This window comes from Brassica napus, chromosome A1 (assembly GCF_020379485.1).
Source record: "Brassica napus cultivar Da-Ae chromosome A1, Da-Ae, whole genome shotgun sequence".
NCBI lineage: Eukaryota > Viridiplantae > Streptophyta > Magnoliopsida > Brassicales > Brassicaceae > Brassica > Brassica napus.
In genome coordinates, this window is record NC_063434.1 from 22,082,109 (window position 1) to 22,224,337 (window position 142,229).

Below are 142,229 nucleotides of genomic sequence, written 5' to 3' on the forward strand. Positions count from 1 at the left end.
ATTTTGTCTCATGTCTTTGTTACTAATCTATTTTTTTTTTGCAGGTTTTTAATTAGATGGTACTCATCTTCCACTAATTTAAAGGTAGATCTTTTATTTTTAGATATGTATTTTTGTGTGTTCTGTAAAGGTAGATTTATCTAATATTCCATTCATTTTTTCTGTTTTTAAGCCATTTGAACGTTTTTGAATATGCAGGTTTTCCAGATCTGGATTTAATATGCAGGTTTTTCAGATCTGGAAGACTTCTGGGACGACTTACTTGTTAGTCGTCTGGAAGTCGTCTGGAAGTCGTCTGGAAGTCGTCTGGAAGTCGTCTGGACTTCCTAAAAGTCGTCTGGACTTCCTGTAAAGTCGTCTGGAAGTCGTCTGAACTTCCTAAAAGTCTTCTGGCAAAGTCGTCTGAACTTCCTGGAAGTCGTCTGGACTTCTTAGAAGTCGTCTGGACTTCTTAAAAGTTGTCTGGTCTTGTCTACTCAAGTGGAATCCAAGCTTGTCTTTGTAGATGAATGATCTATAATAGTTTTGTTTGTGGTCTGTTTTGTGAATTGCATGTATACTCTTTTAGTTGTGAATTTTTTGTAAAATCAGTAATAATGTTTTCCAAGATGTATTAAATGTGCTAACAATGTGTTTACACATTTACAAATCAATGAAATAATAGACTTCGGTAGCCTTTTTCTTATCTTTGGATCTCTCATATGCAATAATAAACTCCAATGGCCTTTTTCTCATCTTAATAAAAAAGAATGTTGGTAAGAGATGAAAACAAATAATAGTAACTAGTCAAAGCATATCATATTTATTATAAGTTTGCATTGAAAAACTTAGTCAAATTTAGTAAAACTAAGGGAGAGAACATATTTTGTAAATATGAGTTTTACATATCTTGAAGTTACTTATCACTCTTAAAAATACAAGTTATTCAAAAACTAACGTTGAAGACTTAAAAACTAGTGGAGAAGACGCGGACGACTTCAATCTAAGTTGTCTAGACGACTAAACTATATGTCGTCTGGTCAACGCAGAGGTTATTTTTGCAATTGACTTTGAAATCTGTTATTTCGGACGACTGAAAGTTAAGTCGTCTACTATTGTTTGGTTAAAAAAAAAATCCAAAAAAGCTAGACGACTTACATTTCAGTCGTCAGAGGTTAGTTTTGCATTTGACTGGATTATTTCAGAAGTTTGACTTTTTGGACGACTTACATTTCAGTCGTCTAGTGAAAATTAAAATAATAATATTTTTTTAAAAGTAGACGACTTACAGTTAAGTCGTCATAGGTTAGTTTTGCAATTGAAAAAAAAAACTTCAAGATTTAATTATATACAGACGACTTATAATTCAGTCGTCCACGAGACGACTGAAATGTAAGTCGTCCAGGATTTACGAGGTTTGACCAGAATCTCGGAAAAAAGTCCTGGACGACTTACAATTAAGTCGTCTGGTGGACGACTGAATTATAAGTCGTCTGTGTATAATTAAATCTTGAAGTTTTTTTTTTCAATTGCAAAACTAACCTATGACTACTTAATTGTAAGTCGTTTACTTTAAAAAAATATTATTATTTTAATTTTCGCCAGACGACTGAAATGTAAGTCGTCTGGGAAAGTCAAACTTCTGAAATTATCCAGTCAAATGCAAAACTAACCTATGACGACTGAAATGTAAGTCGTCTAGGTTCTTTGGAATTTTTTTTGAAACCAAACAATAGTAGACGACTTAACTTTCAGTCGTCTCAGGTTACAGATTTCAAAGTCAATTGCAAAAATAACCTCTGCGTTGACCAGACGACTTCCAGGTAAGTCGTCTACAGCCAGATGACTGAAAGGTAAGTCGTCTACAGCGAGACGACTTCCCAAGTAAGTCGTCTGACGAACAGATCTGGAAAAAAACTCGATGTCATACCTTAAATTGGTGAGATAAGTTCCTTAGCATACATAAGGCTTCTCCAAGCACACAAAATCACAAACGAAAGTCACCCACCCATAATCGTTAGCTTCTATGACTTTATGAACCATAAAAATTTTAGAATCAAAATCTTGGGTATTTTTAGCTTATTGTGGAGAGAAAGTGAGAGATATGTTGTGTTTAGTTCACAAGAATGGAAAAAGAAGAAGGGTAAATCGATTTTGGGAGCATTAAGAGCTTCAAATTGGTTGTTCATGGTGGTTGTGGTATTGATGACAATGGCAATCTTGTAATTACTTGAAGATGATGAGGGTGAGAGAGTAAAAATGTCATTTTCGAAAAAAAAAAGAAAAAAAAAATTGATTCCAGAATTATAAGAAAACTCAAAAAAGAATTATAAGAAAACTCAAAAGAAAACTCCCTATGAGATATTGATTCCAGAATTCCCTATTTAAAAGTTTGAATGCTATATGATAAGAAAACTCAAAAAGAGTTGAAATCTTCGCCTAATCCTGTTCAATTCTTCTCATCTTCTCGCATCCCTCTCCAGCTGATAAACCAACCTGAGTTATAAAATTCCAAAGCAAGATTCATATATCAATTGGTTAGAAAGGAAATAATGTATATATATATTTAGACAAAAACTAGAGAGAGAGAGAGAGATGCAAACCTGTAAATGATCAATGATGCTAGAACAAAACCTGCTCTATTCAAACACATCTGTAGATTCAGTATCAACAGCTCGTACCTACGATCTTGAAGCCGCACAGTCTTTACGAGTGACTCCACCACAGGCACCACTGTCACTAAAATTGATTTGCTTCCGTAACAAGGCTCTTCTACAGAATCATCAGCTGTTTGAACAACAGTGAAACCCACTGCTTCACAGAAGGCTGTGCCATTAGTCTCCAACATAGAAGCTTTCTGGCAGATGGTATCTTCGCTTGCTACACACGGTACTATAACCTAACACACAAACAAGAACCAAAGCACACTCTCAAACTTGTGAACTCTCAATGAGTCTTAGACCTCTCAAAACACAACCGTTCTTTTACCTGATTACTAGCATCACTAGTATTAAAGTAAGCATCAGAGCAAGCTTCAAAGACAGTATCACAGAAGGAGGCACAAATGCGAAGAGGACGTGGCTGAACTCCAACATCAGGGTGACATATTGAACATTCCAAAAGCTCAAACAAGTACAAGCAATCTTTAGAAGCTTCTCCGTGAGTAGCTAGGTTTTGGAGAGCTGATGAAGCAGAGAACATCTGAGAAGCAGAGCAACAAGTCTTCTCGTGGAACATACTACACATGTTTAGATCCTTAAACTCAAGATCAGCAGACTCAGGAAGCTTTCCTTCTAACTCGTAAGGCTGATGAGATCGTCCACCTTTGGAAACACACACTCCAACGTTCTCACTCGAGTTAACTGAATAACAACAACACGCATGAAACAGAGAGAACAGAGCATCTTACTTTATGAAACAGGACGAATCAAGATGATCTAAAAGAAACTAAAAGATCGTAACTATGGTAGACTCAAGGTGATCTCTGCATTAATAACGAATCAAGATGAACTAAAAAGATCAAAACTTCCTATTGAATATGATACAAAAAACATGTGAAAGAGACTCAGAGATTTTGATATGCACCAGAGGAAGACGAGATCAAGAGAGGGAGCAACAGAATCGGAGTAAGAAGCTGCAGAAACATCATCCTCTTCGTTACGTATCCTCCAACCATCTTTCTCTTCTATGAACGGTGATTTATCTCGAAGCGTAAAGATACTAACAGATTCTCCCTCTCTCTATCTTCACTTTATATAGTAGCCAACACTTTCGGTTTAGCGTTCAATTCCGGTTCGTTTTTTAATGTTTTATATTGTTCGGTTTATAGAAAACCACTCCGGTTCATAAACGAATTCAGTTGAGAACTCTTTATAGAGAGGTCGAGATTAAAAGAAAGAAACTAATAATTATAGAATTCAAGTATGAGATTTATAAAGAACGCTCTTTATTAATGTCTTAGAAAAATCACTCAAAAACTAAGACTCTCAATCACACAACTCGTGACTAATGCCATTACTCGACTTAGTCTTTATATAGAGACTTTATATTTCCTATTCCTAATAGTATCACACAATCTAATATGATCCTTATCTCTTAAGATCATAAACCAAATAGGAATAGGTAGCTTGACTCTCAAGCTTTCTCCAAGCTTATCTCAACATTCTCTCCCTTAAGCTTGAACTCATCTTCACTCACATCTCTAACACCAATAAGACTTCTTAATTCCTTGAACTTGATCCTACCAAACGATTTTGTTAGCAGGTCAGCTCTTTGCTCACTCCCGGGTACATGCTCCACTTCAACTTGTTCGTTTTCAACACATTCACGGATGAAATGGAATCTTCTATGAATGTGTTTACTTCTTCCATGGAATACAGGATTCTTTGTAAGAGCTATCGCAGATTTGTTATCCACACGTATTGTTACCTTCACGCAACCTGTTCCCATGATTTCACTAAGTAGCTCTTGCAACCATATCGCTTGTTTAGCTGCCTCCGTTGCTGCCATAAACTCTGCCTCGCAAGAAGATAAGGCCACAATTTCTTGTTTTTGTGAACACCATGTTATTGGACTTTCATCCAGGTAGAAGACATGGCCGGTTGTGCTTCGACCATCATCATCATCCACATTATGAGAGCTGTCGCTGTAGCCTACTACCTTGAGCTGCGTTGATCGAGAAAACACGAGACCAAGTGAACATGATCCTCGTAAGTATCTTAGTACCATCTTGAGAGCCGCTCCATGTGATTCCTTTGGTTCTTGCATGTATCTACTGAGAACCCCAACACTAAATGAAAGATCAGGGCGTGTATGCAATAGATATCGAAGGCATCCGATACTTCTACGATACTCTCTTTCATTGATGCTAGCTTCTTGCGGAGCTTTCGATAATCTGATGTTTATCTCCATTGGCACTTGAGCAAGGTTACACGCATGCATACTAGCTTCTTCAAGTACCTTCCGTGCGTACCTATCTTGGGTTAGAACAATGCCGTGTGCAAATTGGTGCACTTCAATCCCTAGATAGTATGTTAACATCCCTAGATCGCTCATCTCGAACTTGGTAGCCATCTCTCTTTTGAACTCGATAGTGCACTGAAGTGAAGCACCGGTCACCAACAGATCGTCTACATAGACGCATACTAACAACAAGCCTCGTGCATCTTCCTTCCGGTAAAGAGAGGCCTCCTTTGCGCACCGTGTGAAACCAAGATCTTTGAGAATCCTATTGAGCTTTACGTTCCATGCTCGTGGAGCCTGTCTCAATCCATATAAAGCCTTTTGTAGCTTATATACTTTATGTTCTTCTCCCTTTACTTCGAATCCTTCAGGTTGACCAACATAAACTTCTTCTTTTAATTCTCCATGTAAGAAGGCTGTTTTTACATCTAAGTGATGTATTTCCCAACCTTTAGATGCAGCAATAGCTATTACCAATCGGATGGTTTCAATGCGAGCCACCGGTGCAAAGACTTCCTCATAGTCAACTCCATGTCTTTGAACATAGCCTTTTGCTACCAAGCGTGCTTTGTATTTACTGATACTCCCATCGGCGTTTCTCTTGATCTTGAACACCCATTTTAAACCTATAGGTTTAAATCCTTTAGGTAACTCGACGAGTGTCCAAGTATTGTTTCTCTCTATCGATCGTATCTCTTCCTTACAAGCATCAACCCACACCTTTATCTCTCTCGCCTCGTTGAAATCCCATGGTTCATTGTTGATTACCATCAACAATTTTTCGCTTTCTAACTCGGCCAGAAGAATGTAATCATCTAAGTATGATGGCTTCGTGCTCACTCTAGTTGATCTCCTTAGTGGTTCGACATCATGTTGTATATCCTCTCCTTCTTCATGTTCACTCTCTTCCTCTTCATCATCACTTATCGTTTGGACCAAAGGTTCAGGCACCGAAGGTGTATCCTCGACGCTTCTTATATCAATATTGAATGAACCACTGCTGCTATCCTCTGTTTCTCCCATCGCATTCCAGTTCCACTCCTTCTCTTCATCAAATATAACATCCCGACTCACGACTATTCTTTTACTTGTAGGATCCAGCAGCTGATAGGCTTTAGACCCCGGCTCTGTTCCTAAGTGCACCAAGGTCCTGGAGCGGTCATCGAGCTTCTTTCTCCCAGCTGCTTCCGTTCTTGCGTAACATACACAACCAAAGATCCTAATATGACCAATGTTTGGCTTCCGACCTCTCAAGGCTTCATACGGCGTCTTGTCAACCAGAGATCGTGTTACGATCCTATTGATCAAGTAAGTAGCATGTCTCACTGCCTCTCCCCACATTGAATTTGGTAAACTCATATGTTTCAACATGCTTCTCGTCATCTCCATTAGTGTACGGTTGCGTCTTTCAACGACCCCGTTCTGCTGCGGTGAATATGGGGCCGTTAAGTGTTTATTGATTCCATGCTTGTCACAGAACGCCTCGAACTCGTGAGAATGAAACTCCCCACCTCTATCTGTTCTTAATGTTTTCAAGTTTGTTTTTGTTTCTTGTTCTGCAAGGTTTTTGAAGTTTTTGAATTTCTCAAGTGCTTCGCTCTTTTCTTTGAGCAGAACAGTCCACATATACCGAGTGTAGTCGTCTATCAAGACGAAGACATACCGTTTCTGGCCTGGTGTAGCAGGCGTAATGGGGCCGCAGAGATCTCCATGGACTAGCTCGAGAGGGTGTTTGGCTCTGTACGAGGTCGATTGTGGGAAGGATCGTCTTGTTTGCTTGCCCAGCAAGCATGAAACACAGGTTCCTTTCTCGACTGTGATTTTAGGTATGCCGTCAACTAACTCTTTATTGATCATGAGCTTCATCGTCTCTGTATTGACATGGCCCAAGCGAGCATGCCACTTTGTTGATTCTGATGAAGCTGTTAACTGCAAGTACTGAATGGTGGCGGCCTGTAGAACAACCTTATAGAGTCTATTTCTAGATCTCGTGCTCTCGATCATTAGTTGTCCTGAGCGGTCGAATAGCTTCAGCGTTTCATCCTTCATATTGACCTCACAGCCTGCTTCAGTGGCTTGCCCTAAGCTCACGATATTACTTCTCAAACCAGGGATATAGTACACATTATTTAAAAATTTCTTCTCTCCTCCCTTTAATCTGAAAAGAATAGATCCTCTTCCCTTAATGTCAATTCGTGAGTCGTCTCCGAACCGAACCTTCCCTGTAACTCCTTCATCAAGATCTTTGAAGAAGGATCGATTTCCACTCATATGATTGCTCGTCCCATTATCTAGATACCATAAGTTGATCATATCTTGTTCTGTTTCGAACAAACTCGGTTTGACCTTCTGTTCGTTAAGGTAAACCACTTCATGTACCATCAGGTTATCAGCTTCTTCTGTATCTTCGTCCTTTTTTTCAATAGTTTCCTGAAGCTTTAATAACCGGTCGGGACAATCGACCGCAAAGTGTCCAAGTTTTCCGCATCTAAAACACGTGATGTGAGCTGTTCCTCTCTCTTGTCCTTGTTTGTATGTATCTCTTTGTTGATAAAACCCACCAAATATTCCTCTACCGCGTCCTCTCCAGCCTGATCGGCCTCTTCCTCCTCGACCTCTTCCTCCGCCGTGCGAGTAATCTTGTTGAGAGTCGGAGTTTGCATACATCAGTTTTGCGGGATCTTCAGAATGTTCTTCTTCATCTTCACAGATCCTTTCTTCGTAAGCTTTTAGCCTACCAACAATGTCTTCGAAGCTTGTTGCATTCAGATCCAACACCTGTTCGAGGGATGCGACGATATGAATGTACTTTCTTCTTGGTAAACTCTTCAAAAATTTCTTGACAAGTTTGGGTTCTTCTATAATTTCTCCAAGAGAAGCAGATTTAGATGAAATCTCGGATAACTTGCCGACGAAGGTATCAATTGTATCTGCCTCCTTCATCTTAAGTCTATCGAATTCAGCCATCAACGTCTGTAATCGTGCTTCCCTAACTCTCTCAGCTCCAACGTGCCGTGCCTTGATTGCTTCCCAAACTGCTTTAGCCGTATCAAGATCTCCTACCTGAAGTGTTAACGCCTCGGGTATGGACTGGAATAGCAAAGCAACAGCCATATTGTTCTTCTCCTCGTGTTTGCTTCCGGGGTCTATGGTTTCCCATACCTTGTTGACCTTGAGGGCTATCTTCATACGCATTGCCCACACAGTGTAATTTGAAGAGCTTAACATGGGGAATTTGATCGAGGACGGACCTACTCCCTTCACGGGAATTTCTGTTTCGTCTTTAACATCAACCATCGTTCTCTGTCGTTAACTTTCAATTTGTTTGGCTCTGATACCAAATATAGAATTCAAGTATGAGATTTATAAAGAACGCTCTTTATTAATGTCTTAGAAAAATCACTCAAAAACTAAGACTCTCAATCACACAACTCGTGACTAATGCCATTACTCGACTTAGTCTTTATATAGAGACTTTATATTTCCTATTCCTAATAGTATCACACAATCTAATATGATCCTTATCTCTTAAGATCATAAACCAAATAGGAATAGGTAGCTTGACTCTCAAGCTTTCTCCAAGCTTATCTCAACAATAATAAACTGGAGGATACTGCATTATGGAATAGTAATAACATGATGCTAATGAAAACTGTTTGGTTTACAATTTGTTATGTCCCCAAAACTCCCTAATGAGTTCTTTTACCCAAAATATAGCAGTGAAATATCTATTTCATATGATTATAGGCTTATTTAGAAGTTTGAATGCTATTCTATTAAAAAATTTGAATTACAAATCCTCCCATTCATGTATCTTATCAATCTTCTCGCATCCCTCTGGATCATAGCTCGCATCTGCTGCTGATAACGCCACCTGTGGATATCAAAGCAAGATTCAAACATCAAACTGGTTTGAACAGAAACGTACTAGACTATGCGAGAGATAGAGAGAGTGATGCAAAACCTGTTAAAGAGCATTTTTCCTAGTACAATAAGTGTTACAACCCAAGAGAACTGTTGGACCAGTGTCATCTCTCTAACTAGCTTCTTGAGATCTTGAAACCAACCAACATTCTCAGTCTTTATGAGTGACTTCACCGCTGGTCCAAAACTTGATATGCTGCTTCCGTAACAAGCGGAAACATCAGCTGTTTGATCAACAGTGAAACCCACTGCTTCACAAAAGGATGTGCCATTAGTCCCCCACTTGAAAACTTTCACGCAGATGATACCATTGCTTGCTCCACACGGTACTATAACCTAACACATAAACAAGAACCAAATCACTCTCTCAAACTTTTGAGATTCTCAAAACACAACCGTTGTTTTACCTGATTACTAGCATCACTAGTACTAAAGTAGGCATCTGAGCAAGCCTCGAAGACTCTGTCACAGAAGGAGGCACAAATGCGGAGACGTTCTGATTGAACTCCAACATCTGGATGACAGATTGAACATTCCAAAAGATCATAGAAGTAGAAGCAATCTTTAGAAGCTTCTCCATGCGTAGCTAGGTTTTGGAGAGCTAATGAAGCAGACCAGCAAGTCTTGTCATGGGAGGCATTACACAGGTTTAGATCACCAGGCTTGGGAAGCTTTCCTTCTAACTCGTATGGTCGTCCCCTTTTAGAAATACATACTCCGTTCTCACTTGAGTTAACTAGTGCACCTGAATAACAACAACAACAACGCTCGAAGATTCAACAACACTTTTTGTATAAGATTTTCTTGCAATGTTTTGATTCTATATGAAATAGAGAGAACAAGTCTTGCCATTGCAACGAGATGTCCATCTTTTTTACTATGAAGATCTTTTAGTATGACATCGCAATTTCAAAAGAGGTTTCTTTGCAACATAACGAATCAAGATCGTAACTTTAATGAACAAACAAAGATGGTTTTGAACAGCATTAGTATTCGATACTCACCAGAAGAAGACGAGATCAAGAGATGAAGCAACAGGACTGAAGTAAGAAGCTGCTGAAACATCATCTTCTTCGTAGAGAATCCTCCCATCTTTCTCGACTGATCTCTACGCAGGGATATACAGTATTATCTCGAAGCGAAAGAGGAAGACGAGAGAGTGCAAGAATTACTCAATCTGGTTTCTTTTTTTTTTACAAATAGATTTACCCCTCTCTTCTCAGCTATATGTGTGTAGTAGGTAACACTTTCTCTTTTAGGAAATAAATAGAGCGCGCTACTTGAAACGATATTATGAACCAACGTGGGAATAGTACATTGACCGTTAAATCTCGTGGTTCACAATCTCGAGTTCTATATTGTTCGGTTTACTGAAAACCAATCCGGTTCATAACTAATACAATTGAGATGAACGAAAAAGAAACTCCTTAGAAGACACTGCAATATGAATGGTAATAACATGATGTTACTGATTGAATGAACAACTGAATTAACTAACTATATATATATATTTTTTTTTTATTGATCAAACTACATATATATATATAAAGTTTTTAGTCAATTTAATTATTTATCACAACTGGGTTTAAATTAGAAACTAATAAAAAACGTGAATTTAACACAAAACCCACACACATCTATAATATTTTAAATCTTAAAATAAAAAAGAAATCCTTGGAATCAATGGTCAACGCCTAATCATACGAAAGTGGAGCCTTGACGCATAAGTATTCCAAAAGAGTCCAATTAAATCGCCAGCTTCGAGGTTTCTTCTTATAACAAATTGCTCATTCAATTGCTAATGAACACATAGCTTCCACTTGAATGCCACTTTTTCAAAGTCAGCTGATGCAAAGACTCAGTATCGCTGTCGTACACTCTGATCCTCAACCCTCGATTATTTGCATCTTCGATCATTAGGCGCTCTTCATCCGTTAGGTAGTCCAGAATATGCGCAACCACATCATCCTTAGGTAGCATAAGGCGTGTTTGGTTGTTTCTCATGTCGCTCACTGTGAGATGTTTCTTGATTTCCCATATATCAGGGTTTATGGAGAGGGTTAACTCGGTACCTGGAGCCTTTTTGTCCCTTAAGTGCGCGAGACTAATTACTCCTTCGTTTCTTGTAGCAGAAGAAACCGAGTGCTGTTCGTTTCAAGAACGCGCTGCGTCAACCACGAACGATCAAAAATGTAAAGAAATTTTAATGACAGCTCAGCAACCAATTAAATTAGAGAGTTAGAAAAGGCAATCATTGGAAGCTGCGCACTTCTCGTATGAGGTGGGAGATGCTGTTATTTGCAGCGGCAATAGAATTACAGAAAAGAGGAGCAATGGAAGTCGCCGGCGGCAACTATACAACAACACACTGTTAAAATTTCTCTAACCTGTTTGTTAATTATTGGTTGCCGCCGCGATGCTGCGTTAGAGAAACGGACAGGCCTCATGCTTGCTCCCCCAACTTGTGTGTTCACCATCTTACTTTTGATACTCAGCGAGAATTAAACTAATGATAAAAATTGTATTTTATGTTCAGGTTTATATACACAAATCTCCAATCTCCTAATCTGTCAAGAGAGAGAGCAAAAATTTTAGGAAAATGATTTTTTTAATATAAAAATATAATTCAAATTCTTATTTTAAGCAGGAAAAGGATTTTATGGCCCTATTCTTTTCCTGATGGAAACAGAAATTGATACTCGCAATAAATATCTTAACGAATAAGCCGATTCCCTGTTATGAGTGTTGGGCTAATGGGCCGGTACGTTATGGGCCTCTAAGCCATAAATTAAGAAAATAACGTAACTCTAATTTTGGGATTGTAACATTAAAACATTGCTCGAAAACGTTTAATAAACCACTATCCAGTTAATCAATCTGAATAATTATTTAATCCCTATTAAAAGATTCAGGAATCATACGATATTTTTTCTCAAATAATTGTCTGAAAACAAGAGTTTAACTTCAACCAAAACTAGATAAGATCTGTGAAAAAAGAAATAATTGCCAAAAGAGAACAAAAAAATCAGGTTGTTGTCCCTTTAGTATAAAACCAATTTTGTCTAGTTTTTCTTCTTTTTACCCTTTGTATTTCTGAAAACTAATGAAATAAATAATTTTATGAATCAAAAAAATTATTAAAAATATAAACAATTAATAAAACATCCATATACACAAGCTGGTAATTTTCTTTTGTTCAAAAACTTGGTAAATAAGATTTTTAAAATACGTTCTACTAAAAGTAGAATGCGTCTTCTATGAAAAATGGTATAGTAGAAAACGATTTCTAAAATAAACACGTTCATCTACTTCTTTTAGAACGCTCATTTTACTATTTACTAAATTTCTAAAAAAGAGGAATGCACATTCTACTAATCGTAAAGGTATCCACTTTCCTTCCGAATGCATCTTCTACTTTTATAAAGTATTCTAAATTTCGGGGAATGTGTTTTCTACAATGTAATCTTACGTCTACTCAAAGTAGAAAGTGTATTCAGAATTTTTATCATTCTTCTAAACTTTTAGAAGTCGCCTTCTACGGATAAGAATACTTGATTTTTTGCGAAAATTAATGAAATTTCAGTTAAGAAAATATTCTAAAAATCTCTTAGAAATATTTTAACTTTCTAAAACGTGTTATGGTCGATTTTACTTAAAAAAATTTAAAAAAAAGATTATTCCTTCTCTTCCTCATCAATCTATGGTTTTTCCATAGTTTTTCTTTTTGATTCTTCTCACAAATTCTTGTTCTCTATGATGCATTTCTATACCTCTTTTTTTTTTCGATTGCCTTTCAACTGTTTTTTACCTTTTTTCCATTAACTTTTTTTTAAAATTCAAATTAACTTTTAAATTATGTTTAATTAGATTAAATATAGGGTTAGTTTTGAGATTATGAGAAAAATTATACTATTGAGACAACTTTATGTTGGTTTTATACTAAGGGGACAACAATCTTGTTTTTTTGTTCTCTTTTAGCAATTTTCCCTAAATTGTATTGAGCAACAACAACGAGCAAGAAGAAATCAATACAAGAGTGTATAGATCTTCTAGTCTTCTTCCTCACCCTCGTATAAAAGAATAAGGAAGATATATTAACTGAATCAAGTTGTTAGATGTTTTTTTTGCTTGCGAGAAACGCTAGGCTAGATTTGATCAAATATATTACTAACGTTGTTAGAATATTCTGCCAAATGATTATATAAAGAAAAATGGGAAAACTGTTTTTTTAGAGCAAAAAAATAGTAACTATGTCCCTTTAGACTAATCTATATTTTGTGTCATATTTTCCTATAATACCCTTTAATATTTATGAAAATAATTTTAATAAATAGTTTTACAAACAAAAAAAATTTGGAAAAATAGTAACATTTGTTAAAATACCTATATGAACTTAATGGTATATTTTCCAGTTATAAAAAAGTTAAAATTATAAATTTCAGATTATGTTCTAAAAAAAGTAGAAATGACATTCTACGAAGTAGAAAACGAAATCTACTTTTTTCATTGAATCTACAATGTTTAGAATACGTGATCTACGTAAATAGGAGTATTCTACAAAGATGTAGAATACACATTCCGCGCTTAACCTACCATTCTAAAATTCTTAGAAATCAAAATCTACACATTAATCTAATTCTAAAACATGTAGAAACCGACTTCTACAGATTTACTATAAATCTAAAACATGTAGAAATCAAATTCTAAACATTACTATAATTCTAAAAAACTGTAGAAATTGATTTCTACATATTAGTTGTATTCTACGGATAAGAAATCAGTTCCTAAAAATATGGAAACAAAATATTTGAGAATATTCACTTTTATATTTTTTTTAAAAATCGATTTTTAAAAAAAAAAAAAACGAAAAAGAACAAAAAAAAGCGACAAAAAAAACCTTGGCAACCTTCTTCGCCGTCTTCTATATTCCATTGATTGTTCACAAAATTTTCACAAAATTTTCACATTATTTCTACCATGATTCATGTCTATGCTTCATGTGGTGTTTGGGAATTGGTTGTATCTTCAGGTTGGAGTTTTAATGTTGATAAAAAGAAAGGGGGAAGGTTACTTGCTTTGGAATTGAAGTCTTCTCTGGAAGAGTTACAGAAAAACGTTATAGAGGATTTTGGTTTTGAAGAAACGTTATTAATCTTCTTAACCTGAGGTTCCAATCCCTCACCGTATAAACGATTAGGCAACTCCAACTCCATACCTGAAAATTGAAAACAATACAACATATTTCTATTAATAACAAAAACCTAAAATTCCTAAATCTATCCCAAAAATATGATTTAAGCCATGATTGTGTACAAAATTTTCTCTAATCATCACCTTAACACATGATTGAAGCCTAAATATCTTAACTAACTAAAAAAATGTACCTTTTACCTTTCTATTTTCAAACTCTAAAAAGAAGTGGAGATAGAGTTTCATACCTTTGCAGAACGAACTAAAGAGTGATAGATTCGTAAAAAGCTCATGAAATCGTATGAGTTAGGTCAAATAATCGTCCAAATCAGAGAATTGAGTGAGTTAGGGTTAATGAACTTTGGGTGAGAATTTGATTTTCTCCCCCTTTGTTCGTGAATGGGAAATTATGGGTTTCGTCCCAGAGAAATCGAGCTTAAAGAGTTGAAATCATGCTTGGTCGGTTCAAATCAAGTGGGAATCAACCCGGATATAATCATACAAAACCAAAAAAATCGATTTGGGATTCTTTCCTGGGCACGGGATCGATCGATCTATCTTTACAGATCGGTCGATCTGTAAGGAATCGATCTTCGCCGATCGAGTGAAATGGACCAGGTCAATCAGTATATATTTCGCGTTTTTTTGTTCTGAATAATGATCGGGATCGATCGATCCACTGTAACTTGTAAAGCGAGATCGATCGATCCCGCTTGTCGAACTCATTATTTATCTTTTTAAAAAAAATTACAATTTTAAGGGCATTACTGCCATTTTCGAAAAAATTAGTCTAATCTCTACTAATAAAAGGGAGCTTTTGAGGCTCCATAGGGCGTCCACATCAGCGGAAAAAAATTATCCCGAAAGATGACACGTGGCATAAAATATAGTTTTACATTTTAATATTAATTATTTTCGAAAATTGTAAAAAATATGTAAACATACAGCATTAAAAAATGGAAGCGTCCACATCAGCGGAAAAAATTTATCCCGAAAGATGACACATGGCATAAAATATAGTTTTACATTTTAATATTAATTATTTTCTACTAATAAAAGGGAGCTTTTGAGGCTCCATAGGGCGTCCACATCAGCGGAAAAAAATTATCCCGAAAGATGACACGTGGCATAAAATATAGTTTTACATTTTAATATTAATTATTTTCGAAAATTGTAAAAAATATGTAAACATACAGCATTAAAAAATGGAAGCGTCCACATCAGCGGAAAAAATTTATCCCGAAAGATGACACATGGCATAAAATATAGTTTTACATTTTAATATTAATTATTTTCGAAAATTGTAAAAAATATGTAAACATACAGCATTAAAAAATGGAAAAACTACATTAAACATATGTAAGATTACTATTTTTCACTTAAAAAAAAGACGGCTTATTTCCATAATGCAACATTACCGTTTTATAAAAAAAAACAAAAAACATTATATATAATTTCGAAAATAATAAATATAAGTAAAACATACAACATAAAAATGGAAATACTACATTAAACATAAATATGTTTGACTTCTCTACTAATAAAAGAGAGCTTTTGAGGCTCCATAGGGCGTCCACATCAGCGGAAAAAATTTATCCCGAAAGATGACACGTGGTATAAAATATAATTTTACATTTTAATATTAATTATTTTAGAAAATTGTAAAAAATATGTAAACATACAGCATTAAAAAATGGAAAAACTACATTAAACATATGTAAGATTACTATTTTTCACTTAAAAAAAAAGACGGCTTATCTCCATAATGTAACATTACCGTTTTATAAAAAAAAAACAAAAAACATTATATATAATTTCGAAAATAATAAATATAAGTAAAACATACAACATAAAAATGGAAATACTACATTAAACATAAATATGTTTGACTATTTGTCCAAGTTCTTCTATTAAACACTGCCGTTTTACATTAAAAATAGAAAAATACGTAAAGATTTAAACATCTATCTTAAAATATAAAATATAGACATTAACTAAATATAAAGTATAAAAAAGAGAAATACTCAATATATAAAAAATAAATAATAAGTAAATATTATAAATATATAAATATATGAATTATATATACAATACTAAGTAAATGCACAATTTTTTAAAAATGGAAAGAGTATATTAAATATTAAACATATATCTTAAAATGTAAAATATAGATATTAAGTAAATAGAAAATATAAGAAAAAGAAATACACAACTTAAAAACAATGGAAAAAGTATATTAAGATTTAAACATCTATCTTAAAATGTAAAATATAGATATTACGCAAATAGAAAGTATAAGAAAAGGAAATACACAATTTAAGAAAATAGAAAAAGTACATTAGTATTTAAACATCTATCTTAAAATGTAAATCAATCTTAAAATATAAAATTATTAGTAAATAGAAAGTATAAGAAATAAAAATACACAATATAAAGAAAAATAAATAATAAGTAAATATATAATATAATCTCGAAAGATGACACATGGCATTAAAATATAGTTTTACATTTTAATATTACTTATTTTCGAAAATTATAAAAAATATGTAAACATACAGCATAAAAAAAATGTAAAAACTACATTAAACATATGTAAAATTACTATTTTTCACTTAAAAAAAGACGGCTTATCTCCATAATGTAACATTACCGTTTTATAAAAAAACAAAAAACATTATATATAATTTTGAAAATAATAAATATATGTAAAACATACAACATAAAAATGGAAATACTACATTAAACATATGTAAGATTACCATTTTACATTTTTATTTTTAGAAAATAATATGTAAACATACAACATAAAAAATGAAAAAACTACATTAAACATATGTAAGATTACTATTTTTCACTAAAAAAAGACGGCTTATCTCCATAATGTAACATTACTATTTTGTAAAAAAAAAATTATATATAATTTCGAAAATAATAAATAATATGTAAACATACAACATAAAAAATGGAAATACTACATTAAACATATGTAAAATTACCATTTTACATTTAAAAATAACAATAATATGTAAACATACAACATAAAAAAATGGAAAAACTACATTAAACATGTGTAAGATTACCATTGTTCATTAAGAAAACAGGTTATCTTCATAATGTAACATTAGAATTTTATTAAAAAAAGAAAAAAAAACATAAATATAACTATTTGACTATTTGTCCAAGTTCTTCTATTAAAAATTGCCGTTTTACATTAAAAATAGAAAAATACGTAAAGATTTAAACATCTATCTTAAAATATAAAATATATACATTAACTAAATATAAAGTATAAGAAAGAGAAATACTCAATATATAGAAAAATAAATAATAAGTAAATATTATAAATATATAAATATACGAATTATATATACAATAATAAGTAAATGCACAATTATTAAAAAATGAAAAGAGTATATTAAATATTAAACATCTATCTTAAAATGTAAAATATAGATATTAATTAAATAGAAAGTATTAGAAAAGGAAATACACAATTTAAAAAAATGGAAAAAATACATTAGTATTTAAACATCTATCTTAAAATGTAAATCAATCTTAAAATATAAAATTATTAGTAAATAGAAAGTATAAGAAATAGAAATACACAATATAAAGAAAAATAAATAATAAGTAAATATATAATACAAGTGAATACCAAATTTAAAAAATGGGAAATTACATTAAGATTTAAAAATATATATTAAAATTTAAAATATAGATATTACGTAAATAGAAAGTATAACAAATGGAAATATACAATTTAAAAAATGGAAAACATACATTAAGATTTAAACATCTATCTAAAAATGTAAAATATAGATATTAAGTAAATTAAAAGTACAAGAAATGGAAATACGTATACATGAAAATAAATAATAAGTAAATAATGTAAATGTATAATATATGAATTATATATGTAATAATAAGTAAATACACTATTTTTTTAAAAATGGAAAAAGTTCATCAAGCATTAAACATCTATCTTAAAATGTAAAATATATAATATAAGTAAATACACAATTTAAAAAATGGAAAAAGTGCATTAATATTTAAATATCTATTTAAAAATATAAAATTTAGATATTACGTAAATAAAAATATAAGAAATGTAAATAAACATTTTAAAAAATGGAAAAAGTACATTAAGATTTAAGCATCTATCTTAAAATGTACTTTTATCTTTAAATGGTAGTAAATTATATAAAAATGGAAATACCACATTAAACAAAAAAAAAATGTATAATTTTACTTCAAAAAAGTCCCTATAAAACTCATTATTCCATCCACATCAACCTCACACTATTAAGCAAAATTTCAAAGCACTTGAGCAAAAAAATGGTTTCACTATCAACTCTTGCCGTCCCAGAAACCTTTAATGACATTGAATGAGATTTTTTTATAACAACAAACTTTTTGTTAGGTGGATTCATTGTTGGGAAACCCGCAACTTCCAAAAGCCAAACTTATTCATGGGAATTGAATTGCTTTTCATAGACTCAAAGGTATTCTTACAAATTTAAATTAATCTAATCTATAATTTTATTGTTAATATTCATACTAACTCTTTCATGATCAAACCATTTCAGTTGATAACCATTCAAGCGTTTATCCTGAAACACTTCCTTCCTCGCCGAATCAGGTATTGGTTCATATTGGTTTAGTATTGTTTTTGGTTTACTAACCGGTTTAAGATGGTCTTATTGTAAATATAATTTAAGTTGGTTTAGCATATATTATGTTTAAAATAACTTAAATTAAATAATAATAATATTATGCTTAAAATATAATTTTAGAGAGTTTTCAAATATAGTTTACAGAACATTATAGGTGATGAATTTAATTTATTAAATTCGTTTATTACTTAAAACTAAGTTTTTTAAAAAACATACTGAGTTATAAATATCAATGATGGATTGGTGAGTATAACATGAAGACAAAAATATAAATATCTGATTTTCAAGATAAGAAATTCAGCTTTTATTCAGATACTCAATATATAATATCTTAAATTATGTTTTAAAAAATATACATAATTTATATATATAGATTAATCTTCCAAACTGAAACTATTATATTATATATGAATAATGTTTTTAAATAAAAATAATTTCTGATTTAAAATAAAAATAAAAACAACAAATGTTTATTTACAAATAATGGATGTAATTTACATTATACTATCATTTAACAAGTATTAGATACGTTTTGATATATCATTATTTTCTATTCCCAGAAAACAATAAATTGTTAAACATCAATATCATCTAGGTTAAGTATACGAACAACAAAAATTCAAACATCACAAAAAATATTTACATAACCATTATAATACAATAATTTAATCAAAAATACAATTAAAAAAATATTAAAAAGAATAGTTATATACTTAATATTTGAAAATAAAAGATATTTTTGCTAAAATTGTACTTACCTGGCCAAGGAGATCGACCATCTTTTTACGGATCGATCGAATGTTGAGCATGTGGTCGATCCAAAAATACTCTGCAGTTTAATAAAATCTCTAAAACATTTATTCCAACACTCAAAAGATAGTTTTGCTAAATATGATAACTAAATAGCCAATAAAATTACAAAAAAATATTTAAATAGTAAAAAAGATGTTAATTTAACGTGTTAAAATTTAAAAATAAATTTTAATTATGACATGCATTTTAACATTTATATAAATATATAAATCATAGCCTAAATATAAATAATTTAACAACTTAAATTAGAAAAAAATAAAAATCCCGGGCGTAGCCCGGGTTAATCCCTAGTAGGACATAAAGTAGTATAGATTAGTATAAAGGGACATAGTTACCTTTTTTTTGCTCTAAAAAAACAGATTTATTAGTTTGCAAGCCACGTTCTTCTAAATTTGATGATATATATTCTTCGAATATTCTCCATAATTATTATAAATATAAAATAATTAGAAATACATATGTAATCTATTAAATTTAAAATCTCATATATACGTACGAACATATTAATATCTCCAAATATACGTGTATGAATTCTATGTCTACGTACGATAATCAAAAGACAAACCTTATATAACTTTAATGATTAGAAGCGTTTCTAATCTATATATGATTAAAGAGAATATGGTTGACATTGATAATGGGATGATAACATTGTGTTCATAATTGCAGGTTTCTGAAAGTTTAAAATATCAGAAAGTGATCAGATCGTTTGCCATGTTGCAGATACAAATAGAAATGTTCTTCGTATTTACAATAGATATCATCCAAAAGTTTTAACCTCCTTGCATGTTCAGTCAGATCAAAATTGACAATATATGAATAAATTTGAATTTGATAAGTTGCAGTTAATAATCTGAAAATAAGTTAACACGGTATGATTTGTTATGGTGCAAATAATGAACTGAAGTGAATCAAAAATGGTCGCTTAGACAATCTTGATGTCCAAGCAGACTCTGTACGTAAGATGTAGTATGTAGATAGAGTTTTGTTTTGTATTGTTCTTATAACCATAAATAACCAACGGTATAGTTTTAATTTATTTTAGAATTAGAACAATGGTTTTGTTAAATTAACCGGTGGTGGTCTGATTTAAATAATGCGGTAAAATTAATATGTAGAGTGTATTTAATATCTGTAACTCTCTGGAAATGGTCCAAACTTAAATGACAAACTTCTATCCGTAGATAAAAGTAGGATTATATTTTAATAGATTAGATTTTCTGCGAAGAACTAATGCATCATTTGCTCTTTATTGTTGTTCCTACAAACTTCTTCAAACATATCAATATACTTTGAATATCTACCAGACGATCGATGAACTATTCATCTTTATTTTTTATTGTTGGTGCTAACACCAGTGGGATTGAAGAAGCAAAATTGTGTGGCGAATTGGATCTGTGTTTTGGCGCTGGGGTAGAGCGAATAAGAGTAGAAGTAGTCGTTATCATTGTTCCAGTCCGGCGATAGACGGGTGGATCTTTAGATTTTTTTCATCCACTATTTTTTTTTTTGTCATCTACTATTTGTATTTAGTTTTTCTATTTTTTTTAGTGATAACCCTAATCTATTTTCAATTAGCCGCCATTGGTTTTCTCATTTTTCAGCCGGAGAGCACTTTTTCGGTAATCCATTAGTAATATGTTAATAAAAATCATGTAATTAAATTTTGTTTGGTAATAAAAAAGGCTATCGGTTTAAAAATATTTTGTAATGATTAAAAACATTAAAAATTTCATATTGTAGAAGTATTTGATCAAACTTATATGTTTTTGGTATGATTATATTAGTAGAAAATAATAATGTTAAAAGATAAATATGTACAAAAATATTACTTCTTCCACAATCATCTGCCATTACAAACGTTAAATTTATTGTTGGGTTTGTAACGCTGTCAGGATTTAAGATGTTGTTGGCATCGTTAACAATGTTAAAAAAATATATATTGGCAATTACTATTACTTTTTAGTTTTTTAATTTTATTATTTCAAAAATATCCCCTTATATATTAAAAGAGAAGTCACTTTATTGAGGTCTCGTGACGTGTCGCTCATAGGTGAAGTTTCAAAAAAATTGTTATAATTTGATTGATCGATTGTTTTTAATTTTTATTTATTTAAACTAGATTGAAAAATTTAAGGTAGAATATTACAAATAACAATTTATCACAACTAAATCTCAAAATTAATTATAGAAAGATTAATAATGTTATATTTATTACTTTTAATATTTATAAACTATAAAATATAGTGAACGAATTTTTATATAAGATAATTATAATAGTTTTATACTCTACTTGATGAATTGTATTAGAATATAATTATATAATAACTATTTTAAATATTACAAAATCCAAACATGTTTATTAATATGAATTTTAAATTATTTATCGTTGTTTACAGAATAAATTTATCACAATCTTAAAATTATTTATATAATGTTATTAATTATTTATAAAAATATAAATCCTACTATATATTGATTGAGAAGTCACATAAGTGATTTTTTATTACGTGTTGATCATAAATGAACTCTTCAAATTGTTATAATTTGATTGACCGGTGATTTTTAATTTTATTTATTATAATTATATCTAAAAGGAAAGTATAATTAAATTACCACTTTCCAAATAATCTACATAATATTAGAAATAATTATTTATGGTAACTACTTGTTGAAACTATGAAAGAGTAATAATGCGATCAACTTTTTTTATATATTTATAAATTACATAAAATAATAAATAAAAGTTTTTATTTGAATTGATATAATGATTTTATATTCGTATAGAAAGAATTATATTGGTATATAAAGTATCATAATAACTATTAATGTCTAATAATTTAATGCATGCTTTATAAATCATTTATAAAATTATAAATACATTTATAAAAATCAGATATTTTAAATTATTATAAGAGGTTCTAAGTCATTTATAGAAACTTATACATTAATTTATAAAATATATTTTGAAAATTTATCTTCCTATTACAATATTTTGAATTTTTTTCATTTTAATGGTAAAATTCATCAACTATGTTTATTTAGTGTAGAAACTCCTAAACTAAAGATTTACTGGTAGTAATAGTAATTATGACCTATCAGAGTTTAATTCATTAAATAAAGTTAGTTTAGGGGAATTTTCGTTAAATACTTAGTTTGAGGATTTTTACCCAAAACAAACTTAGTTGGAGAGTTTTGACGTTAAAACTCCGTATTTTTTCCTTATTATCTATTATTTAAATCCTTATAGTGGATTTGTTTTATCAAAAACCAGTTGCAATCAACTGACGATATATCTTCTTTCCTAATATCATGCATTTAATATTAAATATATATATAGCAAGATTTGAGTTACCAAAATTATGTATATATTATAACCATAATATCGTCAAAAATTTATTAGAAGATATTCTATCTCATAGCTGAATTAAAATTTATTAGAAGATATTATATCTCATAGCTTCTCTTAAAAACTAGGTCATTTAGAAACTTAAACTAATTTTCTCTATAAATATCACGCCACCCTCATTAGTTTCACGCATCTATCTTTTAAGTTTTGATATGTTTTTGATCGTTATAATTTAAATTCTACTTTTGTGATCTTGCGCAGGTGTATGATAATCAGTAAGTAACTCATAGACGGAAACACCATTACTGTTAATTTTATGTGGGATTCTTCTTCTCCGTTTATTTTTGTTCTCTTCCTCTCCATATTGTATCTCTATCTATATTTTTGCATCAGTAATAATTCAACTAACAAAAAGAGACGACTCTGTTTATCCAGGAACTGATCATCCCTTTCGAAAAAAGATAATTCTTTTTTTCTTGTAAAGTTAAATCACTTATCAAGAATATAATATAAGATATGTATGCTAATCAAGTGCAATTTATTTATTGTGCGTGATCCTCTTTGGTACGTTTGAGAGCTAAAGGTAATCTTAAAGCTTTTTAAAAACTTTGAAACTCATTGACGTTGTCCTATCAATTATATAATTTCTTATCTTTTGGGGATTGTTTACGTCTTTAAATATTTTTGGTTTAATTACCTCTTTTCTGACTCAAGGCTTAGAGAAGGAAACCGTAAATCATCTATGCTGTTACAATGAAATCAATGATAATAAATCTCAGGTAATTCAAATCTCTCTTTTATATTTCATGGCTGGTTTTTTTATTGGGGTTATGCGTGAAATATTTGTTTTTTCTCAGTTATATTTTTCTGATGTTTTAAGATTAGTGTTAAATGTGATCGTTTTCTAAACGTTCTAATGTATTCTTTGTTCATATGAACATAATATAAATATCAATATGTAACATCGAATCTTTTATATTAATCATATACATGTAACATAAGTATTATATAATTGTAAATATAATATTAATTTAATATTAATGTTAATGCCTGCACATGCGTGCGGGCGGTCCACCTAGTAATATGAATTATCAAAGACTCATGATCGATGTAAATCAAAAGCCAAAATTTTGAAATCAAACGGAAGTCAAATTAAGTGCTTAAACAGGCCTCTTTATTGAAAAATAGAGTTTGTTACTGGATATGAAGTGTCGACACAAAAGGCCCACGAAAATGTTACTATTTTTTTAAATTAGATGGTGATATTGAATAGGATTTAAAACAAAGTATATTTTAATTACTTAAGAACTATATCAACCCATGATATATTTAAGATGGTGTAGTGGGACTTAGATTTCTATAGAGTTTGTTGATTTTATAAATTGAAAGATTTGTTAATTTGGAAAGAGTTGTTGAAAATTTTGTATATTATTGAGAATAAAGTAAAGTCAAGTAATATAATATTAAATCTAACAACACTTTAAAACTTATTATTTAACAACACTTTAAAACTCCATGTTATTGAACTTATTATTTCATAAAATATTCTGAAATTCACTGTTATTGAACGAAATTTAAGTTGGAGATTCTAGAGTTCTTTAAAGAGGGTGTATTTAGTTAAAAGTTTCAGATGATGTATTAAAATGACAAATCTACTATTATTTAAACGAGGATTGTAAAAAACATTTTAAAATCTAGTGTTATTGAACTTGTCATTTTATAAAACACTTTGAAATATACTGTTGTTAAACAAAATTTAAGTCGGAGATTTTAGAGTGCTTTAAAAAAATTTAGGGTTTTGAAAAGAGTTTCTTTGTTATAAAAATAAAAATCCAAATCTCATAGTTTTATATGATATTCTAGAGTTGTTTAACAAAAATCACACAAAATTCTAATATTCACCTAAAACCATCTAAAAACTCAATAAAATCAATTCACTTCAAATTTCAGATTCAATACATCCCTCTAAATGTTTTTAGAGTGTGTCAGAGGTATTTTTAGTTATAAAAATAAAATTTCAAATCTCATAATATTATAAGAGATTTTATAATTGTTTAACAAAAATCACAACAAATTCTTAAAGTCACCTACAATCATCAACTCACTAAAAATCAAATCATTTCAAATTTTAGATTCAATACACCTCATATATATATATGAAAATGCTCATTTTTCTTTTATATATAAGATTGTAGGGCTAGGAAATTTGAAGATGCGGCGTTTGAAAACGCCAACGAACGTTTTGTTTCCAAACTTCCAAGTGTCAAAAAACTCAGAAGAAACATGAATAATTCGTTTATTCTACCACTTTTCATCAACGATGATCACACTGTTTCACTTGTCTATCTTTTTTTTATTTGATTGGTCGTTTTACCACTTTGTGTGTTTTGTTCTTGCTTTCACCAAGAGATTTTTGTTCCTTGCCAAGTGGCCACTCTTTCAAACGTTCGACTTTAGACAAATGAAGACATTTAGTTTAGTCTTCTTCTATGGACATTGCTAATCATTGAAACGCTGACCGCATTGAAATGATCATAAACGAAATTAACATTTTAATAACTCCACATGCATCATTTCCACAAAAGTACACAAATCATTCAAAAACGTGGTGTTTTCGTATTGTTAGAAGAAAATAATGGGTCATTTGGGTGAATAACCAAAACAAGAATGGAAATTGGCAAAGTGTGCAATATTTTAAAAAATTTGCGAACTAGGTGATAGAAAATGAGAAAATTACATGAGTAACCTCTAGTTGAAATTAGAAACTATTTGATTTGCCCGTTGCCGGTTATTTTGTCTTTTTATGACATCCACATGTTTTTCCATGGCGTGAAGTCTTCGTCGCGGCTCCATTCTCAGCGTCACGAATTGGTGTGATAGATTTCAGCCACTGATGTCGCTTCTTCCTCTACGCCATGCTCTCATTTCCAAGCCGTGGTCTCCGCCATCGCCATCGTCAGAATCAGCCTCAGATTACACAAAGAGAAAGCTCGTTGTTTTCAATGGTGGATTTTAGAATATTTGCCGGACAGGTCCCTGAACTTCTAATTCTTTACAAAATGGCCCAGGATTTTCTAAAGTGCAGAAACATCCTTAATTTAGCCCCTTAGCTTTTAATTGTGACAATATAGACCCCCCGTGTATTTTTGTCTTTTGCACCATTGATCCCTGTATTTTCTTCTTATTTCGTCTTGGCCCCAACTGTTTCTGTTTTGCAAATATTCTAAACTTCACCATTGGAGAGAACCGTGCTTTCTCTCTGCAGAATCTGATGGCGAGCTTGATTCCGACGATGAGCACGGCCACGACGGTGAGCTGATCACGGTGAAGAGGTGACTTGGAAGAAAGACCACGTGGTGTTGAATCAAAGTCGGGTGGAGGTCGTCGATGGTTCAGAGCTGGATGCTGCTTCGTTTACAAAGCACGACGGAGAGTTCGGTGGCGGAGTTTGGTGGTCGTGGCTTGCAGAAGACGGTGGCGCGCTCTCGGATTTGTCTTTTTACAACGGGGAAGCTTGGTTTCGCAGTGAGGACAGGAGACATAAATTTAGATAGATTTTGGGTTGCACATATAGAAGAGGAATATGAGAGGAGATCCAATTTCGTGGAAGTTTTTTTAGAGAAAGTTAGAATTTATCAGAAAGAAGGGAGAAACAGAAACATAAACAAAAAGAACAAAAAAAAATGACTAAAGAGGTAAGAGGTTTTGTGGAGTTACGTCTGCAAGAAACAATGAGGTCACTTTTGGAATTATGAAAATTACACAGTACTATGCCCAGTTAGCTAATTACATAACGTTTCTTTTATATCTAGTGCAAAAACCCGAAAATAATTGTGTATACTACACCGATTTATTAAATTTTTTTTTTGACATCGAAAATATAAAAGCTAAAGCTTAGGTTGTTTCCATTTGGATAGCAACAGAGGCTAACCACTTTGGAGCACAACCATTCACGTAAGGTAACCAAAGATCGCGTGTACGGACTCCTTTTGCTAAGCCATCCACACAGATGTTCAAAGACCGTGACAGATACGCAATGGAGAAGGTGGTGAAGTTACTTTTCAGAGCTTTGATTTCGTCCGGTTCTGTTGCCAAAGCCGGCCACTCCTCTTCATCTATTTGGATCAGGTTCACAAGTTGTTGGCAATCGGATTCAAATTGCATTATCATGGAACCTCTTTTAAGTGTTTCCTGCAGTGCCCATATGAGCCTTTCAGCCTCCGCGTGTAAAGGAGACTCAGTTCTGTGTGTTCTCTTTACCCCATACTGGATCATCATTCCTTCATCCATTATCACAAATCCAACACCAGTGTCCTCTCGATCGCTTGCCCACGATGCATCTACCTGAGATCGCCATCTTGGTGGAGTCGGAGTTTGGTTCTCAGCTGATCCTTCCTCTAGAACGTTGTTCAGCACGGTACGTCTTCCATCTCTCGGGCTAGTTGAGCAATGGTCCAGCTTTCAGCTTCTCTCATGGCAAGTTGAAGAGTGTCCAATGGTGTAATGTCCTTGTTATTGAACAACTTTTCGTTGCGCGCTTTCCATATGTGCCACATTATCCATGGGAAGACTTTCATCATTTCTTCATTTGCGCCTTGCTTCTTTGCCCTCCATAGGAGATTGTTGCGGGAATACCCCAGAGCTGCAGGGATCTGTGACAGTGCCCAACACTGCAAGGCAGGCGGGCATTCGAACAGAGTGTGATTAATGGTTTCAGACTCCGCACCGCAACGAACACAAGTACTCTTTTGCGCACAATGCCGGTCTCGTAAATTCTGCGCCATAGCGCGATGTATCCAGAGATAGTTTGCCAGATGAAGTGCTTTAATTTTCTTGGAGCTTTGATGTTCTATGTTGCTTTCTTTAGTTCAGTAGTGCTGGGTTCAGACACCAGTGCCTGTCGGAGTTGTGTACGCACCGATTTATTAGATAAACTAACATTATTTTGTGTTTTTAGCTTACAACATTTTCAATCTCATTATGATTTTATTCCAAAAGGGAATAAAAATAAAATTAGTCTATAAATGGAATAATGTATTTTTTATTTATCCACTGTTCTATTTCCACTCCAAAATGAATTAAAAATAAACAAAATCCAATTCAGTTATGGAGTTACTTTATTTTAAAGAAAAATGAAGATTTACATTAGAAATGTTCTTATATATATATACATGCTGTAACAAACTTTACTAAACCAATACATTCATTTCGATAAAAATTAAATTTATAAACCCAATTAACAAAATAAAAGCATAAAACTCAAGTAATCTAAGAAAATAAGATCGAACCAACATAGACTACATAGCGCGACACCTTTATTTAAAGGGAAAATTGGATAAATAGGACACTTTGAACTTGGATTTGTCACATTAGGATTTCTAGAAGATATTTTAGGAAAATAGGATTTTAGATCTTGTAAAATACCAAAGTACCCTTAATTTACCAATTATGTTGAATTTAAATTATAAATTATAATAATTTTCGTAATAGATTTTAATGTTAAAATTAAAATCTATAAAAATTAAAAAATAAAAAAAACACTAAATGGGAAAAAAGGAGACGCGGGATGCCGCAAACCTAATTCCCCTTTCTCTTTGTCTTCTCCGTCGTAGACTCGTCGCTCTCCCACGGCGATTTAGGGTTCAACGGTGAGAAGCTCTGTTCTTCGTCGGTGTTTCATCAGCCCGTGGTCTCTACTCTCGTCTCCGTCACCATCCTTTTCGATCTCACTGAAGACACAACGGCTGCGAATCGTTCTTCCTCTTCGTCGGGTCAAATCGATTTTCGAAGTGTTCTTCCATCAATTTCGCCTCTCAATCTCACAATTCTTCACAGAAGGTATTGGATTTCATCTATAGATTCTCATATTAAACGAAATCGAAGTGTTCTTCCATTAAAGCTTGATTTTTTTTTAAAATGATTTGCCGTGTTTCTTAAAATAATTTTGTTTCACGGATTGGTTGATATTATTGAAACCTTTACATGTGTGATGATATTGAAACCTTTACATGTTGAACTAATAATTTTGTCACGGTTTGTAGCTATGTCTGAGGAGCTACCGAAGAGGCTTTTTAAGGAGGGCGAGGAGCCCCGAGTTACTCAGATCAACAACAACTGCAGGATCGACTACATAATCCGAAAGTTCCAAGCGTGGCTGCCAAAGGAGTTGGATGTCGTGAAGAAAGACCCGGTTTTTCATCAGATTTTTAAGCTCCATGAGAATGGTCTTGGATACTCTGCGAGGGTGATACACAGCTTCTTGTGTAGGGAGCTGGTGACTTTCTTACAGCACGAGCTATGGTTTGTCTTTGCGAGGAGACCGCTTCGATTCTCATTGCAAGAGTTCCACGCCGTAACCGGGTTTGAATGCGATACTCACATTTCGATTGAGGAGTTTGAAGAGTGGAAATATGATGGTGGTTTCTGGAGCAAGGTTTTGAGGAGAAAAGATGGAACAATTACACTCTTCAACCTGTGGACTAAGGACAAGGAAGCTGTAAAGAAATGGAAGAATGCAGATCGCATACGTCTTATCTACTTGGCGATCATTCTTTGTGTGGTATTGGCGAGAGATGAGAAGGCTAATATCCCCCTGAAGTACATCGCGGTGGTCATGGATCTTGACAGAGTTCGAAGGTATCCTTGGGGAGTTGCTGCTTATGACCTTCTCTGCAAATCCATAGCCAAAAATCGTTCCCAACTGAAGGAAAAGACCACTAGCTATGTCTTGGATGGCTTCTCATACGCCTTGCAGATTTGGGCAATGGAAGCGGTGCCAAAAATCGGGAAGCTTTGTGGAAAAAAGCTGGATAAGGGTTTCAAGGACGGTCCTAGATGCATAAACTGGATGGGAGCTGCGAAGGTGTCATATGAGGAGATCATTCGCTTGGAGGAGATTATTACACCCAAGGTAATTTTATCTATTTATGACGACTCTTTCCGGTTTGAAATGAGTAGTTAGTATCTAACTGTATTTCCCTGTCTTGTGTAGGATGACATCTACCCATACATCTCATGGACAGGAAATTATGATGTTGTCAAAGCTCAGGCGTTTCGCAGAGATGATGATGTGGAGGATGACAGAATCAAGGTTCTGATGGAGATGATAAAGAAGGGGCATGATTTTAGTGAGCATGTTTGGTTATTTTTTTGACCTAATCTCTTTTCTTCCTCATTCTTCCTCGACAGAGAGATTGCAGCGGCGAAAATTTGGAGATCGACTCCCTCATGTCTTCAGTAAATTCTTCATCCACTACAAGAGATCGCCTCGCGAAACAACGGGGAATTCCCACAAGATGCAATTGCGGTGAGGCAGTGAATCGTTTCACTTCAAAAACAATTCAAAATCCGGGAAGATTATTTCATTGTTGTCCTTTGGGATCTCAAAAGGTTAGTCATGTTATCATATAACTGTCTCGTTGTTGTCCGATGAGAGTAGAATTAGTCAATCTAATTGTGTATTGGATGTTACTGATGAAGGACAAAACCCACTTGTTCAAATGGACTGACAAGTCAGTTGTTGAGGAGATTGAAGACTTCCAAGACCTGTTTGACGTGTTACTCGTTGACAATTCCGAGTTTCAGAAATCAGTGAGAGCTGGTGAGGCCATGATGACACGCCATGAGAGTAGAATTCAAGAGATGGAAGATGCAATGTGCCATTGCGAAGAGAAGACCTTGGAATGCATTAGGGAACTTAGGGGCATAAAAGCTTTGTTTGTGTGTTGTTTGGTGATGGTCTTCTTGTACCATATCTATGCATGATGTTCAACTACTTTTATGTGCTTCCTCAACTTGTTGTTTCTTATTTTCAAAGAAGTTAAGACCATGTTTCTTGTTATTTCGAGGTGATCATCATCTACTGAAACGAATTATTTTGCAATTACTTTGATTGTTACTAGAATAAATCGATTTGTCTCTATAGTTTAGCAAATACCAAATTGTCAAATAGGTTCTTAAACAGAAGATCAAATTGTTTCAAAAGCAATAAAGAAAAAAACAGAGACAGATGCAGACACATAACAAACTAGATGGGTAAATCGCATGTTCCTCTCTTGTGTCCTTCAGTTCCACAACGGCTACACTTATGCTTTTTATTCTTCTTTGATCCTTGAGAAGATGCGATCTTGTCTTCTACTGATTCATACCTTCTCTTTACTGGTCGACCAGCACTCTTTCTTGTCTTTGGTGGTAAAACCTTTGCAAGTTTAACCTCAGCAGGGACATTCCATTCTGACTCTACAACTGCTATTGGATTAATGGAATCTGCATAGGCGGTTCTCCACGCTGCAGTGCTGTATAAGGCGTCAGTGAATCTGTGCACTTCCATACCTGTCAATCTCAAAAAAAACTTGATCAATATGAAGTCTATATGATGAAAATCCCGAAAATAAATAATTCTCAAGTATTCATGTGTTTATACTTCCATACCTCGTGAATAAATTGCAGGAATGGCGTGTCGGCAAGGAATTTTTCCTATATCATACTTACCACATGTGCATGTTCTTCTTTCCAAATCAACATGACAATCATATATGTCTCCTTTTACAACCGATCTGAAGTTGTCAACCTTGTAAACCTGGAATCCTTTTGCCTTCACAATTCTCCTATCAATCTTTCTCTCCACCTTAGCGGTTAAAGGATCTAGATGCTTTGAGCTTAACAAGCGACGCTCATAGAACCATCGAGTCAACAGTTCTCTTATACTATCAAGCAAAGGAATAACCGGATATTCTCTAGGTATTCTAAGAACTGAATTTATAGACTCTGCAGGGTTCGTGGTCCTAATGTCATACCTGGAACCAGGGAAGAGAGAACGAGCCCATTTGCGCACATCAGCCTCCCGTAGATATCTTCCAAGCTCAGGACTCATATCAAAAATTTCGGTGATACGTTCTTGAAATTCAGTGTATCTATATGCCCGTGAAGCCTTTTCTACCAACGCAGTCAATCCTTTTGTCTTGAAAAATGAGACCACATTGGTCAATAAGTGATGAATGCAAATTCCATGTGCTGATCGAGGGTAGACAGTCCCAATAGCTTTAGAAATAGACGCATTTCTATCTGAGACAAAAGCTAGGTCTTGACAATCAGCAATAACCACTTTCAACTGTCTGAAGAACCACCCCCAAGAATCGTCATTCTCTGAATCAACAACCCCAAATGCAATCGGATACAAATTAGAGTTACCATCTACAGCAGTAGCAACAAGAAGTGTCCCTTTGTATTTATTTTTCAGAAAAGTTCCGTCAACAACAATCACCCTTCGCATTGCATTGTAGAATCCTCTAACTGATTGCCCAAATGACATAAATAGATACATGAATCTTCCCTTCTCATTAGTTTCATAGTGAGTATGCGTACCAGGATTTGCTTCTTTAATCATATGCAGATATGCTGGTATTTTAGAGTAACTGCGATCTGGTATACCTCTAGCAGCTGCAATAGCAAACTCACGAGCTTCCCAAGCGTGCCAATAAGTAATCTCACAACTATGCTCCATTCTCATAAATTGAATGATGTCATTCGGTTTTGGGCCATCGTTTGCATCATCAAATCGATGTTGTATCAGAGTCCCAATTGTTCTTGCTGATGCTGTTTTTCCGAATTTCCTTTTCTTTGAAGGAGCACATGAATGTCTTCCATCACATTGGTTGATCATGAAATATGTAGACCCATCTATTCCTTCTGCACGCACAGTCCAGTTGCACAATGCATCTTTACATCGAATATACCACCATTTTCTCGTGGATTTGATAACAGTGTAATCGAAATTATTCTTCATCGCTAAAATTTCCATTGTTGCCTTCAGAACCCCTTTACTTGTGAAAATTTGATCCTTCTTCACGAAGTCTCCTCTCCAAGCTCGACCATCCTTATCACTGTCTCCATTGTTTTGAAAAAGTTCAATGTTTTCACTCCTTAAAGGACCGCAACCATCTGCAGCGACATGATTCGTTCTTTTAACAAAAGACTCCTTTGACGGCTTGAAAAACTCTGCTCGATTTATCTCAGGAACTTCTTCATCCTCAACATTACTTGAATCGCAAGGCTCCTTATTCAAATCGATATTGACTCGTTCCTTTTGATTTACACCGGAAACAGAGAACATCACACACAAGGTAGTAGACGATTCCCTCTTTGCATAGCCCACAAAATTAGATGCTTGCCGATCATTGGTGATAATAATAGGAGGATTCCCTTTTTGATTTAACAACGAATAACTGAACTCGGCATTAATGGCATTATGGTCCACCCCATAATCCTCACACACCATTATCTTGAGCTGCTTCAACGTAGTAGTAGTTGCTAATGTTACCATTCGACCACGCCTTTCTTTGTCTACCACGAAACTCCAGTCATCACCGCGACTACACATCCATTCACCCGATTTGACATAGATTAGAACCATGTTGTATTGATAGAGAAAAGAGAGATGATTATGTCGATGAAGAAGAGAGAAACACAAAGAACGACGACAAAAGATCGTGGGAGAAGGAGAAAAACGTGGGAGAAAATATTCTTGGAGATATTTAGGGAAGATTTAGTTTAGATTTAGGAAACATCTTTAACCGATTATGGAAGTTTCCATATTTTTCGGATTTCCTGTAGAATGTATAACCTATGTAAGTCAGAACACAGTAGAGTAGATGTGAAACATATTCTTCCCTAGGCGCCACATAAGGTAAAAGGCAGACCACATCATGGCTCCAAATATAGATAGGGTATATCAACGCATTGTGGCTACATGTCGTAACCAAGCTAAAGGTATAAGAAAGACATCTTTCTTGATTATAACGTAACGTAACCTAGCTTTGGTTAGAATATATAAGAAAAGATAGGTTACGTTGTATACCAAAGATATATCTATGTATAAACATTAGTAGCCGAATTCTAGACTAAGTAGATGACCAGAATGAGTATTATAACTGTAGCTAGAAGATGAAATAAAATATGATTCATTTTAAAAAAAAAAACAATTTAAACATATATATTGTCATACTTATGTTTCCAATAGTTTTGATATTTTTTAACATTTTTAAAATTCAGTTTACTATTTTTTCTATTAAAAAAGGGTAAAATATGTCCAGAATTGTCCAAAATATCAGAAATCCTATTGTGACAAATAAAAGTTCAAAGTGTCCCATTTTTCCAATTTTCCCTTATTTAAAAAAGCAGTCTACACTGAACGATTCTCTTTCGTCCCGACCCAGCCTTTGGTTAATGCGTGGCTTTACAAAAGCCCCGTATATTTTATATATCTTAATTTTAATAAAACTTGATTCTTATTTCTGACTTTGTTGTCTTCTCATATAAACCAAAGTATTTTTTAAAAGGGCTTATTGGCTTACTAGCCATATTTAAAAAGAAAATCAAGAGAATAGACATGATTTTGACAGAATGTAGTGACTGTCTTTTTACCATCATTCCAGCCGGTTATACCCTTGTTAGTAACAGGTATCCGGTTTCTTCACATAAAGAAAACGACGTGGTGATTTTGTGACCCATAGTAATAATGAGCGAATTTTGAAAGCGCGTGAAATGAAACGGCGAAATAGAAGATAATAAAACGTATATTCTATACCGATTACAAGCGTTCCATACTAATTTGGGTAGAATAGTATCACTGTAAATCCAATTCCAATTGAAAGAGCAGCAACACTGAAAATTTAGATATAAACTAATGAACTAAATCACTAAACCCAACTTAGAAATAGAAACCATTGACACAATCAATGTTTAAGCTAAAGAAAATGATAGTAGACCGTCTTATATTTCTAACGACTACAAAGAAAGTTAATTTCCATTTAACAACTACGAATAAAAAAAATTGAAGTATACTATTTTATTTAACGGCGAACTATTCCATATGCTAAAGTATAAATGAGTAAGTTAATGATTATAAGTCTTATAGAGTTACGTACACAATCGCACAATCTATTACGAGAATATTTCTATTCTATCTAACCCGTACTATTTAAAATGGTACTATGTACACAGTCGATCCATGTTTGACCAACATGAAATACAAAGCTAATGGAATGGTAATAGAATACTTGACAGTAAACACTAAACCCAAATTAGGGAAACATAAACCCCAATCCACCTTCCATAATACTGGAGATATGTATTTACAGTCCTCATGAGCAACATGAAATACAAAGTTAATGGGGATGGTAATAGAACACTTGACATTAAACACTAAACCCAAGTTAAGTAAATATAAACCCCAAAACATAGGCAAACCAAACCTTCCACGTCTTATAATACTGGAGGTATGTATTTGTGATTTTTTGAAAGAAGAAAAAGCCATCCACGTATAACTTTATTGATCACATACATAAGCATCGAGAGTTATATTCTCTATCATCTAAGTTTTATTCTATATCAGATAAAAACTAAACCCTAAAATCTAATCACTAAATACTAACCCAAATATAAACCCTAAACTCATATATCAAAATCTAAAAAATACATAATGGTATGTAATATTAAATTAAATTATGTTATATTAAATTATATTATGTAATATGCCAATTCTATATCACCAAAATTAGAACACATGATATGAAAGTTCAGAAATGTTCTATTCCATATCCAAACAAAATAGAAACAAGTAATGCTTTCCCAATATTCCAGAAACTAAACCCTATCCAATCATCACGAAACCCTACACGAAAATATAAACCCCAACTCATATATCAAAATACGCAAGTACTAAATTTGTATGAATTCAGAAGCAAAATAAAGTGATATTAAACGTTTCAATTTATAGCATGAATGCAAATAAGATGATTTTTCATTTTACATGATCAAAATATAATAGAAACATATAATAGGTGCTCTAACAGAATAAATGTGTTATGTAGAAGCACACGTGTGCGGATGGGCATGGCGATGACATAGGTTGAAATAGTTGTTAAAACTTTTGTTTCCAGTAGGTTCAAAGCCTGTCTCAAACAATCTACTCGCAAGGTTTAAATCGTCCATGCCAGATCTGAAGGATGAAGGTAGGAGGTAAACACGGTTAGGACAGAATACTTAATGCAAATAAATTAAATGGAATACAAAATACTGCAGTAGCAACCACTCAATTCTATCTCAAATAAAATATGTTTACATACAGTTATACTAGACCATGTCGACTAGAATAGTAATGAATGATCTCGTACTATGTTCACACGCATGCTAACCTATACCATATCAAATAGAATAGGAACGAAAGATATCATACTATGTCAACACAGACAAACCTATCTATCGCAGATGCTATTCGCTAGGAAAACAAAATTCAAATTTAACAAAGACTAAGAACAGCTGGGGAAACCCCAACCCCAAATCACCCAACCCCTAAATCAATTAGAGAACTTCGCAACGGCAACGAGACTGTAGATTTACTAAAAGAGTACCCTCGTTCTCAGTATAGCGCAAATATGAAATAAAATTACAGGAGATGAAGAGAATCGAAGGTTAAAATATGAGAACGTAACGTAACTGAAGAGATCTGAGAAGAATCGATGATTGGAATTGGAATGGGTATGGGCTTGCACTATTCACCGAGAAGCAAAATAGAAGACGGAGACGATCTGAAGCGAGGACGACAGAGATGAAGGCGAGCGGGTGGAGGAGATTTGCGAGAGAAGCGTATGGAGGGGGAAGAACCGTAGATGAAGAAAGTGGGAATGGAGGTTATGTGGAAAGGGAAGAGACACGATTTATTTGGGGGTTAAAAGAAAATGATTTATAATTTTTTTTCATAGCAGGTGAGCCGGTAAATTAAAGAGGGTCTTACAGTAATATTATGTATATATCACGGCGTATATCGATCCGTTAGGGTAAAGCGCTAGTCCTCTAATTAACGTTTTTTTCATGGCTATAGGCCCAATTCCCTTTTTTAAATTCGATCTGTTTTTTTTTTCGCAAGGATACGATTTGTGCTATGAAAAAATCCGAAATTCCCTCCAACTAATTGTATCATTTTTGTGAAAACAAAATCCGAATATTGACGTCACTCAGATTATTTTCCTCATTTATATTTCTCTCTACACACACAGTGCTTTGTTGTGCGTATCTCTCTCCTGACAGACTCTCAAATTCTGCATTCAATCTCTAATGATGTATCAATCAAACGAAGACGACGACGATCTTCTCGCTTCCCTTTGCTTCGATCAAAGGTTCCTTTAACTATTTTTTATCCTCTATTCAGTCTCCTTCATGTTTCTTCTGCCTTCAAAATTATGATTATTCTTTGGTTGTTTCTTGATTCTGTAGCAGTGGAGGAGAAGATCCTTACGGGTTTATACAGACAGATCAGGAAAACCTCTTTCCTGAGTTTGGTGTGAATTTGCTTCCAGAGGACGAACAAGTATGTAATAACATTGGAGATCAGTTTGATGCCTTTAGTGGAAACCTTGATAGCAACGGTTTAGGACCTTTTTGTGTATCATCACAACTTGATTTGGGGACACATCAAGTCTGTAGCTTTAGAGGGACAGCGACTCATGTACAGCAGGGACAAGCGTGTTGCCCCGTTGTGGATATTAATTCTTCATCATCTGTTGAAGTTGTTAAGGAAGAGTTTGAGGAAGAATGCTCTAGAAAGAGGTAACCGTTTAAGCTTTGTTTCTTGGCTTGACACTGAATGTGATCTTTATTGTTTAGTATCCGTTGTCTGAAACACAGGGGACGAACTGGACCATGTAGGAAGCCAGGAACCAAAGCCTGTCGTGAGAAAAAAAGAAGGGAGTTGCTAAACGACAAGTATGTTTACATCTTTTGCCCTAATACATATGTGTTTTAGATGTTTTATTCACTTGGTATATTGTTTCAGGTTCATGGATTTGAGCTCGGTTTTGGAGCCTACAAGGACTCCAAAGACTGACAAACCAGCAATTCTCGACGATGCAATCAGGGTAGTGAATCATCTCAGAGGTGAAGCTCATGAGCTTAAAGAATCCAACCAGAAGCTTCTAGAAGAGATCAAGAGTCTCAAGGTTGGTTTCTCACTTTTGTCCTAAAAGCTCATGAAGCTGTAAGAGACTTATTCAGTTTTTAAATGGTTTAAATCAGGCGGAGAAGAATGAGCTAAGGGAAGAGAAGATGGTGTTGAAGTCAGATAAAGAGAAGATGGAGCAACAGATGAGATCAATGGCGGCTGTTCCATCTCCTGGTTTCATGCCCTCTCATCCAGCAGCTTTCCATCAGAATAAAATGGCGGTTTACGGAAGTTATGGTTACTATCCAAACATGCCAATGATGCCATACTTACTACCGCCTTCGCAGCGTGATACTTCTCAAGATCAGAAGAATTGCTCTAAAGCTGCTTAAGCTTCCTTTCTCAATCACTTTTGGAGTTTTGTTTCCTTCAGATGATTCTTTGTTATTATTTTTGCAGTAACCTATTTTTTTGAATAAATTGTCTGAGAAACTTGTGAATTTTCTCCTGGTCGCTTGACTAAATAATAGAGAGGTGGAAATAGATAAATCAAAAATGTATCATACAAAATGTAGAGGAGTCTGGAAATGCAAGGGGTGGAGTAAAAAAGACACAAAAATAGTACAAAGATAGTGCTCAAAGACTCAAAGTGGGTCATAGTATTACTATTAGCATCTTTGCCACTCAGATTTAAACTAAACTATTTTATTCCCAGCCGTTGTATCTTGGTCATCCTTTAGCTTCAAAGCAAGGCAAACCAACACACCAACCAACTTTTTTTGTTTCTTTATCATATTTAGTTGGGCTTATTTGCCAAATGTGTTAAAAAAAAGCTTATTTGCCAAATAATCAAAAAATGGTAATTAGATTTTAGTGAGAGGTAAGAAAGAGATACAAAGAGAAATGATGAGAAAAAAATGTGTTTTTGGTTAGATAGTGAATTTGTGTGTTTTATGTATATAGGGAGCAATTCCCCGATTTAGTTCTGATCCAAACACTATCCACAACTGAAATTTACAGAAAAAAATGACATTCAAGCTCAATTCAAAAATCTGTTAATATAGATAAACAGTAAACGTTTATAACATCAAAATTTTAGTTTAAATTGAGTATACATTGAAGAGTTAAGAAAAAAAATGATGTAATCGTTTGTATTAACAAAATAAAGAATCAAAAATGAGTTTGTCTAACAGTATATATATGGAACTTGTACAAGAGAGTGATGAACTTGGTTGGGGTACTATCCAGAAGCAAGTAACCAAAGAGTGGTAAGTGAAGAAATGGCGATGGTGATCCAAGAAAGGAAAGCTAAAGCAACAGAGAGTTGATACCTCCAACACTCTGCTTCAAAACTGCATTTTCCTAAATCCCCAAAGTATAAAACCGTTATCCCCGCTGAGGACGAGGCTCCTGCTAGAGACAATGTTGCTGTTACCTAAAACACACACAAACAAAGATGATTTTAAAGTTTTGATGCTTTCTTGGGCCATTTGGTAGAGAAAGAGAGGGACTTACCCAGTCTCCAACTACAAAGAGGCTGATCAAAACCGGGCTAACAAGCGTTTTCTTTCTTGCTAAAGCAAATGTGTCTAGTATCGCAAGGCCGAAACTCCATATGACTTGCAAACCCATTGCTGCAATTAGGTAGCTGAAAACCATATCTCTAGGGGTAAGAAGAAAATAAGCTAAAAGTTCCAATCTTTTTCCTCTACATCAGAAACAGAAAATACAAAAAAGCACATAGCTTCTTGATGTTTTAAAACTGGAGAGAAACCAATATCAATAACTGTCTAGAACAAGATCGTCTTCCATGTCAAAACTAGTTACATAAAAAGCAGAGATCTTCACGGTACTGAGCAGAGTCCAGAGGTCTAAACTAGTTAAAGATTCTAAAAGCAATTTTCTAAGAAGATTGGATCTATAAAAAACCTTCCCTAGATTTCAATAACAAGATTGATCAGGTAAGAGACAGAGAGTGTTGATTACCAGAAAGAAGTGTAGCTGAAGAATCCACCGGAGGTAACCATGTAAGAAATGGAGGCAGCAGCAAAAACGCACTGACAAATTCTCAAGACAAGACCAGTCAAAGTCCCTGGTGTTCCAGGGATATCTATCATTTCCCTCTTCCAAGGCTCAAACAACCCAAATCAAGACAAACCCAAATCGTCAAAATATAGTATTTGTTTACTTCTCCGACAAAAAAAAAAAGAAAATCAGAACCTTGCCGCCAGAAAAAGAAAAAAAAAACAAGATTCTGGAAAGATCAGACGGTTTTACCGGTGAGGAAACAAAAGAGTTTTTTTGTTTAATGGGTTTAAGGATACGCAATTGAAGGATCAGAGGAGTAGAATTAAAGACTTTTTCTGAGTTTTCTTTTTTCCACAGAGAGGGATGGCGAAGAAGAACAAATGCGCATTTTTGTGTTTAATGTTTTGTTTATTGGAAAGTGGAAATTTCTTATAATTAGTTTAATATAGCTGATGGTGAAAGTGATTGACAAATTTCTGTGTATTTTTTAGTACATCTTTGAACTTTTGCATTGTTGGAAGTTTGCTTTTTCTCCATTGGCAAATTCATTTTTAAAGTTTGGTTGGTTAATTTCAGAATATTTCCACTTCATATCCAAGTTCATATTTGTAATTTGAATTTTAGAGTTAGAAATTCTAGAAAACATAGTATAAACGATTTCTTTAAAAAAATAATATAAAAGTTATAGAGACGTACTTTCTATTTTATAAACTCAGATAATTCATAAAAAATTTCAAAGATAAAATAATAAGAATTGGATAATATATTAACATAATCAAACTAATATGATGAAAAGATTAGAAGATCAAAAAATTATTTTGCTAGTTCTAAAATTATTAATGAATTTTTACAATTTAAATGAGAAAAAAAAATGATTTAAAATCACCCATTTATAGTTTACACAATAATTATAGTTTAAAGTTAATTTGAATATATTTAAAATTAGTTATCAACTTGAAAACTATTTACATTATTGCGTTTTCAAAATTACAATTACAAAATATAAAACTTTCAAAAAATGATCAATATTTCTAAAAAACTTTTAGTTTAATTTTTTAAACCGCATTTCTTTGCATTTTTCTCTCTTTTTTTGAGAAAGGATTATTTCTTTGCATTCTTGTGGTGTGTTTATGATATGTATACTGAGTTAAAATTTAGGCCTTGTACGGGATGAACATTCAATATACAAATCTTTTTTACGTACACTATTATTTATTTGTATTTTACATATTATAAAATGATAAATATATATTGAATACTTGAGAAACAAGTAATTTTTACATATATAATTGAATTGGCACGAACACATAAATCAAAATAATTATTTTTTTATTTATAATTTTATGATAAATAACTACACATAATCATATTTACTTATTTTTTATGGTATGTAGTTAAATTTAAATGATAGTAACATACACATATAGTATAAATTTTTAATATAGTTGTCTATTAAATAAGACTTTGTATTCATATGATTTTATGATCATTTATTTTTTTATAACAAAAATTTTAAATTGCTGAAAACAAAATTTCAGTGTGGTCTTTTAATCTATGTAGTAATTTATAATTGTATTTAAAATTAAATGTAAATTACAAAATTAAAATATTAAGTTCTCAATACTTGTTCAATACAAATTTAAGAACTAAAATATCTATTTTTATATGGTATATAATTTCATTTAAACAGTTTTAAAATATATATACTTTCAATATGAATATAAATATTAAATGAGAATTTATATTCATATCGTTTTATGATCATTTCTATCTAGCTATAACAAAAAATATAAATCAGTGATCATAATTTTTAAATGTGAGACTTTAACAATTTTAGTAATTTGAAGTTGTTTTTAAAAATTCAAAATATAACATATACGAAAAATCCAAATTTTTATTGTGTGGTCAACATGATAATTTAGTTTATTTTATAATATAAATTAAACAAAAATTAAGAACGATATAAAAATTGTCACCAAATCTTTATTATTCAAAATTGTATATTTTAATAATATTAGGTAATTATGTAGATTTTCTTTAGGAAAAGAATGAAAATATCTTTTTGTACATTAATAATCAATTTATAATTAGTTTAACAAAAATTATAGTATATATTTATATGGACCAAGTTATTAATTCTCTAGTGATTTTAAAATCATTATAACAATGCCATGTGGCATAGATAAAAGGTTGTATAGATTATCTTTAGATAAAAGGTTGTATAGATTATCTTTTAATATAAGGTTTTTAGTAATTAAACCCCTCAACTAAAAATGAATCGTAAATAAAACCCCCAACTAAAAATCATGTAAAATAAACCCTCAACTTTAATTCCGTTAACATATATTAACCTCCGTCTAAAAAACCGTGATGGAGGGTGACATACATTAACAGATTATAAGTTGAGAGTTTATAATGTTAAAAACTTATAAGTCATTAATTTTTAACGATTCAAAAATAGTTGAGGGGTTTTTTCACTAAAAGTCATTAATTTTTAAAAAAACTTTATTATCATTTATATATTGTTTTAGTTTGATTTATAAGCCTTTAAAACTAATTTATAAATTTTAATACATAACTTTATTATAAAATTAATTTATACATCCTAAATTAATAATTTTAAACACTACTTACAGCTTAATATAACTTCAAAATATTAAATTATTTGATATTTGGCAATAGTGATATAAGAAAATTTGTGTGTTTATATTGTCATTGTCAACTATCAAATAATTTAATTTTTCTAAGTTATATAAGTCTTAAAAATTGTGGAGGATAATTCATCCACGAAGTCAATCTTTCTATTTAGAGTTAGGACACACTTTTTCTTATTTTCATGATTTTCATCATCTCGCTCATACTTTCCCTCTATCCCAAAAAATAATACATGATTATTTTTATTCCAATACATTATATTTTTGTTTGTTTTCTTGATCAATAGAAATATATTTGATATATTACTATTGTATTGCAATATATGTTTCAGTAGTATCACGAATAATGTTAGATTATTTTATCCTAAAAAGTAGCAGAATCTGTAAAAACTTATAAAATAATTATGAAACCGTATTAATCATATGCAAAAGTATTAAAATGTTTATGAAGCTTTATAAATCGGTTATAAAGTAATGTATTAAAATTTATAAATTAGTTTTAAAGACTTATAAATCAATCTAAAACAATATATAAATGATAATAAAGATTTTAAAAATTTAATAACTTTTAGTGAAAAAAACCCTCAACTATTTTTCAATCGTAAAAAAAAACCCTCAACTAAGTTTTCAACATTATAAACCCTCAACTTACAAACCGTTAACGTATGTCACCTTCCGTCACGGTTTTTTAGACGGAGGGTAACATATGTTAATGGAATTGAAGTTGAGAGTTTATTTCACATGATTTTTAGTTGAGGGTTTATTTTACGATTCATCTTTAGTTGAGGGGTTTAATTACTAAAAACCCTTTAATATACAAGAGATTTGTGTGTTTGGGACTTTCTAATCCTTATTCCAAAACGAGAAGATGGGACAAATTTTTCATGCTATATGGCTGATTTATTTATAGTAATTCAGTTTTTTTTTTAATGTTGAACTATTTTTAACTAGTTTATTACTTGTTACTCAGAATGTGTCTATGATTCATATCCACTAAAGAGAGAAATGCTACTATACTACTACTACGAGTCCATAACCAATTCATTGTTGATTCCAGTGTTTTAAACCTGATCCGGACCGATGGTTTTAACCGCGTACCGAATACCAAAATGGGTTGGGGTAATGCTAAAATCTAATTAAGGCTGAACCGATTAAAAATCTATATTGAACCGTTAAAACCTAAGGAACCGGTAACCTAATGAAACAGTCAAACTTTGGTTCGTATATAAACTAAATTTTTGTTAATAAAACAATTAACTTTTTTTCTTCTAAAGTAAAAATAGGGCTTCAGAAAGATTAATAAAGTATGGTTGTTTGTTTTTTTTTAATTAAGCCTTCTCGTTTTTTTATGTCTCTACAACTCACAAGTTACAAGATTCACAAACTTAAATCTTCACGTCAAGATATGTTTTTGTCTACTTTTCACTTTGTTTAAATATTATTTTATGATCACTAGTATTAAAAAAAATTAATAACTGAAACATTTACATTTTTGAAATTTGTGTAATTTATAAAAGAACAGAACATTTAATTATTCTTGCTTCTCATTCCACGAGCAAGTCAAAACTTAGTTTACATGATCTCTTTTTTTTCTTACTTGTGGTTTAACCTTCGTTATTTTTTTGCAATGTACTTAGAAATGGAAAAAAATGATCCAGAAATTCAACTTTCACCTAATTCAAACATAGAACTTAGTTTCAATTTCATTTTTCTTATTGATTTTTTATTTAAACTATTAAATTATTTTATCATTTTATTACACTTTCATTTTCTTATTTTTTAAAAAAAAAATTCTAAACATTATGGTTATTGAAACATTTTATTTGATATTAAGATCTATCTTTGTAAGAATATATATACTATTACAAAATATAATTAAATTCGGTTTAAATCAATCGAAGCCAGGTTGAACCACAATGACCTATGACCTAAAAAAATTTCAGTTCGTTGGTCCGATTTTAAAAACACTGGTTGAATCTAAAGGGTCATCGAACAAACTCGACAACGATTTGTAATTGCTTTATCCGCAAGCTATACAAATCGTTAAATACAGGTCAAAGTCTTAATTAAGTTTCTCAATTCTCTGCTGGTCAAAGTGTGATTTGTATTAAAGTAACTCATAAAAGTCTAATTTGAATTGTATGCAGTGTTGTAGGACAACATTTCATTCAGGATCTGACAAGACAAAAATTCTTTAAAAACAAGAGATCCCTTGTTATTTAAAACACAATTGAAAAGCCATATATCGGCTCAATTAGTTTTGTGCTTCTTGAGCATCCCATACTTATGTTTCATCGTAATGAAGAACACCAACGCAGCTATTATTCCAAAACCCTACAAGAATATCCAACCAGTTTTAGTTTCTGATACTTTATTGTCTGGACTATTGTTATCTTAATGCTAACCGACAATTATTGCTAGTTAACATATACCTTGATGAAGGGCATGAAAAATGTGTTAAATTTGCTCTGTGTGAACAGAGGATTCGAGTTAGCCTGTCTCTCAATCTGCAAAAAAAAAGTGATCCAGAAGATTATGTAATCTATAGTGTGATAATAAAAGTAATGAGACTTGATTACCTCGTTAACTAGATCGCAAAATTTCTGGCTCATAAGTTCCTGATCTATGGACTCGTGGTGGCACATGGCCACGGACGCTCCATTATCTACCGATAGCGTCTCGTTCACATACTGATCATACATTTCTATTGTGTTATATACTTGTATATAATCATATCTAGTTAGTTAATACTTAATAGTAACTAGCGACAAAGAAATTGATTATTAAAGTCTTAAGTCTCGGATCGGGTTACTTACAAAGAAAGTTATGTAAAAGATAGTGAGATGATAATTGTTATAGTCAGATTCGTCACCTCGCTTATTTGATCGCAAAATTTCCGGTGCCTTGCGTTGCTTAAACTGAGTTCTCCACAAGCTAATCATGTATTTCAGGTGTGTTATAATTATATATTATCAATACATTAAATACACCAGGTCTAGCCGCGGATATGGTTCTTACTGCGATGAGAGATTTGTAGAAAATGTTGATACGATTGTCGAAATTGTATGTAACCTCGATTGTAGAGATCATACAAAACCGGGCTCAATATTGCTTGGTATATGAGCTAAGATCAAACAACATGCAAGAGTTTAGTAATTAGTACATATGGTTTGTTATTTCAAGGTTAAACATAACAATAAGATAACGACGTGAATTGATATACCAAGATAAGTGCGCCGGGGTAAGTGGTGGAGAGGAAAGATATCCCTCCGTATAACTTCATCATTATACCAAGACCAATTATGTACTTGGCCTAAAAATATTTTGATCAATATAATGAAACAATTAGATAAACTAGATTTGTTAATTTCTCGTATGTGTTATACTTAACAACTTGGTATCATATCACTCCAAATACCTTCATTACTATACCAAGAATTATGTACTCCTCAGCAGCTTCTTCACCATTAAGGTTAAATACCAACCAAGCACGTTCATCATCATACCTTAAGGAAAAAACATTGAATATTAACAATTAGATTAAAGAAAAACCAATATATATCATTTAGATCTATATTTTGATTAGTGTTTACTCTCTCCAAGCAGACACTATAAACGCAAACGCGAAAACAATTCGACCGGCATGTATAAGACACAACATTTTCTCCATATTTTCCCCGAAGTAAGGAAGATAAATAATCGTATATCTATTTGTGTTTAAATGTACTAGACAGAAAAAGAAAGTCTGTTAGGAAGGAAGATGATGATCACCAAAGAGACGACTATATGGTAATTGAATGATGGAAAATTAAATATACAAACTGTGGTTTTTTATATATAAAAGGACGAGAGTAAACGCCTACTATAAGTGACAACATTGTTTAAGATACTATAACTAGTGATTAGTTTGACTTGTTACAAGTTGATAATATTATGCCAAATGTATTTCTGAATCATTACTGAAATGCGAGATTAGTTTGACTGATTTAAAGTAGATGTTTTTAATGCTACAGATCCTAATTCGTTTTTACGTGTTGTGAATCTACCATATATAAATAGTTAAATACTATGAAAACAGATGAGTTCCAGAAAAACTATATAACAAAAAAATATATATTTGGTTCTTATTTAAGCTAGAACCGTAGAACAAGAACAGTTCTGCAAAGATGGTCAATATACATCTTGTCATGTGCATTTTTTTTTTGAAACACATTGTCATGTGCATATATATATATATGTTTTTTTGCTTAACTCTCTTTATATTCTTGTTGTGATACGTAAGGTCCGGCCATTGTGTTATTTAACCGAGAGATTTTTAGAGCAGAATTATTGGGGGTCTTTGCTCTTGGGCCTTTAATACACATATATTTGTATGTATATATTATATATACGTATATAATATATACATACAAATATATGTTTATTAAGGACCCAAGAGCAACGACCCTCAATAATCATGCTCTTATATACTTATAGGGAAAATCGCATTTTAAATCTTGAGAATGTCACATTTTCGCACTTTAAACACTGAACGTTTTTGACTATCACTTTTAACTTTGAAAGTGACATTTTTTATCATAACAAACCTCCAAATCAACTAGGTGACATGTACTGTTCATTTTGTGATGACGTGTCGCTTTTTTTTTCTTTTAAATAAAAAATAAAATATACAGAAAATTAAAAAGAAATTAAAAAAAATCGAAAAATCGAAAAAATAGAAAAATCGAAAAAACGAAAATATTCAAAAAATCTAAAATTTCAAAAAATTATAAAAAATAACATTTCAAAATTAAAAATAAAATAAATATGTTTAAAAATTAATCCAATTATAAACCAATAAGTATATATAATATAATAACTTGAATGGTGATTCTAGATTCTGGCTTTTGGTTTTTGATTTTTTTAAATTTTTTTGATTTATTAATACTTAACTTGTTAAATTTTCAAAATAATCCTATTATTTGTATTATTTATTAAAATGATATTTATTTTAGTAATTTTAAGTTTGTTTAAAAAGAAATTAACTTATAAGTGAAGTTCTTAAAATAGTAAATAACTTTGAAATTAAATAACTAATCAAACTTTAGAGAAACTAAAATATATGTTACTTATCTAAGAAGCTCCACTCATACCAAAACCTAACATATACAAATCTAAAGGCATAGCTCTCTATCTCTTAATTATATTTCAAACTAACTTATAGTATTTTAGTTAAGGTCAAAAACATTTTAAGTGGTCTATGAGATATTTTCTAGTTTCACAAAAATTTAATAAGTTAAGTATTAATAAATCAAAAATTAAAAAAAAAAATCAAAAACCAAAAAACAGAATCTAGTATCACCATTCAAGTTATTATATTATATATATATATTTATTGGTGTATAATTGGATTATTTTTTTAAAAATATTTTATTTTATTTTTAATTTTGAAATGTTATTTTTATATTTTTTGAATTTTTCAAAATATCAATTTTTTCGAATTTTTTATGTATTTTATTTATTTATTTTTTAAGGAAAAAAAAGAAACCGACGCGTCATCACAAAATGAACAGTACATATCAACTCGTTGACTTGGTAATCAAGTAAACTTTATTGGAGGTTTGTTATAGGTTTGTTATGATAAAAATGTCACTTTCAAAGTTTAAAGTGCTAGTGAAAAACGTTTAGTGCTTAAAATACGAGAATGTGACACTCCGAAAGTTTAAAATGCGATTTTCCTTATATATATTTATATATGTATATAACTGTTTCAAATAGCGTCAATTTGAAAAAAGTGAAGAGATTTGTCTTTTTCGTGTAATTTAAATATTTAGATTCCTCATTCTTTTTCTTCGATTGCAATGTGCCAATGTATACTAGAATATTCACTGCTATGCTTCTGCGTGAATATTAAAGCATCGTTAGTCACGATTGAAGTAATGACGATTGAAGTAAAAACAACATGGAATCTTATACAATAAAGGAGAGTTGTCTCTCTCCTCCTTCCTCCACATCATCGTTTTAGCATGGGCAAAATTAGACACGTGGCAGGTGATTTTTTTTGGTTTACGCTTGCTCTTTTTACGTTTTGAGTGTTGGGCCTCTTATTTTGTCTTTTGTTATTATAGTTTTCTGGAGTTTGGACTTTTACAAGACGTTTGTTCAGACCAATCACGTGTAGGGCGTTTCATCAGCTTCTTAGCTTTAACATTCCTAGCTCAGCATCCTTGCGAAGCCGTCGATCAACTCACTATAACGTTTCTCATTTGCATTAAAACTTACTTTAATCCGAGTTGTAACGTGATTACCCCCACCTCCTACTCTCAAAACATTCAATTGGACTCATCGTCTCCCAACTAAACCGACGGAGGCTCCGACTATAAATCTCCTAGCGATGACAGCACAACTTCACCAAATCGAGAAGAAAATTCTCTGCTAATTACCCACTCCGAGAATGGCTAATTCCTTCAACATTCTTGCGGATTTGAAAAACAGGGACCAGTCTCCAAGGTCTTCCGATCCGTTCACCCTCTCGATCACTCTCTAACTTTCGTTATCATCTCCTTGCTACTTTCGATTTCAAAATTTTAGTGTTTTTTTCTTTGTTTTTTATAGGGGATAGTGTTGGACATCAAGAGATCAAAGGATTGATCTTTTGATTTTAACACGATTATAATTTTATGTGCAGGAAGATGACAGGCGTAAGAGTATGTGATCAGTGATGCTACTGCGATTGTCCAGACAAGTTTATAGCATCGTATAATATCGTGGACCGTACTGTATACCAGGCTCCACAGCGTTGTAGTGTCTTTGCAGCTCGAGTTGTATGTTTCTTCATCCTTTCTATTTACGTTCATGTGTTGCTTAGAGGGCTGAGACGCAAACAGTTTTTTTTTTCTTGCTGCTAAAGTGTTTTTTTTTTTGTTTTCTTCTCTTTCTCCTTTTAGGTTGGCTGTTTATAATATTTAGAAGGCTTTCTCTGCAGCTGCATTAAAGTAGGAGACCATTAGGCAGGGTAAGATTCTGTTTTCTTCAATAAGTTGGTTCTGTCTCAGTTTCATGTGATGTAAATATTTTTCCTACTAAGAGTTAGTTTCAAAGTTTGTTGCGAGCTTGACTAGCTATGTCCATAAGACTGGACTGAGAAGTATATGTTTTTTTTGTATGAACTGCATGTAGATGCAAATGTAAAAATACTTTTAAATTAACTTAGGAAGCTCATAGCTGAACAGATTTAATTTATCAAGTACTTTAGTATCTGTTGTTCTTTGTTGTGATTAACTTCATCGATCTTATGATATGATCTATGGTTTTCAGTTGATGCCAAAAACCAGAATGAGCCTTCTGAGACAAAGCCCCCAATAATACACAATCTTTCACACCACTTCTCTTTCGGTAAGTATCTCCAATATAAATTATTTTTTTTCCTCAGTTGGGTTTTGTGGGATTGCTCTGTGACAGAGGAATTGAATTTGATGTTCTTAGATTCATCAAAAGATGTCTTCATAGAAAACATGAAGCAACACACCTTATATAAGAAAAAAACGGAATTGAACAGTATATATGTCGAATAAGTCAAGAGTTCTTTGAGCAATGCGTTTCTTCAGGCCGATCTTGCTTTAGCAAAGGACTGCAACAGAGGCTCTTTTCTCAGGTTTTTCTTCTGGTACCTGGTACCTCAGCTCTTGCTGCCCTTATTTTTGGAAGGTATTTGTGTTAGCTTCGACCAAACCCGTCTTCAGAATCACTAAGATTTGATCTTAAGTGTAGGTTTGGTTGCTCATGATTGTTGTTCTGTTTCTGAACCAGACACTCAATGGTTGCAAATGCGGGAGATGGCAGAGCTGTTATCTGTAGGAATGGTGAAGCCATAGACATGTCTCAAGACCACAAACCAATCTACTTACCGTAAAGAAGAAAGTCAAAGGAAGTGGCGGCTTTGACGATGCCAGTTACTTAAATGGCATAGCGATTATGACATGAAACTATCACGAGGGTCATGATATCCACTCATAGAAGAGCCAGGAGATTAAAAAGATACATTTAACAGAGGAAGACAAGTTTCTGATAATGGGATGCGAAAATTCAAAAGGTTTTTGTATCTTTAGGTGTGAATTACGTCGTCACCATGACCCGATAAAGCTTGCTTTGAGGTCTTTAAGGCTAGATAAGTTTGCTAACCTAACAGTGGTTGTTTAATTCTTGTCGGCTGATGACATGGCGATGGTCGCTCCTCTGGTGGAGGATCAAGTTTGACGGAGATTGAGGGCCTTATTTGACGGTTGAATGAAAAGATAGTAACATTCCCTTTTGTGTTCTTGGCTGAGCTTTTTCTTTCTGTTGTATATTTGGTGTCTGTATGTAACTTCCAGTGTTTATGTGCCCCAGTTTTGTGTAAGCGGTTATGTGTTCATGAATGGATTGAAAGTTTTTATATGTACATGCTTCATTTAGCTTATATAACTCCATATGCTTGGTCGCAAACTACATGCATATCCAATTTGTATGCTTGGTCTGTCGCTATTTTGTCCACTTTCTTAAGCAAGCAAATAGTTTTGTAATATGAACATTAACAATATACATTATTAAACACTTAAGGTTAATTAGGAACCAACAATTGTCCAACATGAAAATAGTTTTGCATATTTAAACAATGTATGCGAAAATTGTTACTATTTTAAGAGGATGAAATAAGTTATTATTTTCCTTAAAACAAGATAATCATAAAAAACACAAAAGCATTTACATTTTTTCTTTTGGAACATCAACTTTAATTCATGTTTAAATTTCAACTGAATTTATTTTATTACGACTATCAGCTTTTTTTTATACTTTTATTGATCAATCATAACCAGTTATACTATTCCATATTGTCCTAAGCAATTTTAAAACAAACTAATACACTACGGTCGCTTACCACTATCAAATGAATCAGAAAGATATCATTATCTTTTAATATACATTCACCTTCATATTTTTGAACATATTTTCTTTACTAATACTACAAAATAAACTATAAATTTATTTAATAATAAAACATACGAACCCGGCGCTACTAGACCACTAGTAGATAATGAAAGAGAGATAGATAGTGTTTGTTCATTAGGCAAAAAATGATTCCATGTTTAGATCTAAAACATAAAGACAAAGGGAATCAAATGAAATCTTTAACGAAAAGTAATATTAGAAAGTGGGCTTGTGTTTCGAAAACAAAAGAAAGTGGGCTTAGTTTTAGTCAGTTTTTACTTTGGATTCTTTTTTAGCTTTGTTGAGTTTGTGTTTCATTGTCAAGAAAAAGAGCAATGCCCCTACTACGGCCAATCCTTTGATGAAGCTTAAGAGATGCTGAACAAACTCGGCATGTCCAAACAACGAAGAGTTTGTAGCTGCCTGATCCGTAAGCTACACAAAACAAATCATACTCAGTCAGCCGAAACATTTCGTTATGTGCAACTTATTACACATATATAGGCCGCAAGAACACACCTCACGGAATTTTGATATGACATTCTCAACATGCTGCTCGTCAAAGTTTGACTTGTAGAAATTGTTTACGGTGTCGTAAGACACAGTTTCATTCAAGATCTTAACAAACAAACCGACAGGATTAGAAAGAAAAAAAAGTGAGATTCAAAAGAAACCAAAGTGGCTGAAAAAGAGAGATAGATGTTGTCACTTACCCTTTTGAATTTGAGATAAAGGAGTCCAAATTGTTCAATGTCGACACGATGACTATAGAAATCGTGATGGATCATTGTAACAATGAATTGGTGTAGAAGCTATATAACAACAAGGAAACAGATTGGTTTGGCATGAAACCAAGAGATCTATTATAACTATAAGATGAAGCTCAAATTATAAGGAACTCCATTACATTCCAAGATATATATATATACTTATGAAGTTGTTATCTCGTTCTAATTAGAATTGGTTCTAGAATATAATAAGAGCAAACTGAGAGTAAGTACCAAGAGGAAAGCTCCAAAGAAGCTGCCATAGATGAAGACAAGTCCACCAAGCGTCTTCACTATGATACTAATAGCCATAAGATGCTTAATCTGGTCTCCTGAATATCCGAACTTCGGTCTCCAGTAATCCTGTGCTCCTTCCCAATTGGAGTTGAGCTCCATGTAACTAAATATAACAAAGATAAAAAAAAGCTCTAGTTGAGTCAAATCATAAATTGAGAGGAGGATCTGATACCGTTAGAGGTCTCACATCAGACATGAGTTGCGGTCAATATATGGACACATATCCATCTACTACAAAACCTAAGATATACCTTACCAAAATTAAATTTCACACCATCTTCCAATGTTTATAGGAATCTAGAAATCAACCTGATCAATCTCTATTAAAATTCTAATTAAGATTGTTATGATGAGGATATTAAATCTAAAAAGGGTAAGAGGAAAACAGAGGATGTAGTTGATGAGTCTTACTCATGCCAAGCAGAGAAGAAGAAGGAAGAGGAAAAGAGAGCTCTTCCAATAGTTTCAATATACGGGAAAGTAGCAACTTTACTTCCTAAATTGTTCACTTTTCTCTGCACAAAGTCCATCTCTGGTTCTTACTATGTATCCTATCAAATGAGCCAGAGGAAGATAATGATGAGGACGGTAGGTTGGGAACTTTAGATGATTGTATAGAAAGAAAGTCCTTACTCTTTAATTGGTGATGAGAAGATGATTGAATTATAAGAATAACTGCGACTCGGTCTTCTTCTTAAGAAGAAAAGGTGGATGCACTTCGCACGTTCTAGGCGTTTTTTTCCTGCTTAAACTCGAGAATAATTATACTAATTACACCAATTACAAGAAAAAAGTGAGTATACTGTTTTAAGATTTTACTTTTGAAATTTAAGAAACTTAGATGAAGAAGTTAGAACAACATCAGACTGCATTGACAGCTGTAGTTCTGTATATGGTGCACCATTAAGAATAGCTTAATACCTCATTCTTACATCTCTGTGTACTTGGTGTGCTATCAAGCAAAAAGCACGACACTTAACTTTGGGAAATAAACTATTTTGATCCCAACATATATAGTAATCCCTATCGAACACATACAAACAATGACTGTAACAGCTCTTGCCTCTAGGCAATCGACACTTGGATATATAACATGCCAGACTTAAGCAATGGACATTTGTTTAACAACAAAACCAAATCATTTGTAATTCTTTACGTGCAAAAAGAGTTGATAGATGAAGACAACAACTCATAGAAGGGTTTGCTAAAAACGAAAGTAGAGAGTGTGAAGAGGTAGGCTGTGTAATTATTTTGAAATCTAGCTATCCTTGTGAATTCTGTTTGTTTTGTTTTGTATATTACAAAAGATCAGAAAATAAGAAAAATTGATCCAATTGTAAGTTTGTAATCTGCGGTTTTAATGATTCTTTTTTTTAATTATTATTACAGTGCTTAATCTTGGTTTAATTTAGTTTGGTTTGAAGATAGATTCCACGTTAAACACATGAACTACATTAAGATCACTACTGGGCGTTGTCTTCATAATTTATCATAAAAAATAGATCATGACAGACAAGATACCTAACTAATCATATTTTATTAATATTTGTACATACATACTCGCATAATTATATAAATACCATTTCTGTTATATATCTTTTCATTGAAGATGAGTTATTGACTTGTGCCTCTTCATAATTGGTTTTGACCAATTAACACAAAAAGTGGTGTCGTTAAGTTTCAAATGTTACCATATAAAATGGCTACGTGTACCCTGGATTTACATTATTTTATGATGATTAGCTGTAATCTGTCCAATCATTTGTTTTATATTCAAAATCATATCATGTAGGGATTATATGCGGACAACTAGTTATAATGGTGCCACTGTATCCAACTTAACCAATAATGTGATAATTTTATTTAAGAAAACCCCATAAAAAACTTTGAAAGTAACACACTTTAAACCTTAAATTTTTTTAACTATCACTTTAGAATTTCAATATGATATTTGTATCACAAAAAAACCTTCAACCTGGTTTACTTGTTCATAAAGTAAAAAATTGACATGTTGTACATGTAAAAATGTGATGATGTATCGGTTTTTCTGAAAAAAAATAATTATTTAATTAAAAAATAAATAAAAAGTTAGAAAATTAAATAAAAATCAGAATACTAAATAAAAATTCAGAAAATTAATTAAAATTTCAAAATAAATTAGAATTAATTGAAGGGGAAATTTTATGTTTACCATTTTCAAGGTACCACTTTTCATCTTTACCATCACTAAAGGGACATTCTCAAAATGCATTCTTCATTAAGTGGCAAAAGACTCTTATACCTTTGTTTTCTATATATATAAAATAAATCATTATTTAAATAAATAAATAATATTTTTTTTTATGTTTTCGAATTACACTTTTTCAAATTCGAACTTTTTATAATTTTTTTTGAATTTGTTTTTGAATTTTTTTCAAATTTTTTTTTGAAAATCGAAAATTATTTTGAAACTATTTTTAATTCTTTTTTTATTTATATATTTATTATAATCCTAAATTTCAGATTCCAAAAACCTTACCACACCCCTCAACTCTAAACCCTAAGTTTAGATTAGTTAACCCTAGTGGTATAAGTGTCTTTTATCATTCATTAAAAATGAGTGTAAAAGTGATTAGTGTAGACATGAAAAGTGATACTATGAATATGATATTTGTGGCAATTTCTCTTAATTAAAATGCAGAAAATTAAATAAAAATTCAGAAATAAATAAGATTAAATTAAAATAAAGAAAATTGAATAAGAATTCAAAACAATTAAACAAAAATAAAGAAAAAAAATTAAAAAAAAATCAAAATAGTTTTTTTTAATTACAAGATTGTTAAAAGAAAACAAACATATCATCGTTGACAATAACAATTTCAAATATAAAACTGATAACGATGGTGGTTTCTCTCATGAACATTGACAGTGACGTTTATGACATTATCGTTAAAAATGACAGTAGATATGACGAAAACATCGTTATTGACATATCTACCGTCATTTTTAACAATGATGTTAAAAACTATCATTAGAGATATGTCAAAACTTCATTGTTAATAGTTATGAGAGAAACCACCATCAACATCACTCATATGTTTGAAATTGTTATTGTGATGATATGTTTGTTTTCTTTGAAAAATAATCTTGTAATTAAAAAAACTATTTTTAATCTTCTATTTTTTTTTTTAATTTTGTGATTTTTTCTTTACTTTTTGTTTAGTTTTCTAAATTTTATTTAATTTTCTGTATTTTAATTTAATTTTCTGTATTTTAATTTAATATTATTTAGTTTTTTAATTTTTATTTAATTTTCTGTATTTTAATTAACTCTAATTTATTTTTGAAATTTTAATTAATTTTCTGAATTTTTACATAGTTTTTCCATTTTTATTTAATTTTCTGATTTTTTATTTATTTTATTAATTATTAATTATTTTTTCTAAAAAACAGACACATCATCACATTTACATGTACAACATGTTATTTTTTTTACTTGATGAATAAATAAGCCATATCGAAGATTTTTTGTGACACAAATATCACTTTGAAAGTTTAAAGTGCTAGTAAAAAAAATTAGGTTTAAAGTTTTTTTTGTGTAGATTCTATTTTCTAGGCTTTTTATGCGATTTTCTCATTTTATTAAATAGTACTTTTAATTATTCTCAACAATTGGTTATGCAACGCACATCTCTACCATTTTATTTATTTTAATTAAGAGTCTTTTCTGTGAACGTTGACTTCAAAAATACCCAAATCTTCTCACCTTTCTAGATAAAAACACATTTAAATAATAAGGAACACATTAAGACTTTTGTTCCACAAGCCGGTCTGCATCAATAATGGTGTTTGTTCATATTACGACTAATGACTAAACCAACTTCTTCCTTGTAAGTTGCTGCTTACAGATTCATCAAAAATTTTACTTTTTGTTTCTTATAATTAAAAAATCAACATCCTTTCTTGTTTCTTATATTAAAAAATAAAGAAATGATACAATAATTTACTGTTATGCTTTCTAAGAAAAATAAAACCATTGTGTTTCTAGAGTTCTTGGCTTAACAAATGATTCTCATCAAGATACTTCCTTATCCTCTCCATGATGATTTGACGTTTTTCGTATTTTTACCACTATCTTAATCAGATTTCATAGCTAAAATTGACATCAAGAACAAAATACGAGGATGTCAAACGTCAAGAACATGATGTGCACAACCTTAACAAGGTCAATGCCAGCAATTGCATTTTTTGGTAGAATGGCATTTGCCCTTGTCTTTATCATCTCTGCTGTCCAAGAGTAAGAATATTAGCGTACATTATGGAGTCATTTAGTTTGCTTCTACATCACAAGTCTTGATACACGATCTATGTTAGTTATGCTGATCATTTTGGTGGCGGTGGTGGGCCGCTCGAGAAAACAGTTGGACCACTAGTAAATGTGATGACCAAATATGGCTCTAAGGTTCTGATGTAGAGGAAGCTACGATAACACAATGAATCCTATTTAGTCTGAGAATACTTAGGATCAAAGTCTTCTTGATTCGTTGAGAACTCTCGAGTTCTAGCCGTAACAAGGAAATTAAGGGTTTCAAACCTCTTTTTTATAAAATATCAATATCAATAATCTCCATACAAACTTAAGCCTAAACGGCTATATATAAAAAAACATAGAAACCTTAAAACATTAGAGATAAATATTTTAATAATAAATACTTTAAATAAAACACTAAATAAATAAGATATTTATTCTAAATATCTTCTCTCCATCATTTTCTCCGGGTTGGAAAGATTCGTCCTCGAATCTTAACCGTGGTCTTCAAATAATATGTCTTTTCCAGCCATCCAATAACAAAATTCTTGACTCGCAAGTAAGCAGTCTTGACATACTTCATCAATATTGAGTTTTGTATAACGGTGTATCAGACGTGCCATGAAGAATTGTGGAATACGTGCACTCTCCATAATAATATAACAAGACGTAAGAACATGTCCCTGCGCCATATCACTGTCCCATGCAACAGCCGCCGACAGAGTACATATCAATTTCACAAACTCACCCTTGTATCTAAAAGCTTGATCTCTAAGCAAGCCTTCAATTGGGCTTTGTTTTGGAAAAGCCCAAATCAACCTCTGAGTTTCCCAATTGTTGCATCCTGCGAGACCTAACTCAAATTTTGGGAGAGCAAGATCATCTTTTACGGTCACACCATCTACGTCTTCCTCCGTAACGATAGCAACATAGTCGTCATAGATTGGAGGACCATAAATCCTCTTACACAAATTCTCATCATCATATGTGTCATAAACTGGATCGCCATAAATTTCTCTGAACTCCTCACAAAGATCTTCAGATAAATTAAATGGATATGAATCCACAAAATAGCACGTACCTTCGATGAACATGTCTGGATCGAACTTTGATTAAGAAACCAAAGTGCTGGCTGTGATACCAACTGATGTAGTGGAAGCTACGATAACACAATGAATCTTATTTAGTCTGAGAATACCTAGGATCAAAGTCTTAATCTTCTTGATTCGTTGAGTACTCTCGACTTCTAGCCGTAACAAGGAAATAAAGGGTTTCAAACCTCTCTTTTATAAAATATCAATATCAATAATCTCCATACAAACTTAAGCCTAAACGGCTATATATAAGAAAACATAGAAACCCTCAAACATTAGAGATAAATATTTTAATAATAAATACTCTAAATAAAACACTAAATAAATAAGATATTTATTCTAAATATCTTCTCTCCATCAGGTTCTCACTTTCTACTCCGGGATGCAAGTGGTCGCATTCGATGTTAGACTTTTAGAGTTTTCGCTCATAACCGCAAAGGGAACCGCAGCCTTGTGGTTCATCTTTGGACAATCCATCCCAGCTTACTTCTTAGGTCTGGGCATTCGGGGTCCCAATCGGGTTTCGGTTTTATCCAATCGGGTTTTGGTTTTTCGGGTTTATCAAAATCAGCCCCATTCGGATTATATGAAAATTCGGTTCGGGACCGGTTCGGGTTCTATCGGGTTCGGGTCGGAGTTAGTAAATCTTCAAAGAACCGGTACAACCCAATATATTTTTGGGTTCGGATCCCAATCGGTTTTTCGGTTTAAAGTATCTGATTTTTACCTATTTTATAACCAAAACATGAGTAAAATTAGTTTTTCAGTTTTAAAATACCTGATTTGTACCTATTTTGTAACCAAAACTTAAGTAAAATTGATTCAAAAATAAGGAACATCAACCGTGATCATTCAAAATCAAACGAAAATAAACATATTTACTGATAAAAAGAAAACAAAATAAATAAAAGCATAAAACGAAAATCAAGTTCTCATGAAATGAGAAACATTGTTTAACGAAAACAAAATTTAAATCTAAATATTTCAAGATTCAACGGCCATCTTCAACCATCAACCTTCATGTAATAGATAAGTATTTTAGGTGTTCAATATTTCTTAGAGTATTTTAGATAAATATTAGGAATTGAGATCATGTTTGGTACAAGATCTTTTCGAGGTTTTGAATGTTTCGGGTTCTATCGGATATCCATTTAGATTCGGGTTCGGTTCGGATAATACCCATAACCCGAAATACCACAAAACAAGATCATTCGGTATTTACGTCGGGTTCGGATTCATTTTTTTCGGATCGGATTCGGTTCGGATTCGGTTTATTTGCCCAGCCCTATTACTTCTTGGTACAACCATATATTTCTATCTTGAATCTTTTTGCACAAGATTGTAATCTCACTACATGTTTTCTTGATTCAGCTGGCAACGCAAATCCTCTCAACTATTATTCGTTTCCCTACCAACTTGAACGACTTCACTCAGGTTAATAATTAGCTTTGCTACCGCATAAAATCACACATATTGGTCTTACGTGATCAACAAAGATTGTTATTGACTCGTAGAACTTGACTTTAATCGGGGCGTTGCTCTATTACATTGGATTGAAGCATGACATTGACAACCTCGACGAGGCAGATAAGAGCAAGGAGGAGAAGGAAAAGGAAGATGACAAGCCCTCTACTTCCAAAGCCAAAGCAAACTGAACTTCACAAACTCTGTTGCTTTATTCCGGCAGTTCACACTATGTATTTTACCTTCTTTTTTGGTTAATCAGACCGCTCTTTGATATCAGTTCTCGATCAAATGTTTTGCATTTTGTTATGTTTTCTGGTTCATGTATTAAATTATTCACCGTATTAAACGTAACACAATGTGAATATTTCTAATCTCTGGTATTGTCTGCATACAAAAAAAAACGATTGTGGAATTAAAATTTCCGTTGTTACTTGCTCCAACCTTGGATAAGGTTAAATTCAGTGATCATGGTTCAGTATAGTTACTACTCGGAAATATTTTTTGAAAACGGTTAATAAAGCCAACTAACAAGAGAGCTCTTAGGAGATGAAGACAAGACATGCAATCAGAGAGAGATTGGGTAGAGAGTGCATTGGTGTTTTCTTTGTCAATGTTGGAGGGTTTCATTTATTACTGGAATTGCTTGTTTGTGTGCAAAAATGCATTTTTTGTTTTGTTTGTTTTAATATTGATAGAATATTTAATGGGCAGGCTCATGGGTTCTGGGCCTTCTTATTCTATATCTTGAATATTAGTTTGTTATAAATGTATATATCTGAATAGAGATTCAAACATGTCAGGTGTTCGAGAACAAATCAAATGGAAAAATGTAAAATTGGTAGTGAATATATACGGTGCTTCTGTTCTTTGATTATATATTCATATTCCTTCTCTATATAGTTTGTACTTAGCTCTTAAATCCTGATTGATATACTTGATTTTTTGTGACAATATTTCTTTTTTTGCCGGATATATAAATACACCAAAAGCTAAACTATAAGATTCAAGTAAGTTTGGGTCTTATATCTATAATCCCTCTGAAACTCAAATTAAGTATTAAAATTTTTTGATTTATAGAATAATCAGTCCTACGACAAGAGGTTTGAATCCGCAGCACACAAAAAAAAAACACAATTCAGGTCCTAGTACTACCACCAACGCTTTGGTATAGTATTGTTTTAATGTTTTGAAAATCAAGTTGGTGATTAGAAAGGGACAAAGGGCTCTAGTAATGAACAAGAAGATAAAGATAAAGACATGTAATTGTTAGGAAAACCATCTCTATCGTATGTCATTGACGGGATAAGAAGTAGACAAGACTTATGTTATATACAATATTTTGGATATACAAGGACCATGTTATCCGAACCTGTGCACTTATTATCTAGTGTGTATGTTCCCTGTGTTGTAATTTAACTTCGAGAATATATATTTTCCCGGTAAAAAGACTCTGATTTCCTATCTTTTCAACCAGTGGTCACGGGGAAAACAGATTTCTATGTATATGTTTTACATTTCTATATATCATATATTATGATAAGATATACATATTACATACTTTGAAACAAAACATATGATATCAATCATATAATATAATACAGATTTTTAGAAAACTCTCAGAGGAAATATGGTATTTATAATAAAAATCACATTATATAACACATGACTCGGGCCCTTTCGGTATTTGTTCAAGTGCCAGGGGAATGAATTATACATCGAACATATTTACTGTTTGCTAGTGTGCAACTGATATGACATTCACATTCCGGGATCTTGATTCTGCGAATTGCATCACTTAGTCGGCTCTTTTGACTAGGAATTTTTTTTTTTTTTTTTTTTTTTTTTTTTTTTTTTTTTGTTCAAGCCATTATCATCTATGCTTCATATAGCCTCCTATATTCAAACAAAGCAATACAAGAATGAAATAAAATATCTTAAAAGATTTTTCAGAAGAAAATGTTAGAAGTAAGTATAAAATTGAGTAAATATATGGAATTTTAATATATGTCTCACTTTTACTTGTGAAGAGGCATTTTTTATAAAGAGCCTGTTTAAATTTATTCATTTATACTGTTGGTCTAATTCTTTCTTTTTTTTCTTCTTTTTCTCAAAACTATTTTAGTCGAGATGGTTAGGATGCGTCCGCAAAAGTTGAATGTAAAGTGAAGAGTGGCCATCTATCTGCCATAAGGGGTTTTACTGTAGTTGTCAAATAATAAGTATTTTAAGTTTGTACTAATGATTAATAGTATTCTATAGAGATTGTCAGGTTCGAAGAAACAAATGTATTACCACAAGTGGGTTTGATTATATAATATACTAGCCAGATGTGTAAACCCATCTCTCCCTAGATTTACTTTCTGCAAATCCAATCCATTTCTACTTTATTTTATGCAGTTTTTATAGTTTAATAGGCTCGAGGAATGTGCAGTTTAGTTTTAATCTTCACTAGTCTAGGGGGCATGCATCTAACATTTTCTAATATATATTGATCAACTGGTAACTAATAAAGCTCACAAAGTGGCAGACAGAAATACAGATAAATAAGTCGCAAATATTCATGAAACTTTTACTTAAAGAAGACATCTAAGCAAAGCAGCATGTCACATGCTTCTATTGATGTGTTCTGTGTTGATTTTATTTCCAAAAAGATATAAAGAGAACAAAGGAAGTTGACAAAATATGAAAATAATAGCATAGCAATGTTTTATTTTGAACATAGAAACGTGATAATGTGATGGTGGTGACCTACTATGAAAGATCTATTTAACTAGGTATTCATAAAGTTGAACAATTTTGTTTTCTAATATTATATTGCGGTCTTACCCTACCAAAATACTAAGATTCACATGCAATTTCGTAGGGTCCAAAAGAGGAAAAGAACAAAAAGACAAGATATACATATCATAGTAATATTGGTGGTATATATAATATAACAATTTGGAATTTTCTTTCGATATTTCATTTAATATATGGTGTAAAAACAATGTTGTAAAAATTTGAATGTAGATGACAAGTTTAGATCAACTAGAGAAGTTGGTCAGCTTGCAACAATACTCTCCGGAGCTCACTCTCCATGGCTCTTAACATTACCGGCTTTCTCACAACTCCATTGATCCCAATCTGCATACACTTGTCCCACATTTCTTCGTCCAAGCTCACGGTCATTGCCACAATCAACGGCCAAGATCGGCTCCTGATCCTCATGGCCACTTCATAGCCATCCATCTCTGCCATTTGTAGATCAAGCACCACCACTTGGAACGTTGAGGAAGATGAGGAAGAGCTAGGTGCAATGGCAGTGAGGCAATCGTATCCAGATGATACCGCGGTTACAATGCAGCCAAGTTTTTCTAAAAGTTTACGCGTAACCGCCCGGTTTGAATCGTTGGTGTCTACTAATAAAACTTGCAAGCCACGTAATAGAGAATCAGAATGAGGGTGAAGGTGGTGGTCTAGAGCCGGTGCTTCCCCTATTCCATGGACTGATATGGACGGCCGGCGTCGAAACCTGAGGAGCAGTGACATGGTTTCCGGTGAGCCGTCCGATCCAGGGACCACCGAGATGTTCCCTTGAATTAACTGCACATAGGTTATAAAAGAATGCGAGATAAATACTCTTTCTTCCCACACTAATAACGACAGCTATAGAAACATACCTCCACCACTTTCTTACAAACACCAAAGCTTAGATCTTGTCCTAACCCATAACCAGATAATCTCACTTCGCCAACTTCTTGATCTCTTGACGAAACAGAAGCAAATGATTGAGAGCCTGAACCATCATTCTCAACACTCATTTCGAATCTTATGTACACATCTCCATCCGCCGAACAAGTAGGTGATCTCCATGCAGCCCATCTTTGATCACTCCTATCCAAGCTTCCTCTTTCTTTGAAAACCTTAAAGATCACCGACGACGAAAAGGATCCTTCTCTACACTTTCTAGGCTTTACTAAACTACCAACCATATGAAGTATCACCTGAAACACTCTTCTTTCATCTCCCACTACATTATCAGGCAGAGACTTCTCCGCATCAACCGTAAACCGAAACCCATTGTAAAGACACAAACACCTCGCCAAACAAGCCGCTTCACGGACCGTGCGGTGCAGACTAAACGGCTTCATCTCCGTGACAAATCTACCGTCCGAAACATCCATAGCGTCCCCGACCAAATTCGACATAACATTCCCGGTCTTCACCATCGTATCAACAATCATCTTCTGCTCATTACTCAACTTCTCGTCCTGTATCATCGACAAAAGACCAAGTATAGAATGCATCGGACGTCTCATCCCTTCGCTCATCGCTTTTTGCAACACATTCCTCGCCTGGCTCGCCCTCATCGCGTCCCTCTTCGCGATCTGCAAGGCCCGGTTCTGGTCCGCGAGCTTGTCCCTCATCATCTGAGACTCCTCAAGAACCGCTGCGTGAGACAACGCAACGGCTACTTGATCAGCCACGACTTTAACAATCTCAATCTCCTGATAACTCCAGTCCCGAGGCTGTCCGCTAGGTAACACGCAGACAAGTATGGCGTAACATGTCTGAATCAACTCAGGCGTCCCTCCTTTAAAATCCGACACGCGAAGCATCGGCATTCTAATGGCAGCCACCGGTCCAATCTCACTAACATCACCGCCGCTAGCTCGAGCTATCAACGAGTCAACGCTTAGTATATTCACATCATTGCTTTCTCTAACCCTAACAACGTCCACATCGTGCATAGAAACAGAGTAGCCATAACCACTCCTCCCTGAGCTCCCTCTAAGCTCATGAGTCAGATTCATCTCACTCTTACCTTCATTCTCCATCCACACGGCACAGTTCTGCAACGCTAAAGTCTTCGAAAGCTCAACCAAAGTGGTGTAAAGAATAGTGTGACGGTCCAAGGACTTGCGTATCTCTTGAGTAAGCATACGGACGTGAACGCCGGTCTCTTTCTGAATCATAATGAGACCAACTTCACGTCCAAGCTCATGAGCCTTCTTCTTGAGCATAAACTCTCGAACTTTAACTTTGAGAAGGAGAGGGATGAGAGTGATGAGGGTGATCGCAGTGGCGCAGGAGACGAGAGCGGTCAACATCTTGAAAACGGTCAACGCCACCATGAGCTTGAAAGGGTGGGGACCGTAAGTCCAACCGTGGAGGAGATGAGTCATACCGCAGAGGACAATGAAGGCGATGAACTCGAAGAGGACCCATTTGAATGGGACGTTGGAGCAGCTCACGAAGTAGAGTAACTCGATCGGGATTGAGAAGTAAGCGACTGCGATCAAGAAGTCACTTACTCGTTGCGTCTCGAGGATGTTCTCTGTGCTCCAGAAGCTTACTCCTTCGTCTTCGCAGTTACACCCGCCGCCGTTTCCAGCCGCCGCCGGAGAAACACAGATCAGTATCGAGAATAGTATCAATAACCCAGAAGCTACTTCTCTCGCCATCATCTTCTTCTTCCCATGAAAATGCTTAAACCAATGAATCTCTATAACTAGTAGAAACGATGAAAAAGAAAAAAAAATGTTAAAAATTAAAACTTTAAAAGTGGGTTAACAGTAGACAGAACATGCAAAGAAGGAAAGTACCTGAAAGACATGATTTTATTAAGACCAAACTGTCTTCCGTTCTCAGATCTGATCGAACTTATAAAACTCCAGCGCAGCAACGTGTGATAATCTTCGATTACTCGGTGGCATTCCGATGAACGAAAACGACGAGACCGGAAAAAAAAAAAAGAGAGAGAGAGAGAGAGAACAAATCTAGAAAAAGAATCTTAAAAAGAGGAGAGAGAGATAGCGACAAATCTGAAACCTATATAAAAACGTGGTGCACGTACATGTACATATATGTTATACACATATATATATATATATATATATATATATATATAAGCCGGAGAGAGAACATGCAAAGAAGATAAGTACTTGAAAGATGTTCTCAAGTCTTCAGCTCAGATGCTTAGCGAGTTTTAGACCTCTATAAGTTGTTTCCGTGTTCTGTGATTTGTAGACACTCAGGTTCTGAGATTAGTGACGGAGTTTTATTCCTTAAGCCGCCATTGGAGAATAAAAAGGAAAGTGTAATTTATAATACATGTGTGAGTAAAGGTTGGAGCCGTTGGTTTTAGAAGAAGGTTTTGGAGATTTTTTATTTTAGATTTGGGAAACTGTTGGGTCCCACTTGTTCTTACATGAACCGAACTTGGACGCAGTTTTGTATTTTTCTCTGAGTTGTTTATTTATTTATTTTATTTTTACTAATTTCTTTTTTGGGGGTCAATAATGTAGTATACATGTAACTAATATTCACTTGTAGACAAAAATAATATATTAAATGTTAACTTCTGTTATTTATCTCCACTTGTCAGTTTTATTTTTATTTTGGGGAAATAAATATATTTTTTTATGTAATTTATAAGCTGTAAATTAAAAAATTTAGTGGGAACTTTGAATTTATCAAATCCCGTATATCCTAAGAATGAGAATATAATTTTAAAAAATTTCATATAAATGAGTAAAATACAGCGTTGGAAACCAACAAGCCACATGACGTGAATCTAGGAACCTAATATACTTTAATAAATTGGTAAGTGGTAGTCAAAGAAATACCCTTAAATTAAATAAAGACCCGAAGGAAATTTTTCTTAAATATTTTTTGGTCCATTGATATGCTTATATGTAAAGAGTAATAATAATAAACAAAAGATCACAAAATCTAACACTAATCACTGCGTTTTGGACTGACATAAGCCATGGGACATAAGTAGCAGGATAGCGATGAAATTAGTCTAATCAATATCATAATTACTCAAATAGCACCCAAACAAAAAATAAATGAAATGAAAATAACGCTTAAAAGTTGATTAATATGAGGGACCTACGAAACGTAGATCTTTTTAATGTTTCCTTCAGCATACATGAATCTGATGAGTAATGAGTAAATATTTGAAACCAGATTGGCTTATTTATTATTATTATTACTTGTTAACTTTTTTTTATGGTTTAACACTACAGATCAAAGGAGACCATAGAATTGTGCTACTGTCTTCGGAAACATCATTGTTTATAGGGATGGGAATAAAAGACCAACCTCTTCTTCTTTTTCTGATAGTACTGGATTTTATCTAAATAAACTGAACCTAGAAGTTTTGAGACAACACGTTACCAATTTTGTGGGTTTAATCGAATGTTAAAGTCGTTTCATTTTGCTATGCTTTTGAGTAATCCGAACCAAATATTGATTTGTCTTTTATAAATGTTCATGTAATTGACCTCTTTCTCCGTCCCATTACTTGACATTAAATTACTAATAGTCGCTTTCTTACAAAAAAATTATAAGAATCTGAGACTATTAGACCAATTCAAAGGTTGTTCGAAGGGCGACTTGGTAAGCTTATTGTTGGGTATAAATTAATTATTTTGGATAGAGAAGAATACATTGTGATAGATCAAACTGCGAAATTGATGTTCTTGATTACACAAAAGGTGTGGAGTTGTTTTTTTCCGAAATTAATCTTCGTTATAAGCCGTGTTCAGAATTGTGTTAAGCGTGAACCAAATAGTCGACATGAATCTGGAGAAAAAGCTAAAATAAATCAGAGAGTATACATAATACATGGGTTTATTTTTAAAGTTTTACGAATATATATGTGTACTAGGAGTTTTGCCCGCACAAGCAGGCCTATTTTTTTGTGAACATTTATTAGTTTATGTTTTATTAATTTAAAAATCAAAATGATAATTTTTTATTTATGTTTTTTTTAAATTAAATCAAACATCAAATTATTTATATATGACAAATATTTCTATTTATACAAATGCTTTTTTATTAATATTTAATTATAAATAATTTCATATCTTAATTTTCAATTTTTATAATAGAAAAATATTATTTCAAAATAACAATACAATATATAAGATAACAACACAATATAATAAGAATTATCTTATGATAATATATACATGAATTATCTTTTTATTCTTAAATATATTTTTATATTTTGGATAATTCTTAGTTTTAATCACTTATATTATTAAAAAGTCAAATTCGTTTTTATTTTTTATTAATTTATATATTTAATTTATTAAGGGTATAATTGATATTAGTCACTCTAACTTTTAACGTAGGAGCTCCGTTGCTAAAAATTACTTCGAAAATAATAATATAGATTAATATGGTTCATCTATACTATTATTTATGAAGTGATTTTGTTGATTTGTCACATTCTCCATGATTTTAGCTAATCTATACTATTATTTTATGAAGTGATTTTGCTGATTTGCACATTTTCCATGATTTTAGCTAATTTTGCTTATTTGTCATATTATTATTAGTTTTTAGTTTAAATATTTAATTTATTAATTTAAATAATAAAAACATTTCGAAATTTTAAATTAACTTATTAATTTAAATAGTATACTGTTTCGAACTTTCTAATTGGAATTATAATTATTTTTAACTTTCACAAGTTTCTTATTAGTTTTTAGCTTAAATCATTAATTTATTATTCATTTAAATAATATAACTGACTCGAAATTTCTAATTGGAACTAAAATTATAATTGTTTTAACTTTCACAAGTGAAGACTAATTCTTGTTTTCATGTGATGTAAGATGTTTTAAATTTTACAGTTTCATTTTTCTCAATCATTTCAAATTGTATCGGTTATAGCTTTTTTCATCCTTTAGGTATAGTATTTTCTGGTTGTTTCAATTGCTTGCGTTATCTTCATGATATCACTTTTATTCTGATGAACGCTCCCTTTTCAGTGGTTCAATCATTTTGTGCAGATCAAACAATATTTTTTTGTCAAACAATATTATTCTTTGAGTTGTTTGCATTAACGGCTATATGAACAACGTCAAAGCTTAATTATCTCTTTAGCTTTAGATCTTTTTTGGGTTCTTAACATCTATATTTATGTACTTTCGATATTTTTTTCTGTTTAGTTGGAGTTTTATGTTTTTCTTTCTTTCATTGAGTTTAAAAGACTAGGAAGCAAATCGGTTTTGCTACATGCAGTTTGGAATTATGAATTAATTATTCTAAATTATTTAATGGCATTTATTTCACTTATATATTTTATTACTGTTTAATTTATAAGAAAACTTATGCTTTGATATTAAGTTTAGAGAGTTGCTTATGTAATCATGTTATGAACATCTGTTTAATGGTTTAATCTCTAAAACGGCTAAAGTAGATATATTTTTAATGAATAATTAGATTTATCATTATATAATTAACTATAATAATAATAAAACTACCATTTTCTATTTTTTTGTTTATTAAATGTAAACTTATGAAATATTTCGATAACTCAATGTATATATTTATCAAGTAAACCAATGAAATATTATCATTATCTCAATTGTTTTTTTTAAGTTTTCTTCTAAATTATCATTGAACTTTATTTTTTATTTACTTTTTATTTATTTTATTTTTACTTGGATTTGTGTGTTTCAATGTTTTTTTGGTAATTTAATACATTTCTCTGGTTCAAAAATACAAAGTAAATTAAGAAAGACCAAAAGTTCACATTCTTCGTTGTCCAAAAGAGAAGTTCACATTCTTATTTTACTTTATTGTGTGTAATATTTGTTATGTAATTATGCTTTCATGGTTTTATAGTTTTATAGCTTTTCTTTGTATTAAGAAGACGTAGACCGAGATAAAAATCAAAGAAAACTAAAAATGATTAAGAATATAAAGAATAAGTTATTGTCATGTTTAAGTCATAAGAAATATATTAATAACTATTACTAAAACGATTATGCCCGCATGTGTGAGCAAAACACCTAGTTTAGTTTAATATACAAAAAAACAATGGTAATTAGGTATATATGCGGTTTTTTAAAGTAATTGCATAATTGGTTAATTGTTGAACATGCCTCTACCCACGAAACCCCTCAACGTATAAAACTTCACCTTTGCCTTGGCTTCGTCGTTGGGAGCAAGAACCGTCAACACATAGCCTTCCGACACCAAACGACCCATCTCCGTCAGATTCACGAGAATGTCTGCCATCTCGTTGTAACCGCCGTAATGCAGCAGCGTGTGGATGAAGTCCTTGACCTGAGCCTTGTAAGCAACACAATACCTCTGTCTCAGAAAACAGAGTTGAAGCGTGAGGAAGTCAGTAACAAGATGGGCTCTGGAGTGGACAATAATCAAATTCTGATGTTGGGCCTACGACAAAGTGAATGCCCATCTCAATCAAGTCAAATGAAGAACGCGCCAAACGGAAGAGCTGCTGCAACACTCCAAAGACAGAGCTGTAAGAGTACGGTCCTAAAGAAGAAAGAGCCAGCTGGAGTGGTGGTCCTTCACAACCATTTCGAACCGTTTGGCGACTTGAATCGAAAGGCTACAGTCGTGACACGTGCAGGAAGATAAAGAGATGTCTCCTAGGGCTTTAGAGAAACCCTAGCTTTATATATCTTGTAAAGGAACAATCTTTGTAATCAATTTTTGGAGATTGAGAAATATAAAGAAAGTTTTCAGTTTTCACATGGTATCAGAGCTCTAAAACCTTCACCGGCGCTGTCATGGCGGAAGCTCAAGATCCCTACCTGTTTCCCGCGAAAATCCATGTCTCAAGTTCTGTTACTCTAAAGCTCAACGAGAGCAACTATCTCCTCTGGAAGACCCAGTTTGAAGCTCTTCTTAGCAGTCAGAAGCTTCTGGGGTTCGTTACTGGTCAAACACCCGCACCAGCTGCTACCGTTACTGTTGTCGTTGATGAAGTCCCTGTTGAAAATCCGAATCTAGATCTTGAAGCCTGGAAGTGTACGGATCAACTCGTGAAGTCCTGGTTGTTTGGGACTCTTACTGAAGAAGTTTTTGGTTATGTTCACAATCTAGAGACATCTCAAGATGTGTGGTTATCTCTGGCAGACAACTTCAACAAGAGCTCTGTGGCAAGAGAGTTCGATCTCAGACGTCGTCTCCAACTTCTCAACACTCGTGGTAAAGAATTCTTAGTGTACTGCAGAGAGTTTCGAGCTCTATGCGACCAGTTGAGCTCTATCGGTAAACCTGTGGAAGAATCCATGAAGATCTTCACTTTTCTCAATGGTCTCTCCCGTGACTATGATCCTATCTCAACTGTGGTTCAAAGCTCCATGTCTCGCTTTCCACCTCCTACATTCAGTGATGTAGTCTCTGAAGTCACTGGGTTTCATACTCGTCTCCAGTCCTACGAAACTCCGGCTGATGTGACCCCTTTCACGGCGTTTCAAACTCAGCGTGCCAGTAACAACAACAACTACACAAGAGGTCGTGGGGGTTACAACTCTCGTTTTGGAAACAGAGGAAGAGGTGGTGGCTACTCAACAAGAGGTTGTGGGTTCTCTCAACAAGTCAACTCCAGTGGGTGGAATCAGCCCCAGTCACACTCAGACAATAGCCCAGTCTGTCAGATTTGTGGAAGGACTGGTCACTCAGCTCTCAAATGCTGGAATCGATTCGACAATGCCTATCAGAGTGATGACATCCCCAAGGCCCTTGCTGCATTTCAGATGTCTGATGAGAGTGGAAGGGAATGGCTCCCTGACTCAGGTGCAACAGCTCATATCACCTCAACTCCGTCTACCCTTCAGAACGTTGCTCCCTATCACGGCTCAGAAACGGTTCTAGTTGGGAATGGCAATCAACTTCCTATCACCCATGTTGGTTCCACGGTCATCAACACTCCTCAAGGTAGCATTCCATTACTTGATGTCTTGGTTTGTCCTGATATTCAAAAGTCTTTACTATCAATATCTAAACTCTGTGATGACTATCCTTGCGGTGTGTTTTTTTATTCTAAATGGGTGTATGTGATTGACTTACACACTCAGCGAGTGGTGACCAAAGGGCCACGACATGAGAATCTATATGTCTTGAAGAACTCCGAGTTTGTTTCTTTCTATTCAAACAGGCAGGTGTGTACTAGTGACTCAGTGTGGCACCGACGTCTAGCTCATGCAAACTCGCAGATTCTTCAACACCTTCACAACAGCAAGGAAATTACTATGAATAAGAGCAGAACATCAACCATTTGTGAGCCTTGCCAGATGGGAAAGAGTTCAAAGTTACCCTTTTTTACTTCTTTGTCTAATGCTGTGGCACCCCTTGATCGAATACACTGTGATCTTTGGGGACCATCACCTATTGTATCGAATCAAGGTTTCAAATATTATGTTATTTTGGTTGATGATTACTCTCGGTTTGCTTGGTTGTATCCCCTTGAAGCTAAGTCTGATTTCTTCCAAGTCTTTGTGGCCTTTCAAAAACAAGTTGAAAATCAGTTCAGTAACAAGATCAAAACCTTTCAGAGTGATGGTGGTGGTGAATTCACCAGTCTTTTCCTTCGAAAACACTTCGCGGCTCATGGAATTTACCATCAGATGTCATGTCCCTCGACGCCTCAGCAAAATGGACTTGCTGAGCGCAAACATCGCCACATCACTGAACTGGCTCTGGCCATGATGTTCCAAAGTAAAACCCCCTTCAAGTATTGGGTAAAGGCGTTTTATACTGCTAACTACGTTAGCAACCTTCTTCCCTCTTCAGCTGTGGGCTTCAAGACACCATTTGAGTTGCTCTACAAACAAAAACCTGACTATTCCTTCCTGAGAGTTTTTGGTTCTGCATGCTATCCCTGTCTCCGACCTTACATGCATCAAAAGTTCGATCCTCGGTCTCTTCAGTACATCTTTCTTGGCTACCACGCTCAGTACAAAGGGTACAGATGCTTATACCCTCCAACTGGGAGGATTTATCTCTCTCGTCACGTCATATTTGATGAAGATATATTCCCCTTCGAGCATCGCTACAAGGACTTTGTTGGTCCTCATTCAACTTCACTGCTTAAGGCGTGGCAAGCCGCTCCCTCTGTTCCTCACTATCTTCCTTCAGCCTATATCCCACCAATCCCTTCCCAACACAAAGATCCTATTCCTGCTTCTCCTGAGGTACAAGCTGAAGAACGTCCTTCCCCTGATCACTATGAAGAACACTACGAAGTCTCTGACTCGTCACTGTCCCCTGAAGCGCCTCCTGAAGTGCGTACTCATCCAATGACCACACGCCTACAGAGTGGAATCAGCAAGCCAAACCCTCGTTATGCTCTCCTCGCGAGTAAGATTATTCCAGACATACCAAAGACCACAACATCAGCTCTGAAGCATGAGGGCTGGCACAATGCCATGACCGATGAGATGACAGCTCAACATGACAATGGAACCATGTCTTTGGTCCCACGCAAACCTGAAATGAATGTCTTGGGCAGCAGATGGATTTACACCATCAAACTCAATCCAGATGGTACGGTTCTTAAACTCAAAGCCAGATGGATTGCTAAAGGCTATGAACAAGAGGAAGGTATCGACTTCGTGGAGACTTACAGTCCAGTGGTGCGTACATCTACTATCCGAGTTGTTTTGGGGATATCAGTAGCTAAGGGTTGGAAGGTCCGACAACTTGATGTCAGTAACGCCTTCCTACATGGCGAGTTACAGGAAGAGGTGTTTGTTGAACAACCTCCTGGCTTTGTCGATCCAGCCTATCCTAATCATGTCTGTAAGCTCCATAAAGCTCTCTACGGCCTCAAACAAGCTCCACGGGCTTGGTTCAACAAATTCACCAACTTCCTTCTTGAATATGGCTTCACATGCAGTTCAGCGGATCCCTCGCTATTTACCTATCATCATGGAGACCAGACCATGGCCCTATTGCTATATGTTGATGATGTTCTGGTTACTGGTAACTCACAATCACTGGTCGATGCTCTCATTACTGCCCTGAGTCTTCAATTTGCCATGAAAGATATGGGCGACATTCACTACTTCCTTGGGATCCAAGCTCAATATCATGACCATGGGCTGTTCCTTAATCAGAGTGCATATGCTGAGGAAATACTCCGTGAGGCTGGCATGGATACGGCTAATCCAATGCCAACACCACTGCCAAGTCGATTGGATGCAGCATTCAAAGATACTGAACTCTTCTCTGCACCAACATATTTCAGAAGCCTCGCAGGTAGACTTCAATACCTTACTCTCACGCGACCTGACATCCAGTTCGCAGTAAATTTCGTCTGTCAACGAATGCACGCTCCGACGATCACTGACTTCACTCATCTCAAGCGGATCCTCCGCTACATAAGAGGCACCACTGCTTATGGCATTCACTTGCATAAAGACAGTCCCCTCTCACTTATCGCATATAGTGATAGTGACTGGGCGGGTTGTCGTGACACCCGCCGTTCCACCACCGGTTTCTGTGTGTTACTTGGCTCAAACCTGGTGTCCTGGTGTGCCAAGCGTCAACCTACAGTTTCCAGGTCGTCCACGGAGGCAGAGTACAGAGCCTTAGCTCAGACCGCCGCATAATTGACTTGGATCAACTTTCTCCTTCGTGATGTTAAGATTCCTCAATCAAGCCCAGCACTCATCCAGTGTGATAATCTATCAGCAGTCCATTTCTCTGCCAACCCGGTGTTTCATAGCCGCTCCAAACACTTCGAAGTGGACTACCATTACATTCGAGAACGTGTTGCGCTTGGTCTGATCGATGTTACTCACATTCCCGCCGCAATGCAGCTTGCTGACATATTCACAAAGTCCCTTCCACGGCGTCCATTTAAGTTACTGCGGACCGAACTTGGCGTTGGGATTCTCCAACTCCCAAGTTTGCGGGGGAGTGTAAGCAACACAATACCTCTGTCTCAGAAAACAGAGTTGAAGCATGAGGAAGTCAGTAACAAGATGGGCTCTGGAGTGGACAATAATCAAATGCTGATGTTGGGCCTACGACAAAGTCAATGCCCATCTCAATCAAGTCAAATGAAGAACGCGCCAAACGGAAGAGCTGCTGCAACACTCCAAAGACAGAGCTGTAAGAGTACGGTCTTAAAGAAGAAAGAGCCAGCTGGAGTGGTGGTCCTTCACAACCATTTCGAACCGTTGGCGACTTGAATCAAAAGGCTACAGTCGTGACACGTGCAGGAAGATAAAGAGATGTCTCCTAGGGCTTTAGAGAAACCCTAGCTTTATATATCTTGTAAAGGAACAATCTTTGTAATCAAGTTTTGGAGATTGAGAAATATAAAGAAAGTTTTCAGTTTTCACAAGCCTCGCCGTCGAAGTGGTGGTGCTTGCCTTCCGGTCCTGGAGCCGGCGTCGGCCGGCGTCGGCGACGGACGAGGAGCCATGGCGGATTAAATCAGGAGAGCCGTCGGCTGGAGCGGGTTTTTTCTTGAGACGGTTGGTTCTCGGGTCAACCTACGGAGCTCCTTCGGGTAAGACGGTGGAGATCGACTGGAGGCTAAGGCGGCGATTGAAATTCTCTTGAACGAAGCGAGGGATGAGAAGCCGTTCGATCCCGTGGATCAGTCCTTCGGGTAAAATCATCGGGTCGGATAATCTCAGCCAAATCGACCATCTATTTGCTGTCTCCTTTAATCAGATGGACATGATCATTCCCTATAGTGTCGTGCTTGATCCGACCCGACTCGGCTGGGGATAGTGTGGAATATGAGGAGCGTTTGGAGAAATTTGAGATTACCCGGCTCAAGCAGAAACTTTTTGATATGTCATATATTTTTTTGTCAGGAAGTATATAGTAGTATGACTGTAGGGACATTTTGAAGTTATGAAAAATAGCAAAGTACATAACTAATTTCACTTATGTTTTTAGTCATCTAGTGCAAATTCCCTATTAATATTATGTTTGTTGAGTTGGTTCAAGTATTTGTAACAACTTTTTATATATACAATCTTAAACCATTTTTGGCTTTTGCGATGATAAAATGATTTTTCACTAAATTTCATTCATTAAATGATACAAGGTAACATATAGTGAAATATATATATTCCAAGACCTGAAAATACACAAATGATCAAGAAAAGAAAAATAAATCACACAACTTCAGCCGGATAACGAAACAACAACGATTATCAAAATTATCTACACTAAAACGATAGCATCAGAGTAGCAAATAATTCTTAAGAACAAAAAGTTTAACGATGAAAGACGAGACGGGAAAATATTTGTTATACTGTTCATGAACAACAAAAAATCAAACCTAATCTAATGACCAAAGATATAAATAACTAAAGTAAAGAACCAACCAGGAGACAAACCTCATTTTGCAATTAGTTCTTTGAACGACCGACAAAAAGCTAACGACGAAAAAGTAATTAAAAAAGGTAATTCAGAAGTTAAAAGAAAATTGGCCATTTTCTGGTCTCCTGACGGTAAATAAAAGACTTGTTGAAAAGTATTTGGAGCCTAATAATAGTTGTCTAATTTCAAACGCCAAGAGAATCTTCAAAAATCACTCCATAACTTTAAATATAAAATGTTTTGCTTTATAAAAATAATTGAAAAACTTCAAATTTAAAATGTGAAAAATGAAATTCTATATTTGAAGTTTGACTACTCAATACATCAAATTTGTAGTTTCGTATTTTTGTTTGCATTAGTCCCTACAATTCACATCACATTTTTTATTCTAAAATATTTTATTGTTTATCGTTTTACTCCTTATAAATTTAATTTTTACACATAAAATTAAATAATACTTTAAAATAATATTTAAAAATTTTAAAACTAGATTTAGACAATTCAATATACAAAAAAACTTAACAAAAATAATATTTAAAAAATTACACAAATTTAAATATTTCAACAATACTAATAGTCAGATAAATTTGATCTTCAAAATATTGTCAAAAAAAATTTTGTGTAACCGAAGATGCGTGTTTTTGTTATTTTTGATGTCTTTATCGTACGATTCTTTCTTCTTCGGATCGAATGTAAGTATTAATATCATCGATAAAAGTTAAGTCCATTAGTAATATTTTTTTATTTTTTTTTCATATCTAATGTATTTACAAGTATTAATATCACTCGTTTTCAATAATTTTTAGCTCGTAATCTGTAAATTAAAAGTAAAGAGAGTCATTTTTACTTTAAAATGCACTAGATGATCATATATGCATTACGAAAATAGTTTTATGGAATATTATGGTATTTTGCTTAAATTTAATATCAATTATGTTATTTCTATTTAAAATATTTATATTTTAATATAAAATTTTACGAATTAATTTGTTATAATATTTATATATATGTGCTAGGAAAAGTTTAATGAATTTAAATTAATATAACAAATATAAAAACATAGTATAAAATACAAATAGTTTTGAAATTTTGTTTTTGGAGAACAAAAACTTTAAACTTCAAATACAGAATTTTAGAATTTTCAAAAAATAGTGTCTTTTTGGAGATGTTCTTAGTGTCTTTCATACCAAAGGATAAAATATTTAGTGCTTAACATATAAGTAAATGTGTAGTGCATTTAGTATAGTGTATGTTAAAGCATCTCCAAAAGACATTCTATAACTTCAAATATAAAGGTTTGTGTTCTCCAAAACACAACTTCAAAACTTCAAATAAGTTTTGAGAAGAGAAACTTTATATTTGAAGTTTCACTATTAAAAACTTGGGAAAACTGTTTTTTTAGAGCAAAAAAATAGTAATTATGTCCCTTTAGACTAATCTATATTTTGTGTCATATTTTCCTATAACACCCTTGAATATTTTTGAAAATAAATTTAATAAATAGTTTTACAAACAAAAAAATTTTGGAAAAATAGTAATTTTTGATAAAATACATATATGAACTTAGTGATATTTTTTTCAGTTATAAAAAAGTTAAAATTATAAATTTCATATTATGTTCTAAGTAAAGTAGAAATGACATTCTACGAAGTAGAAAACGAAATCCACTTTTTTCATTGAATCTACAATGTTTAGAATACGTGATCTACGTAAATAGGAATATTCTAAAAATATTTAGAATACACATTCCGCGTTTAACCTATCGTTCTAAAATCTTTAGAAATCAAAATCTACACATTAATATAAATCTAAAACACGTAGAAACCGACTTCTACAGATTTACTATAAATCTAAAACATGTAGAAATCAAAATCTAAACATTACTATAATTCTAAAAAACTGTAGAAACCGATTTCTACATATTAGTTGTATTCTACGGATAAGAAATCAGTTCCTAAAAATATGGAGACAAAATATTTGGGAATATTCATTTTTATATTTTGAAAAAAAAATCGATTTTTAAAAAAAAAATAAAAAAACGAAAAAGGAACAAAAAATAAAAAAAAAACGAAAAAGAAATAAAAAATTATAATTTTAAGGGCATCACTGCCATTTTGAAAAAAATTAGTCTAATAGGACATAAAGTAGTATAGATTAGTATAAAGGGACATAGTTACCATTTTTTTAAAACGTATTATGTCCTAAATATTTCACTTTATACTAATCTATACTACTTTATGTCCTATTAGACTAATTTTTTTCAAAATGGCAGTGATGCCCTTAAAATTATAATTTTTTATTTCTTTTTCGTTTTTTTTTTATTTTTTGTTCCTTTTTCGTTTTTTTATTTTTTTTAAAAAAATCGATTTTTTTTTTCAAAATATAAAAATGAATATTCCCAAATATTTTGTCTCCATATTTTTAGGAACTGATTTCTTATCCGTAGAATACAACTAATATGTAGAAATCGGTTTCTACAGTTTTTTAGAATTATAGTAATGTTTAGATTTTGATTTCTACATGTTTTAGATTTATAGTAAATCTGTAGAAGTCGGTTTCTACGTGTTTTAGATTTATATTAATAAGTAGATTTTGATTTCTAAAGATTTTAGAACGATAGGTTAAACGCGGAATGTGTATTCTAAATATTTTTAGAATATTCCTATTTACGTAGATCACGTATTCTAAACATTGTAGATTCAATGAAAAAAGTGGATTTCGTTTTCTACTTTGTAGAATGTCATTTCTACTTTACTTAGAACATAATATGAAATTTATAATTTTAACTTTTTTATAACTGAAAAAAATATCACTAAGTTCATATATGTATTTTATCAAAAATTACTATTTTTCCAAATTTTTTTTGTTTGTAAAACTATTTATTAAATTTATTTTCAAAAATATTCAAGGGTGTTATAGGAAAATATGACACAAAATATAGATTAGTCTAAAGGGACATAATTACTATTTTTTTGCTCTAAAAAAAACAGTTTTCCCAAAAATATTTACAATTTTCACGTTAATAGAACATCTTAATTACTATTTCTCGTGAACAACATAAATAGATTCACTTAATACTCTGCTAACCAATTCATTTATCTTAATTACTATTTATAATCATTTTTTAATTTCCAAGTCAACAATTTTTTTTTTTAATTACAAATTCTCAATCCTAATAATATATAGATATTCATATCTCTATACAAATTAATAGCTGATTATTTAAAGTCTCAACGCTCAGCATAATATTTCAATATCTAAGATTTTACCGTGTTCATAAAAATGTCATATTTTGTAGAAATCACACTCATCGTCTTCGTTAAAGAAATTCATTCATCTTTGAACAGATGAATGATCAAAGTGAAAATAATAAAGTGACTGAGTAAATAAAGAAAACTACAAACAATTATGTGGACTACACATGTCTTCTAAGTACTCGTTGAAAAATGTAATAGAGTCTCTTAAAAGGTTTTAATAAATCTTACTAGATTCTGACCCACTTTTGAAAGGGCGGGTATATTTTTTGTTTTACATATTTTAAAAAAAAATAATTTTATATTTATGTTTTTCATTGTTATCATATTTGTGTTTTTCTCTGTAATCATATAATGTAAAATATATATTTTAAATTATTTGTAAGAAGTTTTGATAATTCTATTGAATTTGTGATGTTACATAACTATACACTTGTGCCGTAGTATTTTTCACACGTTTGTTTTGTACTTCATTCCTAAATGGTTATTATTATTTTTTAAGAAAGTGTTACAATTTTGTTTAGTAATTAAATAGATTAAATTTTATGTTCATTAAATTTTCATGATTTGATTTTATATATAATGACAATAAAGTTATCATTATACATAATAGTACACATAATAACTTTTCATGTAATTAAAAATGGGTTTTGTAAATTTTGATCCAATATAAATAAAAAAGGTGCACCTTAGTTGTTAAAAACCAGTTGTATTTATTTAATATGTTTACATTGTTTGGTTTATAGAAACCAATCTGGTTCATGGACATTTCTTGGGTGGGGAGTGAGCTTCGGTGATATCAACAACGCAAGTTTTATATGGACCACTGAGGAGTATTAAGATCGGATTGACATAATTTATATTATAAAATGTTTTCTCCACTGTATAAGATCATGACTTCTTTCGATGTCTCTCTCTGCATCTTCCTGTGTATAAGATCAAACTCTTCCCACATCATTTGCACTCTGAAAATTCTCCATTTGCAATTAAGTACGAATTCACAAATTCTTTTATATGTTAAATACGAATTAACAAATTATTATAACACATATTATATAAAATTAAATTTACGTAGACCATATCATATATAATTAATTGGACATTTATTGATGGTGATGAAGAAGGAGAAGAACATGATGACGCTGGTAGTGATGGACATATTGTATATAAGCCGACCGGTGATAGAACCATGGAAGTTTTGCGTAAAAACATCATAAATGAATATGGTAGAAGTCGTTTACATTATTAAATGTTTTAGTTAATATTTGGTTTTTCTTTCCTTATAACTTTGATTATCATTTCTATGTGATACTGAAATATTTGTTTTATTTATTAAGACTTGATGTATTATTTAGCTTTTATTTTGTGATAAATATTTTGATATATTATTTTTGTTTTAATTTAGCTTATAATTTATGATAAAAATATTGTTAAATTTGTATATTTAACTAAATAATTATTACTAATTAATATAATATTTTTATGGATGTAAATATATTTAAACTACATTTTATTTATATAAAATAAAATTTTACAAATTTATAAATAAAATATGAATTAAATAAAAATAGCCGCAGCGTCTACCAAACGAACAATACCAAACTGCTTCCAGTGTCTGCATCAGCGTCCAGCGTTCCGCGTCTACAAAACGAACAACAATCTGCGGCAATGGCTGCGTCAGCGTCAGCGGCTGCGTCGGCGTTACAGGTGCATCTGCAGAACGAACAACAACTAAATAAACATGACACAGCCGCTGACGCAGCCGCAGGAAGTTGCGGCAACCAAACGAACAGCCCTAATGGATATAGTAAATTGCTTGAGAGGAGCATGCCTAGATGCCGAGTGTCACATTCTGTTAACTCGAACTAGTAAACATCTCTGTTCATATCGTGTGAGGAGTGTGATTCGTTTCTGGGTTTCTTTGAGTTGAGAAGGATTCACTATATCCTTAAGATTCCTTGTCTTTGTAGCATCTTCTTAAATGAGATTTTTGTGAATCATTGTCTCCAAGCTCGGTCATGGTATAGCGAACTGAAATATAGACCTTGAACTTTCAAATCTTTTAGAAGTTAATATACATAGATATATGCGGTGTTTTGAAACCCGACCCGGACCCGCGGTTGAACCGGTAAACCCGGTGACCCAGAAAAAATCCGGTTTGGGTTTTGTGAAAAACCCAATATTTAGAAAACCCGCAAAAAACCGCAAAAACCCGGTAAAACCCGGAATCCGGTACCGGTTGAACCATCGGTCGAACCAATAAATAACTTTTACTTCATTTTTTAGTTTTTAATTTTATTTGATATTCTAAATTTTCAATTAAGAAGTTAGGTACCGACAAAAAAAAAATTATGTTTTTTTTCAGTTTTAAATTTGTGATTTTTTTATTTTGATGAAGATTTCACTATATCACCTGAAGAAAATAAAGTGAACGATGGTAGAGAGAACCAAAATTAGTTGATGTTATTTGGTGTTAGTTTATTTCCGTTATCGATAATTTATTATAATGATCTTTTACTTTTGGTTTATTTTGTATTTGTAGTTTAATTTATTATTCACATTAGACATTTAAATATTTAAATATTTATAAATTTTATGTTTTGATTTATTTTAGATGCCATAACTCTTATCTTGTTAGAGAAAATTTTAAATAGTCTAAACTATTTTTTTGATATTTTGTATGTCAAATGAAAATAAAAATATAAAAACCAAAGTTAAGTATTTTCTAAATGTTTTTAAACATAAAATATATACATATCCAAACTATTATTTTATGTTTAAAAAAATAGAAAATATTAAACTTTAGTTTCTATATTTTTATTTGCATAGCTGATATATTATTATATAATAAAATTAATTAATTTATTAATCCACGGTTCACCCGCGGTCGACCCAGTGACCCAGTAACCCGGTAAGCTGTCTGGTTCAGTGTCCGGGTCGGGTTTAAAAACATTGGATATATGTATCTTAATTATTTATTTAAAAAAAAAAATTGTACCAAGTTATCTTTGGCCCCCAAAATTTTAGAACTGACCCTGTCCAAGCTCTTTATTGCTTGAACCCTTCTCAACTCTCTTTACAGACACTTTTTTTTTTAATTTTCTTTGTGGATTTACTTCCTGATTCTGCGATTGTAGCTTTATTCTACTTTGAGAAATCTTGTCCTTGCTTTCTTCTGTCTTTGTGGTATGTATCATACATCCATAACATCTGCAATCTTTTTAGTCACTCTTAATTTGTGATCATGGACTCCTTGCCATGCTTTTGTTTTGCAATCGTGATGCTTCGCTTTTTTTTGTTTCTTATGCCGCCGTAGTGGTTGAACTTTCTTTTGATGAATGTTGAGATTTTAGTATGCTTTCTAGACAAGGTTTAGGCTGCTGTACGGCTGTTTTGTATATGAATTCTGAAAGAAGTTCCTTCTCTTGTTAAACATTTTCTTTCTCAAAGCTTAGTGAATAACAAGTTTTACTGACAAAAGCTTCAGTGATCTTGTTGTATTCTTGATCCTTTTTGTTGGGAAATAAAGCTTTCTATCCAGTCTTTACTAGATGCCCAACACTAGTAGATTTTCTGTGATATTTCGAACTAGAAATACATCACTTATGGTTCTCTCAGCCATGTTTGTTTCCACAGTGACGCTGCCTGTCTCAGTATACACAGTTTTGTCTCAGTTTTGTCTCCATTAGCAAGTTTCACTGGAGTAAAACACTGATTTCTCCAAATCTGAGAAAATCTCAACTCTTTTTTGTAGTAGCAAAAAGTTTCATAATGAGTATCGCTTTTGTAGAAGTTGCACCATCTTTGATATCTTGGTTTATCATCAAAATCTTAGAATTTTTTGTTTTGCGGCATGAATGATATATAATTGATTTTGTAGGTACAATGGCTCTAAATTTCTAGCTGAAGATAAGACAATATGATCCGTGGAATATATGAAGACCTTAGCACCAGGTGCGGTGGAGAAATCGAGCAAGAACAAGAAACTCATATGAACTTTGGTTGGATATGGGGACTAGAATCTGCAAATTTTAAGTCTTAATAGATTGCTTAGTCTTATCGTTTCTTTTTGTATTTAGATTTTGTAGTATGGAGATGATCCCCTTTTTTTAATCAACTTAAATTTTGATAAAAAGATAAATGGCCTCGGGCTCAAGTTGTTACAACATGAAAAAGACATGCCTGAGAGAGATTGTCTGCAACCTCATTCTCTTCTCTAGGAATGAAAGAGATACATCAAAAAGCAAAAACCAAGATAGAGATTCAATGTCCGATAGAACTCCGTAGAGGCTCATCGGCTTTGAAACTGAATTTATAGCTCTGGCGAGCGATATAGAGTCTAAAGGAAGCCAGAATTTTGTGATGCCGATGTGTTGAGCGTGGGAGAGTGCTTCCCTGACCGTTAACCCTTCAGCCATAAGGACGGCTGAGACCCAATTTTGGTATTGACAGCAATCTGATGTGATCAACGGAGGCGAGGAGTCGAAGATCCAGGTGAGACCCGCAGCTGAAGTTTTCTTTTTCCCATTTGCGTCAGTGTTGCATGTCACTGTACCGACTGGAATCAACTGAGGTCTTACTGGGATCAGAGTATTCTTCGGTGTAGCTACGTGGGGATCTTGAGCATGCGTCCATTCTATCGCAACAGCCAGGGTCTTTGTAGCAGTGGTTTGCACGAATGCAGGACGCGCTTTAAAAAATAGTTTGTTTCTGGTAATCCATAAGTTCCAACACACCCACGAGAAGAGGTCTCCTGGAATACCACATGGCGGTAGGCAGATCCAGGAAGATGTGTCTGCAACAGCTGAAGTGAAGGAGGAAAACATGTCTGGATTGAATTCAGAAGTCAGGGGGATCAAACTCCAAACCTGTTTGGCGAAGGAACAGTGGAAAAGGATGTGCTCAGTTGTTTCAGTCAGAACACAATGTCCGCAAGTGGTGTTCTGCAGCATCCCTCTCTTCCGAAGGTTATCTCCCATGGGCAGTGCGCCTTGAATTGCTTTCCATAGAAATAGTTGCAGTTTTGGAGCGGTGGAGATCGACCATACTTATATATACCAATTGAAGGAGTCTCGGTAGTAATCTGCTTTCTAGATCAGGCTCCTGGGTCGCAATAGGAGAGGCATATCCTGATTCCGCCGAGTAAATATCAGTTACTGGATACCAGATGTAAGAATCTCTTGCCACTGTGCGCAAAAATATCATCAGAAAAGTCTTGCAACGTTTTGTTAATCATCTCCTTTTCCAATCGCAAGTTTCTCGATTGATTAAATCCGATACATATAGATCACTTTCATCTTCCTTGAGGGGTCCAAAAGGAATTACAAGAGAGGAGGTGGAGATCCAGAATCAGACCATACCTTGACTTCTGTTCCTTCTCCTATGGAGATGATCCCTTTGAAGGTTGAAACGGACATAATTTGGTGGAAAGGTTTTGTAATGTTGTTATGTGTTAAGCTTAGAACAAACCAAAACAAATGCTTAATTGAAAACCCAAACTAAATTTAAATGTTGGTCAGAGAAAACTAGAGGAGAATATGATACGTTAGGTCATTCTACAAAAAATTACCCAATAAACTTTTAAACTTCCAAATCTTTTACGAAGATCAAGTCTGAGGAATTTCTAAGGGTTTAAGAAAATATCGTTAATCAATGAATTCAATAACCTTTACAAAACCTAAAATGGTGTGGTGTTTTTGAAAGAAAAGCTTAAGTTTTAGAATCTGAAATGTTTTCTGGATAATTGTGTCATAAATTTTAAAAAGAAGCTGTGCAAAATATCCAAATAAATCCGGAAAATTATTATAGTTACCGGATCATATAATAATTTTATTGAATATTTAGCCGGAAAATGCTAATGCAAAAGAAAAGTTTTATATGAAATAGAAAATTATTATAGTGGCCTATGCAATTCATCGCCTAAAAATGGAAGAAAGAAGTCAAAGAACCAATTATTGTGTGACACCACACTTGTAGATCTTCCTTGTCAACTTTTAATTTCTTAGAGAGATTGTTTATCTTCCAATATCCTGTTGGTAAGGTTACTGATATATCTAGCAGAAAAATATGACTAAAATATAAGTCATCGTTACACCGGAAAAACATATATGTGACTATTCACATAAGCAAGAGTGTTTGATGAACAAATATGTAATCATATTAGCCGGACTTGTAATTTCCTATAAAATGATCATATTTTGTTACAAATATTACTGGTGCTGTTTATATTATTACACATATGTGCCCATGTCTCTCTCAACTTTCACAAAATAACAACAAATTAAAGATTAGCTTTTCCTTTGCGTATATGTCTTTACAAATTTCTCTGTGTTTTCATTTTCTTATGACGTCATCAAAGGCATTCAATGTGATGCCTGAACCTCACTTGCAACCCTAATGTATACCCCTTTTCGGCTCTTCTTTTGTATCTGCTTATTTATATACGTGAATAAATGTCACACTATAGTATGGTGTACACTTCATTGTAAATCATGATTTTTTTTTTTACGGAATTGACTGCCCCTTATAAAGCTTTATATAATGTATGCCAATGTGGCCAGTGGTGATGTCAAGATCTCTTCATATAATGTATGCCAATGTGGCCAGTGGTGATGTCAAGATCTCTTCATATAATGTATGCATATGTGCACGTTCAGTATTAAATTCTTAAAAATATTGCATAAATTAATAACATATAACCAAAATAAAAAAGCGTGAAAATAACTAGCAATATGAGACGAGTCCAATTAGTTGAACTGAAGAATTTTAATGGGAATTGCATATAATGATAAAAAGGATCAGTGCGAATACATATGAAGTGGGCAGTGCTTGAGTAGGTTAAAAAAGTGTAGATGCAAGTGTTAAATGCCTTTCAAGAAAACTAAACTTTTTTTTGGGGGGGGGGGGGGGGGGGGGGGTTTGTACTGTTTAAGTATGTGTAACACTTGGAACTGACCAAAACATAACTTACTAAAAAAGGAAAGGCCATCATGCCATTCCACACCCAGACATTGCCGGGAACATGCAAACCCTCAGGTTTTGGGGAACTCCAAACTTCCAGCATATATACCCTCTTGTCCAAATCCAACTATAGTGAGATACATACGCATGCCTTGCGTATAACCTATATATACATGGTAATTATATGTTATATCATTCAAGAGATTTGAACATCTAGTTTTGTATGACTTTTTCGTACGTGTTCGTGTTGACTCTTTCGAACCAAAGAAAAAAGTATTATGGAAATATTAATGAGATCGAGTAATCATGACATGTTTACAGTTTTTGCACTCATGGAACTGAAATATGCTTTGGGACTTGTTATCCAGTAATGATTTGTTACCCTCAGTGCAATGATTCAGTCAAAAAAAAAAACTATTATCGTACAGTTAGTCAGGAATCAAGATCACACGCAAACACAGTTTACATTCTATTTCTTATCTTTTTTGCTTAAACATTATATTTCTTTGTCAAACATAGATTCGATTTAAACCATTCAAGTTTGAAAGATATATCATCAATAAAAGGTAAAAAATTAACCAAAATAATATGAGGGTTATTTTATATTATAAAACTACATTTTGTGCGTTTATTGCAACTTGGTTATATTGTAAATGAACGTGAAACCCCAAAATTCATTTAAGTTCTAGCGCAACTTTGAATTGAAATTAACAAATATAATTTTATTAATTTCTTAAATACCTACCTTTTTCAATCTGAATTGAAATATTAACATGTAAAACTATTATATTGTGTTTACATGGTAAAATGTATATTCGGATTGTAAAGGTAGGTATTTAAGGACTCCATATATGTATATATATACTCCATATATATATTGTGTTTACATGTATATACAGTTTAATAAAACATGTATTTATATCCACAGTAGCTAAAGCTCACAATAAGTTAATGTCACACGTGAAATTTCATAACCATCAAATAAGAACAAAGAAGATTGGAACCCTAATTGCAAGAAGCACTCCAAAATGAACAATTATATTTTATATGTGTTCCACGAAATTAACCACAGTAGCCCATGCCGGGTAATTGTTATCTAAAAGGTATATTAGAAGTGTTAGTTTGAAGGACGATGTCCAATTTGCTTGAGGATTTGATCAGGAGACACCATAACGTTCAAGCTTACGGTTTTCAAATTAATAAATGTTCCAAAGTAGAAGTGACATGTTTGCATTTTTCCATATTTTCTTGTCTAGGGTTTGACCTTCAAGTGACTCTACCTTACTAACTATGAAAGATTAAGAAAAACTTCAGTTAAAAAAAAAAGGATTAAGGAATGACATCCACCACCCCCACCCCCCCCCCCCCCCCCCCCCAAAAAAAACAACTTTTGGCTAAAACAATACTCGTCCTATCATAAATATTTGATGTTTTGGAGTTTTTTCACACATACTAACAATTTATCAAAAAAATATCTAATATAACTTTCTAATTGTTAATTATTGAAAGTGTGCAATTTATAAGTATAACATCGATATATATATGGGTTCAACTGATTAAAAGTCATATAGGGATGCGCTACAAATAATAAAGTATGATGTAAACTTGCATAAAACATCATTATTTATAAAACACCAAACTAACACATCAATTAACAAGAATCGGAAAGTGTATATCATAAAGAAGATCTAATAAGAGGAAATGATCACTTATGAGGCAATTTTATCCATTGTCATATATAAAACAGTAGTAAGCATATATAAGAGATCTAACGCAAGCTTACATATAGGTTATACTATAGTCATATTACAGTAATATAAAAGTTCTGCTAATTCGAACGCCAAGATAGTTTATGTAGACGGAACTAATTAACTTTAGAAAAGCAACATCTCTTCTAGAGTGATCTAATATGTTGACTTAGAATCATTTATGGATAAAGTTATACGTTTTACCATCTAAGCAAAACCCAAACGGAGCTCTAGATCTAGATCTTGCTCTGACTCGTTGATCACACCAATCTCGAGGTCCAAGCTGATGATTTCTTCATTTTTCAAGAACCTGCGAGCATCTTTCTTGCCCAAACTTTTGGCTTCCGCAGCCTCCAAAACAAGAGATGGCTTCATAGTCTCACAAGTGTTTTCTGGTAGATGTTTAGACTTGGGGCTCAAGGAACGGGCCAAACATGGCCCATAACCAGGTGAGGAAGGAGGCGAAAGGGTTGGGAATAGGGTTAGAGGAGGAGGAGGAGGAGGAGGAGGAGAGGTAGCCATGGAAGGGTAAGAGTAATTAGGATTAGGGTAAGGAGGAGAAGGTGTTGAAGATGATGATGAAGACTGTTGTAATCTGAGTCTGGCTCTGTCTCTTCTGTGAACATTCATGTGGCCACCAAGTGCTTGAGCCGATCTGAATTCCCTTTTGCAGAAGCTGCAAGTATAGGATCTTGGTGGCCATGAAAACCCTAGAAGATACTCATGATCCTGTTGGTAATTATCATAATCCCCATAGCTCCATGGTGAAATTCTTGAACGACCATAGAAGTTGTTCCTCCACTCTATGTTGTTTGATCTTTCCATATCTGAGTTCTTCCTTGTTGGCTAATTGATCAGATCACAAAGTGCAAAAGCTAGTTAAGGGAGTACTAGCAGTGATTTGTGGCACATCAGTTTATAAAAGCAAAGTGTTTGTAAGATCTGAAAAGATGAACTCACTTTTCCCCCTGGGAAAAACCGAATATCTATGTATGTCTGACTCTTGAGAGAGAAGCAGACAGATAGAGAGAGAGGGAGATAAATGTGTGTGATGATAGGAGTGGGGCTCTTTGGTGTTAAGACTGTGAAAGAGACTGATTATTGGACGCATTATCAAAGCCACATCATAAAAATTAATAAACAAATTGTGTGTGTGTGTGTGTGTGTGGGGGGGGGGGGGGGGGGGGGGGGGGGGGGGGGGGGGGGAAGGGAAGCGAGCTTCTCCATGATTTGATTTATGGAGGTGACACAAGTTCATTAGTCACATCTAAATTATACGTTACTTCCGTTAAATGAATGTTTTAAGTTTCGTACGTGGAAATCAACGATAAATTTTTGTCGTAAAATCATTATTGATTTTTATGCCATGCAAATAATATTTATTAGTTATTATTATAGTTACTATATTAAAAAAATTCACAAAAAAATACAACTACAGTTTTGACAGGATCTAAAACTAAAAGATAGAGTAGCAAAGTAAATTTGCATGAAGGAAAATAAAGTTAAAAATACGAGTTTGAACAGCAAAAGTTCGTAACAATACATAAATAAGACTCCCTATAGAATCATGTATTGTAGGACTCTAACTAATTTTGTCACTAGGAAAAAGAAAACCGGTTATAAAAAACTTCAACACATACATATTTTTCGAAAAAGGCGAACAAAAGAAATAATAGAGGGGGATGGGGAAAAGACGTAGAAATGAGTGATAGGATTTAACTTTGCGATACACTATAAAATTGAATTCATTTTGTAATATGTTTTAAAACCAAACCCTATAAAATCATATAAATTACCTAATGACTCAACTACATGTATACATCAAGTATAGGATTTTTGGTATGGACGAAACATGATGAAATCACACATGATCAGACTCGTAACTCCAGTGACTAATTTGCAACAAATAAACAGGAAGAAAAATATCTGAAATTTCATAGGAAAATAACAAAAAAAAACTATTTGAATAGAGTTTGAAGTATTTGAAACATGAACAGCAGTGAGAAAACACTGTTTATTAACCATAGTTTTCTCTATAAAGTAGCAAATGTTTGATTAAAAGGTAGAGGAAAGAGTGATGGGTGAATATGTGAGAGATGGGAAGTGTATAAATAAGGAAAACCTCGGCGAGCAAAGGACACATTATATCAAAAGCTTTATACCAAAAATGGAAAAGTGGATGTTCCTTTCTCCCAAGTTTACTTTATTTTTTGTATAAATTATCATCTTTACATCCTCCCTAAAGCTTTTCTCGTGAGCGATGTATTGACATTTGTTTGTTAGCAAATCTAAGAAAACGACGCACGTTATTATTGGACTTAGGTCGTTATGCCTTTCCTCCAACTTTTTATTTAATGTTATATGCATACATTGTCTCTTTCTTTTGTTATACATAGTTAATCTATTGCCATGAGTCCTGGATCAATTCCTTTCAACATGTGTTGTGTTTGCTCAAATTGCAACCCCTCACCTGACGTTTGATTCCATTGTTAGTTATTGTAAATATCGATGTTTACTTTTTCAGTAGTTTAGTTAATATAAGTGGAACATTCATCTATTGGTGGGAAATTAAATGTTTGAACTCTATATTCTTTTTCATTTTTGGTTCCTTAAATAATAGAGGAATATGTGAAGTAAGTAAAAAATTAAGGACATAACGAAATTTGAGACGAACATGGGAGGTTGAATTGGGTCAATGATTCCCACTGATTCAATTTGTTTCTAATATCCAACCCGGGTCATCCCAAATTTCATGTCTAATATTAATTTCTTAAATTTTATAGTACCATATTCTCTTATCGTAAACTCGTATGAAAATTTTATCACTGATTTTTATTCGGGATTTTACGTTTTAATTGCAGTATAATCTAAAGAAAATCCTTAAAATTCTATTTGTGACTCAACATGTGTATTTTTTCGAATGCTCCCACATACTTTACATTGAGTAGACACACTACTTAGTGACGTTATGGTGAAATTTTTAAGCATATGAGAACTTTGAATTTGGACCTACCTAAAGATTGGACCTTAGGGTCGGAGTATTTAAATCTTCATCTGCATGTAATTCAATTATCAAGTCAACCTAAATTTGAAGTCGTTCATAAATTAAAACTTAGGATTGTTGATATGTACGACTGATTTCTACCATACACAGTGAATTTGCGTTCATGTCACTTTAATCGGAAAACGATATTTTTACTGCCATATGGTTTGAAATATAGATTAAGCTCGTAAATTTGAGGGTAAGAACTAGAGGTTCAATCTTGTAAAATCGAACGCTGTCTATATATGTATGAACTCTGACCCTTTAGATAAAATGGATCTACAAGTGGGAATGGTTTCAAGCCACAAGCCACAGTGCAAATACTTTGGAGGAATCGTACAATCACAAAGCTCGAACATTCACCAACCAGGAAAGTCTCATTTAATACACATCCAACTGCTTCATATATATCCACCCAATATAAACATATTTCACAATTGTCGAAACAGAAGAAATTGTCTAACCATCTCGCTTCGTTCTTTCACTCATCTCGTTGAAAGCCAACCTTTGTTACATGTTGCCACATTTCAGTATTTCACCGATTTAGAAAATTAAGATATTTGGTTCAAAAAATATATTAAAATATAGTTTTAATAAAAAGGAGAAAATGATCCTACTCAGAAACTATCTTTCCAAAAAGTAATTTTTATCGTCGATATATTCATGCTACTTAAGACAAAATAAATATATGACCCGCTAAATTGTAAACCAAATTCATAAATCTGACCTCCTTGGAAAAGTGCCTTGATTAGTTATTCAGAGAAGAGTATCGAATGAATAAACTCTTAATAATATATCATATTCATATAGAGCGATTAGACACAAAAGATTCACGGAATTAACCAATGGATTTCTTAAGGTCCTCAGCCTTGAATTAAATAAATTTATGGTTATTTTCTTAACGTCTTTATACAGTTTCTTTTGTCAACATCCTTATTTGCACAAAACAACAAACATCCGACTACTCAAATGTTCGTCTGCTTCTCACAGTGTCCCACAACTCAAATGTTCTATATCAGTAATTCACATGTGTATTCTGTTTGAAAGAGAGTGTAGGTGTGAGATTATAGTCTATTATGTCAATGAAAGACATATTACATAAGATAACTGAAGCTAACCAAAAATAAACAAATGGAATAACTTAGATCATAACAGAATTAAAATAAATTTTAGTAATCTAAAAGGATTTGTCACCAGTCTTCTTTTTTTTATAACTGTGTCACCAGTCTTCTTGAAAAGGAAAAAAAAAATGGATTTCTGAACATAAATAAAAATGCATGTCTATTTTTAATTTTCATGACTTTTTTGCCAGTTTCAAATTTTGAGAAGAGTCACTCCACAATTTTAAAAAGTTCAGCAAAAAAGGTTCCCGTGATTTCCTAATTTTATAATTATTTTAAATTTATAGAAATCTAAAATGATCTGATACCTGGTGAATGAAGTGAAAAAGAGGGGAAATGTTAGGACAGAGAGAGTGGAATTAGACAAAAGATTCTGCCAAAATTAGAAGAAGATATCTCTCATCATAGAAATGACACATCCAACGGCTGAAAGAGAAAGTCTAACAAGTCTAGTGGCCTCTCTCTCTCTTTTCTTTTATATAAAACTTTTGTATTTTTTTACCATATGTGAATAAAGGGCCTCGACTTACTTATAGCTTACTTGATCGAAGTTGCAGAGTTTACTCGCAGTAGTTCCCGCCCTTTATTGTTAATTGCATTAGCCCCTCCCTACGTTTTTCTACATCATCACTAATTTTCTAAATGCTTTATGGAAAGACCCTTTTTATTGTTTATTTTTATTTCAAAGTGAAAGTGTCTTTCATTATTTGTAAAGGTTTCGTTTTATCCTTTTCCCACATATTGTTTGGCTTTCATGGTTAAGATTGCAATTGGCTGTCAAGGTTTACGTCAAGGTTATTTTTAATTTTATTGTTCATACTCTTTTGTCTTTCTTATTAGGTTCGGCTGAAACCAGAAGACTTCAAATAGAACTATAGAAATTAGAAAGGCCGTACCAGCAAATAATGGTCGAATGGAACCGAATAGAGCTTACACGAATAATCGAGTAACAAAGAAAAAAAAAAGAATAATCGAGTAACAAGCCTGGTTCCATAACCAAAACAGAAGGAAAAAAATATTCAGATATATGCATATAATACTCTTAATTCTCGGATATCTGGACTATTACTGAGGGATTTTGTATTTTATAGATCTTAAACAAGTTACTAAATAAAACCAGATCTTTATAAATGAAGAGAACCGAATCTCCCTTTTTGACATTATATCTTCATGTTTGCTTTTTGTAAAACTTTTTGATAATCTAGAAGTTCATAGTATTTCTAAGAAACTATTAGCATTTGTCTAGCAACTAAAGAAACTGGAATAATTAAGGACAAATAATAGTGGAGAGTGGGATGGGGAAAAGAAGTAGAATGAGTCATACGATTGAACTTTACCGAACACTAAAAACAATTCTTTGTAAGTCATATTTCTGAATAAAGTTATTTTTCTTTTGTTGAAAAAAAGGTATGACCTGCGCAACTTCTTCATTCATGCTGGTTTCGTTAACCCTTCTTGCGGATGCATTTTTATTTGTCTTCTGTGCAAGTTATCTTCTTTATGTATATAGTAATATCATCTCTGTAGATAATATCATCATCACAAACAATAAAATGATACAATTATTCGGTTCATCAAGGTTCTTGCCAACATATTTTCTCTCAAGGATTTTGGTGCACTTTTGTATATTCTTGGGATGGAAGCTACTCCCAACTCATTGGGGCTTTTCCTCACACAAATCAAGTGGAAAAAATGGGCAAATGCAATGCCCGTCTCAATGCCGATATGCTCAACTGAGCATATCATAGCCACGCCAGGAGTTGTACTCTTAGTCTTGTTCAACCGTACTCTTAGTACATAAGCCTGAAGGATGCTACTCTATAAGTCAAAAGGATTGCCTTCTTACTCTCTGAATTTCATATACCGATCTCAACAACACGATAATGTAGGAGCAACATATTATAAGTGCTAACCCAGTGTTTCACTCTTCTATGAGCACTTGATTACCATTTTGTTCGAGAACTTTTTCAAGCAAAACAACTACGAGTGTCTCACATCAGCTCTGTTGATCAACTTGATGACGCTTTCACTAAGCCTCTTCTGCAATCCCGGTTCATAACTTAACGATAAAGATTGGACTGACTGAAAAACGTTCATTTTGGGGTGCATGTTGGATATACATATAGATAATTACAGATAATGATCTAGTGTTAAAGATAATCATTCGTGTAGATTTATGGTTGTCTTGAGTTATAGGATGTTTTCTAAAGATCTCTTGTAATGCATATGAATACTTCTTTGCAGACAAGAAGAACAAATATTTGTGTGTTTGAACACTAACAACATCTTACACATTCTGAGAAGAAATAGTCTAAGTTCTACGGAGACTCATCTTGGAGTAGGCAAAAGGAAAAGCACCAAGCAGGTCACTTGACTTGTAAACTTAGGTCAGTTCTTCTGAATTATGTTCCAGGTTTAGCTCAATTTCAACAAGGTTTTCTCCCTGTAGGACGCAAAAGGAAAGAACATGACGAGAAATTGTGACACTAATCTATCCAATTGTCTGTTTTCCTTGTGTTTATTTAGGAACATTCACATCCTTTTTGGTTCTATAAATCTACAACTATTTTTAGATTCACTATTTGATCACAACATTTAGCATATATATTAATTAAGTTGTGCTAGTGGAGTCCGTGTTGTATCAACATTTTATATTTTAAAAACATGTTTTATAATATACGAGTATTAGTATACATATGACAGTGAACGACTTTGTTGTTGTTATTGTGTTGAGATATGAAAGCTTTTATCATTAGTTGGTTTCTTTGAAGAAATTGAGGTAGCAATGTAGTAAAAATCCGCAGGTTTAAGTTTTGAACTCGTGATAAGCCACAATAAATTTACCGGTAGACTAAGTAAAGAGATATCTTTACATAGGACGGAAACGGAATACATGTTTTCTCAAAAGAAAGTATGTTTGAGAAGCGCTCAATGGCCAAACATATGGCAACACATTGTACATGCTGACTATGTTATGAAACCGATTATAGAAGAGGTCATAGCCAAGATATGGAACAAAGAACCCCCTTATGATTCAGTATTAGGTTTAGTCGTTTAATAGAGAAATACCCTCCGTATAAAGCGTCAAATGCTCACAAAGTGTTTATAGAGTTTCTCTTTTGCGTTAAAACTAGGTCCCTCTTCATACAGTTCGTTAAGCAGAAAGAATATTATGGTAACTTGTATAGCACGCTGCAACAGTAAGTGTGGACTTTATTGTTCAAAAGATTCTTCAACAAGAGATTTGGCTTTACAATGTAACTCAAGAGCATTGTACACAAATATTTCGACAAATAATAATTTTATATATGGCATGTTAGTTGTAGTGATTTTTTCCCCCAAACCTTCTGTCTAACTCAATATCTTTGAAACAGAGACTCTGCATCTGTGTTGGTCTCTGCTTCTTTCGAAAACAGAGACGCTGTCTGCATTATTTTGTTCCTTCTAGTCCCACGGTAATACTAAATCATATACGAAATATGATTATGATGCAAAAGAAGATATAACCATAGTAATATGCATACATATAGATATAGAACAATTTTGACCAAAGCAATGTATATGATGGACCAATAATATTTTTCCTCTAAACTATAAAATATAGAACCCTAGTAAAACCTGAAAATGAACAGTTTCACTTTAGTTTTGGAATATTTGAATCTCAAGTTTGTCAAGATAAAAAAAACTATCAGGAGAAAACATATTTAACTTGAATTCCCTAATTAATAACCCAATTATAAAGAAAAGCTAAGAGGCCCAGAATAAAAGTGCTTCGACTTAGGCCTGGAATGGACTCGTTTAAATGTTCCGACGATTCGGTTTAGTTTAGTGACGGCAGTAAATAATTGTATAATGTACGCCGTAGATATTTTTTCAAACAAGTTTAATCCCTGACCGTCGATAAATAGTAATTCTGACGTGGCGTCATCGTACCCGTTAAACTTAAGAAACCAGTGACCAAAAGCAAATTCTGTTACGGATTTCAAAAATATTAAAATAAGAATATAGAGTGCGGGTCAGTTCCGACTCCCGCCGGTATAAATCATCGTCTCTCTCCCGTTTGAAGCTCAGAGAAATGGTTAACGAGTAAGTCATCATCTCTCTATAGCTTTCTCTTTATGTATCTGAAATGCTGAATGTCTCTTCTCATTTGATTTTTCTCCTCCGATGAATCTTCCGTTTGCGGATAACAGAGCGGAAGAAGCGAACATGCAGCTCGTTGCAGGAGGAGGAATCAACGATGGTGTGATGGAAACGCCTAACAACTGTAAGCATGAAAACGATTCACTCTCTCAACGTAGCTGTGATGTTCATACTCGCTTCTTCTAAACGTTTATGTTTGAGATGGAGTATCTGCTCGTTTCAGTATCTAGACTCCGTTCCTACTGAGTGTACTGTGATCAGATCTAGAATCTCTACTCCGCAAATTATTGCTTTAGTGGCTGCGATCACTAATCATCAAGCGAGTAGCAGTAACACTATGGTATGGTATACACACGCACTTAATATCTTTTATTGTTTCCACAAATATTATACAACATTTGTTTTTGTATATGTTAAAACTTAAGAGAGAAGAAGAGGAGGAAGGATTAGAAAGAAGCATCTCAGTGAGGAGGAATTGATTGAGAGAAAGAGACATGTCAACATGGTAGTGTGCTCCTGATTTGTTTAGTGAAACTAAATATTGAACCTTTACTTATTATTATGTTGCAACAACATTCAGGTGAGTAATCGCAGGACTATTGAAAGGAAACAACTACTCTCAACCTATCTCAAGAACAAGAAGAGGATTGAGAGATTGACAATCTCAATCCAGCTAAACACAGACAGGAAAGGCAAACCCACATCCTTCTTCAATGTTCGCAAGTGGGAGAGGGAGAAGGCTGCTTCTGCGAGTATTGTCCATCACATCGAAGTTAACAATTTCAAGAAGATGAAGAACAAGAAGAAGGAGAAGAAGACACCAACCCACATCTACTTCGAGTAGAAGAAGAGAGCAACTTCAATTCAGTTTTTCTAATTCATGTTTCAGTATATTGGACTTGTGTTTCTTCCTTCTCTGCTGATTTCCTTTACATATGTCGCTTATATTCGATATTAACATTTGCTAAGTAGTTTGCCCAATTCATAAGAAAAGAATTTAATGTCTATATCTCCCTTGGCTAAGTTTCGTATTGTTTTTCATAGCCTTGGAGATATTTAGTTGACTCTTGACAAAGTTCATCGCCTCTTCCTTAGAACCACACTATCTCCGCATCTTTTCATATCAAAAGCAAAAACAAATTGAAACCCCAAGAGATGTTAGGGAAAAAGAAGATACCAGATTGTTGTATGCCAAACCAAACCTAAATGCTTACTTGTATGTCTCTTGAGCTCATATTGAGTGATATCATATGGGAAAGGACAAAGCGTTTCACTCTACATATAACAACCTTCTTCCTCTCGTCATCAAGCTTGTAAAGATGCAAAACCAAGAGTGATGCCGATTTGGCTCCAGCAAGACTCATCAGTCATCATATAAAATGGACAAAGTTGCATACTTTTTCAGAGCAGATTATCTGATGCCTTTCAAGATCAGACTAACCGTTATGATCCTTGATTAATCTCTTATATATAGACTTGATATCAATATTCTTATAAGTACATACAGATTTTCTAGAAGCACCACGCACTTCAACACCTGTCCAAAAACGTAGTTACTTAAATATGCAGGTCATAACAAAAATAATAATAATTAAAACAACAAAAAATCTTGATCATTTGACCAATTACTAAGAGTATGATTAACGTTAAAACTTCATTTATGGTTATTATTTTTCTTGTTTTTGTCTGATTTAAAAAAAAATTAAAAATAAACTAATCGCGGGCCGCCACGTGTCAATAGAGCCCGCAAACAGTACAACCCAAGCAAAGTCGGCTCTTATTTGACAAACTGGTTTTTAACAATTTGTGGATTCCAACATAAATCATAAAACACAATGGTGATACCATTACAACTTATACAATCGACAATGTCTCGTAGAAAAAACCCTCAAAACAGGAGACTAATCTTGACGTGAACTAGTTAGCAGAGTACAAAATATGACGCCTATCTTGTTTTTAGTTTTGTTTCGACATAATTTTGCCATGAACTACGTTTGTTTGTATGAAGTTAACTGTGAAGACATGTCCGATCACCAGTCCACAAGACACATTAGGTCGATACCTGTTGTGGCTGCTATATCCAGTTCATTATTGTGGCTTCTAGTTACGACAAAGATCCGTCTGGTCGCTGCTTATGTTCATGAATATGGTACCAACATCAAGTTGGCCAGTAGTAAAGGGGTTACGGCTGTAACTACTGCCACATGGATTCAATTCACGTTGACAAGGACTATTTACAATGTTTGGGTTATAGGCAAAGAGGTAAAACCACTTCTTTTCAAACAAGAATAAACATGAACATGTTTTTTGTGTATGTGTATCAGTGCATATATTTATATATGATTATTCGAAAACTTGAATATTTACTATGATATATTCTTCTTTTATTTAATTTTTATTTTTGATTTGTAGAGTACTTCTTGGTGCAAATATGTTATATTGTCTTTTTTACACAAGTTTTGAAAATAGGAAACCGATATACATAAAAGGAAAAATTAGGTCTTTCTCGGTTGTAGCTTGCTTTCTCGCTCCATCTCCCTTCTTATACTATTAAGAGATTTTTGATTTGTAGAGTTAATTAATCACAAGTAGCTATGCATTGGAGAAGCCTTCCGGGGGATTTGGTTGAGGATATACTCTCTAGGGTTTCTGCTATACCTTTGGTACGACTCCGAGAAACATCGAAACAATGGAACACTAAATTGAAAAGTGGGAACTTCGCTAAGATGCACGCTGCTCATGCACCAAAGGAGGAGTCTCTGATGATCACGTTGATTGATCATAGGGTTTGCTTAGTAAAGATCAACGTCCATGATCCATCTGTTAAGGTTGCACCTCATGCATTATACCTGAAAGATCCTCTTTCTGATTCTTCCAAGGAAGTCGACATAAGTAACGTTTTTCACTGCGATGGCTTATTGTTATGCACCACAAAGGACAAGAGACTCGTGGTTTGGAATCCATGTTCAGGGGAAACCAAGTGGGTTAAACCTAGAGACAGCTACAAGAAAACCGACTACTATGCTCTCGGTTATGACAACAAATCCTCCAGCAAGCAATACAAAATCTTGAGGTTGGATCGTCAAGATAGACCAAATAAGAACGTGTACGAGATTTATGACTTCACCTCTAATTCGTGGCGTGTTCTTGGTGTGGCTACTGATTGGTTTTTAGCAAAATATCGTGGTGGCATATCTGTGAAGGGAAATACTTATTGGGTTGCTACTCAAGCAGCAGAGAAGCCATACCATGATTTCATACTAAGCTTTGATTTTTCAACCGAGATGTTCCAAAATCTGTCTCTTCCTCATCCTTTTCCGTATGGTATATCGTCTTTATCAGTGGTGAGAGAAGAGCAACTTTGTCTCTTAGGTGCTAAACGTCACATGCTTTATATGGATGATGGTGCAAGTTTTTCAGATTTACAAGTATGGGTGATAACTAGTACTGGATCATGGAACAAGTTCCTAGCATTGTATAATACAACTAGTTATCCGTTTTCTAAGGGGATGAGTTTTTTGGCAGACGAGCAGAACCAAGTTGTAGTGTTTTTAAACACCAAAAGCATTTTACACGTTATGCGACAAAATAAACACATACTAGAGAAACATCTTGGTGGAAAATCCTCTGTTCTTCTGAATTATGTACCAAGTTTGGCTCAAATTCAAGAAGCTACACTTCCTGGAGGACGCAAAAGGAAAGCACCAAGCACGTGAAAGGGTATTTGTGACACGAATCTATCCAATTGTCTTTTTTTTTTCCTTGTGTGTGTGTTTTTCTAAATGAATTTAAGGTTTAAGATTAAGAGCAATATTGCAACTAACATTATATAAAAGCTTTTGCGTAGACTGTCATTAGTATGTTTCTTGTAAGAGATAGAGGTACAATGCCACGAGTTAAAGAAAGAAAACGATGATTTCAAGACCGTTAACCAAGTTATAGTGAACAAAAACATCAATAACGAAGAGAGACCGGGCAAAACCTGCAGATGAAGTAAACCGGATTGATCCAATCAAATATAAATCTATTTACTTATATAAAAGTTGGCAGGAGATGAAGATTCGCCTGACTAAAAAACACGTCAATTTTTAGGGGAAATATTGGATAGACATATATAATTATTATAGATAGTGATCCAGTGTTAAAGAAAATCATTCGTACAGATTTATGGTTATCTTGAGTTATACGATCTTTTCCAAAGTTCTCTTGTAATGCATATGTAAACTCTTGTATACGTGTAATGAAAATCATCAATTCATAAGTTCTACAAGAGTCTTGTTGTTGGCTTCTCTAAAATACGAGCCTCTTTACACCATTTGTCAAGCAGAATCCTTATGGTAACTTGCATAGCACGCTGCAACAGTAAGTCTTAACATTTTGGCCGATTTTATATTTCCACAAGAGTTTGGCTTTACAAAAGTCACTCATGACAAATTGTTCTACAGAATTTCCCTAAACCTTATGTTTCACTCAGGATCTTCAAACAGAGACTCTGCAACTGTTTTGTTTTCTGTTTCTCCTCTAGTTGTCTCCTCTATTTCTTTCCATAAACAGAGACTCTGCATCTTCTTCTAATTCCCAAACAATACTTAATCAAATTTATAAATGAAAATATACGCATATAATCAATTTAAGTATTAATTAGTTGACTCATGAATACACAGATGGAAGTATAGTTCATCCAAGTATCTTATCTTATCTTAGAGGAGAAAATTGATGGATACTTTTAACTGATAGTAATTTCCTGTCTCTCACTTGAATCAGAAGGGTTTCATTTTGAAAAATTATATTTTTAAAGAGAAATATACCCTCCGTTCTAAGAAACATAGTCAACATAAACCATATAACATAATGGTGATACCATGACAACTTATAAAACCGGCAATGTTTCTTAGAAAAAAAACCACAAAAATAAAATATGAAACTACAAAGACTAATACTTGACGTGAGGAACTTAGGTCTCACTCAGTCTTATGTAGCTGCTGGTCATCCAAGATGGTTGGATCATCTCTATGCGAATGACAGAAGTGCATCTGGTGTTAACTAATTAGTTTGCTGATTTTTTGGTATCCGCCTTTGTAGGCGTTGATGTGTAGTTGGATTAGTCTTTCTAACCCATTTTTTGTAGTGGTTGTGAAGCAAGCTGTGTTGCTTGACTGTCTTGTTGTATGGAACCAAGTTAATATATATATGATTTCAATTTGGGGGAAAAAAAAAACTAATACTTGACGTGAACAAGATAAACGTGCACCCATGATGTGTTTAGGTTTGTTTCGACATAATTTTGCCATGAACTACATTTGTTTATGCGAAGACACGTCCAATCACTATCCATTTCATTATTGTGGGTCTTCTCCTGCTTCTAGTGACGACAAAGATACCATTACAAAAACAAAGAATGCATTGTGTTATATGGTTTATGCTGACTGTCTATGTTTCTTAGTTATCGGTCTTTAACAAAATCTTGAAAATCATGTTTTACATTAAATAAAATTTATAACCATCAGTCCATGTATCTCCGAATGAGTTTGTATATATGTTTGTGATTTAGTATTATAGATGGTTGGTTTTTGTAAGATACAGAGGAGATAAACAGGGGAGAAACAGAGAAGAAAACAGAGTCTCTGTTTTAAAAACCCTGAATCAAACAGGAGGTTTGGGAAAAAGAAAAAGGCTATGTTTTGGCAATGGACATGATGAATCAGAACTTATATCTTTGAGATATGTTTCTTAGGATTGACAACTTTATTCAATTCTGGAAGAAACGTATTATACTTTTCTTTCTGCCTAACTAATATTATATATGCTTACATAACATCACGTTTTAAAACATGTTCTTGTATATCGAAAAAAAACTAGATAAGCAAGACCTAGTAATAGTATAAAGAGTTATCTTGTCATGCATGAAAAGACCCAAAAAGAAAAAAAACATCTGAACTAGATAAGATTAGTGTCATCTTAGTATAAAGAGTCATCTTGTCATCGTAGTCAAAGATGTTTATATCTCAACATAATAATCATTATGTCAGGTGCACTATTATCTTAAACCTTAAATTCATTTTTTTAAATACACAAGGAAAAGAGACACAACTGATAGATTAGTGTGACAATTACAAGTCAGGTACTTGGTGCTTTCCTTTTGCGTCCTCCAGGAAGTGTAGCATGTTGGATTTGTGCCAAACTTGGTACATAATTCAGAAGAAGTGAGGAATTTCCACCAAGATGTTTCTCTAGTATGTGTTTATTTTGTCGCATAACGTGTAACGTGTTGTTGGTGTTTAAAAACACTACAACTTTGTTCTGCTCATCTGCCAAAAAACTCATCCCCTTAGAAGACGGATATCTCCTTGTGTTATACACTGTTTGGGACTTGTTCCATGATCCAGTACTAGTTATCACCCATACTTGTAAACATGATAAAGGTATGCCCCCATTCCAAAAATATATGTCAGGGTGAGCACCTAAGAGACAAAGTTGCTCTTCTCTGACCACTGATAAAGCCGATATACCATACCGAAAAGGATAAGGAAGAGACAGACTTTGAAACATCTCTGTTGAAAAATCAAAGCTAAGTATGAAATCATGGTTTGGCTTTTCTACTGCTTGAGTAGCAACCCAATAAGTATTTCCCTTCACAGATATGCCGCCACGATATTTTGCTAAAAACCAATCAGTTGCCACACCAAGAACACGCCACAAATTAGTGGTGAAGTCATAAACCTCGTACACGTTGTTGAGGGGGAGATCTGTGCGATCCATTCTCAAAATTTTGTATTGCTTGCTGGAGGATTTGTTGTCGTAACCAAGAGCATAGTAGTCGCTTTTCTTGTAGGTGTCTCTAGGTTTAACCCACTTGGTTTCCCCTGAACATGGATTCCAAACCACGAGCCTCTTGTCCTTTGTGCTGCATAACAATAAGCCATCGCAGTGAAAAACTTTACGTATGTCGACTTCTTTGGAAGAATCAGAAAGAGGATCTTTCAGGTATAATGCATGCGGTGCAACCTTAACAGATGGATCATGGAGGTTGATCTTTACTAAGCAAACCCTATGATCAATCAACGTGATCATCAGAGACTCCTCCTTTGGTGCATGAGCAGCGTGCATCATAGCGAAGCTCCCACTTTTCAATATAGCGTTCCATTGTTTCGATGTTTCTCGGAGTCGTACCAAAGGTGTAGCAGAAACCCTAGAGAGTATATCCTCTACCAAATCCTCTGGAAGGCTACTCCACTGCATAGCTACCTGTGATTAATTAACTCTACAAGTCAAAAGTCTCTTGATAATATAAGGACGAGAGATGGAGAGCGAAAGCAAGCTACAACCGAGATAGACCTAATTTTACATTTATATATCAGTTTCCTATTTTCAAAACTTGAGTCAAAAAGACAATCTAACATATTTGCAAATCCTCTACAAATAAAAAAATCGTAAAATAAAAGAAACATAAAAGTAAAAATCTATAAATTAAGAATCTTGGTACTAAGGTACTTTTTTAATTTATAATTTTTTACATTTTATTTTCCACATATATGTTTTATATAAAATAGTTAATTGTATTGTTATCTTATCGATTTGTGTCATATTTTAAACCGGTCTAACTCGTGGCCAAAAATAATTATTAATTTAATGTGCATAAATTTATTAAATATTAATTTATAGAATCTCTATAACATTATTTAAGAAATCAATTTCCTATGTATTGCGCTCATGTTAATTCTGACGATGGTTTATTACATTATTAACCTTAATGAATTAATATTATTTTTAATTGTTTTTATCAAAATTTATATTTAAGTTTTTATACATTGCTTGACTTTGTATAAAAAAATTTGGATTTGTCTAGTTACTCATTTGTGGGTATATTGTATTACATACTAGGGTCGGTCCGCCCTACGGGCGGGATATTAGTTAATTTGATATTCACTAAATGCTCGAGTTGAAATTTGTTTTAAGATTCAAGAATTTGGTTATCTGTTATGTGTTACTTATTAGTATGCGGTGGTATAGTTGTTTTTTCGATTATTCTTGCTTTGGTATTGTATCAAATTAACTAATTGTCCAACTCATAATTATAGACGTACAAATGTGGATTTGTGATAAAGTTTGATGACAATACTGTTTTTTTTTAATTCTTATTCATAGTGGAGTCTGCATGTGTCAGAAAGAGGCCTATATCAACTTTTATGTTTTTGCGTATGGATTTTAAATATATATTATTTTGTATAATGCATACTTGCTCTACAACATTTTCTTGTAGACTAACAAAAAACTGGTTTCTATATTTTTAAAAGAGAAAATATTTAGTCTAGAATATAACATGGACATATGTATCTATATATAGAAGTTGGGTGTTATTTTAAAATGACATATGTATAGAGGTTTTTGAACCATTATTTCACTGGCACAAAATATTTATAACTACAATACCTTCTTTTAAAAGCAAAACAAATATAAACGTGTACAACAAATGTATTTTGATATATATTATATGCATCAAGTTATAAAGGTTGGAAACATTGCAAAACTGTTTGGAGCAAAGTTTTTAACTTCACGATCTTCATCTTGACGCCAGTTCAATGCCGGCCCTGGCCACAAGCAGAAGAAGCATGGACTTCCAGCCAACACGATAATAAGTATTTTCGCGACCACATATTTATAAAAAGTGACTTTAGCCTAGTGGTTCTAAGAGAAATTACCAGAGCTGGAGGTGTTGGGTTCAATTACCCCCGGCAGATTTTTATTTTATTTTGGTTCCAAATATAAAATGGAACACGTGTCACTCCCATAACGCACGACTTGATGACGTGGCATCACAGGAGGGAGTCAAACATATTTATATATATATATATATATATATATAGATATTCCATCAAATTTAAGTATAACTATTTCTAATACAATTCAACCAAATCATAGTTATTGTATTCATTGCATTAGTTTGGTTTTCATCTTAGATGTGTATATATATTTATGAATTGGCTAGTTGTAAATAGCCACATGACTATGTTAATTTTATAGAACTTAGTAATTTGGTATATGTTAATTTTCAAAAATAAAGTGATAATAGGTACAAAATTTCATAAGAATATAACATATACATTCTAAAAAGGAAGATTAAATCTTTACTTTAATATCAAGATTATTTACTTTCCTTTTTATGAAATCACATTATATATATAAAAAAATATTTTCATTTTAAGTTTTATAAATATTTTCTTTATCATATATGTTATTTAAAAAATATAAAAGGGAACATAAAAATAAAGATTAAATTAAAATTTATTCATTAAAGATATCTCAGTTTATGTTATTTAAATTGTTTTGTGATAGTGTTAGAATAGATTGATTTAAATAAAAGCTTAATACTTTTAAAATATATATTATGTTGTTTAAGAGTACTTTTTTAAAAGGAAATATTATTTCTTTACTTTAAAAATCAAGATTATTTTGTGAACTTACCTTATTATAGTTATTATTGTTATTATTTAAGATTATAGTTATTATTGTAAAGATTATAGTTATTATTGTCATTATTTAAAAAATCAGTTTTCTATGTGTCGCGCTCACGTAATTCTCACGATGGCTTATTACGTTATTAACCTTAATGAATTAATATTATTTTGTAATTGTTATTATCAAAATTTATATTTTAGTTTTTATTAATAATTTTTTTCTTATGTAAAAACGAAAATAATTATATTTTTAAAAAGTATTTATAAATTATTTTTATTTTCATTTTAATATATATATGTACATATATATAATCATATCAATATCATAAAGAAATTTAGTATCAAAAAGGAAATATCTTAAAAGTAAAAATACGTAGCAGTTTGTTATACTTAAAATGTAATTTGACAATAAGAGATTTCCTTTTATATAAATCCCAATTTAATAACGTTTTCTACGATTGTTAATAATGTTAGTTAAATATTTTTCATTTTAAACATAATAACTTTTTTTCATAAGAAAAAATCAATTTAGTTACCAAATCAGTATTTACTTTTAATCCACTAAAGAAATTAGTTTTTTCTTAATTATAAATTTTCTAAAATAATATTTACTTTTTGGATAATTATTCAATCTCTTATGTGAAACATTTTCTCTTATAATTTCGTACAATTTTTTTTTTTTGTCATCAAATACAGACTCATACTGACTCTGTGAACTAAACTGGTAGCTCTACATCCATGTGAATGACAAAAGACGGTTGTTTTTTGGAACTGCGTGTTAAACTATCCGTCCTTGAATTCGCCGTTCGAGATACATGAATGATTTCTGAGCTGCTGAAACTTATCTTCGAAAACTTTATGTCTTCCAGATAACTTCAAATGCTGGTCATTCTTCTAGTTCCAAACCATCTCCTGGTTTTGAAACCATCTTCACCAGTTGGGAACAATCCGTAGCAAATGTGACCTGAAATTGATGCAGATTCCTCATACACTCCATCGTCCATATTATTGCCTCTATCTCCACGTGGAGAAATGATAAAGATGCCCTAACATTTCTTGCTCCCATCAGACCATCGAACCCCTTAAGGGTACTATCATGAGTAAATATTCTTATCTTTCCATGAACCATCTGTGAAACATCATCTCCCCTGAATAGATTGTAAATTCCTTACCTCTACTGACTGTGCTGCCCGTTGTGTGTTCAGTAGGCGTGCTTCAGTCCAAAGTGTGAACTCTGTTTCTACTATTCTTTGCGTTTCACCGGGATCAATGTCAATATTACTAAACATTTTGTTGTTTCTCTCTTACCAAATATACCATAAAATCCATGCAAAATGATGATCATCCATCCGTGGAAGTACTCTCCAAAAAAGGTGATCCATATTTGTGAAGAGAGAATCAGTAGGAAAGTTAGCCGGGTTTGATGGTATCTTGAAAAGTGCCCAAACTTGTCTCGCTGGTGGACATTCAAAAAATACATGATTTGTTGATTCTTCTAGGGTGCCACATCTATCACAAGATATGTCCTCTTGCATCCCTCTCGCTTTCAGATTTTTCTTTACCGCTATACATCCTGAGATCAATTGCCATAAGAAATGTTTCATTTTTGGTGGACATCGTACCTTCCAACAAAATGCTTTCAATATATCCACATTGGGTCCAAAAAATACTAATGATTTATCCCTGTCTGAATAAACTCGTTCTACTTGATATCCCGACTTTACTGTGTATTTTCCATTATTAGTTAAATACCATTGATTCCTATCCACCACCTGAGTCTTACTCAATGGTATTTTTTTGATAATGTTCACATCTTGTGGGTCCACCAAACTTCGAATCACCTGAGAATTCCACGTTCGTGAGTCTGAGTTCATGAGAGTGTCCACTGTAAGGTTCGGGTAACTGTTTTGTTGAATTTTGTTTGCTGGTCTCGGGCGAGTAGTTGGAAGCTATGGGTCATTCCATACGGATATGGATGACCCTGTTCCCACCTTTTTAATTAGTTTTTTTGCTAACCAGAGATCTATCAGATATAATACTCTTCCAGCCATATGACGGAGAATATGACGGGTACAATTTTTTTTCATAATTACAGATTCTCAAGCCTAATACTATGTGAATGTTTCAATATCTATAAAAATAAACAAGTAATTATCTCAAATCCGATTCCATTAGAAATTGTTTTCTTATGAATGTGGTATTTGATAAAATTAATTAGGTTGCTATTACATTCTAAAACTCTAATGATCCACGTGTTTTTAAAAGATTTCAAATTTGATTCACTTATACAACTTCTGATCAACGCTTAAAGTTTTTCTCATAAATTTAAGCCAAAACAAAATATATCAATTTAAAAATACATATTTACAAATCTTAGAATGTAAACTAAATTATATATAATCTGATTTAGTATAATTAAAATTCAACTGAAAAAATATACAACTCAACATACCAAAAATAACTTAATCGATCCAAATCATTATACCCAACATCATATATTTAATTAAGATAACGTAATGACGTAGTTTAAAACAGTGTTATATTTTTTTTTCTAATATACAAACTAAAAAATAATTTAAACTTATCAATAATTAGAAATACAAAGTTAATCAATTATAATAATTTTATTGTTTTGTAAATGTTTATATCCGTGTTCATGCACGGAAATCACCTAGTTTATATTGTATGTCATATGCTGTATAGTAACATTCAAATCTTCCGAAAAACCATATATAAATATACTCAATCAAAGATACATTACATGGACTGATGGCTATAATTGGGATTTGATGCAAAACACTAAAACATGATTTTCTAGATTTTGCTGAAGAATGATAACTAAGAAACATTGTCAGTCAACATAAAACCATATAACACAACGGTGAGACCATTACAACTTTACAAAGACAAACAACACTTGACGAGACGAGACGAGAACACGTTAGCGGAGTACAAAATTTGAGGAAAACGTGAGAGATGGGATCAACGTGCACCTACGATGATGTTTCGACATAACATGAGCTACTTTTGTTTGTGTGAAGTGAAGACACACATCTTGTCATAGCTATTAACTTCTCAACTGCGTGCAGCTCTCTTCCTGCCACGGCCTCTGCTGCTTGTTGTTGCTGCCTTCTTTGAGGCTTCTTCTTCACTATGCTCATTGTCGCTTCTTCCACTCTCAGAGCTTTCACCTTTATCCGTGGACTCTTCCTCTTCCTCTGCAACTTCTTTCCCTGAAACTTCTTTGTCCCTTAGTGCTCTGAGTTTTGCCTTCTTTGCATTTAACACAGAAATGAACTACAATGACAAAAAAAAGAGAGAGTGAGATCAGTGCAAAAACACGACAACATACTTTCCACAAAGACATCTCTCGTTTAAGCAATGAAGAATGATAGTAGTACACATGCCTTTGAATAAGTTGCATCCTCAAACTCCATTTTTTCACTGCAGAGTCTTTCACCTTGCGCTAGGCATTTCTCAGCTTCACTTTCCATCTTCTCAAAAGATCTTGTCTTGTTCACAACTTCTTCCTGTGGAGTATTTTATCAATCAGAATAAACATAGACCAAAGGACTTAAGGTCCAATTCATAATATTCATTCCCAAGAAAGTCAAAGAACATACACTTAGCCTTATGTTAGCCTCCATAAGAAAATTCAAGATCCCAACAGTGATCTTCTTGTTCTCATGTGATGGTTTACATTTCCACCTCCACTCCAGTTTAGTCCCTTCCTTCTCAAACGTCCAAGACAGCTGTAACCAGATACCATTCCTTCAGCAAAATCATTATCATCACTAGAGAGCATATCGAACTGACCCGTTTAGATCCCTCAAGAGCGTCGGAGAAGCTGTAGATCGAGTTAGGCTGCTGAAACCCTAAGTACTGCTCGGCGAGCTGGAGATACTCCGACACCGGCTGGTCCCACTGCGCCGCCCGCTCCGCCACCTCCTCCTCCGTCGCTTCAATTCCGATCAAACCGAGAAGAATAAAAACATTCAGTTCATAGGAAGAAAAAAAAAAAAAAACAGATTCGAATCGTGTGGATTTGTACCGTTGCAAAGCCAAGAGGAGGAGCCATCGGTGATGGAGATATCGAACCGAGAGGGATGCCAAGTGCCTTTGACGAATATCGGATCGGTGCCGGAGAGTACGAGTCTGAGACACGTGTGCTTCGTTCTCTCCCATTCAACCATCGCCACCGTCTGATTTTTTTTTTTTTTGGCTAGTCAAACGAGGCGACGACGATGGTTTCAGTCAAAAACATATATTGTTTTTGCTTATGTGGATGCTGAGTCAGCACCAATGCTTACGTGGTTGCTGATTCCTCTGTGTTTAAAATCCAACTCATCATAAAGTTCAATAATTTACACTTTACATTCAAGTTTGACAAACTCATCATAAAATTGAGGAATTTCTTAATCATTTTTGCGAATGTTTGTATTTGATACTAGGTGACCAGTCCGTATCCTGTGCGGGCATAAAAAAATTCAAAATATGGACTAAATCTTATATAGTTTATAAGTAACGAATTTTATAATATAATACCACCGTCTTTGGGAGAATTCATCAGCCATAGAAAAAAGCTGGTACTCAATATTTGAAATGGACGAGAAGAAACAAAGTAACTTCAGTATGAAGAGGCAGATATTGTGTGTACGTATAATTGCAACGTCCCAAAATAATTTGTATGTTTACGAAGAAACTTTCATTCAAAATATGGAATAAATAGTGTATAGTTTTAAAAGTATCAGATTTTATATTATCATTAATTAGAAATGTATTGTATATGTGTCGTAATTCTTTAATGTTGGTGAATAATATTATTTTTCCATTAATAATAAAAAAACATTTATGTAGACATATTAAAAGAAAATATAATAAAAATCAAAATCAAAATATTATCCATAAACAATATAAATTATGAAGTACAATTGTCGAAAAATAAAGCAAAATCAATTAGAAACCTGCAAAAAATTAAATAAATTTTGTAAGTAATTTGACGGGTTAACATTATTTGATAGATTTATAAGTTTCTAAATAAAACTTAACATGAAATAATATTAAATTGACATACAGTCATCAAAATAGTCAGAAAACGGGATGCTCCTGAATACAATCAGTCTCCTAACTCATCACTACCCATCTGAAAAATACAAAAAATAAATAATTGTAATAGTTTATATACTTAAAAATTTGTATTTGAAAAGAAAGTAGATTAAAATTACATACCGTGACTACGGAATATTCTGAAAAACTTGTTTTGTAGATAACATTCATTTTAAGATTAGTAAAAGTTCGGTTACATTTTTTTGTTATTCGGTATTTCAAATGGGCTGAGATTGTATTTATGCCAATATAAGCCTAACAAAGGGGGTATCGGTTCGATAATCATTTTACGAATGTAATAATTCTTAAACGTTACCGATTGGCATAAATACAATCTTAAAATGTCAGAGCCAAAACCAAAGAAATGGGGATCTGGTTTAGATTGGAACTTTTAAAAGTTTTAATCCAAACAAAAGCAAAAAACAAAGGTAGTTAGACCAAATCTTAAACAAAACCAAAGACAAAGGTACTTAGACCAAATTAAAAAAAATGATGCAAAAACACAGCCATAACAATAGAAAGGACATCTTTAAAAAAAAGAGACAGATCACTCGCCCTTGAGTTTCTTTTGAGAGAGTTTCTTGTTAACGGAGTGTTGATCCTCAAGGTAACTGTCTTCATCTTGTTCGCTTTTTCTTTTGGACAAAGGAGTTGCTGTAAAACCACCAGAACCAGAGGAAATATCATCTGCGGACTCCAACATTAGGACCTGCAAGATACAGATATAATCGAATCAATATTATGGTAATGTAACAATCAAATTATTCGCAATTATAAGCAGTGCAATACCGGTTTAGGAGGCAAATCAGCAAATTCCTCAACCATTTCACGGTCATCAGTAGCCAATCGAACCACATACTCAGAGCTCTTTCCTTTGATGTTATCAGCATCAACTGAAATCTCAAAAAGGACTCTCTTACCAAAGAGATCGCTAACTGCTTCTGGTAAGAAGTCTTCATCTTCATTCTACAATTACATAGAGATAACACAATAAAAGACTTTATGGTGTTAATTGATGTAAATAAGAATTACTAAAAGTACCTCGTCATAGAGTTCAGCGGCAGAATGACGCACAATTTGTTGAGCATTAGCATCAAACAAAAGAAAATTAGCTTCACCGCTGTCGTCCTTAACCTGAGCAATTAATTTGAACCTGAAAACAAAAATAAATAAACGTCACAGACGATTTCCATGACGATCTACCTAACTAAAATGTGTGTATATCTAACCCGCACAATACCATTGTTCTTGTAAGAGCTGAATGTTTGTATTTTAAGCATTCGGGTGTCTCCTATATATATAAAGGCGATTTATTTATCATATTAATGACTCCTAATAAAGAATGAAATCGTTTAAAGAAATATATTAAATGTGTATTGTCAAAAAGTGATTTGCATATGATATAATTTTAACTTGCGCAAGTAATGTAATAAATATGATATCAACCGGTGCAAGCAATTGGTTTGAATAATAAGGAAAGTTAATAATATTATTTGTATTAGTTAACAATCTTGCGCAAGTCTAAACTAAATATCTAATTAGTATCCCCCAAGCGAATAAATATATGGGCTTAACTAAATCGACAATATATTTGGGCTTTTCTAAATAGGCTAAAGACATTTTTTCTCTCCTAAGATAATTAAAGCTAATTATGAAGATAGGACCCAAATATTACCGAAAACCAAACTTGAAAATCCGAAATCAACAGACCGAAAACCGTGCTAATGAAACCGACTGACTAAATTAGTAATGTGAAGCTCTAAATCGTGATGCAATTAGCGATGCAACAGACTGACTAAATTAGTCATGTGAAGCTCTAAATCGTGCTAATGAAACCGAAAATCAAACTTGAAAATCTCAAGAGAGGACTGTCTAAATGCTTGTTGAGTTATTAAGGAGAAGATAATCTTACAGTCCTTCTTCAGAGACTGAAGTCGAATCCAAGTTTGTTGTAAATGTCAGTTTTCTCTTCTTGTTCCATCAGTAGACAGTCTGCGAAATACTTCTCTGGACGTGGCAATTAGTTCGATGCTCAAGCTGAATGTTATTGTTTAAGAGAATCAAGACCTCAACAGCAAGAAACAGATAGGTAGAAAAACTTCAAGAAGTTAATAATACCTGGTCAATGAAGTTGTTTAACGATTATGTATGTAGCTTCTTCAACCTTTCGATCTCTGAAGGTTAATCAGTCAATTAGATACAAAGATTCAAAATGTTAATAAGCAGATCGTAGTTTATAGCTTAACATATGTCGAATCCAATCAGAAAAACCAAAAAATCTTTGTATCATAGCTTAAAAGTCGAATCCAATAAGAGAAACCAAAATATCTTCACCTCATAGCTTAAAAGTCGAATCCAATCAGAGAAACCAAAAAATCTGTATATTCCGAGAGTATCGACAAACTTCACCTCGTCGATATGATCGATGGTGGAGAGAAGGAAAATCATCTGGTCGTCGCTTCTTGACGCGATGGAACTGATTGAGTCTTCAAAGTGTGGAGAAGCAAACTCATCTGGTCGGACTGTCTTCATTGGTTTGAAACCATATCCCCTTCAATTGATACGCGATTGAAAAAAAAAGAAGAAAAAGAAACTTCATGAGATACGACGGCGTTTTCCACTCCGCAGAGGCGAGTGAATAAAAAAATGAAAAAGAAAAATTCCAAAAAATCAACCAATATAATTACAAGAATTTTCCCGAGAAGCTCTATGTGATTGCCACGTCAGCAGAAATCACTAAAGTGACTTCTCTTTTAATGTATAGGGGGATGTTTTGTTCTAATATCCTCATTTTATTTTCACTTACAATGTAATCTATATCATATTTTATGAAATGTTAATTTATGTTTACAAACCTGGATAATTTAATATTTAGATTTATATTATTACAAAAAGGATAGTATATAACCATGCATCATTTCTTGTATATTAATCATGGAGCATTACAACATATTCTTTGTCTTCACTATATTAACTCTTAGAATCTTTAGAGAAATAGGTTGGTCCATCACACCTTACATTATATTTTTTTATTAAACTAACTATCAAATTAATTAATAGTGTATAGAAGAATATTCTCAATTATTTCCTTAAATAAAAGCTACGGAATTATCTAATATGGTTAACAAATATATGACAATTAATGATTTTGAATAATTAATATTTGATAATAAGTTTTCAATCTTCTATCATTTTATTGAATTTTATATTCTTAAAAATTAATTAATTATATTAATTGTATAATAAATTTTTTTTTTATTATATGCTACATTTTGAATTTTTTAAAACGATTATAAATTACTGAAACTATTAAAATTCCACAATGAAATTTTGGTGATCAGTGATTTAACTTTTTTATATAACAAGATACAAATGATCATAAAATTATATAAATATGAAATATTATGTAATATATATTCAGAGTAAATATATATATATATATATATATATATATATATATATATTTCAATATGGTTCAGATTAAAATCTATATCATATACAAATACATAAACATGTTAATTTTAAAATTTGCATTGAGTAGGAAGCATCAATTAATAAATATTCATATTAATAAAAATAATATTTTTGTTATACAAATACATAAACATGTTAATTTTAAATTTTGCATTGAGTAGGAAGCATCAATTAATAAATATTCATATTAATATTTACTCGCTTCTCAATTAATCAATACTAACTTAAGACCCGCGCAATTGCGCGGAATGAATGTTATATATAAAACTAATTTTTATCTATTATTATTTACTTGTATTCATTTACGTATTATGTATATAACTAAATTAGAGTAAATACATAAATCAAAATAGTACATCTTGTTTATTTACAATACTTTTTTGGTAAATAAATCAAAACAATCATTTTATTTATTTTATATGGTATATAACTAAATTTCAATGACATGGACATAGATATACAATATATTTTAATATAAATATTTATTATTGAGAATTCATATTCATATGATAAACAAAAAAAATTTCTAATACGCAATTTTTTAATGTGAATTTCAAACTTAAAATATTAATGTTTCAATATATTTTCAATACAAATTTAGAAATTATCATATTAGGTATTATTCTATGTTATATAGTTTAATTTTAAACTATATTATTATATAATATGAATGTCTAGTAAATGAAACTTCATATTCATACGATTTATGATCATTTTTTATCTTGTTATTACCAAAAACAAATTAAACCATTGATCATAAAATTTTAGTGTGAAACATTTAAAGTTTTTAATAATTTATTGTCATTTTGAAAATTCAAAATATAACATATAAATTTTTTTAATTTTTTATTATATGGTTAATGTAGTTGTTTAATATCTTTTAATAATATAAAATTAAACAAAAAAGAGCTAAGATACAAAAAATATTAGCAAAAATTTATTATTCATAGTCATTAATTATCATATATATGTTAATCATATTAGGCAATTCCGTAGCTTTTATTTAAGGAAAGTTCGAGAATATTCTTTTGTACAGTATTTATCAATTTAATAGTTTGTTTAATAAAATGTATAATATAAGTTAAGATGGACCAATTTATTTCTCTAAAAATTCTGAACTTCATTCTTATGGTGACACGTGACTATAAAATAATGTTGTATTGTTTCTCAATTAATATATAAGAGATATTTAATATTACATGATATGTAACTAAATACAAAATAAATAATATTGTGTATAAATAATTTGTATACATAATTAATATTCATACCGCCCAAGCGCGGATCTCAAATGTTAGTTGATCATATTATTTCATAAATACAATTCTTCATATCGAAGTGAGATGGTGAATTATAACATCCGAATGATATCATTGAAGCCTGATAAATTAAATACGTTAAAAAAAACAAAATATCAACAAACATGACCCTACTCATCAACCTCATATTGACGGTCCATGACTGTACGTTTGGAGACTTATAACATGATGGTTGAACGATCAAAATTTGTATTTAACGACTATTATTAAAAGTATAAATTTTACTCATGCGTACGGATAATTACCTAGTATATAAATAAATCAATGAAGCCATGTTTAAAATAAGAAACATTAGTGAAATTAAATATTCTCTATATTAACGGAAACTCAAATGTTTATGTCGCCTAGACAATACATTGATTTATGGGGTTTTTGCCAAAACTAACCCACAACTTGATTTTAATTCCAAACCTATACCCAAACTTGAATCAAATGCAAAACTTATATATCAGTTAATTATAAATAGTTTTAACTGATATAAATTAAGGTATGATAAAATTGATTTGTTTTGAAGATATATGAGTGGAAGTAGTGAATCATGAAATACTTTGGTTTAGGAGTTTGGCAAACATATGTTGTAGTATTGTATGTATTGTTAGGGTTAGATTTTGGAAAATTAAAATGTTTTTTTCAAAAATTAGTTTTCACCTATATGTGTTTATTTCTGTGTATAGTAAACACTTTTCAAGTTTGATTTGGTTTTATGAAGTGTTTAATTAGATAATTAAGTTTAGGGGTTATGTTTAGGGTGTGGACGACTTATATTTCAATCGTCTGTTGAATAATTTACCCGGACGACGTATATTTCAGTCGTCCAGACGACTTACTTGTAAGTCGTCTGGAAAGTCTTCTATTTTAGTTTCTCGCTAAAAATATTTAATTTCCCGCTAAAAATATTAAACTCTTCTGGACGACTTACATGTAAGTCGTCTGTTTTAATTTCTTCACCAGACGACTGAAATGTAAGTCGTCCAGGAAGTCGTCTGAGTCAAAAATATTTAATCTAATTGGATTTTTTGTCTCCCTATATAAAGAAAAATTTACACATTCTCTCTCCTCCTCTCAAATGGCTGCAACAAAAATGTAATGTTCATCATTCTAAAACTCTCCAACCTCTCTCTAATCTCTTTGACTTGAAAACACCAAACTTTATATGAATTTTTCAGTTTTGTCTCATGTATTTCTTACTAATCTATCTCTTTTGCAGGTTTTTAATCAAATGGTACTCATCTTCCACTAATTTAGAGGTAGATCTATTAATTTTAGATATGTATTTTTGTGTGTTCTATAAATGTAGATTTATCTAATCTTCCACTCATTTTCTCTATTTTTAAGTCATTTGAACGTTTTTGAATATGCAGGTTTTTCAGATCTGGATTTGATGTGCAGGTTTTTCAGATCTGGAAGACTTCTGGGACGACTTACCTGTTAGTCGTCTGGAAGTCGTCTGGACTTCTTGGAAGTCTTCTGACAAAGTCGTCTGGACTTCCAGGAAGTCGTCTGGATTTTTCTGAGCGTTTTGGTAAGTTTTTATGTCTGATTTTTCTTCATTTGGTAACTTCTTGTTGTATAAAGTTCTTACTTTTTTCCCAAACTAAAACTCTCCAAACCCATTCTAATCTCTTTGACTTGAAAACACCAAACTTTATATGAATTTTTCAATTTTGTCTCATGTCTTTGTTACTAATCTTTTTTTTTTTGCAGGTTTTTAATTATTTGGTACTCATCTTCCACTAATTTAAAGGTAGATCTATTATTTTTAGATATGTATTTTTGTGTGTTCTGTAAAGGTAGATTTATCTAATCTTCCACTCATTTTTTCTGTTTTTAAGCCATTTGAACGTTTTTGAATATGCAGGTTTTTCAGATCTGGATTTAATATGCAGGTTTTTCAGATCTGGAAGACTTCTGGGACGACTTACTTGTTAGTTGTCTGGAAGTCATCTGGAAGTCGTCTGGAAGTCGTCTGGACTTCCTAAAAGTCGTCTGAACTTCCTGTAAAGTCGTCTGGAAGTCGTCTGAACTTCCTAAAAGTCTTCTGGCAAAGTCGTCTGAACTTCCTGGATGTCGTCTGGACTTCTTAGAAGTCGTCTGGACTTCTTAAAGTTGTCTGGTCTTGTCTACTCAAGTGGAATCCAAGCTTGTCTTTGTAGATGAATGATCTATAATAGTTTTGTTTGTGGTCTGTTTTATGAATTGCATGTATACTCTTTTAGTTGTGAATTTTTTGTAAAATCAGTAATAATGTTTTCCAAGATGTATTAAATGTGCTAACAATGTGTTTACACATTTACAAATCAATGAAATAATAGACTTCACTAGCCTTTTTCTTATCTTTGGATCTCTCATATGCAATAATAAACTCCAATAGCCTTTTTCTCATCTTAATAAACAAGAATGTTGGTAAGAGATGGAAACAAACAATAGTAACTAGTCAAAGCATATCATATTTTTTATAAGTTTGCATTGAAAAACTTAGTCAAATTTAGTAAAACTAAGGGAGAGAACATATTTTGTAAATATGAGTTTTACATATCTTGAAGTTACTTATCACTCATAAAAATACAAGTTATTCAAAAACTAACGTAGAAGACTTAAAAACTAGTGGAGAAGACGCGGACGACTTCAATCTAAGTTGTCTAGACGACTAAACTATATGTCGTCTGGTCAACGCAGAGGTTATTTTTGCAATTGACTTTGAAATCTGTTATTTCGGACGACTGAAAGTTAAGTCGTCTACTATTGTTTGGTTAAAAAAAAACTCCAAAAAAACTAGACGACTTACATTTCAGTCGTCAGAGGTTAGTTTTGCATTTGACTGGATTATTTCAGAAGTTTGACTTTTTGGACGACTTACATTTCAGTCGTCTAGTGAAAATTAAAATAATAATATTTTTTTAAAAGTAGACGACTTACAGTTAAGTCGTCATAGGTTAGTTTTGCAATTGAAAAAAAAACTTCAAGATTTAATTATATACAGACGACTTATAATTCAGTCGTCCACGAGACGACTGAAATGTAAGTCGTCCAGGATTTACGAGGTTTGACCAGAATCTCGGAAAAAAATCCTGGACGACTTACAATTAAGTCGTCTGGTGGACGACTGAATTATAAGTCGTCTGTGTATAATTAAATCTTGAAGTTTTTTTTTTCAATTGCAAAACTAACCTATGACTACTTAATTGTAAGTCGTTTACTTTAAAAAAAATATTATTATTTTAATTTTTGCCAGACGACTGAAATGTAAGTCGTCTGGGGAAGTCAAACTTCTGAAATTATCCAGTCAAATACAAAACTAACCTATGACGACTGAAATGTAAGTCGTCTAGGTTCTTTGGAATTTTTTTTGAAACCAAACAATAGTAGACGACTTAACTTTCAGTCGTCTCAGGTTACAGATTTCAAAGTCAATTGCAAAAATAACCTCTGCGTTGACCAGACGACTTCCAGGTAAGTCGTCTACAGCCAGACGACCGAAAGGTAAGTCGTCTACAGCCAGACGACTTCCCAAGTAAGTCGTCTGACGAACAGATCTGAAAAAAAACTCGATGTCATACCTTAAATTGGTGAGATAAGTTCCTTATCATACATAAGGCTTCTCCAAGCACACAGAATCACAAACGGAAGTCACCCACCCATAATCGTTAGCTTCTATGACTCTATGAACCATAAAAATTTTAGAATCAAAATCTTGAGTTTTTTTAGCTCATTGTGGAGAGAAAGTGAGAGATATGTTGTGTTTAGTTCACAAGAATGGAAAAAGAAGAAGGGTAAATCGATTTTAGGAGCATTAAGAGCTTCAAATTGGTTGTTCATGGTGGTTGTGGTATTGATGACAATGGCAATCTTGTAATTACTTGAAGATGATGAGGGTGAGAGAGTAAAAATGTCATTTTCGGAAAAAAAAAAATTGATGGCATTTTCGTAAATTATATGAACTTGTGGGGTGAATAGGACAAAACTAATTTTCAAAAAAAAAGGAGGTTAGTTTTGTGTTTGACTTTAAGTTGTAGGTCAATTTTGCAAAAATCCCTTGATTGATATTAGTATGTATACTCTCAGTGAAAACAAGGATTTGAATCTTTTGAAACTGTTAACGATTTGTATAATGTGCATTAAAATTATGATATTTGCATATTGTTCTCTCGTACTAGAACTTATTGAGCCTTGATTATCAACATAATAACTGATTTACTACATATACAACCTTTGTCATACTCGTTTCTAGTGCTTCAAATGTGTCTTTGTACCTAGTCGTGAAAGACCTAAAGACATATTTATGCGGTTCCTAGAATATTATGTTTGATTTGTGGTTTGGAAATTCTGATAAAAAGTTCGATACATACATAAGAAGTATCATCAATTCTAAAATAATAAAATATTAGAAACCGCCAAACCCGTGCAACTAATTACTCATGATCAGTCTAAATAGGACGTCTATATACATGTTCCAAACTAAACTATTATATTATATCTGAAATTATTATTGTTTTTTGTAATCTTCTTTAGGAATTATTATTATTATGGTTTGGCTATAGACAAATGGGACCGACCCACTAATTTGCTGGATAGTCTTTCTTTTACTCCACTCAGCGCATACCTCTATCACACAGCACGTCAATCATCCCGTCTTCTTGTAAATTTTCCTATATACCCATGTAGACTTGTTTTGACATTTATATGAACAAGGGCTGATCAGGAAAGTACACAAGACTGAGATGCTTATCTTACAATTAAATTAATAAACAAGGGTGGTGGGAAGGGTTTTTCAACAAGGGTTTAGGTGTGGGATAATCAAAATCAAAGAGCAATAAATAAGATTTGATGCAATGCCAGTAAGGATGTTGTTTCTTTTCTATAATCACTTTTTTTGTTTGTTTATGGATTGTTTCCTTGCCAATCCAAAACCACGTTTCTAAACTGATAAAGAAGTAAATTGTGTGGATATGTTTTTAGTTTCTTAATTAATTAAATGATGATTGTTGAATTATGTTTTTTCTAATTCTTATATTTGTAAAAACTATAAGTATATATGAATGTTGATTTATTTTAAATGAAACAAAATTTTGTAAATAAACAAAATGTAACTGATGTATTTTAACTACTTGCACAAAAATATTATAGTAGTTGTAGCCACACTTAAACTGGTGTTTGGAAATAATTGTTTGATTTCTTGTCCCTTTGTGATATCTTAATGATTGTCTGATTATATTCAATATAGCTCCACATATATAAGAGAAAAAATGCATAATTTCCGAAAAGTTTGCCCCACACTGACCTGAAAGTTGTTCTGAATTAAATTAAAATATTCGAGTAAACCAACGACATCGTTGTAGTTTCATCTTAGAAACTTTGTTTAGGATCAAAAAGAAAAAAAAAATAACTGGAGTATTATGTATTACTCCCTCCATTTCATAAGAACAAGTCCATCGTGAGGATTCAAAAGGAGTTTCTCCTATTTAAGAAAATAAGAATTGTAAAAAAGCATGTGAAAAAATTGAAAAGTTCTCTCAACCAAAATTTTAAGATACTGGATTTGACGGCTGTCAATTTTTTTGTTGGTGTTAATTTTCAAAGAAACTAAAAAGTAAATTTTTTATTAATTTTTCTTTTTTTTTAGAAATTTTGGGAATTTATTCCAATAAGGTTGCTCTAAATGTTACTTAGACATATTTTATGTGGATTTAAAAATAATAAAATATACTAAGATATTTTTATTTAATGTACAATTATTTAAATAAAGATGACTTAGTTAAACATATATTGGTTAGTTAAACGGATAAGAAAGATATTGTATATGAAACATTGCATTTGAAAATGTAGAATGACACTTTTTGAAACAAGAAAAAATACTACTTTTTATGGAATATATGGAGTATATGGTTACATTAATAGTTAATTACTAAATGGTAACATTAATAGTTAATGTAATAGATAGAAAGTAAAATTTAGGATTGGGCAAATAAATCGAACCTGAAAACCCGAACCAAACCTGATCCGGTAAAAATAAATTTGAACCGATCCAAACCCGACACAAATATCAATGGATCTTATTTTATGGTATTTCGGGTTATGAGTATTATCCAAACTGAATCTGAACTTAAATGGGTACCCGACAGAACCCAAACATTCAAATTCTCAAAAAGAACTTATACCAAACATGATTTTAATTCTTAATATATATCCAAATACACTAAAATATTATTATACATTTAAAATAATTATCTATTATTTGAAGGTGGCTGTTGAAGCTTGAAACTTTTAGGTTTTGCTTTTGTTATCGTTGAATAATGGTTCTCATTTCATAAAAACTTAGTTTTCGTTTTATGTTTTCATTTATTTAGTTTTCTTGCTATCAATAACTATGTTTACTTTTCGTTTGATTTGAATGATTATGTTTGATGTTTTTTTCTTATTGTTGAATCGAGTTTACTTATGTTTTGGTTATAAAATAGGTACAAATTAAGTATTTTAAAACTGAATAACCGGTTTTATTTATGTGTTAATTACGAAGTAGATACAAATCATGTATTTTTAAACCAAAAAAACTGATTAAGATCCAAACCCGAAAGTACATCGGGTTGTACCAGCTCTTTGAAGATTTACTAACCCTGACTTGAGTCCGATAGAACCGAAACCAGTCCCAAACCAAAATTTCATATAACTCAAATGAGGTTGATTTTGATAAATCCGAAAAACCAAGACCCAAGACCCGATTGGATAAATTCGAAGAGACTCTGAATGTTCAGACCTAGTAAAATTAAGTGACAAAATATATATAAATAAAATTAATTATATTTTTTTTGGAGTTTGCTAGTGAAAATAGTTCAACATTAATCATTCAAAAGAATCAAAACACTAACATGTATTCGTGTTTTATTTACCAGTAATTAAGAAAAGAAAATAGTGTTCTTTTCCTATAAATAATATTCGTGAGGGTGTCCATAAAAGTTAATGTCCAGTCTAGCAAACCCAAAATTTTAGTTTAAAATTTACAAAATTAATATTGGAGCACTAATTAAGACACGGTGTCAAGTAACGGGCGTTAGCACCGACGAGGAAGGAGATGGTATAAAATACACACTAACAACATAAATTGCATAGTATTCATCACCATCATTCTCAGAAGTCACAAACAAACACACACAAGAGAGAGAGAAGGAGCAGTTACAAATTCTCTCGCCTATCACGAGAACAATGGGTGAGTACAACAATCTTCTACTTCGATTTCATCTATTTCTGATTAATTGCCTGCTTAGGAGTTCGTTTTGAGATTTCGGCGTTTGTTGATTGCGTTTGATATGATCATAGTCACACAGAGATCCACTTCCTCATATGATGATTTTGCTCTCCACATTACCAATATTTTTTTTCTTTAGACTTGTTTTGCTTAGATTCCAAGAAATTTAAGGAAAAAAAAATCGCTCTCAGCGCTTTAAAATGAAGGAAACATGAGATTTTTCTAGCTGCATGTCCATTTTTTAAATGCAAGAAGCTTCAGCCATGATGAACAAAGCATCTTTTCTTCGTTATTATTCCTTGACTATGCAAAAAATAAATAGTTTGGCCGTGTGTACAGTTTAATTTATCTCGTAGAGAAAATGAAAGTTGATTGATTATTATTATATTTATGTGCTTGATTATGCTTTAGAATAACTTTTTCCTTTAGAACAAAAGCTGTATTCGTACTTAAGGTCCCACGTTTGGTTAGCTTAATGCTTTTAAGAGAATACTTTAGATGGTTAGTTGAATTCTTGGTCGTTTTCACTTGTATCTAAGCATACTTTAGTTTTTATACTGATAATCAAAATTTAGTTGTATATTGTCTTCAGTTGAGTATATCATTACTGATCATATCATAAATACGATTGTAAGGTAAGTTTTATCTTACCGTTTCACATAGATTCTATGTAATATGATATACCAACTTTGAACATTCATGTGTCTACAATGTTTTAATATCCATTTTTACTTAACTGTTTGGTGTTGCGACAGATATCTGCATGGATAAAGAGCCAGATGGTCTAGTGGTCTATGCCAATAGTGATTCTTGTGATCCAAACCAAGAAAATGTCTCTGTACTGCCTCCCTTAGATTCAGTATCACGCGACGAAGCCAATGGAAATACAGAGCTTCTATTAACAGAAGAGAACGTTGAAGTAAAAGAATATGATGTTAAAGAGTGTACTAATGAAGTTCCAGCTGCTAAGCCATTGGAAGATGGCAATATGGAGATAGCTGCGTTGGGAAAGGAAGCTAAACGTGCGTTGAAAGCAGGTCGTTGGATTAACAAAAAAAGGAACACTGTTCCACAACCATTTGCTTTAGCTACTGAGAAGCGTGCTTCATCTACTACACGTTCGTTTACGGGTGAGTCTCATGGAGTAGCAGCTGTTTCGAAAATATATCCGGATGGGTATAGTAAAGTACAAAATCAGGCCACAAAGGTTAGAGTTTATGCTATTATGTTAATATATACTTTCTTGAATCGTAGTTTCTTTGTCTAGCTAACTGTAATGCTTATGGACTTATTGCGAGGGCAGGTACCTAGGAAACCCTTGCAGCCAAAAAACAAGAAGCTTTCTGATGAGGAAGATTCTTGCTCTGTTGCTTCTTAGTATGTTTCCTTCTCATCAGAATTTGTTATTGTTCAAAAAAACAAATTGTTTATTTTCAACTTAAAGTTGCCTAGCTATTTCTCTACTGAACATGTGACTATCGTCGACAGTGCCAAATCAAGAACCATTGTCACCGCAGCTCCTTCGTTTCGATCCACTGAGCGTGCAGAGAAGAGGAAGGAGGTGACATAATATTCCTTTTTTTTTTTTCTGTTTTTAATAAATTTTGCATTGGCTTTTAGTTGATTGTTGTTCTTTAGTTCTACATAAAACTGGAAGAGAAACACCAAGCCATGGAGGCTGAGAAAACGCAGAGCGAAGCAAGGAACAAGGAGGAAAATGATGCAGCCTTGAGGCAACTAAGAAAGAGTTTGATGTTCAAAGCAAACCCAATGCCCAAATTCTACCATGAAGGGACTCCTCCCAAGGTTGAACTTAAGAAGGTAACACACAAGGTTCTCTTTCTCTATAAACATTCATAAAATAAAAGATTATTCGTAAACTTCAAAACACTTTTCCAGTTCTTAATTAACTATTTTGCAATATGATGGTGTATATGAATCCAGCCACCTCCAACTCTAGCGAAGTCGCCAAAACTAGGGCGAAGGAACAAGAGGCGGCATGAAACGCGAAAGACTCTAATAGGGATCTCTAAAGAAGACCCTATGATGAAACTGCACACAATGCTGACCAGATAAACCGGTTTGTTACAGAGGAAAAGTGAACCAAAACAGTCTTTTGGTGACAAGGAACTGAGAGTTATGTTTCTGCTGTGAGAATGTGTGGGATGGCTTGTGTTTTTTTTTTTAATTTATGATTCTAAGTGTAATTGTGTGTAGTTTAATGTTATTTTTGTTGCATGTTTATGAATGCAAGAATCTTCCTGTTCGACTTTTTTATAATGAATCTGTCTTGTTCATAACGACTTTGTAGCCTCGACGCGGCGTATATTATTATTATTTACGCCTACCGTGGGGTCGTGCGAAAACCATAGTGTTACTATATTTTATTTTATATAAGGTAAGTTGTTTGATCAAGCTTATCATTAATTTTTTTTTTGAACATTTTCTAAGCTTATCATCATTGGTGAGAAGTTGGTGGATGGTGGATGAAATGAACTGGTTATTCCTTAATCATTGTTTTAGTTGTTTGATTATGTCTTCAATACATGTTGCAGGCTACAGCGTGAAACTTTCAAAAGAAGTCGAATTTTCCATTGTGTTATTGGTTTATATATTTTGATTGATTTAGAAATCCATATAATATTTATAAATCTAAGTAAAATATGTAAATCTAGAGGTTTTTCTCAGATTTAAGTCTTTGTATTTTTAACTAAAAAATTCAAACAAATCTATTCAAATCCATTATAAAATCAAATATATTAGTAAATCTGTACGATTGAATAACACTTTGATATAGAATTTGTGAATCATTAAACCAATAACACATGATTTTAATACAGATTTGAAAATTATAGAACTAATAACACTATATTTAGTTAGTATTTTCAAATCCATTAAAATTCAATAACCAATAAAATTTGGTGATAAAGAAAGATTTTTTTTTTTTTTTGTCGGAGATTTATTTAGATATTATAATTATGAGAAAGATTACAAAGACGATTCGATTACCGACAATACTACCTGCCTTATGAGGATCTACGTCTAACTGCCTCATTTGAGCCGTCCTATGAAGATCACGTCTGGCCGGATTTACTTGCACCATGTTGAGAAACTCTTGTAAGCCTTTCTTCCGTAATCGCATAATTGTTGAATAAATCGCTCGCTCCGGAAATTGAAACCTGGATTTCCTGTGCAATCTTGTAAGAAATTGCATAGTCTGGGATTTGAACCCCAGACCTGGGTGTAAAAGCCTTTAAACCATAATCACTAGGCTACGGTGCTTCCACCATAAAGAAATATTTAGTTACCGGTTTACATGTCGAAAAGAAAGGTTGTATTCTGTTTGTCTTTTAAACGGTTGAACCAGTCTTATGGGTAACACTCTCGAGGTCTCATAATGGACTGGGTCTGATTAATGGGCCTAACGAAAGAGATTCGTGGTTCTAGTCGGTAGAATGATATGTGGCGCCACGATAGGCAGTGGCTAAAGGTTCTGACTTCTGACGAATCTTCCAGAGATCTCCCCAGTTTCCAACACTAGTGACAGAAAAATGTTGTAGCAAATCGGTACAGTTAGTGTCCAGAATCTCACGTGTTGTAAAGCCCCCATCATCGTCCATGCTATGATCGCTTGCACGTGAATCTCACATTCTCATTTTCTTTTTCACCTTCTCATTTATGATTGTTTAAATATCCCTGGGAAACTTTCGTTTACTTTTTATCCCTGTTCAGAAACTCGTTAGACGCTATGCATACGGCACACATGAACCTAGTGCTTTATTGAAAAAATAGAAAAAACTCGGAAAATATGCGGAGAAGATTTTTTTATACTTTTATACGTATAATACCTAAGTTATATGTATAATACAATATATTTATGTATAATATAAGATTTTAATAAATAATACATGTGTATGTATAAAATATCCTTGTATTAAAATTATAGATTTGTGAACAAATACCAAATTTGATCACAAAAATATAATTTTATATATTAGAGGGATTATGTTACGTTTTGTATGTGGTCTGGTGGTATTAATATTGTTTTTAGTCAATATGTCTCAAGTTTGACAGCTTATTTTGTTATTTTTATTTTTTTCTTTAAGAGAATAGCATTTACGTAATTATCATTATCTTTTTCATATCCTTACGTTCTTTATTCCTGCAATTCTTTTATCTTGTCGCCATATCTTGCACTTCTACGAATGATTAGACTCGATTCAGGATCATTTAGTCTCAATTTGATCTTTATTGGAGTTGACAAATCAAAATCACAACTTGGTTTTGGTGATTTTAACGATTTATATTACGCGGATTTAGATAATTAATCGCCGATTACTATTATACTACGGTATCTGCGGTCAAAACTCGGGTTACCGGATAATGGCACCGATCATGTCCAACTCGTCGCCACGGCAGCTCACCGCACAACGCGTTCTCAGCCGCTTACCCGCCCAGGCAGACGAGTTTTAGAACAGTGCTTTTAAATAGATGAAACGTATAGACAACCTATTGGTAACAATAATTTATCCACAGTGGATAAACAGAAATTGTATCCTTATCCACAAGTGAAGAAGACGCGCCACAAAATAGACGAGTGAGGATTCGAAAGGAGAAAGCCTCGTCATCGCCACTGTGCTGTTCCTATCACTATCACCCCTCTCCTCCAACGTCTTTTCGCTACAGCAAATACCAAATTTATTAATTAATTTTCTTTTAGTCATCCAAATTAATAATTTAAATAAATAAGGTGGACATTGCTTTCTCCTTCTTCCTCGTCTTCGCTTCCTTGTCAATGTCGTTCGAATCTCCGGCGAACAGAGGAATCTGAAACTCGTCCGATTCCAGATCGAATACCGTTATGGATGATCTAACGGATTTCATCCGGAGAACCTCTGTTCCAGAGACATTCGTCGACATCTTGCTATGCGCAGTTCCGATTTGGCTCGCCGTCATGATCGGGCTCCTGATCGGATGGTCTTGGCGTCCGAGGTGGACCGGATTGGTTTATCTAGGGTTCCGTTCCAAGCTCCGGTTTCTCTGGACCGCTCCGCCGGGATTCGGCGCTCGCCGCGTGTGGCTCGCTTTCACAGCTCTCTCGGCCTTCTCAGTCTGCCGCACGTTGTGGTCAAGGCTCGCTTCCGGCGCCAAGAAATCAGATATCGAACAAGAGATTATTCCTCCGAGTGGTGATGCAGTTTCACGGTTAGTCTTTGGTGAGATTAGTTACAAAAAAGAAATCGAGAAAGTTTTGGATTGATTGTGGTTATTTGATTTGTGCCGAGGTAGTGATAAGGACGCAGAGGAGGAGAAGGATGTTGTGAGGGAGAAGGATCTAGAGCATCTGCTGCATCTGCTTGAAGCTGGGAATGATAAGATGGAGTGGCAGTCTATGATGGATAAGTCTACTCCAAACATGAGCTACCAGGCCTGGCGCCATGAGCCTCAGGTACTCTTTAGAAAGAAAGGGTTTATTTGTTTTTGATACTAGAGTGCTGTTAGTTTGGTTGACGCACCTGCGGCTGTGTCGGCGTCAATTTTTTTAATAAACTCTTTGTTCATTGATACTGCGTCTGCGTCTAAACACTGATCGCCGAAAAAATCTGCGTCTGTAATTAAAACTGCGTCGGCGAAACGAACAACAACTATTTCCATTGACGCCGACTGCGGCAACCAAACAAACATGACTTAGGTCACTTCTCTGATGCGTTAAGCTTTAGTTACTGAAAGGCAGTGTTGTTTTGACAGACAGGACCTGTTGTTTACCGAAGTAGGACTGTATTTGAGGATGCAACTCCAGATATTGTTAGGGATTTCTTCTGGGACGATGAGTTTCGACCTAAGTGGGATCCTATGCTTGCCTACTTCAAAACTTTGGAAGAGGATCCTCAGACAGGAGCAACCATCGTTCACTGGATCAAAAAGGTATTTGTTGATACTTTAGTCCTCTCCTCCATGAAGAGCCATGAGTAATGTATTTTCCTCTGTAGTTCCCATTTTTCTGTAGTGACCGGGAATACATCATTGGTAGGAGAATATGGGAATCTGGAAAAAAGTATTATGCTGTCACTAAGGTATATGTCTTTTTGCCTTTGCTTCCTCATAGATCAAACGTATCTCTAATAGTCCTCCTGATCAGCAAAACACTTATATCTGATAGGGAGTACCGTATCCAACTCTACCAAAACGTGATAAGCCAAGGCGAGTGGAGCTTTATTTCTCAAGCTGGATAATCAAAGCAGGTTTGTCCTCTTAAATTCCTTACACGGCTTGCTGGTGTCTGATCCTGAACGTAAATGCAGTTGAATCTCGCAAAGGGGATGGACAAATGTCAGCTTGTGAAGTCTCTCTTGTCCACTACGAAGACATGGGAATCCCAAAAGACGTAGCCAAGCTAGGAGTCCGTCACGGCATGTGGGGAGCCGTCAAAAAGCTAAACTCTGGGTTAAGGGCGTATCAGAGCGCTAGAAAGCCAGGGGTGGCTCTGTCACGGAGCGCTCAAATGGCAGGAATCACCACAAAGCTGAACATGGATTTGGTGGAAACATCGAGGGTAGAGGAAGAAGAAGAGAAAGGACAAGCCATGGAGAAGGCAAGGAGACAAAAGGAGCAGTTCAATGTAGATTGGAAATGGATCGCTGTAGGAGGAGTTGCTTTGGCTTGTGGGCTTCATTCAAGTGCTATTGGCAAGGCCTTAATGGTTGGAGCAGGGCAGAGACTTGCTCGTAGGTGAAAATATTTCTTATTATCTCAACCTGAGAGATTTGATATTATTATGTGTTTCCCTTGAGGACTCTTTAGTCCAGCACAGAGAGGCAGAATCTAGTATATGCATCATGGGTTGTGCTTTCTTCTTGTAACTGCGTTTAGTGGAGGAAGCAAAGTGAAGAGTAATTTTGAGCCATGTGCTGCTAAGATGTGTTCGAATATTTCCTGTAATACCAATTAAGACTATGGAGCCTGTTGCATCTTGTACTCATTTGTGGACAATTATTCGTCAATTAGCTTTCCATAGAGCTACTAGAGCTTAATCTAGAGGAATCATCCGAAGATAAAAGAAAAGACAGTTGATAAAATTTTATCCCTATAAACCATTCTAGACGAAAGACGAGCCTAGTGAATCCAATAAACCAAATACATTTACTGTAAGAAGCAAACCTCCAACATCTCACGCATCTTGGATTACCGGAGAGTTTGAGTGGTCGGCACGGAAAAGCCTTTTCCTTGGAAGGAAGCAAGTGTTACTAAAATCATTTGCTATGTCATTATTGGTCTAAAGTGGTCTTGTTTGTGATTAATCAATAATCAATGCAAAAACTTCACCAGTGACTATGGCCAGCTTTTGTGGAATTATTGTGAAGATAAGAGGCTAAGAGCGATTGTTCAACCCCGCTGATCAGTTGAGAGTTGCAAGGTTGATAACAAGACATGATGGCTCGACCATCGCTCTTAGCGCCACCAGGGAAGGACGTCTTCTTTTTAACCATTGGGCCGAGGGCTTTGGCGCGTACCTTCTTGGTTAGATGGTCGCATATACGTGAGGAAGCTAGAGGTTGATGATCGATCCTTCTGATTCATACGACCAAAAAAAAAAAACCAAAAATATTTCATGTCAATAATTCTTATAAGGAAATTTTAAAATTTTAAAAATGTAAAAACGTGGAGAGGAAGGATTGATGATGATACACACACACATATATATATATATATATATATATATGTATATATTACAAATTTACAATATGACATACTATTCTTCATTTTTGTTGATTTAGTGCATTGTTTGAAGAAATTGAAAATATATAGTAATATACAGTATAATGAAAAGTAATATATTAGTCGAAGAAATGGAAAATATAAAACTAAATAAACTGAAAAGCTAATATTCCTATTCACTGTGACGTAAGATATTCTTAATCTAAATAATTAACTTATTTCTTCTATAGTAAATATGATATATATATATATATATATATATATATATATAGTGTGTAGATTATACAATCAATTCATTGCATCTCTTTCATATTTTGATTACAGAAAAACATAGGTAAGAAGAAGCTAAGTTAGGATCTTTGGAAGAAAGAAAGAAGAGAATGTCGACAGAGGTGGCGTTATTGATGATTGTATTTATCCTTCTAGTCCTTTTCATTAGTGCTATGGGATGGTTATGTATCAAGCGTGGTCAAGAGGAGGATGCGGCTTAGTTAGAAAGTTATTTACTTTTAAAATTGTTATTATTATTTCGTGTTAGAGAGGTGTTTAAGTGAAACTAATTTTTTCTTCTTCTATATCGTTTGTTGCAAATTAACACATTCTTGATATCCCTCCTCTAAAACAGTTTAGTATGCTTTGATATTTATATTTAATAAATTACTTTATTTATTTATTTAAATGACTTTGATTATGGACTATGTGGATCACACGATACTTCTCTTATGTATTTGACTCTTTAGAGCATGAGTAATGAGAGATTTTTATGATGAACTTCTTAGCGGAATATAAAAAATAATTCTAATTTTTTTAGTTAAAAGTTAATAGACTATTTTTTATATTCCGTTAAAAATTTCACTCTAAGAACCCCATTAATTATGTTCTTAGGGCTGCGCTAAAGCCTTCTTCTTTTTCAATGCCATCACTTTCAGCACTTCAGTCCACGGACTTCATTCTATCTTCATAACGTATAAATAGAGAAAAGAAAACAAAGTAATGAAAAGATCAAAGAAACAGATTCTCATGCGTTGTGAGAATGTAAATCCCACTCGTCAAGGTATAATCATGATCATCATCACCAGGGGCATCATCATCATTAAGTATCTAAGTGATTCCATTAGTTATAATCTCCATCAACATTTAACATATCAACCTCATAATCAGTTTCATGAAAACCAGCTAATAACTAAAACATGTTGGAATTGAACCTTTGGTTAAATATACAAAGAGAACTAAAGAGATAAGTTGACAAGGAGAAGTCAAGAGGCTAAAGAAGGATTGTTATGTGACTTAGTTACAACAAACTAAAGTCAAGAATAAACCAAGCATTAGTTTGGAGATGTCATGGACGTGGAGAAAGAGTTTGCAGCCATGAAAGAGAATGAGCAATAGTGTCAAGATGCATGGAGGAGTGTTCAAGTGTCTGATCTGTCGATAGGAAAGCTTACCCTCCTGGTGGTCTCAGATCAAAAGATTCGGTGGTGATGGAGGTGGATCGCGCGACCAACTTCCCGGGAGTAACATCCCTGACCAAGTTGCAACCTGCGAAGCGGAGGACGACGAGCTGTAGGGAAAAGACTGATTAGGGGTCTTCTTGTTATAATATTTTGTTTGTGATTATGCCCGGAAAGGGCTTTTGTGTGAAGTACTCGAGAGGGCTCCAATCCATATTTAGACTTGTTGTCTGGGAGGGTTTTAATCCTTCAGATTGTTTTTGTAAGCCCCAAACGATGTCCTGTTAGGGTTGTAATGCACGCTAGTTGTTCATTAGGTTGGGTCACGAGTTGTTCAACTACTTAAGTACTCTTCATTCGAAGCGATTTGAGGCCAGATGTTCCAAGTTTGCTTGGATTAACCAGAATAGGTTTAAGTGGTAACTATTTGAATCAAGTTGTATGCCGTAAGTCTTGTTTTGTGCCCTATCTGCTGTGGAGTGGGGCTCGGTCGTGATCACATTTTGCATTGACTAGTCACGAGTCATTTCAGGAGACTAAGCTAGTGAATTTTAGCTAACTTGGAGTCAGCAGACCGAAGATAGCTTTGAATTGATCGAAATGGATTTAAGTGATGACTATTAAGATCAATTTGTGACCGTATATGTTCGAGTTGTATGGGGCTTGTTGTGAATCAAGTGATGATTGTGTGCCAGAAGTCGTTTTGACACGACTTGTTAGTTTCCTTTACCAGACTTTGCCATGTCTGATTCCTATTATTATGTGTTGCCCTTGAGGTTTCTTTAGCCCAGCACAGAAAATGCAATTTATTTAGATGCATCATGGTTTCTGTTTTCGTCCCTTAACTATGTTGAGAAGAGCATATTTAGTGTTGGAGGCAAAGTGAAGAGAGTAACTTTGAGCCAAGTGCTAAAGATGTAGCCGTATATGTCTTGTAATACCGTTTAAGACACTGGGCTTATTGGACGGTTTTTTTGCATATTGTACTCATTTGTGTGGACAATTATTTGGCAAGTAGCTTTCAGATTTATTTCCATAGAGCTAGAGTCCATCTAGAGGAATCATATGAAGATAAAAAGGAAGACAAGCCTAGAACCACTAAGAACATTTAATGGGAAACTCAAAAGAAGCAAGCCTCCAATGTCTCTTGCATTTTGGATTTACCGGAGAGTTTTGTGTCTCCAAACATTAGATGTTAGCTTTCATTACGGTTCGCTTACAACATATATCGAGTTGTTGGTACGCAAAAAGCTTTTCCTAGGGAGGAAACAAAGTCTTTTGCGATGGCATTATCGGTCTAAAGTGGTCTAGTTTGAGATTAATCAAGAATCAATGCAAGAAACTCACAAGTGACCATGTCCAGCTTTTGGTGGAATTCTTGTGAAGTCAGGAGCGATTGTTTAAGCTCGTTGATCAGACGCTAGGTTGATAAGACATGATAGCCCGAGCTTAGTCAACACTCTTAGCCTCACCAGGGAAGGACGACTTTGTTCGTATTTAACCCATAGGCCAAGGGCCGTGGCGCGTACCTTCGTGGTTATGGTCGCATATACTTTAGGAAGCTAGACGTTGATGATCGACCCCTTCTGATTCATACGACAAAGCCCCCACTTATAAAGCCTCCACGAAGTCTTTCATTTAGGTCATTTTTGCAATTAAAAATTTACAAATGAAAACTTCCATATAAGTTTATTCTACAGACTTCTTTTGAAGTTTTTCTTTGTAAATACCAGTTTAATTTTGTTTTTCAAATTTTTTGAAAATACCAGAGTCTAGTATAAACATGTTAGTTTTGCAATTGACCGAACTATATAAGAAATTGACTTTTTCTATATGATTTACATTGAAGTCTTCCACCAGAAAAATAAAACTTAAATATTATATTTAACTAGACGACGTCTCACGTTACTTTTGCAATTGAAAAAACTAAAACTTAAATATTTAATTTTTATTTTTCAATTGCAAAAATAATCCGAAACGATTTTCAGTATGAGAAGACTTCCACCGAGAGTTCGGAAGATTTACAGGGAAGTCTTCTGGCGGAAGACTTTCAGAGAAATCGTCTCTAAACACACACATAAAGTCAATTGCAAAACTAAACTCTGTATTGACCAGAAGACTTCCGTATAAGTCTTCTACGACCATAAGACTTACACGAAAGTCTTCTGACAAACAGATCTGAAAAAAATTAACTTCATACTTTCAACGAGTAAGATAACTTGATTAGCTTCTCCTATCACATGTAACTTCACCACAAAACAGACCCACTTGTTAATGACCAAGAATCATGAGTTTGAACCTTACAAAGTTTAGAATCAAAATCTTGGATTTTTTTTGATAAATAAGAGAACGTGAAAGAGATGTATTTGTGTGCATAAGTAATGAGATATAAAAAGTAAAAATCGAAACTTTGGTGCATTAAGAGTTTCAAATTGGTTGTTCATGGTGGGTTGATGTATTGATGGCAATGACAATATTATAAATACTTGATGAAGATGAGGATGATTGAGTAAAACACTCATTTTCTATAAAAAAAAAGGTAATGGCATTTTCGTGAATAATCCAAACTTATGGGGTGAACATGGGAAAAATGGCATATTTCAACATCAAGTTTATCCGTCGTGCCTATTCTTTTCTGAACTTTGTAGTAGTGTGTATTCCATACTGAACCGAACCAAAATTTAAATATACTACATGAACATTAATGCATCGTTCTTTTTCATTACCGAACTTTTAGTAGTGCATATTCCATACCGAACTAAACAAAAATTCAAAAATACTACATAAATTCTTAAAATCGTGCTTCTATATATATTGATCGTCAAATGTGTTAGAGCATCTCCAACAACCCTTTATCCCTTTATTTTTTAAAGGCTTTTGCTTTCCAACAGCCCTTCATCTCTTCAAATTTTAAAGGGGTGAATAGTACACCTTCAAATTTAAAGGGGCACTGTAACGGCCTTTAAACACTGTTTACTTTTCACTTTAGTCCTTCCATTTATATATGTTTAATGATTGTGTACTTATTATTTCTTATTTGGCATTCTACTATTATAATTATACTGGCATTGAAATATTATAATTGTGGTCTTATAAAATTATTTTTAAATAATAATAATATATTAATAAATATTATATACCAATACATACTAATATTAATAAAAATATAATATAAACATATTATTTGACACAATATATTTCGAAAAATTTACACAAATACAAAATTATAATACAATCATAATATTTTACATCAAAATAAAAGATACATAAACTAAAATATTACACATTAAAATATATCTTACAATATTAATATTCAGGTAAATTCATAAGCTGAAATATTACACATTGAAATATTACAATACTAATATTAAGGTAATTTTGGTCTTGAACCTCCAAAATTACCAAAGTATTCTCGATATAAATTTCGAGCATTCTCTTCGGTTTGATGTTGTTGAATTCTTTTTTGTATGATTCTTGCTTGTTCAGATCAGATAAACTGACGAGATGGCCATAAACGAATATATGTGTTTTCAACAATTTTTAGCACGTAATCTTCGAATAAAAAATAAAGAAGCTCATTTGACCAAAAAAAAAAAAAAAAAAATAAAGAAGCTCATATATCACTTAAAAATGCTTTGATTGAGCATATTTGGGAACATTATGGAAATAATCGTATTGATTAGTTTTGTATTGTTTATATATATATATATATATATATTGTAATTTGAATTGTTTATGTTTTATATGTAATTTTATGTTTTAATGTTTTTATCTTTTATTATAAGTAATTTGATGTTATAATTAAATATGTTTACTAATTATGTCAATACCATACATTAATATGGGTTTATTGTTAATTTATAAAATTTTAATGAATATAACGAACTATTACTGAAATTGATGACTAAAGTGTAAAATATAAGTTTTTAAGATTAAAATTTTGAAGGTCACCATTGGAGAATCACCCCTTTAACCCTTTATTTTAAAGGTGGACCCCATAAAAAATGAAGGGGCTTGTTGGAGATGCTCTTAGTCATCCGTTCATTTATCAAAACAACATTATTTTTTGATGAATTCTGTAAAATAAAAAATTTAAAATACTACATGAACTCTTAAAATCGTGCTTATATATATTGACCGTCAAAGGTATTAGTCATCCATTAATTTATCAAAACGCGTTATCTTGGATAAATTCTGTAAATTTAAATTTATTTTTTGGGAAATTCAAACTCTCACACTGGTGGACAAGCATAAAGTAAATATTTGAATTAATTATAAATAATTAAAACTTACAAAATAATAATTTTTAACGGTAAATTTAAAAACATAAGTAATTATAGATTTATTTGATAAAACTAAAACAATAAAAATTTGGTAACATTTATTTGATTAAACTAAAATATATATATATATAAGTTAATGTTTACACAGTTTATACAAGAAAGTTATTTTGGTTTATAGATGTTATCCAAAATGACGTTGTTTTTATAAATTAACGGCTGACTAACACCTTTGACGGTCAATATATATAGAAGCACGATTTTAAGAGTTCATGTAGTATTTTCGAATTTTTGTTTAGTTCGGTATAGAATATGCACTACTAAAAGTTCGGAAATAAAAAGGCACGATGTATTAAAGTTCATGTAGTATATTTTAATTTTTGCTTAGTTCAGTATGGAATATGCACTACTACAAAGTTCGGAAAGGAATATGCATGACATACAAAGTTCATGTTGAAATAGGACCCTTTTCCATGAAGAGGGCAAATGAAAGTTCCAAAAAAATCATAGATTAGTTTTGTGTTTGATTTTTTTTTTTGTTTTGAGTCATATTTGAAAAAAGCACAAATATATAACTAAGGAGAAATATAAAATAAATTCAAAAGCTGATTTTCCTATTCACCACTTTGGTGAAAGAAAAAAAAATTGCCACGTATACCACATTCATAATCCCACTTTTTATGTTTACATTAACCACTTTTACTTTCAATGTTAATGAAAGGTAAAAGACATTTATATTCATAGGGTTAAATAATCTTGATTTCGGGTTTAGACTTGAGAGGTGGGATAGGGTTTTTGGAATGTAAAATTTAGGATTCTAATAAATATATAATTTTTCTAATAAATATATAAATAAATACTAAAAATATAATAACTTTTGAAGAAATAGTTTCAAACATAATTTTTGATTTCCAAGAAGAAAATTTGAAAAAAACAAAAAGAAATTTTGAAAAAATTATAAATAAAATTATAAAAGTGGTGGTTAATGAAGTAGATATTTTTGAAAATACCATTTAAGTGGTGGTTAAGATGAATAATGGTACTATAAAAGTGGTAAACATGAAATTTCTCCAAAAGAAAAAGAACGACGGAGAATGTAGTATTCATTCTCGTTCATATCCTCATTTATGGTCACCAGTTTGTCTATTGCTCTATAATTCCTTATAAAAAAGGACTGAATAAGAATTATAAGTAACAAAATAGATTTTGATCCGCACATCCAGGAGGATAACTTTTAATTTTATAAATATACTAGGTGAAGATCTGCGTTTTATGCGGAACAAACATTCGGTATACAAATCTTTTTACATACACTATTATTTATTTCCATTTTTACAAATTATAAAATAATAAATAATAAATATATATTGATAATTGAGAGGAAAGTAATTATTGCATATATAATTAAATTGCATGAACACATAAATGAAAATAATCACTCTTTTTATTTAATTTTTATGATAAATAAATCAAAACAATCATATTTACCTATTTTCTATGGTATATACAGTATAACCTCTTTAAATTAATGCTCTATAAATTAATATACACTAAAAATCTCTTTAAAATAATATAATTTATAGTCTCAAATTGAGTTTTTGGTTCAATTAGTATATCGATAAATTAATATCTCTATAAATTAATAAAAAAATTATAGTTATGGTGTAGTCCCAACATTATTAATTTATAGAGGTTTCACTGTAGTTAATTTTAAATGATATTAACATACATATATAGTATACTTTTTAATATGGTTATCTATTATTAACTAAGATTTCATACTCATATGATTTTACGACCATTTGTATTTTTATAAAAAAAAATTTAAGATTCTGAAAAAAAAATTAAATGTGTACTTTTAATAATTTTAGTAATTTATAATCGTAATTAAAAATTTGAACTTTTTGCAAATATGACTCAAAACTTGAAAGTCAAACACAAAACTAACCCTTGTTTTTTTTTGGAACTTTGACTTGCCTCTTTCACCCCTAAAGTTCAGATTATTCACGAAAATACCATCACTTTTTGTTTTTTTTTGAAAATGCTTATTTTGCTCTATCACTCTCATCTTCCTCAAGTATTCACAATATTGCCATTGCCATCAATACACCAACCACCATGAACAACCAATTTGAAGTTCTTAATGCACCAAAAAATCGATTTACACTCTTTATTTCTCAATTCTAATGAACCAAAAACAACATCTCTTTAATTTCTCTCCATATTCAACGAAAAACCCAAGATTTTGATTTTAAAAATTTTATGGTTCATAGAGCCATTGAAGCTTACGATTCTTAGTGGGTCACTTTTGTTTGAGATTATGGGTGCTTGGAGAAGACTTTTGTGTGCTAAACAAATTATCTCACTGCCTAAAACTATGAAATTAGTTTTTTTTTTCCAGATCTGTTTGTCCAGATGACTTCCGGGTAAGTCGTCTGGCTGTAGACGACTTACATGGAAGTCTTCTGGTCAATGCAGAGGTTAATTTTGCAATTGACTTTTAAATGTGTTTTTCTAGACGACTTACATGGAAGTCGTACATCTTTGTTTGTTAAAAAAAAATCGAGACGACATATTAAACGGGTTAGTTTTGCATTTGACCGGATTGTGTCAGAAATTTGACTTTTTCTGGACGACTTCCATGAGTCGTCCAATAGAAAATTAAAAAATCAATATTTCGTTATACCTAGACGACTTCCGTGTAAGTTGTCTCAGGTTAGTTTTGCAATTGAAAAATAAAACAAAAAAATTATTTTTGTCTAGACGACTTACACGGAAGTCGTCTGATGTCGTCCATGATTTTATTCTGAGATTTTGGTCAAACCTTGCTTATCTTGGAAAAGTCGTCCATGATTTTATTCCGAGATTCTGGTCAAACCTTGCTTATCTTGGACGACTTCCATGTAAGTCGTCGGACGGACGACTTCCGTATAAATCGTCTAGAAAAAATAATTTTTTTTGTTTTATGTTTTAATTGCAAAACTAACCTGAGACGACTTACATGGAAGTCGTCTATGTATAACAAAATACTGATTTTTTAATGTAAGTCGTCCAGGAAATGTCAAATTTCTGACACAATCCGGTCAAATGCAAAACTAATCAATTTTCCCTAGACGACTTACATGGAAATAGTCTCAAATTTTTTTTTTAACAAACAAAGATGGACTTCCATGTAAGTCGTCTAGGTTAAAAATCAATTGCAAAATTAACCTAAATGGATGACTTCCTAGAAGTCTACCAGACGGCCTCCGTGGAAGTCGTCTGCGTCAATGTTTAATAAACTTTCATTTTCTCAAAAACTATAAAGACTTTTAAATTTTTTTTTGTTAATTCATGTAAATTAGTCAATATTGGAGCTACCGAATGAAATTTATAACTTAATTGGTGATATTTATAAGATTACCAACATTCATGCTTAGTAAAGTTTCTAGCTAATTGAGAAGACTTCCGTGGAAGTCTTCTACGTTAGTTTTTGTAAATTTGTTAAGTAACTTTAAGATATGTTCATTTAATTTTTAAAAGTGTTAAGTAATTTCAAAAGTATCAAGTAACATGGTTTAATGTGTCTTCTCAGATCATAAGATATAATGTTTACTTATGTATCTAATGAAAGTGTTCTAGCTTTGAACTTATGTAGTGTTTTATCTTTTGTGAATTTGACTAAGTATTCTTTAGAATTCTTCTCCCTTAGTTGTAATAAATTTGATTAATGTTTTGTGTTACTGTGTTTTGCTATTGAAGTTTTATTAATAACTTCAATTATGTCAAGTAATTTTGGCATGATAATGTCGTGGAAAATGAATATATTTACCAAATTTTTTCATTAATATCTCTTCAAATTTACAAAAAAGTCACAACTAAAGGAGTACACATGCAAATCACAAAACATATCACAAACAAAACTATTATAGATCATTCCTCTACAAAGACAAGCTTAGACTCCACTTGATATGGAAGAAGACCCCGTTAGAAAATTTCCTGGAAGTCGTCTGGAAGACTTCCTAGAAATCTTCTAGCGCATTATATTTTAGAAACCTTCCGAGAAGACTTCCCATAGGTCTTCAAAAGTCTGATCCAGATCTGAAAAACATTTATATCAAACCCAGATCTGTAAAAACCTGCATATCATATCAAAAAACATTCAAATGGCTTAAAAACAGAGAAAATGAGTGGAAAATTAGATATATATACTTTTATAGAACACACAAAGTACATATCCAAGTGGAAGATGAGGGTCATCTAATTAAAACTTGCAATAAAAAGATAGATTAGTGAGAAAGACATGAGACAAAAATGAAAATTCATATAAAGTTTAGTGTTTTCAAGTCAAAGAGATTAGAGTAGGTTTGGAGAGTTTTAGTTTGGGAAAAAAATATGAATTTTATGCAACAGGAGGTTACCAAATGAAGAAAAATCAGCATAAGAACTTACCAAAACACTCAAATCTATTATGAAAGGGAGACATAGGAGAAGACTCCGTCAGAAGACCTCTTGGGAGTCGTCTGGAAGTCTTCCTAGAAGTCGTATGGAAGTCTTCTAGCCCAGAAGTCTTCCAGATATGAAAAACCTGCATATCCAAATCCAGATCTGAAAAACTTGCATCTCCAAAAACGTTCAAATGGCTTAAAAACAGAGAAAATAAGTGGAATATTAGATAGATCTACCTTTGTAGAACACACAAAAATACATATCTAAAATTAATAAATCTACCTTTAAATGAGTGAAAGATAAGAATCATGTGTTGAAAACCTACAAAACAAGATAATTTAGTGAAAAAGACATGAGACAAAAACAATAAATTGATATAAAGTTGGTGTTTATAAGTTCAGTGAGATTAGAGAGATGTTGGAGAGTTTAGAATGAGGAACATACCATTTTGTTGCACCCATTTGAGAGGAGGAGAGAGAATGTGTAAATTTTTTCTTATATATGGAGACAAAAATTCCAATAAGGTTAAATATTTTTGATCAGAAGACTTACTAGACGACTTACTTGTAAGTCGCCCAGAAGACTTCAATATTTTTAGCGGGAATTAGAAGACTTCCCAGACGACTTACATGTTAGTCGTCTAGACCTTAAACATAACCCCTAAACTAAATTAACTAACTAAACACTTCATAAAATCAAATTAAACTTAAAAAGTGTTTACTATACACATAAATAATCACATGTAGATAAAAAATTAATTTTTCAAAAAAACATTTAAGCTTTCCAAAATCTAACCCTAATAATACATACAATACTATAACATATGTTGCCAAACCCTAGACCAAAGAATATCATGATTCACTACTCTCACTCATCTATGTTGAAAACAATTCAATTTTATTATATCTTAATTTATATCAGTTAATACTGTTTATAATTACATGATTTTAATTTTTCGCTTATCAAAATATTTTTTACAAATTTATAAATTATTTTTAAGATCAATTATACCATAAGACTTCCGTGGACGTCGTCCAGAAGACTTAACATAATCTCAGAAGACTCAGAAGACTTAGCGGGGATATATTTGTAAAAATGAGTTCTGTTTTTTTGTTTAGTCACAAAGGGTTAATTGTACTTTCACAAGGCTTTTGGGTTACTTTTGCATTTGATTCAAGTTCGGGTATACTTTTCCAATCAAAATCAAGTTTTGAGTCATATTTGGTAGATCTCCTAAAAATTCAATGCAAATAGGAAAATAAAAATATTAAGTTCTCAATATTTATTCAATGCAAATTTAAGCACTAAAATATTTATTTTATATGGTATACCATTTTATTTAAACAATATTAATATATACATGCTTTTGATATGAATATCTATTAAATGAAAATTTCAATTCATATAGTTTTCTGATCATTTGTATCTTGTTATAATAAAAAAATTTAAACCATAGACCACAAATTTGTAAATGTGAGGGTTTTAACAATTTAAGTAATTTAAAGTCATTTTTTAAAATTCAAAATATTATATATACTAAAAAATCTATAATTTTATTATATGGTGAATATAATTATTTAATTTATTTTAATAATTAATTACAATATATATTTTAATCATATTAGGTAATTCTGTAGATTTTATTTAAAGAAAGAAGTTGTGCATTACTAATTAATTTTTGATTAGTTTAATAAAAAAATATAGTATATGTTTTGATAGACCATCTTAATTTTCTAGTAATTCTAAGAATTATTCTAATGATAACACGTGTCTTAGATAAAATGTTATAATGCTATCTTTTAATATATAAGCGATAGCTTTAATCTTATAACAAATATTGTAAATATATGATTTACAATTTAGTTTTTCTATACTTTATAATCTTATTGGTTAGGTTTTTTTTTCCGACATTTTTAATATATAATGATTTGTTTTATACATTTACTTTGTTATTATTCCTACTACATACTATAATATATTTTCGAGTTGAACACAACAAATTCATTATATGAAATAAA

At 32.7% G+C, this 142,229-nt stretch overlaps 18 protein-coding genes and 1 pseudogene across 23 annotated transcripts; 7 read left to right on the top strand and 12 right to left on the bottom strand.

Annotated features, from left to right (window-relative positions):
• Positions 1–2,293: 2,293 nt before the first annotated feature.
• LOC106364607 lies at positions 2,294–3,822 on the bottom strand. The gene is made up of 4 exons (XM_048736926.1): positions 3,565–3,822; positions 2,968–3,341; positions 2,583–2,878; positions 2,294–2,475 (listed from the first exon to the last, which is right to left on the bottom strand). The coding sequence occupies exons 1-4, from the start codon at positions 3,653–3,655 to the stop codon at positions 2,439–2,441; spliced, it is 798 nt and encodes a 265-aa protein (XP_048592883.1). The 5' UTR covers positions 3,656–3,822; the 3' UTR covers positions 2,294–2,438.
• A 4,545-nt stretch (positions 3,823–8,367) lies between these two features.
• Positions 8,368–10,281, bottom strand: LOC106364618. The gene is made up of 4 exons (XM_022708843.2): positions 9,870–10,281; positions 9,273–9,610; positions 8,906–9,201; positions 8,368–8,815 (listed from the first exon to the last, which is right to left on the bottom strand). Exons 1-4 carry the CDS (start codon positions 9,955–9,957, stop codon positions 8,710–8,712), a joined length of 828 nt encoding a protein of 275 aa, XP_022564564.2. The 5' UTR covers positions 9,958–10,281; the 3' UTR covers positions 8,368–8,709.
• Positions 10,282–10,656: 375 nt separating this feature from the next.
• Positions 10,657–11,342, bottom strand: LOC111202894 (B3 domain-containing protein At2g33720-like). The gene is made up of 2 exons (XM_048737730.1): positions 11,253–11,342; positions 10,657–11,010 (listed from the first exon to the last, which is right to left on the bottom strand). The coding sequence occupies exons 1-2, from the start codon at positions 11,340–11,342 to the stop codon at positions 10,657–10,659; spliced, it is 444 nt and encodes a 147-aa protein (XP_048593687.1).
• Positions 11,343–27,345: 16,003 nt separating this feature from the next.
• On the top strand, positions 27,346–30,554 carry LOC125576565. 3 transcript variants are annotated; one of them, XR_007315002.1, is made up of 3 exons: positions 27,346–29,800; positions 29,882–30,279; positions 30,370–30,554. XR_007315002.1 is itself a non-coding variant. In XM_048736944.1 (3 exons), exons 2-3 carry the CDS (start codon positions 28,934–28,936, stop codon positions 30,041–30,043), a joined length of 1,029 nt encoding a protein of 342 aa, XP_048592901.1. In that variant the 5' UTR covers positions 27,346–28,728; positions 28,932–28,933; the 3' UTR covers positions 30,044–30,554. The 3 variants fall into 3 exon arrangements, 2 of the variants coding, with proteins under 2 accessions (XP_048592901.1, XP_048592895.1); XM_048736944.1 differs by having other exon boundaries at positions 27,346–28,728; positions 28,932–29,800; positions 29,882–30,554; XM_048736938.1 differs by having other exon boundaries at positions 29,882–30,554.
• A 234-nt stretch (positions 30,555–30,788) lies between these two features.
• On the bottom strand, positions 30,789–34,131 carry LOC111199405. The gene is made up of 2 exons (XM_022689452.2): positions 31,321–34,131; positions 30,789–31,221 (listed from the first exon to the last, which is right to left on the bottom strand). Exons 1-2 carry the CDS (start codon positions 33,299–33,301, stop codon positions 30,917–30,919), a joined length of 2,286 nt encoding a protein of 761 aa, XP_022545173.2. The 5' UTR covers positions 33,302–34,131; the 3' UTR covers positions 30,789–30,916.
• Positions 34,132–36,846: 2,715 nt separating this feature from the next.
• On the top strand, positions 36,847–38,329 carry LOC106453474 (transcription factor bHLH34). 2 transcript variants are annotated; one of them, XM_048736947.1, is made up of 5 exons: positions 36,847–37,064; positions 37,162–37,494; positions 37,573–37,650; positions 37,721–37,883; positions 37,960–38,329. In XM_048736947.1, exons 1-5 carry the CDS (start codon positions 37,003–37,005, stop codon positions 38,215–38,217), a joined length of 894 nt encoding a protein of 297 aa, XP_048592904.1. In that variant the 5' UTR covers positions 36,847–37,002; the 3' UTR covers positions 38,218–38,329. The 2 variants fall into 2 exon arrangements, with proteins under 2 accessions (XP_048592904.1, XP_048592905.1); XM_048736948.1 differs by having other exon boundaries at positions 36,883–37,064; positions 37,165–37,494.
• A 535-nt stretch (positions 38,330–38,864) lies between these two features.
• Positions 38,865–40,263, bottom strand: LOC106378614 (CASP-like protein 5B3). The gene is made up of 3 exons (XM_013818720.3): positions 39,812–40,263; positions 39,341–39,473; positions 38,865–39,260 (listed from the first exon to the last, which is right to left on the bottom strand). The coding sequence occupies exons 1-3, from the start codon at positions 39,940–39,942 to the stop codon at positions 39,066–39,068; spliced, it is 459 nt and encodes a 152-aa protein (XP_013674174.1). The 5' UTR covers positions 39,943–40,263; the 3' UTR covers positions 38,865–39,065.
• Positions 40,264–44,990: 4,727 nt separating this feature from the next.
• LOC125577062 lies at positions 44,991–46,688 on the bottom strand. Its single transcript, XM_048737770.1, has 4 exons — positions 46,648–46,688; positions 46,101–46,214; positions 45,926–46,013; positions 44,991–45,820 (listed from the first exon to the last, which is right to left on the bottom strand). The coding sequence occupies exons 1-4, from the start codon at positions 46,686–46,688 to the stop codon at positions 45,692–45,694; spliced, it is 372 nt and encodes a 123-aa protein (XP_048593727.1). The 3' UTR covers positions 44,991–45,691.
• Positions 46,689–48,034: 1,346 nt separating this feature from the next.
• LOC106448360 lies at positions 48,035–60,712 on the top strand. The gene is made up of 6 exons (XM_048736963.1): positions 48,035–48,153; positions 56,696–56,793; positions 56,871–56,958; positions 58,261–58,419; positions 59,271–59,333; positions 59,414–60,712. The coding sequence occupies exons 1-6, from the start codon at positions 48,124–48,126 to the stop codon at positions 59,552–59,554; spliced, it is 579 nt and encodes a 192-aa protein (XP_048592920.1). The 5' UTR covers positions 48,035–48,123; the 3' UTR covers positions 59,555–60,712.
• Positions 51,567–53,816, bottom strand: LOC106378622. Its single transcript, XM_022708838.2, has 6 exons — positions 53,151–53,816; positions 52,929–53,068; positions 52,455–52,620; positions 52,167–52,265; positions 51,973–52,071; positions 51,567–51,888 (listed from the first exon to the last, which is right to left on the bottom strand). Exons 2-6 carry the CDS (start codon positions 53,045–53,047, stop codon positions 51,718–51,720), a joined length of 654 nt encoding a protein of 217 aa, XP_022564559.2. The 5' UTR covers positions 53,048–53,068; positions 53,151–53,816; the 3' UTR covers positions 51,567–51,717.
• A 1,558-nt stretch (positions 60,713–62,270) lies between the features above and the next one.
• LOC106364668 (ethylene receptor 2-like) lies at positions 62,271–65,457 on the bottom strand. Of its 2 annotated transcripts, none has more exons than XM_048736976.1 (3): positions 64,952–65,457; positions 63,026–64,816; positions 62,271–62,948 (listed from the first exon to the last, which is right to left on the bottom strand). In XM_048736976.1, exons 2-3 carry the CDS (start codon positions 64,811–64,813, stop codon positions 62,394–62,396), a joined length of 2,343 nt encoding a protein of 780 aa, XP_048592933.1. In that variant the 5' UTR covers positions 64,814–64,816; positions 64,952–65,457; the 3' UTR covers positions 62,271–62,393. The 2 variants fall into 2 exon arrangements, with proteins under 2 accessions (XP_048592933.1, XP_048592928.1); XM_048736971.1 differs by having other exon boundaries at positions 63,026–64,857; positions 64,952–65,455.
• Positions 65,458–80,307: 14,850 nt separating this feature from the next.
• On the bottom strand, positions 80,308–83,706 carry LOC106364688. Its single transcript, XM_013804215.1, has 2 exons — positions 82,910–83,706; positions 80,308–80,440 (listed from the first exon to the last, which is right to left on the bottom strand). Exons 1-2 carry the CDS (start codon positions 83,704–83,706, stop codon positions 80,308–80,310), a joined length of 930 nt encoding a protein of 309 aa, XP_013659669.1.
• Positions 83,707–87,389: 3,683 nt separating this feature from the next.
• Positions 87,390–88,544, bottom strand: LOC106378632 (transcriptional regulator SUPERMAN). Its single transcript, XM_013818737.3, has one exon. It carries the CDS (start codon positions 88,258–88,260, stop codon positions 87,643–87,645), a length of 618 nt encoding a protein of 205 aa, XP_013674191.1. The 5' UTR covers positions 88,261–88,544; the 3' UTR covers positions 87,390–87,642.
• Positions 88,545–90,986: 2,442 nt separating this feature from the next.
• Positions 90,987–96,749, top strand: LOC106378639. 2 transcript variants are annotated; one of them, XR_007315021.1, is made up of 5 exons: positions 90,987–95,685; positions 95,793–95,866; positions 95,966–96,082; positions 96,168–96,247; positions 96,323–96,749. XR_007315021.1 is itself a non-coding variant. In XM_022696021.2 (5 exons), the coding sequence occupies exons 1-5, from the start codon at positions 95,675–95,677 to the stop codon at positions 96,584–96,586; spliced, it is 471 nt and encodes a 156-aa protein (XP_022551742.2). In that variant the 5' UTR covers positions 90,987–95,674; the 3' UTR covers positions 96,587–96,749. The 2 variants fall into 2 exon arrangements, 1 of the variants encoding a protein (XP_022551742.2); XM_022696021.2 differs by having other exon boundaries at positions 96,039–96,082; positions 96,170–96,247.
• Positions 96,750–97,638: 889 nt separating this feature from the next.
• Positions 97,639–99,871, top strand: LOC106378702 (putative F-box protein At3g23260). Its single transcript, XM_048736990.1, has one exon. It carries the CDS (start codon positions 98,337–98,339, stop codon positions 99,456–99,458), a length of 1,122 nt encoding a protein of 373 aa, XP_048592947.1. The 5' UTR covers positions 97,639–98,336; the 3' UTR covers positions 99,459–99,871.
• A 236-nt stretch (positions 99,872–100,107) lies between these two features.
• LOC106378695 (putative F-box protein At3g23260) lies at positions 100,108–104,837 on the bottom strand. The gene has a single exon (XM_048736988.1). The coding sequence runs from the start codon at positions 102,979–102,981 to the stop codon at positions 101,860–101,862; it is 1,122 nt and encodes a 373-aa protein (XP_048592945.1). The 5' UTR covers positions 102,982–104,837; the 3' UTR covers positions 100,108–101,859.
• Positions 104,838–107,992: 3,155 nt separating this feature from the next.
• LOC106453543 (DNA repair protein XRCC4) lies at positions 107,993–109,444 on the bottom strand. The gene is made up of 5 exons (XM_022713790.2): positions 109,249–109,444; positions 109,014–109,156; positions 108,821–108,949; positions 108,605–108,727; positions 107,993–108,494 (listed from the first exon to the last, which is right to left on the bottom strand). The coding sequence occupies exons 1-5, from the start codon at positions 109,388–109,390 to the stop codon at positions 108,273–108,275; spliced, it is 759 nt and encodes a 252-aa protein (XP_022569511.2). The 5' UTR covers positions 109,391–109,444; the 3' UTR covers positions 107,993–108,272.
• Positions 109,445–122,085: 12,641 nt separating this feature from the next.
• LOC106378675 lies at positions 122,086–124,636 on the top strand (annotated as a pseudogene).
• A 2,222-nt stretch (positions 124,637–126,858) lies between these two features.
• On the top strand, positions 126,859–129,315 carry LOC106453533. The gene is made up of 6 exons (XM_013895776.3): positions 126,859–127,541; positions 127,626–127,785; positions 128,085–128,261; positions 128,327–128,410; positions 128,497–128,578; positions 128,639–129,315. Exons 1-6 carry the CDS (start codon positions 127,198–127,200, stop codon positions 129,067–129,069), a joined length of 1,278 nt encoding a protein of 425 aa, XP_013751230.2. The 5' UTR covers positions 126,859–127,197; the 3' UTR covers positions 129,070–129,315.
• Positions 129,316–142,229: the final 12,914 nt, after the last annotated feature.

Excerpts from the sequence above, each read along its gene's own strand:
- LOC106364618 (XM_022708843.2), bottom strand. The coding sequence starts at position 9,957 with ATGGGAGGATTCTCTACGAAGAAGATGATGTTTCAGCAGCTTCTTACT. Across the intron at positions 9,611-9,869 it reads CTTGATCTCGTCTTCTTCTG|GTGCACTAGTTAACTCAAGT; the intron begins GTGAGTATCGAA and ends GTTGTTATTCAG. Across the intron at positions 9,202-9,272 it reads CTAGTGATGCTAGTAATCAG|GTTATAGTACCGTGTGGAGC; the intron begins GTAAAACAACGG and ends TTTATGTGTTAG.
- LOC106378702 (XM_048736990.1), top strand. The coding sequence starts at position 98,337 with ATGCATTGGAGAAGCCTTCCGGGGGATTTGGTTGAGGATATACTCTCT.
- LOC106364688 (XM_013804215.1), bottom strand. The coding sequence starts at position 83,706 with ATGGGAGATAACCTTCGGAAGAGAGGGATGCTGCAGAACACCACTTGC. Across the intron at positions 80,441-82,909 it reads TTGCAGACAATCTCTCTCAG|ATGCACCTGTAACGCCGACG; the intron begins GCATGTCTTTTT and ends TTCGTTCTGCAG.
- LOC106453474 (XM_048736947.1), top strand. The coding sequence starts at position 37,003 with ATGATGTATCAATCAAACGAAGACGACGACGATCTTCTCGCTTCCCTT. Across the intron at positions 37,651-37,720 it reads AGGGAGTTGCTAAACGACAA|GTTCATGGATTTGAGCTCGG; the intron begins GTATGTTTACAT and ends ATATTGTTTCAG. Across the intron at positions 37,884-37,959 it reads AAGAGATCAAGAGTCTCAAG|GCGGAGAAGAATGAGCTAAG; the intron begins GTTGGTTTCTCA and ends GGTTTAAATCAG.
- LOC106453533 (XM_013895776.3), top strand. The coding sequence starts at position 127,198 with ATGGATGATCTAACGGATTTCATCCGGAGAACCTCTGTTCCAGAGACA. Across the intron at positions 127,786-128,084 it reads CCTGGCGCCATGAGCCTCAG|ACAGGACCTGTTGTTTACCG; the intron begins GTACTCTTTAGA and ends TTGTTTTGACAG. Across the intron at positions 128,262-128,326 it reads TCGTTCACTGGATCAAAAAG|TTCCCATTTTTCTGTAGTGA; the intron begins GTATTTGTTGAT and ends TTTCCTCTGTAG.
- LOC125576565 (XM_048736938.1), top strand. The coding sequence starts at position 28,880 with ATGATATTGAAACCTTTACATGTTGAACTAATAATTTTGTCACGGTTT. Across the intron at positions 29,801-29,881 it reads AGGAGATTATTACACCCAAG|GATGACATCTACCCATACAT; the intron begins GTAATTTTATCT and ends TGTCTTGTGTAG.
- LOC106378614 (XM_013818720.3), bottom strand. The coding sequence starts at position 39,942 with ATGATAGATATCCCTGGAACACCAGGGACTTTGACTGGTCTTGTCTTG. Across the intron at positions 39,474-39,811 it reads TTCAGCTACACTTCTTTCTG|CTACCTAATTGCAGCAATGG; the intron begins GTAATCAACACT and ends TATGGTTTTCAG. Across the intron at positions 39,261-39,340 it reads TCTTTGTAGTTGGAGACTGG|GTAACAGCAACATTGTCTCT; the intron begins GTAAGTCCCTCT and ends TGTGTGTTTTAG.
- LOC106378639 (XM_022696021.2), top strand. Across the intron at positions 96,083-96,169 it reads CGAGTAGCAGTAACACTATG|AGAAGAAGAGGAGGAAGGAT; the intron begins GTATGGTATACA and ends AAAACTTAAGAG. Across the intron at positions 96,248-96,322 it reads GAAAGAGACATGTCAACATG|GTGAGTAATCGCAGGACTAT; the intron begins GTAGTGTGCTCC and ends AACAACATTCAG.
- LOC106364607 (XM_048736926.1), bottom strand. The coding sequence starts at position 3,655 with ATGGTTGGAGGATACGTAACGAAGAGGATGATGTTTCTGCAGCTTCTT. Across the intron at positions 3,342-3,564 it reads CTTGATCTCGTCTTCCTCTG|TTAACTCGAGTGAGAACGTT; the intron begins GTGCATATCAAA and ends GTTGTTATTCAG. Across the intron at positions 2,476-2,582 it reads GCATCATTGATCATTTACAG|GTTGGTTTATCAGCTGGAGA; the intron begins GTTTGCATCTCT and ends TTTATAACTCAG.
- LOC111199405 (XM_022689452.2), bottom strand. The coding sequence starts at position 33,301 with ATGGTTCTAATCTATGTCAAATCGGGTGAATGGATGTGTAGTCGCGGT. Across the intron at positions 31,222-31,320 it reads TCCTGCAATTTATTCACGAG|GTATGGAAGTGCACAGATTC; the intron begins GTATGGAAGTAT and ends TGAGATTGACAG.
- LOC106453543 (XM_022713790.2), bottom strand. The coding sequence starts at position 109,390 with ATGGTTGAATGGGAGAGAACGAAGCACACGTGTCTCAGACTCGTACTC. Across the intron at positions 108,728-108,820 it reads AGGCTAACATAAGGCTAAGT|GAAGAAGTTGTGAACAAGAC; the intron begins GTATGTTCTTTG and ends AATACTCCACAG. Across the intron at positions 108,495-108,604 it reads AGGATGCAACTTATTCAAAG|TTCATTTCTGTGTTAAATGC; the intron begins GCATGTGTACTA and ends TTGTCATTGTAG.
- LOC106378622 (XM_022708838.2), bottom strand. The coding sequence starts at position 53,047 with ATGGACTTTGTGCAGAGAAAAGTGAACAATTTAGGAAGTAAAGTTGCT. Across the intron at positions 52,621-52,928 it reads TTCTTCTCTGCTTGGCATGA|TTACATGGAGCTCAACTCCA; the intron begins GTAAGACTCATC and ends TGTTATATTTAG. Across the intron at positions 52,072-52,166 it reads TTTATCTCAAATTCAAAAGG|ATCTTGAATGAAACTGTGTC; the intron begins GTAAGTGACAAC and ends TTGTTTGTTAAG.
- LOC106448360 (XM_048736963.1), top strand. The coding sequence starts at position 48,124 with ATGATAAAAATGTCACTTTCAAAGTTTAAA. Across the intron at positions 48,154-56,695 it reads TGTCACTTTCAAAGTTTAAA|AACATGATGTGCACAACCTT; the intron begins GTGCTAGTGAAA and ends TCAAACGTCAAG. Across the intron at positions 56,959-58,260 it reads TGACCAAATATGGCTCTAAG|GTTCTCACTTTCTACTCCGG; the intron begins GTTCTGATGTAG and ends TCTCTCCATCAG.
- LOC106378632 (XM_013818737.3), bottom strand. The coding sequence starts at position 88,260 with ATGGAAAGATCAAACAACATAGAGTGGAGGAACAACTTCTATGGTCGT.
- LOC111202894 (XM_048737730.1), bottom strand. The coding sequence starts at position 11,342 with ATGGTGAACACACAAGTTGGGGGAGCAAGCATGAGGCCTGTCCGTTTC. Across the intron at positions 11,011-11,252 it reads AACCAATAATTAACAAACAG|CACTCGGTTTCTTCTGCTAC; the intron begins GTTAGAGAAATT and ends TGAAACGAACAG.
- LOC125577062 (XM_048737770.1), bottom strand. The coding sequence starts at position 46,688 with ATGTATATTGACCATCTTTGCAGAACTGTTCTTGTTCTACG. Across the intron at positions 46,014-46,100 it reads ATAGTGTCTGCTTGGAGAGA|GTATGATGATGAACGTGCTT; the intron begins GTAAACACTAAT and ends TTTTTCCTTAAG. Across the intron at positions 45,821-45,925 it reads TTCTTGGTATAGTAATGAAG|GCCAAGTACATAATTGGTCT; the intron begins GTATTTGGAGTG and ends AAATATTTTTAG.
- LOC106364668 (XM_048736976.1), bottom strand. The coding sequence starts at position 64,813 with ATGATGGCGAGAGAAGTAGCTTCTGGGTTATTGATACTATTCTCGATA. Across the intron at positions 62,949-63,025 it reads TTTGTAAGAAAGTGGTGGAG|TTAATTCAAGGGAACATCTC; the intron begins GTATGTTTCTAT and ends ACCTATGTGCAG.
- LOC106378695 (XM_048736988.1), bottom strand. The coding sequence starts at position 102,981 with ATGCAGTGGAGTAGCCTTCCAGAGGATTTGGTAGAGGATATACTCTCT.